Below are 144179 nucleotides of genomic sequence, written 5' to 3' on the forward strand. Positions count from 1 at the left end.
TGTTTTATTTATCCTGTTTCCCTGGAGAGCCCTATTATACCCCAGAACATGTCAATGTGATCTTATTTGGTGAAAGGGTCCTAACAGATGTAATGAAGGATCTCAAGATGAGATCATCCTGAATTATCCAGGTGGGCCCTAAATCCAATGAGAAGGGACTTTATAAGAGACAGAGAGGAGAGACACATACAGGAAGAGAAGGCCATTAAAAGACTAAGGTAGAAATTACAGTGATGCTGCCACAAGCCAAGAATTCCTGGAGCCACCAGGACCTGGAAGGGGCAAGAATGATACTCTCCTAGAGCCTTCAGAAAGAGAGCGGCTCCATCAATACCATGATGTTTGTCTTCTGATCTCCAGACTTTGGAGAAAAAAGTTTTGTCTGTTTTAAGCCACAGTAGTTTGTGGCAATTTGTTATGGCAGTTCTAGAAAATTAATACAGATTTTGGTACCAGGAAGTGGGTGCTACTGTAATAAATACCTCAAATTGTGGAAGTGACTTTGGAACTGAGTAACAAATAGAGGTTGGATGGTTTTTGAGGTACTTGAAAGAAAAGTCGTAGACTTTCTTGAAGAGACTGTTAGTGGAGTTATGGATTTTAAAGGCAATTCTGGTGAGGGAACAGAAGGAAGTGAAGAGCATGGTAGAGAATTCTTCCATCATCTTAGAAATGTATATCTCATCATGAGCAGAATGTTAGTAGAAATATGGATATTAAAGGTGGTTTATGTTGAAGGCTAAGAAGGAAATGAGGAACATGTTATTGGAAACTGAAGGCAAAGTGATCCTTGTGACACAGTGGCAAAGAATTTGGATGAATTGTGTCCTTTACTTAGGTGGATAGCAGAATTTGTAGGCAATGAACTTGGATATTTAGCTGAGGAGATTTCTAAGCGAAGTGTGGAAGGTACAGCCTGGTTTCTTCGTTCTGTTTGTAATAAAATACAAAAGGAAAGAAGTAAATTGAGGAAGCAGCTGTTAAGCAAAAAGAAACAACACTTGATGATTGAGAGTTTATTGGTCTATTCAGATTGCAAAAGATGCTAAAATTGGGAAATTCACCGTTGGGAAAGTATACTCTGGATAGAGGGCCAAGGGTGTGCCTAGACAATATCGTGCTGAAGAGATCTGCTATACAACTGATGGATCCCTCAATTATCTCACAGATCCAAGGATAGATCCAGGGTTATCCAGGAAAGATCTGTGGGGGTTCTTTTATCTAATGGCATGGATCCCTGTGACATACATGGGAGCCTCAAAAGTTCTTGAGCAGGTTGTACCAGAAGAAACACTGTCAGCTTGGCCTGAAGGGACTGAGACAGGACAAAGTGAAAGAGAGGCTGTTAGATATGCACAATTCTTCAGGCAAGAAGAGGACTGATAGAACTACTCAGGTATCAGCATGCACTGCCTTTCAAGAAAAAGGAAGAATGACTCTGAGGACAGGGTCATGGACACAGGGGTAGAGGCTGAATGTTCAAGAGTAGAGACCTACCAAGCTGCCATGAGCAGAGACCTATGAAGCCATGGGCCCAAAAGACACAGTTTCAAGCCACAGAGGATTATTCCCAGACCTTGAAACCAAATGACTTTGCCTTGCTGGGATTCTAACTTGCTTGGGATTGATGATCCTTTTATTCCTTCTGTTTTCTCTGCTTTGCAGTGAGATTGTTTATCATATACATGGCCCACCTTTGTGTTTTGGAAGCAGGTAACTTGTTTTCTAGTCTCAACAGTCAATAGATGCAGAGGAATATTGCCCTTTCCTAGCTCATACCCATAGAGTCACCTACACCTGAGTATTAGATTATTTATATGTGAATATTTGAGACTCTTTGAACTAATTTTTATGATATTTAGATGAGAGTTAAGACCTTTGGAGATGTTGAGATGCAATGAATGTATTTTGCACATGAGGCAGATGTGAATTTGGAAGGCCAGAGGTTGGACTATAGTAGGTTAAATGGCAGACCCCAAAAAGACATGTTAACATTCGAATCAGGGATTAGAACCTGGGAACATGGCCTATGTGGAAAAAGGTTCTTTACAGATATTACCAAGTTAAGGCTCTCGCTGGAAGAGGCAAAAAAGTCTTCTCCCCCAGAGCCTTTGGATGGAGTATAGCCCTGTCAACACCTTAATTTTGTATATCTGGCCTCCAGAAATGTGAGAAAATAAATTTCTGTTGTTTCAAAGTATCCAGTTTTTGATTGTATGTTACGGTAGCCCTAGGAAACTGATACAGAGGCCAAGCAAAAGTGCCAAATCAAGCAAAATCCCACGGTGTGTTCCTTCCAGTTATCCCAAAATATAACAATCCCAAAACAGTGGCTTAGAACAGTAACAATCGTTTATTTTGCCCACACATTTGGGTGTCATCTGGGCTTAGCTAGGCGTACCTCACTCAGAGTCTCTCAGTGGTGGTAACCAGATGGTGGCTGGAACTGGAGCCACCTTGAAGGTGTCATCCCTCACACGTCTGGTACCTGGACTAGTAAGACTCAAACAGCCAGGGGCTGGGGCAGCTGGGGCCCTTCAGTCATCTCTTTCCCCCTCTATGTGGTTCTCACATGATCTTTCTACATGGCAGCTGCATTCTCTTATAGAAGCTGCCACAAAGATATGGCGAGCCTCAAGGAGAGGAAAAATAGACTCCACCTTTTGATAAGTATATAAAAGAATTTGCAGATAGTACCATTGACTCAGAATTGCAGAGAGTATGGTGAAGTTCACCCCTCAGAGTTGTCTTGCTAAGTGGGGCAAGGAAGCTGCAATATTTATATTCCAGCTACCATCCGTCATCCACAGTGGTAAGTACTGCCCAGGAGAAAATACATTCTCAGATACTTCCAACTCTCTAGGAGAGCAGGAAACGTGGGAAAGGCAGCCTTCCAGGGGGTCCTCTGAGAAACGCAGGCGTGGCTGCTGGAAGGAAAGCACCTGGGGGAGGAAATGCATGCAAGCACAGGACTGTGGGCAGAGCACTGACACGGGTTCCATAGTGCCAACTTATGTGGAAATGTAGCACATAATGTAGCGGCATCATTATCTGGGGTAATACCTGAGGTCCACAGCCATGGAAAACGAGGATGCGACACACCAGAGTGAGGTTAAGAGCAAAAGTTTAATAGGCAAACGAAAGAGAAGAGCTCTCTGTGCAGAGAAAGGGGTCCCAGAGAAAATGGGTTGCCAGTTCTGCGGTAAAATGCACAGGGTTTTATGGATGAGCTTGAGGAAGCAGTGTCTGATTTACATAGGGAATGAAAGATTGGTTGGACCAGGTGTGCCATTTGCACAGTGCATGAAGAAGCTAGCCTAACACCCTAATCTTTGATTATGCAGATGGCTTCTCTACCTGGCTGATGCCATGTTGCCTGTTCCTTCACTGTACACGTGGTGAAAAAGAAAATGGAGGATGGAGTCTCCATGTTGAATATACCTGGTTTCCAGGTAGTCCTTTTCTATCGGCACAACTGCCAGCATTCTCCTATGCGCTTCCAGCTTGCTTATCTATGTTTGTAGCTCAATTTTTCAGGCTGCTGTTTGTCAAAAAAGAAACAATTTTGGGGTTGCTTTTTGTTCAGAAAGAAGCTCTGCTGAGGACTCTCTTACCCTCACTATCTGCCTAAATAATTTCTTTTTAACTCCTGTATCAATATCACTGGTACCATTTCAGAGTACTGGGGAAAGTCAGGGTTACTCAAATAAACGGCACTCAAAAAATCGTTATTCCTTTAGAAAAAAACATAATTAAGTCCCTTAACTCTCATTATACAAACATATAGTTTCCAGAATAAAGAGCTAATTGCAAATAACAACAAACTGCTGCATGAATGGTTGCAAATCATAGATGTGGTGAAGAAGGCCTTTCTAAGCAACATGCAGATCCAGAGACAAAAAGGGAACAGACTGAAGCACTACATAAAATTTAAAATTAAAGTATGATGAAAGAGCAGAAACCACTAGATGGAAACTGAGCAAAAATAGTTTTCACATATGAAAGAGAAAAATGTAAGATATTCAGAATGTATAGCGTTCCTATAAATCCATAAGAAAGCAAAAATAATCAACAGAAAAATGGATTAAGAATATGAATTGGCGATTCATACAGTCTATAAATGCCACTAAACATATAAGAAGCTGCACAACCTCATGAGTAACCAGAAGCATCAATAATAAAGGTTAATGAGGTATCATTTTATCTCCATTAAACTGGCAAATTTTTTTAAAAGATTGATAATATCCATCATGGACTAGAGCATGGAAAAACTTTCAAATTATTTTAATTGGTTGAGCCATTTTGGCAGTACTTATCAAAATTAATAACGTGCATAGTCTTTAGATATATTCCATTTTGAAGAAACTGGTCAGAAAAACTCCAACATGCACAGAAAGATATACATAGAAGGAACATCGACAGTTATGCCAGCATTATTTGTAATAGGGGAAAGGTGGGAACAACATAAGTATTCACCAATAGGTAAATGTTTAAATAAAATGGAACGAGAAATATACATAAATTATTCCATGAAAGTCTTCAGCCATTAAATATGAGATATATTAGGGGAAAAAATGCTGGAAAAAAATAAGAAAAAGTAAGTTGTAGAAAAGTATTGTCCCTATGATCTCAATCATATTTAAGAAATCCAATCCAATTAAGTATGTGTGCGTGCATACTGCTTGCATATGCATTGGAAGGCTCTAAAAGGTTCTGCACCAAACTGCTCTAGATTTAACACCTGCAAAGCCTTGGCCTGTGTCTGACAAATAGGAAGTGCTATTTGAGTTGGCTATTTTTGTGTATAATTATGCATTTCTTAATGATAATGCATTCCTGGATTACTTATGTTACTAAACGTAAACGTATTGGCCAGGAGCGGTGGCTCATGCCTCTAATCCCAGCGCTTTGGGAGGCCCAGGCGGGCGGATCACCCGAGGTCAGGAGTTTGAGACCAGCCTGACCAACATGGAGAAACCCCGTCTCTACTAAAAATACAAAATTAGCCAGGCGTGGTGGCGCACGCCTCTAATCTCAGCTACTCGGGAGGCTGAGGCAGGAGAATCGCTTGCACCCGGGAGGCGGAGGTTGCGGTGAGCCAAGATCGCGCCATTGCACTCCAGCCTGGGCAACAAGAGCGGAACTCCGTCTCAAAAAAAAAAAGTAAACGTATTTCTTTTTCTTTTTTTTTTTTTTTTTTTTTTTTTTTTTTTTTGAGACGGAGTCTCGCTCTGTCGCCCAGGCTGGAGTGCAGTGGCCGGATCTCAGCTCACTGCAAGCTCCGCCTCCCGGGTTTACGCCATTCTCCCGCCTCAGCCTCCCGAGTAGCTGGGACTACAGGCGCCCACCACCTCGCCCGGCTAGTTTTTTGTAATTTTTAGTAGAGACGGGGTTTCACCGTGTTAGCCAGGATGGTCTCGATCTCCTGACCTCGTGATCCGCCCGTCTCGGCCTCCCAAAGTGCTGGGATTACAGGCTTGAGCCACCGCGCCCGGCCACGTATTTCAATCATTTTAACACTCTGCGCCCAGCTCATGGCCAAGGGTAAGGCCCGTTCATTACTACTTTCTCCATCCCGAATCCAGCAGAGTGGGTAATGGACACAAGGTAAACAACTCCTGGAAGAACTTTGCGACATCCCACCCGACCCCGCCCAGCCTCCCCTCAAGCAGTGCGCAAGTGCGAGAAGGCGGTGCCCAGCGCCCCACCGCCCCGCCCTCCGCGGAGGCGAAGACGTCACTGAGCAGCGACGCGCACTTTTAGGACGTTTTTGTAACCCGCCTTCCGGAAGGAAGCGGTTAACGATGGCGACCGCCACGGAGCAGTGGGTCCTGGTGGAGATGGTTCAGGCACTCTACGAGGTGGGCTCCGCGCCGTGAGCGGTCCGCGACACACCCGGGCCTGGGGAGGGTGGGACGGCGCGTGTGGATTTGTGGCCTAGGATCTCGGCGGGACTGGCTCGTTCACGCCCAGACTCGGCGTCTCTTGCTGGAAGGACTGCCGGGAGCTTCTATTCTCAGCGGTTGAGTGTAGGGAGGAACGGGCGGGGGCTAGGACGGAGGGTCTCGGTTTGAGTTCTTACGCTCCGGGTCCCCTGGAGGCTGAGGAAAGGAACACGTGTAAGGGGACGCAGGAGACAGGTCTGCAAAAACCAGAGTTTAGACGGACGATAAAACGAAGTGGTGAAAATGAGTGGAAAACCTTGGTCTGGGAAGGTCCTAAGGAAGTCAGTTCTTTGGAACTATGGAACAGTTCGTTGGGGAATAAATTGTAATAAATTGGAGTTTGTTTTTGTCGAAAAGAAACCAAGTGATTTAGGATCTGTGAATAAGAAATAGTTTGTCATTCTTCTGCGCGCATCAGTTTTCTATCTTATAAAGATACAACTAGTTTAGTAGATATTTATTTATTGAGACGGAGTTTCGCTGTTGTTGCTCAAGCTGGAGTGCAATGGCGCTATCTCGGCTCACTACAACCTCCACCTCCCAGGTTCAAACGGTTCTCCTGCCTCAGACTCCCAAGTAGCTGGGACCAGATACCACCACACCCAAGTAATCTTTTTTTTTTTTTTTTTTAAATAGAGACGGGGGACTTGCTATGTTGCCCAGGCTGGGCTCGAACTCGTGGCCTCAAGCAATCCTCCTGCTTTGGCCTTTCAAAGTGCTGGGATTACAGGCATGAGCCACCACAGCCAGCTGCAACTGAATTTTTAATTTAACTTAAATAGCCCCATGTAACTTAGTGACTGTCCACATTGGACCACACAAATCTAGATGCTAGGGATAGTGCGGTGAACAAATAGGCAAAAGTTCCTGTGCTTATAGAGCTTACATTCATTTCAAGTGAATTTCACGTTACTTTTAATGATTTAGTATCGCCAAACTTCATATCACTATCTACTGTTAGGGGTAATGATGGTGTCTTCCATTGCAGGACATACTGGGAATGTTATCTTGAAACATTGCAGAGACAGCAGATATGGCTCTGTCTTATGCTCATATATTAAGTGATACCCAATATTAGGTTAATTATAGTGACCTAAAATGAGTCACTAAAATTGAATGATCTTTTTTATTAATGATTTTTTAAAGAAATGGATTATTTTCTGTTAAATGTTGTTTGCTTCCTTTTTGAAGACTGACAGTAGTGTAACTTTTCATTCCTGGAAACTGTCCAGCAGTGAGACTTGGGAGAACTCCTTTATGTAACATTTCCTGGGAAGGAAAAGAAGTGGTGTTTGTGATTTTTATTCACTAGACAAATAGTTTCTCAACTTTTCTTAGGGCGATTTCTTTTTGGAGTGAGCTCTTAACTAGTGGCTTGGGCAGATGTTTGCTTGCTAGAATCCAACTATTGAGAAAACTAAAGGGGTATTTAGACTTACTCATAAATGAATTGTGTTTAGGGGGATGAGCAAATTTTAAAATTCATCATAAAGATAAACTTCTTACTCCCAATTCCTATGCACGTTGAATGTAGAATATGAATATCTTGTATAGTGTACCCAAAAAAGAAATAACCACTGAAATTAAATAATCTGATAGTTGATATTGTTTTAAATGTTGGGATTCTGTGTTAGATTTTATTTATTTATTTGAGATGGAGTTTTGCTCCTGTTGCCCAGGCTGGAGTGCAATGGTGTGATCTTGGCTCACCACAACCTCCACCTCCTGGGTTCAAGCAGTTCTCCTGCCTCAGCCTCCCAAGTAGCTGGGATTACAGGCGTGTGCCACCACACCCAGCTAATTTTGTATTTTTAGTAGAGACAGGGTTTCTCCATGTTGGTCAGGCTGGTCTCGATCTTCCTACCCCAGGTAATCTGCCCACCTCGGCCTCCCAAAGTGCTGGGACTACAGGTATGAGCCACCACACCCGGCCTAGATTTTATTTTTTTAATTTTTATTCCCAAAGAAGTTTGAAAAGCTAAAAATATTAGGGGTTTTTCATGTGAGGGAGAAATCACCTGCTATTAGAAATGGGGAAAGGAATGAATAGAAATTAAGGGAGCTTCGAAAGTAAATTGTTAAGAATAGGCTAAAAGTCGTAGGCGGCAGTATACGCAGGTGTAGTAAATTTTATGTGCAGGTGTTAGAAGTGTATGTTTCATTTTTTACTTGTTTTTGACTCACTCTTAGGCTCCTGCTTACCATCTTATTTTGGAAGGGATTTTGATACTCTGGATAATCAGACTTCTTTTCTCTAAGACTTACAAATTACAAGAACGATCTGATCTTACAGTCAAGGTAAGAAATTAAATCTGTTTTAATTATTGGGTATGTGATTATAGTTGCTATGTGCTTCCAGAAAGGATTTGTGGTGGCTCACCTATGTGTGTTAAAGCATTTTCTGTAATGTAAGGAAATCAAGGGGAATGCAATATCAGGGTAGGCAAAATATGGGGAAATCTAGAAATAAAGTCAGTACCCAAATGAAGACCGTATTATGGTCTTGGATACTTTGCTAGGAGTAAACAGCAGTCTTGCAAATAGATGGTTAGAAGGAACCCTGGGCAACTGCTGGAGTTTGAATGTTCATATGAGGGTTGTGTGAGTTGCTGCAGAATAGCGCAACTATTTCTGAAGTGTAGGATAAAGTTTCCCCTGTGGTCTTCTTAAAGGAGAGTCAGAGTAAAAAAGAATCCTACTCATACCCACCTCAAATGGAATTTTGATGTGTTGTGTATGGTAAAGAAAAAAAAATTCTGAGCATAGAAGTTAAATTTTCATAAATTGTCAAGTCACCCACAAAACTGCATGGAAAAGAGCCTCTAGCACTAGTGATAAGGAAAGAGGTGGGCGTGGTAAGTGCACAAAACTCACAAGTGATTCTGTTTTTATTCTAGCCACAACTAGACATGGTATTTCTAGCAGTGTATTCACTGTGACTTTTGCATTGCAACAGACAATTTTGATACTGCCGAGGTTGATGTAAAGTGACTGCGCCTGAAAAGCTTCAGGGGTTTGAATAAGGATAGCTATAATAACAAGTGCTATGTGGCTTACAGAGGAATAAGCGATAAGTGATGTTAAGTCAGTTTGTCTTAGACAAATAGTGCTTGTTATAACTATTCCTCACAAGGATAGTATGAGGAAGGGGTAGGATATATATTCTGTTAGGGGCCGAGGATGAGGGTAAGTCGTATGACACCGTAGCTGCCTAGTTTTAGTAGTGCTGCTGCAAGTACTATTGAGCTGGCAGTAGAGACTTCTATGTGGGGTTTAGGGAGTCATAGGTGAAGTCCCTGTAGAGGTATTTTTACTATAGAGGTCATAATACATACTAGTCATATAAGGTTGTTAGATCAGGAGTTCAATAGTTTTTTTTTTTTTTTTTTTTTTTTTTTTTGAGACGGAGTCTTGCTCTGTCGCCCGGTCTGGAGTGCAGTGGCCGGATCTCAGCTCACTGCAAGCTCCGCCTCCCGGGTTCACGCCATTCTCCTGCCTCAGCCTCCCGAGTAGCTGGGACCACAGGCGCCCGCCACCTTGCCCGGCTAGTTTTTTGTATTTTTAGTAGAGACGGGGTTTCACCGTGTTCGCCAGGAGGGTCTCGATCTCCTGACCTCGTGATCCACCCGTCTCGGCCTCCCAAAGTGCTGGGATTACAGGCTTGAGCCACCGCGCCCGGCGAGTTCAATAGTTCTTGATTAGTAAACATTATTATTAGGATCTTTAGTGAACCTGAGCTATTTCAGGGATGGATGAGTGTAATAAGTAAGGGAGGGGATCCTCCTAGTGTGTAAAATAAATCTGAGCTTGCATGAGGCATTCTGGGTGGTTTCCTCAGCGGGTAATAATGATTAGGGTAGGGATGACTGTAGCTTCTTAAAGAATGTAAAATATAACTAGTTCTGTGGCTGTAAATGCTGTAATTTAAAAAGTTTGTAGGAAAATTAATTTGGAAATATGGAGTGTTTTTCCACAGGGGTGATTCATTAGAGAGGTGATGTTGGCCAGCTGGGATTATAAGAGGTAGTAGTCAGGCTGTTTGGATTGGAAGAGGTGATGTTAATGGGTCAGAAGAAAAAGTTAGTGAGAAGTTAGATGAATTATTGTTAGGTTGATTAAAAAATAGTAGGGTAATGAGGCTGATGAATAGGCTATGAGTAGCTATATTCAGATTATAGAGTTTTTGGAGAGTCATTGTAAGACTATAATTGTTGGAATGATAATTTTGGGCATTGGAGTCAATTTAGATTTTGTACATAGTCTAGGCGAGATGCGTTGGAGATGGAGACTAGCAAAGCAAGGCCTACTGCGGCTCTGCAGGCAGCAGATACCAAGAGGATAGTGGGTATGAGGAATCCTAGAGTGAAATGCATGTTTACAGCTACGAGCGTATTTATGATAAATATTGACAGTATGATGCCTTCTAGGCATAATCGGGATGATGTTAGGTGGGATCGATAGATTAGTGCTCCTAGCAGTGCTACGGTGTATGCTAATACAATGTTAATATAAATAAATGGCATTTGGTAAATATGGTCTATGATAATCTAATGAGTCGAAATCATTTAATTTAAACTATTTACCAATTTGACTCAATCTAATCCTTTTTTGGTTTCATTCATAAATTAGGCCTAGGATTAGAATCGTACTTAGTAGAAGGGCTGTACTGATTATTAGGATAAGGTTATTTGTTTGAAGGGCTCATGGCAGGGGTAGTAGTAGGGCGATTTCTAAACCGAATAGGAGAAATGTGATGGCTACTAGGAAGAATTTTATGGAGAAGAGGAGGCAGGTAGAGGTTAATAGATCAAATCCACATTCATAAGGTCTGGATTTTTCTATATAAGTATTAAGTTATGGGAGTCAAATGTAATTACTACTAATAGAGTTAATAAGGTGTCAGTTATTAGGGCTAGTGCTAGGTTAATTACTCTTTTTCAGACTTTGTTGAAACTAGTTGATTGGAAGTCAGTGATACTGCTTATACTAAAAGAGGAGTAGGACCCTCATCGGTAGATAGAGACACATAGGAATAGTCATACGACATCTGCAGAGTGTCAGTATCAGGTGGTGACTTCAAAGTCAAATGGTGGTTGGATGTAAAATGAATTTTTTTTTTTGAAACAGAGTTTCACTCTTGCTGCCCAGGCTGGAGTGCAATGGCGCAATCTCGCCTCACTGCAGCCTCCGCCTCCCAAGTTCAAGCAATTCTCCTGCCTCAGCCTGCCTGAGTACCTGGGATCATAGGCATGCACCACCACCACGCCCAGCAAATTTTGTATTTTTATTAGAGATGGGGTTTCTCTATGTTGGTCAGGCTGGTCTTGAACTCCCGACCTCAGGTGATGTGCCCACCTCGGCCGCGCAAAGTGCTGGGATTACAGGGATGAGCCACCATGCCTGGCCTAAAATGAAATTTTAGTTGGTGGAGAAGGCAGATGGTGAGAATTGTTGATCCAATAATAACATGAAGTCCATGAAAGCCTGTGACTATAAAGAATGTTGAGCTGTAGATTCCGTCAGAGATGATAAAGGGGGCCTCGAAATATTCTGAGATTTTTAGAAGGGTGAGATAGACTCCTAAGAGGATTGTGGTAAATAGTGCTTGAATTATTTGTTTTTGGTTACCTTCTATTAGGCTGTGATGGGCTCAAGTAATTGGAACTCCTGATGCAAGTAATACAGACGTATTTAGGAGAGGTACTTCTAGGGGAAGAATACCTGTTGGGGGTCAGTGTCCTCCTGATTCTGGGGTTGGTGCTAAACTGCAGTGATAGAATGCCCAGGAATAACTGGCGAAGAATAATACTTCTGAGATAATAGGAGCATCCCATATCAGAGGCCTTTTTGGACAACTGCTGTGTGGTGGCCGTGGAATGTACTTTCTCGGACAATATCACGTCATCATTGATATATAGTCAGTGTGTTGGTTAGTAGGCCTAAAGTTTTAACTTTTAACAGTGGTAGAATTAAAGTAATCCTATGGTTAAGTCAGATGTTATTCGGAGAGCCGAGAGAGCTCCTGTTAGTGGTCAAGGGCCAGGTACAACTGTATGGTAGGCATGAGTCTGGTGTGTCATTATGTATTATCATGCAAACAAAGACTTACTAATAATGTGAACACATAAGCTTGAATAAGAGTGACAGCGAACTTGAGAATAGTTAGTAGAATTAGAATAATAAGAGATAGTGAAGTTGCAGAGACACTGATAATTGATAATATTAGCACTGCACTGTATTTTAATTCTTTTTCTCCTGTAGGAAAAAGAAGAACTGATTGAAGAGTGGCAGCCAGAACCTCTTGTTCCTCCTGTCCCAAAAGACCATCCCGCTCTCAACTACAACATCGTTTCAGGGTAAATTGATTTTGCTACCTGAATTACTTGTATTTGGCTTCTTGTAGTAACCTGCAGTATATAGTGCTTTATATGTAGTAGTCCTTTTTTATCTGAAACAAAACGTTAAGAAGTTCCCAGGAGTAACAGCTTTAGCTCCTGGTTTTAAAAAATTTATTCTAGGGATGTTATAGACATTTTTTAGAATCTCCAATTTAAGCATTAATGCTTGCCTTTTTTTCCAAGAATGTGCACGTGCTAATACTTTAAATGGTCGAACACTTAAAATGAAAAGCAACAGACTCCTGCTTTTTACCCATCTGGTTATTTTCTGATTTTACATCTGTTGCATGTTACCTTCGTAATTCTAGATACTGTGGGATGCTTAACTATCATTTGTTGATTCACCAACCACAGCCAATGCCTGTTGACCCCCACAGTATGAATTACGGAGCTTCTGCTCACTCACGCCTCTTCCCTCCTTGCTTCCCATGTCTCGTCTGTTTTTTACTTTTCCTTCTCTTGGCTATCTTTGCTATATTGTATGTGTTTTCATTAATTAAGAAATATATTAAGGATACAGACAGTTGATATCAGACACCTATATACCTGCCACCCAGAATTAATAGGTGTTAACATTTTGCTATTTTTAATTCAAACTTACTTTTACAGATAAATACAATATGACAAATGTATCTTAAGAAATTCCTTCACCTTCGTCACTTACTCTTGCCTCTCATACAGATAACCACTGTCTTGAAGTTGGTGATTGTCTTTGCTTATATTTATAATTTTACCATATATGCCTGTTGCCATAAAAATATTTAGTTTATTTTAAAATGTGATACAAGATATTTTCCTGAGCATTATTGTTCTGATTCTGATCTGATCACAGAGGAGCTTTTATTCTTCACTTCTGTAGATCTCTTTAGTCTTATAAAAGTTTTATATATTCTGAAATCAAACCTACCAATCTTTTAAGCTCCGCCTCCCGGGTTCACGCCATTCTCCTGCCTCAGCCTCCCGAGTAGCTGGGACTACAGGTGCCTGCCAGCATGCCTGGCTAATTTTTTGTATTTTTAGTAGAGACAGAGTTTCACTGTGTTAGCCAGGATGGTCTCGATCTCCTGACCTTGTGATCTGCCCGCCTTGGCCTCCCAAAGTGCTGGGATTACAGATGTGAGCCACCGCGCCCAGCCCAAACTTACCAGTCTTTTATAGTTTGGTCTTTTGAGGTCTTAGGGAATTCTTTCCTACCCTAAAGGTCTAATTTGATTGTTTTCCATATGATGGCCAGTTGTCCCAGCATTATTAGTTGAATAATCTAATATTTACCTACTGCTTGGAAATTTCCCTTCTTTGGTAAGCCCGATTCCCTTCTAAAGAGTCTGTTTCTGCCTTTTATTTTTATTCATTGGGTATATTTGTATCTCTGTGTACCAGAGACTCATTCATATATACCACAGCTTTATAATAAACATTGATTAGAGTGTCTTTCTACCTCCATGTTCTTCAGAATTGTCTAGGCTATTCTTTTTTTTTTTTTTTTTTTTTTTTTTTTTGAGACGGAATCTCGCTCTGTCGCCCAGGCTGGAGTGCAGTGGCCGGATCTCAGCTCACTGCAAGCTCCGCCTCCCGGGTTTACGCCATTCTCCTGCCTCTCAGCCTCCCGAGTAGCTGGGACTACAGGCGCCCGCCCACTCACCCGGCTAGTTTTTTGTATTTTTTAGTAGAGACGGGGTTTCGCCGTGTTAGCTAGGTTGGTCTCGATCTCCTGACCTCACGATCCACCCGTCTCGGCCTCCCAAAGTGCTGGGATTACAGGCTTGAGCCACCGTGCCCGGCCTGTCTAGGCTATTCTTGACCCTTCTTCACTGTGAGTTTAGGTTTGGGTGATCATATTTAACCAAAACAATGCATTTGGGTTTTTTATTAGAAGTGTTTTGAATTTATGGATTAATTTAGGAGGCTTAGTATCTTGCTGATACTTAATCTCACTACCCATTTACATGGTATATATTGCTTGTATACTTGGGTCTTTTGTCTTGTATACTTGAGTCTCGCTCTGTCGCCAGGCTGGAGTGCAGAGGCGCAATCTCAGCTCACTACAACCTCCACCTCCCGGTTCAAGCCGTTCTCCTGCCTCAACCTCCCAAGTAGCTGGGACTACAGGCGCGAGCCACCATGCCCGGCTAATTTTTGTGTTTTTGGTAGAGACGGAGTTTCACATGTTGGCCAGAATGGTCTCGATCTCTTTTTTTTTTTTTAATTAAAAAGTAGACTTTAATGTCAAAAATACAAACTTGGGAAGGGCAGAAAGATCACACACAAGGCTGTCACTTCACACCTGGAGGGTTGCACAGCAGCCCAGCAGAGACGCTCCTCACTTCCCAGACAGGGCGGTGGCCGGGCAGAAGCGCTCCTCACTTCCCAGAGGGTGCAGGGGTTGGGCAGAGGCGCTCCTCCCTTACAAACGGTGAGGGGGGCGAGCAGAGGTGGTCCTCACTTCCCAGACCCGGCAGGGGCCAGGCAGAGGTGCTCCTCACTTCGCAGACGGGGCAGTGGCTGGGCAGAGGCGCTCCTCACTTCCCAGACAGGGCGGTGGCTGGGCAGAAGCGCTCCTCACTTCCCAGAGGGTGCAGGGGCCAGGCAGAGGCACTCCTCCCTTACAAACGGTGAGGGGGCCGAGCAGAGGTGGTCCTCACTTCCCAGACCAGGCAGGGGCCAGGCAGAGGTGGTCCTCACTTCCCAGACCAGGCAGGGGCCAGGCAGAGGTGGTCCTCACTTCCCAGACCAGGCAGGGGCCAGGCAGAGGTGGTCCTCACTTCCCAGACCAGGCAGGGGCCAGGCAGAGGTGGTCCTCACTTCCCAGACCAGGCAGGGGCCAGGCAGAGGTGGTCCTCACTTCCCAGACCAGGCAGGGGCCAGGCAGAGGTGCTCCTCACTTCCCAGACCAGGCAGGGGCCAGGCAGAGGTGCTCCTCACTTCCCAGACCAGGCAGGGGCCAGGCAGAGGTGCTCCTCACTTCCCAGACCAGGCAGGCCAGGCAGAGGTGCTCCTCACTTCCCAGACCAGGCAGGGGCCAGGCAGAGGTGCTCCTCACTTCCCAGACCAGGCAGGGGCCAGGCAGAGGTGCTCCTCACTTCCCAGACCAGGCAGGGGCCAGGCAGAGGTGCTCCTCACTTCCCAGACCAGGCAGGGGCCAGGCAGAGGTGCTCCTCACTTCCCAGACCGGGCGGGGGGCCAGGAAGAGGCGCTCCTCACTTCACAGACGGGGCAGTGGCTGGGCAGAGGCGCTCCTCACTTCCCAGATGGTGCAGGGACCAGGCAGAGATGCTCTTCAGGTCTTGATCTCTTGACCTCCTGATCGCTGCCTGGGCTTCCCAAAGTGCTGGATTATAGGCGTGAGCTACCACGCCTGCCCTTCTGTATCTTCTTTCTCCTCCCAAGCGGCTGTTTTCGTCTCCTGGATTTTGATGTTCTACTTAACACCCCCATGTTCTTACCCATGTTGCCCTGCTGGAGGCGTCCTTCCCTCTGGGAAGCCTGACCCAGCTCTAACAGTGCCTCAGGAGATAGGCAGGGAAGCTTAGCGGGTGGGGCCCGCTCATTTCTATCCCACCTCAGTTGCAGGGGAGGGGTCGGTTGCAGCTGCAGTGGTGGCCCTGACAGCTTTCTTTTGCGGGACCCGTGGCCGGCAGCTCTGGGTGGAGAAAAGTTACTTGATCCCGGAAGGGCTGCAGGATCTTTGAGCTGCGTGTCCTTCCCTGTGATCAGCAAGCCTGGAGAGCTGGGCAGGTGGTCTTTACCCAGCACCTTCAAGGCCGCCTTCTCTGGCCACAGGGAGCAGCCCGGAACTGGGGCAGGGAGCACTGTTGGAGCTGCGTCAGGCTTCCCAAAGGGAAGGATGCCTCCAGCAGGGCTGTGTGAGCTGGAGACTCCATGGCCCTCGGGGTAGAAACTCACTGCATGCACCTGGGCCTTGTCATTCTGGTTCTTTTCTGTCAAGCTCTTGAGGTGGACATTTCCCTCCAAGGGCCTGGGACTGCACCAGGAGGAAGTGAGGTTTCCCTGAGTCTCCAGGGGCCTAGAGGTGGAGGCTGCTTCCCCATTGCTACAGGGGCCCCTTTTATTGTCCTCCTGCCCCTGGGTCTCTACCTGGTCTTTCACCTCCGTTGCTTCTTTGGGCTCTTCTGCCCTCACCTCCGTCTTCGGGAGCCTGGCTGGGATCACCTGCTCATCTAATGAAGGCAGTCGGAGGTTAAACTTGCGTCTGAGACGAGGGATCCTCACGGGGCTGGGGTGTCCGAGCATCATGGAGTTGCGAGCAGACAGCACGGGTTTCTTCCTTGAGGGGGGGCTCCAGTCCACAGGAGGCGGGACCCTCGGTGGGGTGCCCCTGTTCCGAGGGAGAAGACACAGCCTCGTAGGGGTGCCGTCCCACCTGGCTGGAAAAGAAGGCCCAGGATGTCGCTGAGGGTAGAAGAGGAATCGGGAACAGCACAGGGTTCTCGAGGCAGGCACAGGTGCAGGAGCCGCAGGGTGAGCCCTGCCAGCTGGAAAGGCCTCAGAGATAAGACGAGCAGATTGCCAATGGCATCTCGGGGACCTGTGGTGGAACCAGGAACAAAATACGCTTAGACGAGCACGTTGCCAATGGCATGGCCAGGACCTGCGGCGGAACCAGGAACAAAATATGCCTAGTGAGTTGCCCATTTTGAGCAAGTTGTGCACAGATGAAACTAAGGGTCAGAGAGGAGAGGATACTCCTAAGTCAGCCACTTCTCTGTGGCCGGGTGTGCACTGGGCACCTGGGAGCTTATGACATCACCATGGGACTGGTGACAGAGCCAGGGTGTGGAGGCGTGCTTAGGAGCCCAGCGAGGGCGCCTACAAGAGGAGTCAAAGGACAAAGGGTGAGGCCCCTCCACCGGTCCAGCTGGGCTCTAGCCTCAGGGATGTCCTGCTCCTGGGGGCACATGTGTGGCCCTGGATGGGCCCCCCTGTGGGGCTGTTGGGGTTGCGGGGCTGATCTGCCAGAGCCCTTCCCGCCTGGTGCCTGGCCCAGGTGCTGGCTGACACCCAGTGGCCCTGTCTTGGCCAGCCCTGTCGCCTTGGTTACAGCGCCAGAACTTGCTGGAAGCAGGGCGCAGGACCAGCCAGATCTCACCAGGCTTCCCAGGGCCTCTCCATTGCTTCTGTGCCGCCTGGAGCCAGGCCCACCTTCTCCATGGCTACTGTGGCCTTGAGGGCCACCAGCCTCGCTGCGCAGGTTTCCAAGGAGAGGACATGGTGCCCTGACCTGACTGGATGCTGCCTCTTACCACATACCCCGCTGGCAGGCAGGGTCTCCACTTCTTTTTACAAGTTTGTCTGAGATCATTCCTCAGGTCATTCAGGTGGTCATGGCCCAGCCAGGCTTGGGACCCGAGCTGTGCAATTCCACAGCTGGCATTCTGGCCTGTGGGCCTCATGATCATGGATACAGCATGTATTCTTATTTATTCCTGTAGTCCTGGGGTACTTTGCACTGTGGCATATCTGTAATAAGCACATGCACACCTAGAAGAAGGCTTTCACTTCAACATATAAGTTGACCATGGCCCACTCTGGGCTCCAGTCCTCTACAAAGATGTAGGGCAGGGACTACCAATTAGCACAGCACCATCGCGCATTGCATTCCAACGGCGTCTTTCACCCCAGATGTTCTTTCTCTTCTGATGGGAAGGATCCAAGTATGTCAAGATTATGTTCTAGATCAGCTTTGGTCTATCCTAAAAGAAATTCACCAGTGGATTATTCCATATAGGTAAAAGTCAGTTTCCCTGGTCTTCCTGGAATGTGTCTAGAAAACAAATACATTATTTACAAGTTAATAGTAGATCAATGTATTGAATTAAAATATGACGAACATAATTTGGTCATTGTGAGCATGCCAGCTCGGTCAAGTATTCACTGCACATTAGGATGCCCTAAATATAACTCTAGATTTTCTTATGCCCAAGGGAGGAACATACTCTTGGGTGTCTGGACTAGGGAAACGTGTGAAAAACCATTCAGCCGCTCTACATCTTTTTATTGGAGAATTGAAACTGTCTGTATTCAAAGATATTATTAAAAGGCAAGAAGTTAACTTCTGTCATTTTGTTAATTATTTTCTGGTTGTTTTGTAGATCTTTTGTTTCTTTTATTGTTCACTTTATGATTTGGTGAGTTTCTGTACTGATACACTGATTCTTTTCTTTATTTCATTGACATATCTGGTGTGATTTTTTTCTCTTTGGTTACTCTGGAGCTTACATTTAAAAATGTGTAGTTATGATAGACTATTTAAAGTTGATTAAAAGTTTTGATCACACATGAACCTGCTATACTATCCCCACATCCCTTGTCAATGCACAAAATTTGTACTTTTTTGCCTTAATTTATATTGTTCTGTATTGGGCATTTATTAAGAACTCATTGTGGATATGAATATCTTTGACTATTTTGATGTTCACCTTTCTCAAGGGTGATTTGAAAGATTGTAAAGCATTATTTCAGTAACGTGGAATTCTCAATTTGAATGTGAATTTGTTTTTAACAGGTTGATAGTGTCCTTTGTTTTTGCTTTAGTATTGTTCTTTCACTTGTGATTGAAGCACTCCCTTAAGCATTTCTTGTCAGGCTGGTCTTACGGTGATGAATTCCATAAGCATGTGTTTGTCTGGTAAAGACTTTATTTCTTTAATTTCTGATGGGTAGCTGTGCTAAGTACAGTGCTCTTTGCTGACAGATTTCCCATTAGCACTTTGAGTATATCATCCTAATCTCTCCTAGCCTTCCAGGTTTCTGCTGTGAAAACTCCTGATAGTCTGAAGCGGACTTGCTTCCTTGGGATTTGATGCTTCTCTCTTGCTAATTTTAGAATGTTTTCTTTGTGTTTGACTTTTGACAAATTGATTGTAATGTGCCTTATTGGACCCTTTAAGCTTCGTGGAACTGGATGTCCACATCTCTCCCAAGAATTGGGAGATTTTCAGCTATTATTTTGTTAAATAAGTTTTCTGTGTCTTTGTCTGTCTCTTCTCTCTCTGTTTCTCTTCTATATTTCCAAAATCTGTTATCGTAATATCATGGCACAAGTCTCATAGGCTTTCTTTGATTCTTTTTCCTCTTTTTTTCTCCTTTTTTCCCTCAGGCTGGGTTATTTCAAAAGTCCTGTCTGCAAATTCAGAAGTTCTTTCTTTTGTTTGACCTAGTGTGCCGTTGAAGCTCTCAGTTGTACTTTTTATTTCATTCATTCAGTTCTTCATTCCTAAAGTTTCTGTTGGTTTGTTTGTTTTCTTTAATGATATCTATGTCTTTGTTGAATTTCTCATTCAGGTTATTGCTTTTTTTATTATTTGTTAGGTTTTCTGTCTGTATGCTCTTGTATCTCATTGAATTTTCTTAAGATCAATGTTTGAAATTCCTTTTAAGGCAATTTGAAAATTTCCATTTATTTAGAGTAACTTTGTGAAACATTATGCACCTTTGGTGGTGTGAGTTTCATTGCATTTTCATGTTTCTTATCTCCTATGTTTATATTTATGATACTGTTGACATGGTCACCCTTTCCAGTTGTATAGAGTAGTTTATGTAGAGAAAGACTTTCACCTGGAGAAGTGTCTCAGGGTGTCAGTTGGATGGGCTGCATCTGCTTTAGTTGCAGGAGGACAGTAGTGTAGTATCTGTGCTTTTTTCTTGCCTTTTTTTTTTTCTTTTGCTGTTATCCATTTTGGTGATACCTGTGAGTGCCTTGGTGACCTAGGCTGCAGGAGCATGTGCAGTTTGTTTTTCTGCTCAGGTTGGGAGTTGTGGAGGAAGGCGGCGGTCTCAGGAAGCTGCCTGCCTAGCTGGTGAGTGTGTTACTGAGTCACAAGGGTTGGTTCACCAGTTTGAGATGGGACTGCCCTGGAAACACTCAGCTGGCTGTGGATTACTGGGGCTGGTCTGCAGGCTTGCGATGGGGATCTCCTGGAAGCAACAGGCCCAGTTGGTGAGCACACCGATGGCATGAGAAATCAGCCCACAGTTAGAGTGTTGCAGTCACTAGGATGTGGAAGGCAAACCTCTTTGCGAGTTTGTTTCTAGGATAGAGAGAGCAGTAGCTGCTTTCCTGGAGAACGCTGTTGTAATGACAGGGTAGCCTCTGTCATTACAGAGGAGGCAGTGACCACTAGTTCACGGAGCAGAATATACACAGGTATGGCTTGGCTTTCTAGATAGTGCTGTATGTGGGCTCCTTCTCTGGGGCAGTGTAGACCTGTGGGCATCAAGCAGCTTCCTAAACTAGGCTGCTAGAGATGGGGTTTCTCCATGTTGGTCAGGTTGGTCTCAAACTACTGACCTCTGGTAATCTGCCCACCTCGGCCTCCCAAAGTGCTGGGATTACAGGTGTGAGCCACCATACCTGGCCTACCTTTTTTTTTTTTTCTTTAAAGAAACTTGCTTATGTTGTTCTTTATTTTCTTCTTGATTTTTTTCCCCCAGGTTTCCTTACAGTCATGCATCACTTAATGACGTAGACACGTTCTGAGAAATGTGTTAGGCAATTCCATTGTCGTGCAAACATCATCGAGTGGACTCACACAGACCTAGATGTGTAGTGTGTACCTATAACCTGGTACACACCTAGACTATTGTGGTATGGCCTGTTACTCCTAGGTTACAAACTATACAGCATGTTACTCTACTGAATGCTCTAGGCAGTTGTAGCAAAATTGTATTTGTATATCTAAATATATTTAAGTATAGAGAAGGTACAGTAGAGCCAGGCATGGTGGCTTATGCCTGTGATCTCAGCACTTTGGGAGGCTGAGGTGGGCAGGTCACTTGAGCCCAGGAATTTGAGACCAGCCTGAGCAACATGACAAAACCCCTTCTCTACCAAAGAATCCAAAAAATGTGTCGGGTGTGGTGGTATAGGCCTGTAGTCCCAGCTACTTGGGAGGATGAGGTGGGAGGATGGCTTGAGCTTGGGAGGTAGAAGTTGCAGTGAGACAAGATTGTGCCACTGTGCTCCATCCTGGGCAACAGAGCCAGACCCTGTCCCCCCCCCCCCCAAAAAAAAAGTACAGTAAAAATACAGTATTATAATCTTATAGGACTACTGTTGTATATGTGGTCCATTTTGTCAATTGAGATGTTGTTATGTGGCACATGACTGTATGTCCATTAATTGTAGGTGATTGAGACTGGCTCTCTGAAAACACATCTGCACTTACTGTCCCCAGGCCTGGACTAGCTCCTGTTGTGCCTTTGTGTGGATTAGGGGAAGGTACTCTTCCTCCAGCAAGTGCAGCAGCCTGGTGCAGACCTTGGGCTGTGGTGCCAATACCTGGGTGCCCCTTACAGGACGCCAGCTCATGCAGCAGCCTTGCGCTGCCCTTTCTTCTGGCAGAGTTCAGATATAGCATAATGTGTCCTTAAATAATTTAGTGGTTATATTTTTATGACTTCATTAGTATTATGCATTAGTTGGGCCAATGTTATGAGACTGTATTTTCTTTATTGGATACTTTTGTTTTCCCCAGAGTTAATCATTTTTGTTTGTTCACTTGGTTGGTTCTATACTGGTCTTTAATGTTGTTTTCCTCTAGGAGCATGAAACTCCATTCAGAATGTTCACACGTTAGGTATCTATTGGATTCACTTTCTTTGTTCTTTCTCTCTCCTGCTCCACTCCTGACTGGTTGTTATTTGCAGCCGCTACACAGGGTGTGTTGGCTGGTGTGTCCAATCAGCATTAGCTTGAGAATTTCATTTCTGTGTTCTGCATTGGCTATTTCCTATCTCTTGGTTTACAGTAGATTATAGATGGATTTCGGAGAAGGGTCATGGAAGGTGAATTTCTTTTTTGAAACCTACACATCTTAAAATTTTTTATTTTTACCCTTTTGCACTGTACTGATTATCAGTTTTTATTGATCTGTTAGACACTTACTTCCTCAATATCTGGTGATTGTTAACATCCCTTCTTTTTTTTCAATATGCACAATATTTTTATTGTCATTAAGAACATTATGTAAATTGCAGAAGACTACAAGAAAATAGAAGGATGTTTTGTTGCTAGTCATACGTTGAGTGTTACTTTTCTTCAACTTAGGCAATACCTATCTATATTCAGTACTGAGTTGACACAAGAGTAAGTGAATTTACTTGTTTTTCTTCTTTAAACAGCAGCCTTATTGATATATAATCTATATACCATAACATTTACCATTTTGAAGTGTAAGTTTTTTTACTTTAAACAGCAGCCATATTGATACATAATCTATATACCATAAAATCCATCATTTTGAAGTGTATAATTAAGTGGTTTTTAGCATGTTCCCAGAGTTATACAACTGTCACCACCATCTAATTCTGGAACATTCTTATCACCCCAAAAGAAATCCCAAAGCCATTAGCAGTCACTTCCCACTCCTTCCTCTGCGCAGGCCTTAGCAACCATTTATCTACTTTCTTTGTGGACTTGCCTATTCTGGACATTTCACATTAAAAGGAATAAACAATACTTAGCCTTAGTTTCTGGGTTCTTTCATTTAACGTTATGTTTTCAGGACTCATCCACATTGTAGCATGTATCCATACTTCATTTTATCACGAAATAGTATTTCAGTTTATGGGTATACACATTTTGTTTATACATTAATCAGTTGAAGCACAATTGGGTTTTTTCCCTCATAAGAGTATATGAAAAAATAAAATATGTATGAATAAAACTGCTATGAAATAATGTGTACACATTTTTGCGTGGGCATAATGTTTTAATTTTTCTTAGATATATACCTAGGAGTAGGATTGCTGGGTCATATAACTCTGTGTTTAACGTTTTGAGGAACCCCCAAACTGTTTTCCAAAGTGGTTGCATCGTTTTGTATTCCCACTAGCTACGTATAAGGTTTATAATATCTTCACATCCTCAGCAATGCTTATTATTTTCTATTTTATTGTAGCCATCCTAGTAGGTGGGAAGTGGGATCTTGTGGTTTTAATTTGCATTTCCCAGATAACTAATGATGTTGAGCATCTTTTCGTCGGCTTATTGGCCATTTCTATGTTTTCTTGGCTGTTTTCAGTGGGGGGGTTCTTTCTATCAGTAAAACTGTAAAAGTTCTTTATATATTTTGAATCCTTGTCAGATACATGATTTGCAGATTTTTTTTTTTTTTCGTTCTGTGGGATTTTATTTTACTTCTTTGATAGTGATCTTTGAAATTCAAAAGTTTATTTTAATGAAGTCTAACTTACCTGTTTTTCCTTTTGTTGCTTGTGTTTTTTTGTCATCTGTAAAAACTTTGGCTTAATCTAAGGTTACGAAGATTTACTCTTTGCTGTCTTCTAACCGTTTGTAGTTTTTGCCCTTGACATTTAGTGTGTAATTCAAGTTAATTTTTGTATATGGTGTGAGGTAGAGGCCTAGCGTTATCTTGTTTGCAGGTGGATGTCAAGTTGTCCTAGCACTATTTGTTGAAAAGACTGTCTCCCTTCTGAGTTGTCTTGTTGAAAATCAGTTGACCATATATCTAAGGATGGTCTCTCTATTTTCAAGAATGACACACTAAAATGGTCGTTGAGAGCCCTGTTAAAATGGGCTTGGCTTTTTCTTCAGTTTTACTGAGGCATAATTGCCAAATAAAAATTGTATATATTCAAGGTGTATAATATGATTTTATATTTTCATGTATATATATATATACACACACACACACACATTGTGAAATAGTGATCACAATCAAATTAACATATCCATCACCACATTTAGTTACCGTTTGTGTTTTAGAGGGGTGAGGATGGGGTGGGCTTTTTGAGGGGCTTGCACTAGGATAATCAGACAGGGACCTGTTCATTTATTTGAGGGGACCCCCAAACTTAGTATTTGTAGTTTTTATTCTCTTGGCTTTGTGTTTCCCAAGAGGGGAGTCCTCTCGTCTGTTACTTTGCAGGTAAAAAGCTGCTTTCCACCATTTGGGAGCTGAGTTGAAGGCAAGAGGCCCAGGGTCTTACCTTTCATTATGTAACTTACACTAATTTTTGTCTTCAGAGTGGCACCCGTGCCTTCACTCGTTCTTTCTCTTAAGGACTTCCAGTTTATACACAGCCTTTCCAGAGAGCATTTCTTCAGGGTGGAGGAGGGGAGTGACTGCCTATTGTCTAGGCACCCAGCCAGTCCTCCTGTTGTCAGCCTTTCCCGTTTTCCCATGTTTAGAGGAAGCTGGTACCCCGTTTGGGAGCATGTTTCAGGCTTTGCTGCTTGGCTTTTCACTGCTGGCCTAGGCTTGTCTTTCTCTTTGATCTCTTTGACTTATCAAATACAACTTGTCCATTTGCTTTCCGGTTTCCAACATTTTGTCAGCTCTTCTCCTTGTTCTGGTCTGGGTAGGTTTAGACCTTTAAACTTTGTATGCATTTTGCATTTGCTTTCCGAGTGTGCTTTCAGAAGAGATCAAGGCTTGAGGTGGTTTTTAATGTTAGCTGATACTAAATGGGATGAAGAGATATCAAAGCAGGGTCAGTAAAGAGAGGTGGGGTTGCTGCATGCATTTCTTGTTCATTTCTTTTGACTGTCACATATTCTTCTGTTGTGTACAGCCTCCAAATTTCACTTCTCCATTTTCCTCATGATAGACACCTAAACCGCCCCCATTTCCCACTGCTGCAAAGAATCCTCTGATTAATATTCCCTCATGAACCTAATATTCCCTTGAATTTCTCTGGGGGTATAGAGCCAGGAGTAGGATACTGATACATGCCTGCCTAATTTTCCCTTAGGACTTTCCTGTGTCGTCTATGGTCCCCTGAGATAGTATATATGAATTCAAGTTTTCCCTACATCTCTGTTTAGCAATACTGTTTGCTTTGGATTTCTCTTGCTGTTTGAGCCTTTGAGCATCATTTCATCTACTTTTTAGCTGTTGGAGTTTTCTACTTCTTTGAATGCCTCTTCATATCTTTTACCTATTTTTCCACTGGATTCCCAGTCTGTCTTTTGATTAGCAAAAGTTCTATATACCTTGTAGATTTTAATCCTTAGTTTTTGACTTAGTACTCTCTATTACATTGATTCTAAGACACATACCGTTTTTCCCTAGTTTAAAATCCCTGAAGTGGGGATGAATCTTAAAGCTGCTGAGAGTCACTGGTGAGTCATTGTCAGCCAGGAAGGTAGTTTGTGACATGGTTCTCATTGCCTATGCACCAGTGAACTTGGTGGTGGTGAGCTTACTGTCAGCACTCCAGCTGAGGTGTATGCCCTGCTGGTCAATGAGACAACTGATGGCCGGAGAGATGGCCAGATCTACAGAGCAGAAGCTCACAGAGGCTAGGATGAGGAAAGGCTTTGAAGATGTCTTTGTCAGACTTCCTGTTGCCTTTGGGTAGTATCAGCTCGCTTTCTAGAAACGTGATTTAATTGGAAGGACGATAAAACTGTGAGTTTGGTTCAATAGGAAAGTTGCAGCATCAGAACTTGAGAATGGGTGACAGTTAACATGTCAGATAATCTCAGAAATGATAGTGTAGCATGCTGGTAAAAAATGCTGAGATACTGCCAAGAGCAAGAAGGAGACCATGGTATGAAAACTTGTGGTGTCAGTGACTTAGAGGAGAGGGACAAAACTCAGCTAAAGAGGTTTTAGGAATGTCTCGACTGATTTATCTTGCTTCTATTTTCCTTTTCATAAGTACAAATGTAGTGTAACAAAAATCTGTATCTAAGAATGTATAATAGTCCTTATCATTAAGCATAAACTAAAAAGCTGTACATGACAAGAAAAGATCAATGTATTTTAATTGACACTGTTTCTCTTCCTTAGTGATGGATAAAATGCAATTGATCACATCTTAGATTCAGTGAAATACAATAAACCTCTTCTCTATCACCCGTCTGTTAACTTTATCTGTGGTATCTTTCATTGAACCAAATTTCTTAATTTTGACTTAGTCAAATGCATCCATCTTGGCTTGGTTTGTGTTTTTGGAGACTTGGTTAAGAAATCGTATCCTACCCTGAGGTCCCAAAGACATTCTTCTACATTTTGTTATCTTTTCTAAAATACCTTTTAGGTTTTTAATGTATCTGGAATTCACTTTGTACCTGGCTGTTCAACTTTATCCACAGAGAAAAATTTGTGTGAAGCCTAGTGGTTTGTGGGGTAACTGCTGTCATTTTCCAGGTATTCATATGTACACAGCTCTCTTGAGTTCTAGATTCTTTCCTTGGTCTCTGCCTGCCTGCTCCAGCACCAAACCTGTTGTTAACAGGGGTCTGTAATATTTGCTTCCTTCCGGTAAAGCACCTCCCTGTTTCTGAATTCAGTTAGTCATTCCTGAACTTGTATCCTTCTGTGTAATTATTGAAGTTTATAGAGTTCTGTTAGAAATTCTGGTGGAATTTTAATCGTGATTGCATTGAGTTTGTAGTTTATTTTGGCAAAAAATAACATCTTTAAAATGTTGAGCCATCCCTTCAGCTGACCATCATATATCTTATCATTTATTACTGTCTTTATATTTTTCTTGATACTGTAAATACTTTGTATTTTGTTGCCTTTATTATTAATTCCAATGGTTTGTTGATTTCATTGAGCTTTTTATGTAAGGTGATCATATCACCTGCCGATAACAATGTGACTCTTCTCAGACGTGTGTGTGTGTGTGGGCACACTTGTTTATTCACATTTTTGGACTTACAGTTTTACTGGTATGGTCTTTAGTAATATGCTGAATAGTAAAAAGATACCACGCATCTTGTTTCCCAGTTAATATCTGTAGATTTTAGGTATTATAGTCTAATCAGTTCGAGACTATTCCCCCCGATCCTAGTTTTCTAAGTTTTATGAATAGATATTAAACTTCATCAAATGTCATTTCTGCATCTAAGATCGTTGCATGACTTTTCTTTATTATGTTGTATTTTCTGAAATTCTTGTTATTTAACTTCTATTCATATATCTCTTAGATGTACTCTGTTCTTTTTCTAACTTAGCTGAACACTTAATTTACATTTTTAATCTTTTCTAGTACTGATTCACATTCTCTTTACAAAAGACCCTGAGTGTAATTCAGAATTCAGGCTTAAAGAAAGGTTTTGAAAGATAATAAAGTACATATTCCTTATTACAGAACCACTCTCATGTAGTCTAGGGCAGCACCCTAGAATAGTTTCATTCCATTGAATAAATAAAATCAATAAAGAGTTTCATGTATGTTTAGGACAGGTTTTGCTACTTAATGAACTTGCTGCAGACTTTCAAAATTGTCTATGAGGGATAATGAACTTTTCCGTGTTTAAGCCTATAAATTCCTTTCTAAGGACTATTCCAGCTGTAGGCTATACTTTTTTTGGGGGACGGGGGGAATGGAGTCTCGCCCTGTCACCCAGGCTGGAGTGCAGTGGTGTGATCTCGACTCACTGCAACCTCGCCTCCCGGGTTCAAGCCATTCTCCTGTAGCTTCCCCAGTAGCTGGAACTACAGGCGTGCGCCACCATGCCCCGCTAATTTTTTATTTTTTTTAAATAGAGGGGTTTCACCATGTTGGCCAGGATGGTCTCAATCTCCTGACCTCAGGTGATCCACCCACCTTAGCCTCCCAAAGTGCTGGTATTACAGGCATGAGTCACTGCACCCAGACTGTAGGCTGTATTTTAATGTGTGTTATTCAGACCTAAATATTTTCTTTTTTTATTTATTTATATTTTTGAGACGGAGTTTCACTCTTGTTGCCCAGGCTGGAATGCAATGGCGCGATCTCGGCTCACCGCAACCTCCGCCTCCCAGGTTCAAGTGATTCTTCTGCCTCAGCCTCCCGAGTAGCTGGGATTGCAGGGATGCGCCACCACGCCCGGCTAATTTTTTTGTATTTTAGTAGAGATAGGGTTTCTCTGTGTTGGTCAGCCTGGTCTCGAACTTCTGACCTCAGGTGATCTGCCTGCCTCAGCCTTCCAAAGTGCTGGGATTACAGGCGTGAGCCACCGCGCCCGGCCCAGACCTAAATATTTTCTAATTTTTATTGTGGTTTTTTTTTTCTTTGACTAAAGCATAGTGTTTTCCTTAAGTTTTGTCTTCTCAGTAATTTATAATTCATTGCTATGTGATTAAAAAACATGTTCTGGATGATAGCTTTCCTGAATGATTCTGCTGCTCTTGTTGAGACTTGCTTTATGTCTTCATTGTAAATTTTGCAAATGTTCCACGGCTTTATCACAAAAATTTATATTATATATTCCTTTTATTCAAGGTGTCTTATGTCCATTACATCAAGCATTTTAATTATTATTCAAATAGTTGACAGTCTTAGCCATTTTCTGTCTGGCATGTAAGTGAACGAGAAAGAAAGAGACAGTGAAGATCAGTATTACCCTCCATGTGGATTCATTCTCTATCTCTGTGTTGTTTTTAAATTCTTTAATTCGAAAGTATGTTATTAGATGTATGTGGGCTCAGCATTTCTACATCTTTTTTTAATGTCCCTTATCTCTAACAAAACTTATGTTTTACCTTCGAGTCCATTTGTCTGATAGCAGTGTAGCTACACCAGCTGTCATTTAGTTATTATGTGATTAATAGGACTCCGTTTTCAGTTTTACTGTGTCATTGTGTGTAGTTCTTTTGTACATAATTGGATTTTAATCCTAGTATCATTTTTTAACTGAGGAGTTTAATCTGTTTACACTTATTTTGATTACTAACTCATTTGTATAGGAAACACTATTTCTGCTGAAATATGAGGTGATTCACAATTTTCCCAATAATGTTTAAAACAGTTTGTTGGCCCATTTGATATGTAAACTTAAAGAGTAAATAGCCCAAAATAATGTTATTTGATTTATTAATTTAATTGCACATGTATATTTAAAATGTCATTGCGCAAATAATATATTCAACAATACTGCTGTTTCCTTTGCCTAGGCATCTGGGATACCATTAGAAGCACTGAAAAATGTGTGTTTAAAGTCTGTCATTTTCACTTCTGTCTGAATACCTGGATGCGTAACTTTTTGAATCTGTGTATGCTGCTGTCCCTCAAAAGGTTACCCAACTCTCATTCAGTATTTGTGATTCTACGCTTGACCCCTTTCAGGGTTGCTTTTTGTTGTGGTCTTTAAACAGCCTTGCTTACTTGGTGGTACAGTGTTTCACTGGGAAGTCCCTCTTCCAGGAATATGTATTATGTGTGGGAAATAAGCACAATATCTGTGTCAAATTATTTTCTGTCTCTTTAAAAAAACAAAAAACAAAAAACTGATTTCTTCAAAACACCTAAAGGTAGCATTGTTAAAGATCATTCTGGTTGAAGGTGTAACTAATTAGCAGTGGGTACAACTGCATATAATAGGAAACCCAAACTTAGATGGCTCAGGCAAAGTACAAGTTTATTTGCCCTCACAAGTGTGGAGCGAGGTAGCTAGTGCCACAGATGATCAGGGACCCAGGTTTCCATGCTGGTGCTCTGCCCTTGAGGTGTGTGGTCACCTTAAGGGAAGATGGCGGGCAGACAGGCAGAAAAGAGGCTCCTTCTGGCCCTGTCAGCCTGGTTACCTCAACACTGGCCACACCTAGTTGCAGGAGCAGCTGACAGACATGGTCTTTTGTTCCAGGGCAGTGGCCTTAATTATTTCATTTCTTCTTTTTTTTTTTTTTCCCTTGCCTTTAGTCTGCTTGATCAGGTTTTCTTGTAAGTAATTCCTGTCCAATTTTTTTTGTTTTTTGAGACAGAGTCTCACTCTGTTGCCCAGGCTGGAATGCAGTGGCACCATCTCGGCTCACTGCAGCCTCTCTCTCCTGGATTCAGGAGATTCTCCTGCCTCTGCCTCTGGAGTAGCGCGGATTACATGCATGCACCAGCACGCCCAGCTAATATTGTTTGTATTTTTAGTAGAGACAGGGTTTCACCATGTTGGCCAGACTGGTCTCAGACTGCTGACCTCAAATGATCCCCCTCACTTTGGCCTCCCAGAGTGCTGGGTTTGCAGGCATGAGCCACCTTGCCCCAAATGTTAAAATCTTCCTCTGTCCTTACTGAGCAGTACAGGGACTTACTAGACTCCTTCTACTTCAGTTGTTCCCCATCCCCACTCCCCATTTCTTGATGTCCTGGTCTGATATTTGACTTCCACTTACTTTATATCCTCCAGGATTATTACAGGAGAATCACCTTCTTTACCTGTTTACCGGTTTCTTATTGCCAATCTTTAGGTATTTCTTTCTTTATCTGTGCAGCTTCTTCGGGCTTAAAATTCCTTTTTCTAAAATATATTCTCTAGTAGATTGTTATGTGGAGGTTCAGAGAGGGTAACATGTATCTCCTAATGAGAAGCGTTTTTATTTTCCCTCCTTGGATGACAGTTAGTGGATAACAAGTTCTGAGTGGATCATGATTTGCCCTGCGGCCCTTGGAGGATTTCATCATGGCCTGGCCTCTGAAGAGACTGTCAGTCTAATTGTTGTGCATCTTCTGTTTTTCTAGTGGCTTTCACAATTCTTTTTCTCTGTAAAATTCTACAGTTTCACTGTCATGTGTCTTGTTGTAATCTATTCATATTTATCCTACTTGGGATTCATTTTTCTACTTCATTCTGTGGATCTGTCTCCCATGAATTCTGGGACATTTTTAGCTGTTACCTGTTCAAACATTGTCTCTCACTTTTTTCCTCCAGTTTTTCCCGGTAGAACTCATGTGCAGTGTACTTTTAACCTTCATATCCTGCATGTTCAGTATGTACTCGTTCATATTTTTGTATCTCTTGGTAATCTCAGCTCTGTCTTTCGTTTTTCTGCTGTGTCTGATGGGGTATTTAATCTGCCTTTTGGATTTCTAATTTTATTGACTCTTAGATTTTATTTCCGGAAGTTATATTTGACCATTTAGCAAGTTAACCTGTCCTTTTTTTTTTTTCTTTTTCTTTTTTTTTTTTGAGACGGAGTCTGGCTCTGTCGCCCAGGCTGGAGTGCGGTGGCCGGATCTCAGCTCACTGCAAGCTCCGCCTCCCAGGTTCACGCCATTCTCCTGCCTCCGCCTCCCTAGTAGCTGGGACTACAGACGCCCGCCTCGTCGCCCGGCTAGTTTTTTGTATTCTTTAGTAGAGACGGGGTTTCACCGTATTAGCCAGGATGGTCTCGATCTCCTGACCTTGTGATCCGCCCGTCTCGGCCTCCCAAAGTGCTGGGATTACAGGCTTGAGCCACCGTGCCCGGCCCTTTTTTTTTTTCGAGATGGAATTTCATTCTTGTTGCCCAGGCTGGAGTGCAATGGCACAATCTCGACTCACTGCAACCTCCGCCTCCTGGGTTCAAGCGATTCTCCTGCTTTAGCCTTCTGAGTAGCTGGCATTACAGGCGTGCGCCACCATGCCTAGCTGATTTTTTTGTATTATTAGTGGAGATGGGGTTTCACCATGTTGGTCAGGCTAGTCTTGAACTCCTGACCCCAGGTAATCTGCCCGCCTCGGCCTCCCAAAGTGCTGGGATGACAGATGTGAGCCACTGTGCCCAACCCAGCCTGTCGTTTTCTTAGTAGCTTTTTAACCTTTCCTTGTATTTATGCTCTTGGGCCTCAGCACTTTCTAGCGTCCAGCGTCTCGCGTTCTTGGGCGGCAGCCCTTCTGCATGTATTGTGTGTTGACTGTCACTCACGGTGGGGTTGTGGTTTTTGATTGGGAAAGTTGTTTTCTCTCTCTTTTTTTTTTTTTGAGACGGAGTCTCGCTCTGTCGCTCTGGCTGGAGTGCAGTGGCCGGATCTCAGCTCCACTGCAAGCTCCGCCTTCCAGGTTTACGCCATTCTCCTGCCTCAGCCTCCGGAGTAGCTGGGACTACAGGCGCCCGCCGCCTCACCCGGCTAATTTTTTGTATTTTTTAGTAGAGACGGGGTTTCACCGTGTTCGCCAGGATGGTCTCGATCTCCTGACCTTGTGATCCGCCCGTCTCGGCCTCCCAAAGTGCTGGGATTACAGGCTTGAGCCACCGCGCCCGGCCGTTTTCTCTCTCGAGTCCTCTCCGGTCTTGATTGTGGAGATGTCTTTCTGGTTGGTTTTACTTGATTCTGCAGCGTACCCTATAAGATTTTAGGTTCCAGGATTTCTGTATCAGGTGCCCGTTTTGACCTGTTCCTGCTAGGCTGCGTGGGGCACAGGTCTGAGACTTCCATTTCTCACTGGAAACTTTGTTCCTTCCCTACTCCAAGTGCTGGACAGAAATAGCATCCCTGCATCACATCATGCTGCCTCCTGATAGCTTTTGAGCCATGGTGAGGGGTTTTGGATGTACTTGTTCTTAATCATTTGTTTTCTGTGTATTACAGTTTTTGTAGAATGGTCTCAGTGTTTACAACACCTTTGGTACAGGGGTGGTCTACCTAGCTGTTTGTTTGTTTGTTTTTTAAAATCTTTTTGTGACTGCCAATTCCCGACTGTGGAATCAGGGAGGACTTAGAAAACTTAAGGAAACCCTGAGAAGTAGGAACGTAAATAACATGATAGAATCAGAATCACAGTTGAGGAAGTGAGTGGCACTGGATTTGAAAGAGAAGCCCTTGAAGCCTTAGGGAAGAAGAAAGACAATATTTGGAGAGTACCTGTTATGAGCCAGGTACTTCCATAATAGCAGCTTCCCTGAGAGGTAGGCTCTCCCCCTACTTTGATGATGAAGAAACGGAGAATCACAGAGGTCAGTGATGGCCGTAATACAGAGGGGGCCTGTCTGACAGACTCTATAACCCCTGTTGTTTTCACTGAGTCTTCTTGCCTTTTTTATGAGTTAGTTAGCTTTCATGAATTTACTTCATGTTGTCATTCTTTCCTTTTCCTGGTTTCCCAGCATCTGTGTTTTCTCAAGGATGACCAATGCTATTAAGAGGTATCGATGAGAATAGTGTGTCTCCATCTTTTCTGGCTACAGTGCATTTTATCGAGCAACCCAGTACGTGGACCAGTACAGATACATAGTCCCATCACTCACCCTGTGCCATGGTTCTGATGTTTTCTTTTCCATTCTATTTTGTTTTACTGTTTCCTCTGGCTAAAATAGGCTGATTGCGACCAACTAACTTGGTCTCACAGCCCTTTAACAGTTTGCAACCCATAATTTGAACCCATGATTTTGAAGCATGGCTCATGTCTGGAATATAGATCTGCAGAGGGCTTAACAGAATTATCCTCAGGAGCCCATGCTCCTGTCCCAGCTGGGCTCATATCCGGCTCCAGTGTACCCACCACCCACATTCTCCCCGCTCCCCAGGAGTGTGGGGATTCCTCTTCGACAGCATTCCAGCGTTAACTTTAGACATTGGGAACATATCCCACTTACTCTTTAGTGGCTTCCTATAGATACCATTTCTTTTTAAGCCACTTTATACAAGATCATAACTCATTCTGCCTATTTTTGCCTTTGATCTTATTTTATATTTTCTTCCTGTTTGGCTTATTCCAGATTTTTCTGACATACTTTATTTGGCAACTTCATTCTTAAGCGAGTTTTAAAAACCAAAGCATTTAAGATTTGCCACTCATTCATCTTGGAATTCTAGCTTATTTTTCTTTTTTTATTTTAATAGTACGGGTAGTTTATTAAAAATAAAATTAATGGAAAAATATCTTATTTTTAATTTACCATGCTCTAATACTACTTCTTAAAAACAAGAAATCAAAGACCAGCATGCAAATAGGGTAGGATGACAACACTTTGTTGTTGTGCCTGCCACCAAGGTAATATAATAACATGTAACATGAATGTGTAATTGACGTGTACCTCTCTTTATCTCTTCCCTAGCCCTCCAAGCCACAAAATTGTGGTGAATGGAAAAGAGTGTATAAATTTTGCCTCATTTAATTTTCTTGGATTGTTGGATAACCCTAGGGTTAAGGTGAGTAGCACATAATGCTGAAGTGGACAGATAACATTACTGATTTAAGAAACTGGACATAAAAGACAAATGCAGGCTGGGCGCGGTGGATCACTTGAGGTCAGGAGTTTAAGATCAGTCTGGCCAACATGGTGAAACCCCGTCTCTACCAAAAAAGACAAAAATTAGTCAGGCATGGTGGCACATGCCTGTAGTCCCAGCTACTCGGGAGGCTGAGGTGGGAGAATTTCTTGAACCCAGGAGGTGGAGGTTGCAGTGAGCCGAGATGGTGCCACTGCACTCCAGCCTGGGCAACAGAGCGAGACTCTGTCTCCAAAAAAAAAAAAATCAGAATGTTGGAAAGGGCTAGGCAAGTTTTTCCCATTACTTTTTGTCTGACAAGAGTTGTGAGCTGGACCTAGACAGAGAGAGGCAAGAGTGTCTTGTGTGGCTCAATGTTGGGCAACAGCCGCAGAACTGAACAGGCCAGACCTGGAGAATAGCTGGAGAAGGGTCTAGGAAATCAGTCTTTCTCCTGCTGGGATTGTGGGCTAACAGGCGTTTTCCAGGAGACGGCCCACAAATTCAGAAAAGTTAACCAGCTTTTGAGAATCAGGCTAGTATAACTTTTCCATGTTTTAAGTCATATACTCAGTCTTTACATCTGTCTTTATATTCTGTTGGAGTCGTCGTAGTTCTCAGAAAGGAAGAAAAGTGGAGGAGGGTGGAAGGAGCTCTGTGGGTTAAAAAATAGGAAATGTTAGTTTTGAACTCTTAAAGATAAATTATTAAAGTATAATTATTTTATTTCAATAAAGGCAGCAGCTTTAGCATCTTTAAAGAAGTATGGTGTGGGGACCTGTGGACCCAGAGGATTTTATGGCACATTTGGTAAGTTTTTGTTGTGTTCTCTTTCAGACTACTACTTTCAATAGTTAAGATTCGATTTTAGGCCAGGCACGGTGGTTCACACCTGTAGTCTCAGCACTTTGGAGAGGCTGAGGTGGGAGGATTGTTTGAGCCCAGGAATTTGAGACCAGCATGGACAATATAGGGAGACCCCGTCTCTACAGAAAATAATAAAATTAGCCGGGCATGGTGGGCGCATCCTCGTGTGCATGTGTGGGGTTTGCAGTGTGGGGAAATGAGGGCAGAGCAGCAGTACTCTTTATGCAGGGGAGATGGCGTCATACTTCTGCCCACAGTCCATTGATGAGAGCAGAACCCCTGTCATGACTAGCCATGCAGGGGGCTGAGAAACAGCTCTAGGAAGAAAGTGGAGAGCAGATTGCCTAGGGTGGAGGGAGGGGGGATAAAGTGTAGTTTTTTTCTTTCTAGAATGAAGATGAAGGATCATTGATTTCCTTGTGTATGGATAACCCAGAAACAGGCCAATTAAATATTTAATGAGTGTATGATTTCAAATATAGTGAATTCCCTGGGAGTCATCAAAAAAGACTCTGGCATTTTATGGTTTTTATTAAGTGTATATTCTTTGCTCCTGAAAATGTTATTAAATAATTGTTCAAGCCAGGCATAGTGGCTCATGCCTGTAATCCCAGCACTTTGGAAGACTTAGGCGGGTGGATCACCTGAGGTCAGGAGTTCAAAACCAGCCTGGCTAACATGGTGAAACCTTGTCTCTACTAAAAATACAAAAATCAGCCGGGCATGGTGGTGGGTACGTGTAATCCCAGCTACTTGGGAGGCTGAGGTGGGAGAATCACTTCAACCTGGGAGGCAGAGGTTACAGTAAGCCAAGATCACGCCAGTGCACTCCAGCCTGGGCAACAGAGCAAGACTCTGTCTCTAAATAAGTAAATAAATAAATAAAATTGTTGAGATGAATTTTTTGCTGGAAATAACATTTTGGCTTATAAAATGTTACAGTGTGGGGAAAGCAGAGCAAGGGAAATATCTTCCATCTTCTATCCTTATTTCCATTTCTGGATCTTTTTGTGGTTTTTTACTTGAACAGTTAAGTTTTTTACTTTTGTGATTTTTTTACGTAAGGGAGCACCTTACGTTATCCCTAAGCTAGTTTGGTGATTACATTATTTGTCTTGGAAACAGATGAGGCAAATTAGTGTCTAGGAATCCTACAGCTGGAAGTGATCTTTAAAATTTTTAGTTCTAACCCTAAAATTAGAAACTGGCCAGGTTTAGTGGCTCATGCCTGTAATCCTAACACTTTGGGAGGCCGAGAAAGGAGGATTGCTTGAGCCTAGGCATTTGAGACCAGCCTGGGCAATGTAGTGAGACCCTGTGTTTACAAAAAATAAAAATAAACTGGGCACTAGTGTGCACCTGTAGTCTGAGCCACACGGGAGGCTGAGGCAGGAGGATCCCTTGATCCCAGGAGGTTGAGGCTCTAATGAGCTGTGTTCATACCACTGCAATTCAGCCTGGATGACAGAGTGAGGCCATCTCAAAAATAATAATAATAATAATAATATAAACCACGTATCCTGACTTCCATTCTTGATGGCAAGTTCGAAGAAATGAGCTCGTATCAGAGCTTCCCACTTTCCTCCAGTCTAATGCAAACAGGAGTTGTTTGCTTGGTTTTTAATTGGTAGGGAATTATTTTCTTGGCAGGTATTAGAAAACTAGAAAAGTCACATTTTATGGGGTTGTCAGTTGTAATCTGATGAAGGCTTTCTGTGACTGCCTGCTGAGGTAAAGGAATTGTTTCTTAAATGCCTCTCTTTCTAGTGGGTTTTATTGCATGTGTAACCTTGGCCCCGCTTGAGTCTTGATCTGGACAAATGAGAGATTTATTGACAAGTCCAATTGTGAAAGTTTCAAATCTTCAAGTTTTCTGAAAGCTGTGAAATATATTGTTAAAATATCCCAGTCACCTTTCCCTTTGAATCACCTGCATAATAGCATGCTAGATATTTCCAAACATGGGATCTTTAGATTAATGTTTTTTTAATTAATTTTCTTGATTGGGTAATTCAATACATGATAGAAACTTCAAAAAGTGTACAAAGATAGACATGAGTAATCTCCTAACCTTAGGTCCTGTTTTCCTCACTGCCATCCCACCACCTAAAGAAGACAAGCTACTATCAGTAGTTTCTTGTTAATTCTTCCAGAGACCTTTTATCAGCATATGTGAACCACTTCCACGTATTTATTTTTTCCCCCATTCTTAGAAAAATGCTAACATACCATACACATTGTTCTGTACCTTGCTGTTGAAGTGAGTGTGTTTTAAATTTAAACTGGGTTTTATCCTTCAGATGTCTAACTGGGCAGTCCAGAGGCAATGAACGCACAAGCGTAGATCAGATCCTTTGTAAGCCACTTTATTGGTCACTTTAGGGTAGGAATCATCCTTATCCTAAAGCTATAGGTGCAGGTTCAGACAGACTGTGGCTTCTGGACAAAGGTTGCAAGATAATTTGCAGTGGGACTATTTTCAAACAAGACACCAAATCTACAACTTAAAGTAATGTGTAATGTTTTCTGAGTGCATTGTCCTTCAGATAAACATGGTTTTATTCATTCTTAACAGTTGCCCATGTTTACTTGTCATCTTTTTTCCTTTCTTTAAATATATATATTGCCCATATTTGTACTTTTTGAATTTTCCGACAGGATTTTTTTCTGTGTCTTTTCTTATTCTGGAAGTAATAACTTGAATTATTATAGCTTTATTAAAATACTTGGAAGTTTTAGCATTAGTTACAATTGGAGAAGCTGCATGAAGTCACCTAAGGCTAAATTGTATGTCTAAAATACTGTATACATTTAAATTATTCTAAATACGTAGGGGATGTTTGCCTTTTGCACCGAGCAATAACGCAGACATGAAGCGCTGTTTCTCTTGTTTACAGTTGCTTATGTATTCTTGAAGAGTTGAATTTGAAGTGTAGGATAGCTTTCCCTGGACTCCCACGTGATTGCTTTTAATACTGTCTTTCCCGCCCTCCAACGTAGCGCAACTAGTTTCAAAGCACACCCCTTGTAGCTTTCTTCCCAACTCATGAAATAGTGAATGTGAATCACTTTTAAGAGTCAATTTCCTTATTAAACATTCTCTCTTGTTTACTATTTCACGGTAACATATCTGTTAAATGATTAATTCAGAAAAAGTAATGGAGCAATGACTGGATTAAGATTCATCTAGTTTTTTAAGGCTAAACATTCCCCTACCTCCTCAAGGCCAGGCGAGTAGAACTCAGCAAGTTATTAGAACAGTTGCCTTAGGACCGTGTGAACTAGATTTCTTCCCACCGACTGGCGTGTATTTTAGAACTCAGCAAGTGGTTTCATTGAGTCATGGAACCTTCCTTTCCTCTAAGGCCAGTGGGATCCCCTTGTACTTAGGATAGTGTCTGTTGGTAAACTTTTTGTTTGTTTCTTTCTTTGTTTTTAGTACATTTAGGTCTTATTCACATGTGATTTATCCCTGGTTCCCTGGGGTCTGTTTTGCATATGTAATGATTCATTGTCTTAAACTAGGTAAAAAAACAATTGGGTGGCAAGGTTTCATTATGAGAGATAATAGCATTTAATTGTGTTCTAGAGCCAGTCTAGAGTAAACGTTGTTCATTTCAGTAGTTTATAAAAATATTTGCCTTCTTTGTTTTAGAACAGTCAACTAATCCATGACTACCTTTTTCAGTAGGAAGAACATTTGTGTTATGCGCGTGCCTAATTGAAGAGACAATCTGAAACAGGCTAAGTGTGAGCAACAAGGCTGTTTATTCACCCACGTGCGAGCGAACTGAGTCCAAAAAGGGAGTCAGCAGAGGGTGGTGGGATTGGAGATGGTTTTATAGATTAGGGTTAGGCAGTGGAAAGTTACAGTTAGGGGCCAGTTTTTGCAGGTAGGAGAAGAATGTCACAAGGTATGTTATCACGAGGTTACAGAGCACAGTGTCACGAGGTTGATTGATCACTTAGGGTAGAGCCTGTTACAATGGTAGAATGCCACCAGGTTGGCTAATCAGCTAAGACAGGTACTAGCCGTTTTTCTTTTGTGGTTTGCCTGTTGTCCCAGACTTTCTGGCTGCAGGAGACCTTCTGGATGTGTATGTGTGGGTCACAGGGGTCACAATGGCTTGACTATGGCACAGCCTGCTCTCAGGGGACCTTACATTCCTGTCCTTTTATCTTAACAATGAAAAATTAAAATGGGAAAGAGTAGTGAAGTGTTGGGGTGGTGAAAAGTTTTGGGGTGGTATGGAGAGATGATGGGCGATGTTTCTCAGGGCTTCTTCAAGCAGGATTGGGGCAGCGTGGGAAGCTGAAGTGGGAGAGATTAAACAGAAGAAAGATCTTGGGGTAAGGGGTGATATTGTGGGTTTGTTAGAAGGAGCATTTGTCGTATGAACTGATTAGTGATAGCTTGGATGCGATTTTGTGTGAACTGAGAGATGAGTTGTAAAAGACGAGGTCCAAACAGGAGGAGGAGAAGGATGAGCGCAGAGGGGCCTGTCAGTGGGAGGAGCCGTGAAGCTAAGCCAGAGAATGGCGGGGTAGGTCCAGTGAAACTATTTGCTTGATTATCGAGCTTTTGGGCTCGCTGTGTCACCCCACAATATCACCCCTTACCCCAAGATCTTTCTTCTGTTTAATCTCTCCCACTTCAGCTTCCCACGCTGCCCCTAATCCTGCTCGAAGAAGCCCCGAGAAACTTCGCCCATCATCTCTCCATACCACCACACAAATTTTAAGTTTTTAGATGTTGTTATATACGAGGCCTGATTGATTTAAGTAAAAGCAGCGCTCTTCATTTAAGAATAGGCAGAATCCTCCTTTTTCAGCAATAAGCAGATCGAGGCCTCGGCGATTTTGGAGGACAGCTGCGGCTAAAGAATCCACCTGGGCTTGGAGAACAGCAAGTGTTTGAATTATATGGATAAGGCTAGCAGATAAGTCACTGGAAACACTGTGAAATGTGATGATGGAAGTTGTAAGGCCTGCTACTCCTGTTCAAATTGCAGCAGTTGAAACTCCCAGTCCTATAATCAGGGGAATTAATGGGATGGCCCTTTTTTGTCGTGTCGGAGTTATGAGGGGAACTGGGAGTTGTTTGCTTCCGTTTGCAAACTGGATTTTGGGAGTAAGGAAGACTAAAGTGCAGGTGCCTGGGCAGTTGGCAGGGAGGCACATGTAGATGGAAGAGCCACAGAGAAAAGAGTTCTTGAGGCAGGCAGGCTGGAAGTGCGGGGTAAAAAGATGAGTGTGTTCTGGAAGCGGGGTCCTGCACCCAGACCCCTAGGAATCCAGCAAGGGCAACAGCTGTTAGAGGTTGTAGTGGGGTTTGGTAGGGTAACTGTGTAGAGGGAGAGGTTCTGTTTCCATGGTGTAAAGGAAAGTGCTTGGTATCTGCAAGTAGCCATTCACCGTTATTTATGAGATGAGGTGTAAGCAGGCAGGAAGGTCTTGGAGGGGAATCTGTTGAACAAGGGGAGGGTAGCCAAGGATGAAACAAGAGGCAGGGTAAGTGCCTTCCTAGACAAAAGTTGCTACTGATGTTTTTAAGACTGTTAGTGATGACGGAGGGATTTTCTGTAATACAAAGTTGGAATGCTCCAATATTTTGGTTCATGTGGGTGGCAGGGCCTTGGAGGTGAAGAGTAAAGGAACATAAGGAAGACGGGAGGTAACCTAAGGGAATTCTAGTAGGTCGTTGTCGGGAGACACATAAGGGAGCAGCAGTGGGGATAGTTGTTTGTGTAGTGAGGGGTCCAAGAACGGGGAGTATGGAATTGAGGGAGACAGGTTTCGTAGGTAGGTACGGAGGAGAGCAGCAGCTTGTTGGTATGAGATATCAGGGGAGTTTTTGCTGTATTTTTCTAGGAAGTAAAGAAGTGGTTTGGGAGGGTAAAGGTAGGGGTCATTGAAAGAGGTTCGGAGGTGTAGGGAGATGGGGGAGGTTGCCCAGTCGGCTGGCAGGGCAGGGACAGCTGTGTGGTAGGAGGAAGAGAGGGAAATGCATAGCCAGCAATCTCTGGCTAAGGAAGGATTGGAGATGGTGAGGAGGGAGTGGATGAGGTTGATGGTATGCTGGAGATAATTAGGGAGGGGTAGAGGGTGGCAAGGGAACGGGAGTGAGACAAAGAGTAAGTAGAAAAGAAAAGAAGCCGGGTGCGGTGGCTCAAGCCTGTAATCCCAGCACTTTGGGAGGCTGAGACGGGCGGATCACAAGGTCTGGAGATCGAGACCATCCGGCTAACACGGTGAAAACCCGTCTCTACTAAAAAATACAAAAAAAATTAGCCGCCGGGCGAGGTGGCGGGCGCCTGTAGTCCCAGCTACTCGAGAGGCTGAGGCAGGAGAATGGCGTGAACCCAGGAGGCAGAGCTTGCAGTGAGCTGAGATCCGGCAACTGCACTCCAGTCTGGGCGACAGAGCGAGACTCCGTCTCAAAAGAAAAGAACTTCATCGGGATGGAAGAATTGGAGAGTACCTTGCCACAGAAGGTCATCTGTCCATTCTGAGAGAGTTAAGGGTGGCAGCTTGAGGGTGACACCATGAGGTATCAGCTACAATGGTCTGGAGAAAAAGCATGAACCAGTAGTATAGACAAAAGCAGGGCATTTAGAAGTAGGTGAGAATGGTGACTGGGGGCATAAGTAGACAGAGTTTAAATAGTGGGGTGACTGTGTAAAGGCCTACTGTAAATAAAAGGTATACAGCGTTATTATTCCTTTTCAGGAATGCGGGTAAGTTTAAGGGAAGTGGGGGAGAGTACTTGCGACTTCAGGAGAAGGCAGATCGTCTGATGGGCACAGTTTTATCCTGGAGCGATGAACTCAGTGGGGAGGGTTCTGCAAATGGACTGTGGTTGGGGTATTATAGACGACCAGGTAAGGTCCTGTCCACCGAGGTTGTAGAGTTTGAGGGGTTAGGTTCTTAACAAGAACTGACCGTCTGGCTAGGGTGTCTTTATATGGCTGGGTATCTAGAGTAGGTAAAAGGAAATTGGCAGCTTGGTGGGTTTCCTGTCTAACTTGTTGAAGGACCAGAAGATAATCACCAAGAGGGTTGGTGTCTGAAATAAGGTTGGGCCCCAGCAGAAAGGTGCAGCCATGTAAGAGTTCAAATGAACTGTACCCGGTGGGTTCCCAGGGTGTGGCTCGAATTTGGAGGAGTGCAAGGGGTAGGAGAGTGGTCCAGTTTTTTTTAAGCTGGTGGGTAAGTTTAGCAAGGTGTGTTTTTAAAAGGCCGTTGGCTGTTTCTACTTTTCCAGAGGACTGAGGGTGATATGGGGTGTGAAGATTCCGTTGACTGCCGAGGGCTTGGGAAACTGCTTGAGTGATTTGGCTAAAGAAGACCGGCCTGTTATCAGATTATATGAAGGTAGGGAGACCAAACCGGGGGATTGTGTCTGTTAGAAGAAGGAAATAACTGCAGTGGCCTTTTCAGACCCCATAGGAAAAGCCTCAACCCATCTGGTGGAGGTATTTGAGTTTCCAGACATGGGGCATATGAGTAGAATCAATTTGCCAATCTTGAACAGGGATAAATCCTCGTGCTTGATGTGTAAGGAAAGGAGGAGGTTTGAGAATGCCTGGTGGAGGGTAGTAGAGTGGCATATAGCACATTGAGAGGTGATTGTTTTAAGGATGGATTTCCGGGCTGGAAAAGAAATGAGAGGTTCTAAAAGGCGGGTTAAAGGTTTATATCCTACATGCAAGTGGTCATGAAAGGAGGAGAGGATAGAGTAAGCTTGAGAGGCAGGGAGAATGAGCTTTCCATGATGTAAAAACCAGTTTCCTTGAGTGGGAAGTGACTGGTAGGTTAAGGTTTCAGAAGGAGTTTCAGAAGTAGGAGTGATAGATGAGAAGGAGAAATATTGGCCACTGGCAGCAGATACTGGGGAATTTGCTGTTTCTTTGACTGTTTTATTGGTGTAGGTGTTGCCTTGGACAATGGGATCAGAGGTTTTTTGGTGTCCTCTGCAGTGGATTACTCTGGCTTTGGCTGGAAGGAAGGCAGCTTTAAGGAGGGCTTTATTAAGGGGGCATTGATAATAGAGGACCCTTGTGTAGTGAGAAAACCTTTCTGCCCAGATGACAGCATGGTGATGGAGGATGTGAAGGGCGTATTTAGAGTCGGTATGGATATTAACATGCAGTCCTTTGCCAAGAGTTAGGGCATGAGTTAGTGCTATTAATTCAGCTTGTTGAGAGGTTGTAAATGGGGAGAGTTCAGCAGTTTCAGTGATAAGATGAGTGAGACACAATGGCCTATCCAGCTTTTCCTGATGTTGATCAACTGGTTTTTGAAGAACTGCTGTCAATAAACCAAGTGTGGTCTGGGTCAGGGACAGGAAAAAGGGAAATATGGGGAAAAGGAGAGGAGGCTATGTGGATTAAGGAAGTACAGTCATGTGGATTAGGATTTGTAGAGGGTATTAAGTGAGAGACTGGGTTGAAGTCTGGTCCAAAGGCAATGGTCCCTGTGGGATCTTCAATAAAGAGTGAATGGAGCTGGAGGAGACAGGGGCCGAGAGTTTGTGTTTTATGTGTGAAGAGGAAACTAAGTCTCGGAGGTTGTGAGAGCTACAAAGGGTGAGTGGGGCATAGCCTGTGATTTTGAGAGACTCTATAAGGGCTGTGGCTGCTGTGGCGCACAGGCATGACGGCCAGCCCAGGACTGTAAGATTAAGCTGTTTGGATAGAAAGGGTACTGGTCGGGGGCCTGGTTCCTTAGTAAGAATTCCTACAGCGCAGCCCTGTGTTTTTGCTGTGTGAAGGAAGGACGGTTGGGAGGAGTCGGGAAGCGCTCGAGTAGGGGCTGTCTCTCGGGCCTTTTTTAGAGAGTAAAAGGAGGGGCGAGGGAAGGATTTAGGATCTGTGGGTTCAGCTAAGTTTCCTTTTGTGAGTTTGTGGAGTGGTTTGGTCAGGATGGCAAAACCTGGTATCCAAAGGCAGACGTATCCAATAACACCTAGGAAGGAGAGGAATAGTTGTTTGGTGGTGCTGATTGGAGTTTGGGCAATTAGCTGAATACGGTCTGCTGGAAGTGCACGCCTATGCTGGTGGAGGATTATACCAAGATAAGTAACGCTAGGGGAAGAAATTTGAGCTCTGGAGGGGGATACTCTGTACCCCTTGGAGTAGAGGTGTTGAAGAAGCAGGATAGTGTCTTGCTGGAAAGATTGATAAGACAGGCTGCAAAGAAGAAGGTCATCCACGTATTGAATGAGATGGGAAACAAATGGATGAAAAGAAAGCAGGTCATGGGAGAGGGCCTGGCTAAAGTAGTGTGGGCTATCTCTGAAACCTTGGGGCAGGACAGTCCAGGTGAGTTGTTGGTACTGGTGGGTGTCAGGGTCAATCCAAGTAAAGGTGAAAAGAGCTGGGAAGAGGGATGTAAAGGGATGGCAAAGAAGGCATCTTTGAAGTCAGTAACAGAATAATGAGTTGTAGAAGGGGGTATTGAGGATAGGAGTGTATAAGGGTTAGGCATGATAGGATGAATGGGGGAGGACAATCTGATTGATGAGACGAACGTCTTGGACTAGCCTGTAGGATTTATCTGGTTTTTGAACAGGTAGGATGGGAGAGTTGTAAGGGGACTTGGTGGGGACTAAGAGGCCATGCTGTGGTAGACGAGTAACGACGGGCTTTAGGTCCCTTAAAGCCTGTTGTGGGATGGGGTATTGGCGTTGAGCAGGATAAAGTGGCCATGTTTCAGTGGGATGATAAGGGGTGAATGGTCCATTGCAAGGGAAGGAGTGGAGGTATCCCATACTTTAGGGTTGAGGTGGGGAGATGAAAGGGGAGGTTGTGAGGGAGGTTTGGAATTGGATAAAAGGGTAGCTCTGAGATGTGGCTGTAGTCCAGGAATAGGCAGGGAGGCGGATCATGTAGTTAAAATATCTCGGTCTAATAAGGGGACTGGGCAGGTGGGGATAACTAGGAAGGAGCGCATAAAGGAGTGTTACCCAATTTGGTACCAGAGTTGGGGAGTTTTAAGGGGTTTAGAAGCTTGGCCGTCAATACCCACAACAGTTATGGGGGCAAGGGAAGCAAGCCCTTGAAAAGAAGGTCATGTGGAGTGCGTAGCCTCCGTATCAGTTAAGGAGATGGACTTACCCTCCACTGTAAGAGTTACCCGGAGCTCAGTGTCTATGATGGTCCAGGGGGCCTCTGAGACATTTGGGCAACATCAGTCTGCAGCTGCCAAGCCAAGGAGATCTGGGAAGGAGTCAGTTGGGGAGTTTCGGGTTTGAGCGCCAGGAGCTCTGGGAGTGGTGATGAGAGTCGGGCAGTCTGACTTCCAGTGAGGGCCCACACGGGGCATGGCTTAGGAATCCCGGGCTGTGGGCATTCCTTGGCCTAGTGGACAGGTTTTTGACATTTGAAGCAAAGTCCCGGAGGGGCAGTTAAACGCTGCAGTTTGGACACCTTGAAGTTTTTGCTGGTAGGCGGTGCAGCTGGGGTTTGTCCTAAGGCGGAGGCGAGCATTTGCCATTCTGAAATGCACGCTGCCACCTGGCAGCCTCTTCTCTATTATTGAACACCTTGAAGGCAGGGTTGATTAATTCCTGTTGTGGGGTTTGAGGGCCAGACTCTAATTTTTGTAGTTTCTTTCTAATGTTAGGAGCTGACTGGGTCATACAATGCATGTTAAAAATAAGGCAGCCTCTGGCCCTTCAAGGTCTAGTGCTGTATGTCGCCTGAGGCTGGCAGCTAGATGCGCCATAAACTGAGCTGGATTTTCACCTTTGTTCTGAGTGATCTCCTTTATTTGTCATAATTGACGGCTTTATATGCAGCCTTCTGGAGCCCTTGAACTAGGCAAGGGATCATGTAGTCCCACCTGCCTATGCCTTGGGCCCCTGCCTGGTAGGACCAGTGGGGGTCTTCACGGGGTACTGCCCTAGCACCTTCTTGGAGGCCAGGCTCAAAGCTCCGGCGGTCATCCGCATAACATTGAGCTAGGGTCCAAAGTGAGGATCACATTTAAGTCATTCCAAGTGAGATTATAGGACTGTGTTAAGTATTGGAATTCTTATATATACTTGGTGGGGTCAGACGGAAAAGAGCCTAAATGCTGACTGATTTGGGAAAGGTCAGACAGAGAGAAAGGGACATGAACCTGGACTGTTCCTTCGGCTCCTGCCACCTCTCAAAGGGAAATTGCTGGGCAGGGGCAAGGGGGTCGGCCTCAGGGCCAAATTGTAAGCCAGAGCAGGTGTGAGGAGGAGTGGTAATGGGAGGTGCATAAGCGGGTGGGTTGTGGGTAGAACTGGGTTCTGAGGGGGAATTAGGGCCGGGTTTGGATAGGTGTCAGGGGAGAAAGATTGGAGGGGTTAACAGACAGAGGAGTCAGCATCCCGAGTGGAAGAAGGAGGGGTAGATGGAAAGGAGATAAGGAAAATTTGGGATGGACCACATTGGGAGCAGAGGCTAGGGAGAGATCGTAGTGTAAAAACTGCCTGGATGTAGGGTACCTCAGACCGTTTGCCCATTTTGCGACAGAAGTTGTCTAAGTCCTGCAAAATAGAGAAATTGAAAGTGCCATTTTCTGTCCACTGAGAGCTGTTGTGTAATTTATATTGGGGCCAGGCTATGTTACAGAAAAAATAATTAGACGTTTAGGCTTTAGATCAGGTGAAAGCTGAAGAGGTTTGAGGTTTTTGAGGACACAAGCCAGAGGGGAAGGAGGGATGCAGGGCGGGAGGTTGCCAATGATGGAACCGGGAAAGTTTGAGGGATAGAAAGAGACAAGGAAAAGAGCAACCACTAGGATCCTCAGTGGGCGTCCCCAGCGGAGGTCCCGGGTTGTATGGCTGGCAAATGGCCAAGGCTGGTATCCCCGGCATTGACCAAACACGGAGGGAAGACTGCCTCCCCAACAAGAGTCCGTGACCAATGTTGGGTTTAGGAAACACAGGTAAGAGGAAGGTTCCTTGTCTCAATTTTGAAGAGAGAAAAAGAGGGAGAGAGGTGAGGAGAGACCGAGGCAGCTTCCCCGATCCACAGACAGAGGTGGGAGTGTTCTCGGGACTTGTCTGAGGTCCTGAGGTGGAGGGAGGTCTCTTCTATGGAAGAGCGTGGGGAGGATGGGGAGAGGTCTCCTGGAGGAGTTCCCCTGTCCCAGGCTTTCGGCACCAAGTGTTGTACACGCGTGTAATTGAGGAGACAACCTGAACAGGCTAAGCGTGAGCAACAAGGCTGTTTATTCACCCGCGTGCGAGCAAGCTGAGTCCTAAAGGGGAGTCCGCAGAGGGCGGTGGGATTGGAGATGGTTTTATAGATTAGGGGTAGGCAGTGGAAAGTTACAGTTAGGGGCCAGTTTTTGCAGGTAGGGGAAGAATGTCGCGAGGTACATTATCACGAGGTTACAGAGCACAGTGTCACGAGGTTGATTGATCACCTAGGGTAGAGCCTGTTACAATGGTAGAATGCCACAAGGTTGGCTAATCAGCTGAGACAGGTACTAGCCATTTTTCTTCTTTCGTGGTTTTCCTGTTGTCCCAGACTTTCTGGCTGCAGGAGACCTTCTGGATGTGTATGTGTGGGTCACAGGGGTCACAATGACTTGACCATGGCACAGCCTGCTCTCAGGGGACCTTACAATTTGGTCATAAAATTCCTAGATCTGCCACTTCTTCTTTCCAGTCATGGGAATCATGGTTTTCTCAGGTGTAAGCGGGAACAATCATTGCTTGCATGGCTTTAGAACACTTTGCTAAGGATCACATAAGGTACTGCATGTGAAAACATGAAAGACATTTGGCCCTGTATGTTCTAATGACTACCTAAGGGCTATCATTTATACTCTTAAGAAGAAAAAAATTGTGCGTGTCTCTATGGATTTGTGTGTGTGTGTGTGTGTGTGTGTTGTTGTTGTTGTTAGACGGAGTTTCACTCTTGTTGCCCAGGCTGGAGTGCAGTGGCGCGATCTTGGCTCACCGCAACCTCTGTCTCCCAGGTTCACGCGATTCTTCTGCCTCAGCCTCCCGGGTAGCTGGGATTACAGGCAGGCACCACCATGCCCAACTAATTTTTTTTTTTTTTTTTAAAGTAGAGATGGGGTTTCTCCATGTTAGTCAGGCTGGTCTCAAACTCCTGACCTGAGGTGATCCACCTGCCTCGGCCTCCCAAAGTGCTGGGATTACAGGTGTGAGCCACCACACCTGGCCTCTAGGGATTTTTTTTAAGGACAGTATGTATGCAAAAATATGAAGGCCTTAAGAGAAAATGTAGTTTGTTTCTAAACTGTCCCAAAGTCACCTATTTTATGGTGTTTTCTCTGGAAAACAACCAGGAAGGTCATAATCTCTCCTCCTTGTAAGTGAGAAGCTGAACCAAGCGGCTCTTATTAGAAGATAGTCTCAACAATTCAGAATTCAGATAGCTTAATTAGAAGATTGCCTAAAATGTGACCAGGTTTTTATTTTAAAATAAAACCTTTTCTTTTATTCTACAATATTAATGTAATTAAACAAACTCTTAAATAGCGTATTGCTTGTTCCATGCCAGGCAGTGTTCTGAGTGTTTTATCAGCATTAACTCATGTAGTCCTCCTGCTAACCCTTGAGGAAGATAGGACTATCCCCCCTATTCGACAGAGGAAGGCACCGAGGCTGCCCAGGGCTGAACCCCCCCCCACCCCCGGCCCTAACTACAGTCTGAGCTCTGTGATGACGGAGGTAATGAGGCCTCCCATCCCTGAGGTTCTGGTGAAGGAGCCAGACACCAGATAAGCAAGTGCAAGCAAGTGCTGAGGGCTGTGAGGTGTGCGGAGGCATTCTAAGACACCTGCCTCCATGGTCATTTCTCTGCCATGTTTAGTGCTAACAGTGAATTGTAGAATACAGTACTTTTGTTTTATTCCATGCAAGTCTACAGCTCCAGTTAGTGAAATGGATCGTACATACAGAAGATAAGGACATCAGAAATTGAAGAAAAGTGAGTGACCTTGTAGTTTTCCTGCTTGCTGCCTTCTGCTCCCTTGGGTTGAGAGTTGCTTCGTTGCACAAAGGAGCATCAGGAGAAGCAAGCTCTGCAGTTACCCATATTTACCTGCCACAAAACCTGCCTTGCAAGGCTGTCATCAGCTAAAACCCAGTGTCTTTTGATAGAAGGAAAAGACTAGTCTTTTTGAACTTTTGGGACTATGCTTGAACCAATAAGTCATTGATTGATTGTTGAGAGATTCTTCTTCCCACTTTATGGCAACTGTATATCAACAGTTACGAGTATACCTAATGATAGGAAGATTTGTAACATGCTGATTTTCATCAGCTGGGTTAACTCCTCTAAAGTCCTGAAACAGGGTCACACTCAGTTTTACAGTCTCATCATTCATCACTGAAAAGAGTCATTTAGAGCTAAGAAGTCTACAGAATGATTTAAAATCCCTTTCGTGGTTAGCAAAAATAGTTTGTATACATAGCATGTTTCTCTTTTTGAAATGGAGATACCAAATGAAAGCAAACCATTGTGGCCCGGGTTGTCCTTCTTGCTGAACTGTGAAGGTTTGTGGCAGAAATTTTCAATTAGAAGCACCATTATAATTTGAAGGAGGCCTCCTACCTGGGAACATGGGAGGTGACAAAGCGGTTGCACTCAGAGAACAGTAGTGAGGATGAGAAGGAAGACACACCCAAGAGTAACCCATGCTCAGCTACTTGGCTGTGTTCCTCTTTCTTGCTAGGTTTTGCCTGAAACCTTTTCTGATAGCGTCTCTCCTAGAGGGTGGCTGTCAGACAAAAGGGATCACAACCTTGGATTTCGTGTGATCGTAATGTCAGAGATCTTATACTCGAAGATCACCTGGGATATGTTCTTCTAAACTCTGTGTGTTGTAAAGTCCCACATTTCTTTAATATTGGTATAATGAAAAGTGTCCATTTTATAAAATAACGATAACCAATTGGTAATGGAAATCAAATGATATTGACTGTGTTAACATACAAATAGGAAGAAGCATGCCACATATTTTATCACTATTTGATAGGAATGAAATTCATAGTTCATTTTAACAGTTCTGTAACACTCTTTAGGAAGTCTGTAAATACGCTGCCTCCTGCCAGGCCGTCAGCCCTCTCTGCTGCCCCTAGCCCAGGAATGCCCAGACTGCCTGCCATTGCCCGTGCTTGGGTTCTCATCAGTAGACACACCACGGCTCCCTCATCCTGGGTCTCAAAATCCAACTCTGTGGGCTACTTTCTCGCATAGCGCTGTAAGACTGGAGGGGCCTGGCTTCTTTGAGCCCTCCCCACACAGGGCCTGTCGTGAACCTCTGTTACCTAGTCCTCCAGGCTTGGGTCCTGCCATAGTTAAAAGAGCTAAAGGAATTTTTAAAAAAATGCCTTTCCCTCCTTGATAATGCCTCATTTTAAGACTGCTGTAAACTTTTAAGATTCTAAACTGGCCAGTGGCTTGTTTATTCTAAGCATCATTGGTCCTCCGTCCGAGGGCATGAAGCCTCATGGTTCAGTCTGAGAACTAAAAGGCTGTAAGGAGGACCAGGCGCTGTGGCCCAAGCCTGTAATCCCAGCACTCTGGGAGGCGGAGGCGGGCAGATCATGAGGTCAGGCGATCAAGACCAACCTGGCTAACACAGTGAAACCCTGTCTCTACTAAAAATAGAAAAAATTAGCCTGGTGTGGTGGTGGTCGCCTATAGTGCCAGCTACTTGGGAGGCTGAGGCAGGAGAATGGCGTGAACCCGGGAGGCGGAGCTTGCAGTAAGCCGAGATCGCGCCATTGCATTCCAGCCTGGGCGACAGAGCGAGACTCCGTCTCAAAAAGAAAAAAAAAAAGGCCGTAAGGAGCTGTGATTTCAGAGGAAAATAATAATCAGTCTAATAATTATAATTTATCCTCATGATTATGTCAACATCCTCCTTACGGTACATCTATAAAAGGACTATATTTCCTTTTGTACTAGAAATTTGAATTATTATTCATTACACTTGTAAGAAATTCAGACAGAATCCCAGCCCCAAAAAGTGATGGGAGGTGCCACTACTAAATGCTGACACAGATTGTTAGAGGAGTGGTCACTGGAGTTCTAGTAAGTGTCACCTTCTTGATGCAAAGTATACAGAGTTCTTTTTGCTAAAATGCAAATAGACATTAATAAGTTAACATCAGACATTGGTGAGACCTCAGTGGTTTTGGTCAAGGGCAGTTAATGCAGGGAAACTTGGTAGGCCTTGAAGTCTTACCGTAGACTGACATCAAAGCATAACCCGAAGTTGGAACTGCCCCAGTAACACATTTTGCAGATAGATGAGTAGCTGATTTAGTTCATGTATTTTAGAAGTTGTATGGGCCTGGAATTATTTTAATAGATCTTATATAATCTATCATTTAAAAACAATTCCATTTTGGCCATAAGGTGAAAGTACTGATAATTATACTGCTTGTGTTCTTTTATTTATTCTTTAGTAGAGAAAAAGAATTATAAGACAGTTTAACCATTTAACTTTTTTAACTGAAATAGATGTTCATTTGGATTTGGAAGACCGCCTGGCAAAATTTATGAAGACAGAAGAAGCCATTATATACTCGTATGGATTTGCCACCATAGCCAGTGCTATTCCTGCTTACTCTAAAAGAGGGGACATTGTTTTTGTGTAAGTAACCTTTACCTAGTTTTCTAATAGCAATGCCTTTGAGATAATACTGATCGTCTTAGAGAAATACTTCATTAGAAGTTATCTGCATAAAATAATATTGCTTTTTGTTGTTTTTCAAGAAAGTCACCTCACCAAAAGCTTCAAAATTTGTGAAACCTTCACTTAAAAGATGCTTAACGGTGTCTATAGTCATTTATCTGCCATGATAATTATTTATTGATATCCGGATGAGGACAGCTATCTGCCTTCTTTGTGCAGCCCTGTGGCTGTGTGTTATCCTAATCTGTGGTCACCACCTCAGGTTGTCACTCAGACTGCCCGGCAAAGTCTCTCCATGTCTCATCACCCGTTCACCGCGTCTCCTGGCCTCAGCCGATCTTGCTTCCTACCTTATTAAGGATAGAGGAGCCATGACTTGGACACTTTCTTGACTACCCGCAAGTGGATCTTCACACTCGCTGCTTGTCCTGAATGCATGCTATGGAGATTTATTGTGAACGGCAGAGGGCAGCCAAGCAAGGGCTGGCAGGCTCCAGGCAGCTGATTAAACCAGTCAGAAGCATCTGTCGCCCCAAGCCAAGCCCCTGTCGTCCTTTGAGTGGACTAAAATTTGGGTCTCAAATTTACTTTTATTTTCTCTTTTCCTTTTTTCTTTTTTTTTTTTTTTTGAGACAGAGTCTCACTTTGTCGCTGGGGCTGGAGTGCAGAGGCGCAATCTCAGCTCACTGCAACCTCCGCCTCCTAACTTCAAGCAGTTCTCCTGCCTCAGTCTCCCAAGTAGCTGGGATTACAGGTGCCCGCCACCACTCCCAGCTAATTTTATGTTTTTTCCGTAGAAACAGGGTTTCACCATGTTGGCCAGGCTGGTCTCGAACTCCTGACCTCAATTGATCCACCCACCTCGGCCTCCCAAAGTACTAGGATTATGACGTGAGCCACCATTCCTGGCCTTTTCTTCCTTCCTTTCCTTTCCTTTTTCCTTTCCTTTTCCCTTCCCTTTTCCCTTCCCTTCCCTTCCTTTCCTTTTCTTTTCCTTCTTTCTTTTTTTTATTTTGAGACGGTCTTTCACTCTTGCCACCCAGGCTGAAGTGCAATGAAGTGATCTCGGCTCACTACAGGCTCCACTTACTGGGTTCAAGCAATTCTCCTACCTCAGCCTCCCAAGTAGCTGGGATTACAGGCGCCCGCCACCATGCTTTGCTAATTTTTTTTATTTTTGTTAGAGATGGGGTTTCACCATGTTGGCCAGGCTGGTTTTGAACTCCTGACCTCAGGTGATTTGCCTGCCTCAGCCTCCCAAAGTGCTGGGATTACAGGCTTGAGCCACTGCGCCTGGCCTCCTCTTTTCCTTTTTAACACCATAGCCAGAGTAATCTTTTTAAAATGTAAATCCTATTATGTCACTTTTTATTTAATACAATTTAAAGCTTCTGTTGTTGCTAAAATGAAGACCCAAGTCCTTTGTATGATCTTGTGAGCTCTGCACCGCTTTTTCAGGCTTATTTTGTACCATTTTCCTGAGGTGTTGAAGCTGTAGCCTTGCCAGCCCTGTACGCTAGTGTCCTCTCACCTCAGGACCCACACACATGCTTGTTCTGACTAGAACACTGTTCCTCCTCTCCTTTCCTACTTAACCTTCTCATCCTGCAATACTTCTACGGGGAAGCCGTCCCACACCTCTCAGAGCAGGTCAAGACCCCTGCTGCATGTGGACACAATCTTACAGCCAGAGAGAATTGATTGTTCTTGTTTAGCCATGCTCACACAAGCACTCAAACTGCCTCTCAAGGCCACTCTGCTTCTCAAGCCTCCCTCCCACACACAGACACACACACTGTCTCACACACACTCTGCTCTGCTCATTTGCTTCATACTTAACTGTACTTTTCTTTTGTAGAACTTGTAATAGTTTATAATTTTATATCTGTGTGGTTATTTGCTTCTGTTTCTTGCTGGGAGCCCATTACTTAGAATAGTATTTATCATTTAGTAATGGTCAATAAACACTAGTTCAGTAAATGAATGAAAGGAAGCTGGAGCTCAGAATAGGGGCCAGATAACTGTATGGTAGAGCCTGGCCTCCCTCAAGCCCTGCACTGGCCTCTTACTTACCACTCACCATTGGAACTCTTGCTTGTGCAGCAACAGAACTTTCTATCACAATTACTACAGAGCTGACTCTACGTGGGGCTTCTGCAGTACGTGTGACCCATTCCTCACTATAGCCCTGCAACAGTCTAGGAGCACTACAGCAAATGTCCTGGGTCTAAGTAGTACACTAATGTGAGCATAAAAATGAATATTTTTATTAATTTTTGGCACATAGTTTAAGAAATAATGTGGAACACTCATCACTAACTGGAGCGCTGTTGACTTAAACAGTGTTTCTGGGTTTTTAGTAAAAGCAGAGACAGCTGCAGTGTCATTCAGTGTCACTTTATACACAAGCACCCCACTATAAATTATTTTTAAGTTCAGAAAAAGTTGATGGTTGCTGGTGAACTCATATGCTTCCTTTGATAAATACATTCTGTTGTTTTTTTTTTTTTTCTTACTGCTAGGAAACATAGGCTAAATTCATTTCCATGTGTTATGCTCAGTGTCTTAAAACTGATTCCAGTGAGTTGCTAACCTGTTTATTCTGCTACATAATTTTAAATATTCTATCTGAAATGTATTTGAATGTATGAGTGCTAGAGGTAAACATGGTGTTTGGTAAATTTGTTTTGATAAATTTTGTCAGGCATAGACACTGTCTAATGCTTCGTTTCCTTCCTTTCAGTAAACAGTGTTCATGCTTTGCCGATAGTGGGTCTCAGCACAGTGGTCATTCATGGACTTAAGTCTGTCCTATCACTCCTCTAAGTCTGTGTTCATGCTGCTTCACAGATCTTTTTAAAATTAAACTTTTTACATTCAGATAATTGTAGATTCAAAAGCACTTGTAAGAAATAATACAGAAATCCTAAGTGTCTTCCAGTGGGGACCTCTTGCAGAATGAACAGTTTCACAGCCAAGATATTGGCTTTGTCATTGTAAGAATGCAGAACATTTCTGTCACTACAAGGATCCTTCATGTTGCCACACCCACATTCCTCCCACCTGCCCACTCCTTAACCCCTGGCAACCACTAATCTGTTCTGTTTGTTAATTTTGTCTTTTTAAGAATGTTATACAAATGGAATCATTCAGTAGGCAACGCTTTGGGGTTGGCTTTTTTCATTCGGCGTAATTCTCTGGTGGTTCATCCAAGTTGTTTCTTGTATCCAGAGTTGGTTCCTTTTGATTGATGAGTATTATTCCATGGCATGAAGGCAGCACCATTATTGAAGTTACCTATTAAAGACATCTGAGTTGTTGCCAGCTTTGTGCTATTATAAACAAAAAAGCTGCTCTAAACATTCATGTACATTCATGCTGTGTGAGCGTAAGTTTTTATTTCTGTGGAATACATGCCAAGAAATGCAGTTGCTATGTTTATAGTATTGCACAGTTTTTAAAGGAACTGCCACTGTTTTCCAAAGCGTCTATACCATTTTATGTTCCCATCAGCAATATATGAATGACCAAGGTTCTCCACATCTTCAGAGGCATTTGGTGTTGTCACTACTTTTTTAGTCAGTCTGATAGGTGTGTAGAGAAATTTATATTTTTCTGATGACTAATGATGTTGAACATCCATTCATATGCATATTTGCCATCTCTTCAGTGAAATGTCTTTTCATGCCTTTTGTCCATTTTCTAGTTGTATGATTTGTTTTTATACTGAGTTTTGAGAGTTCTTTATACATTCTAGATCGTAATTCTTTATCAGATATGTGGTTTGCAAATACAAATTTTGATGTCCACATATTCATTGATAACATATAGAGATGAAATGGATTTTTTGTGTGCTGATCTTATATCCTGCAACCTTACCAAACTCACTTAATTAGCTCTAGGAACTGTTTTTCTAGATTGCTTAGGATTTTCCATGTAGGCAGTCATCATGTCATCTGTAAATAGTTTTATTTATTTTCTGATCTACTTACTTTTTATTCCCTTTTATTGCTTTATTGCACAGGGAAGAACTTCCAGGACTGTGGTAAGAGTAGTAAGAGAAGACATTCTTGCCCTGTTCCTGATATTAGAAATAATTTACTCTTTCACCAATAAGTATAATGTTAGATGCAGATTTCTTACGATGCGCTTTATTACATCCACTTTCCTGCACCTCATCCTTTTTTTCTGAGCATTTTCATTGAAAATCAATGTTGAATTTGGTTACTTTTTCTGTATTGGTTGGTATGATCATCTGATTTTTCTTTTTTAGTCTGTTAATGTGGTGGGTAACATTGATTTATTTTCAAATATTGAACCAGCCTTGCATACCTGGAATAAACACCACTTGGTTATGGGGAATAGTTTTTTTTATAAAAAGCTAAATTCTATTTGCCAATCTTTTGTTAAGGATTTTGAATCTGTGTTCATGAGGGAGACTGTCCTATAATACACTTTTTTGATACTTACTTTGGTTTTGGTCGCAGAATAACACTTCATAGAATCAACTGGGAAGTGTTCTGTCTTCTATTTTGTGGAGCTATTTGTATAGAATTATTTTTAATTATTTAATTGTTTGGTAGAATTCTCCCATGAAACCATCTGGGCCTGGAGATTTCTTTTTTGCAAGTATCTTAAATCTGAATTCAGTTTCCTTAGTAGTTATCAGACTGTTCACATTATCTGTCATATTGAGTGAATTGAGGTAGTTTGTGCTTTTCAAGGAATTGGTCCATTTCCTATAAGTTGTCAGATGTATATGTGTGGTGCTGTTCATGGTATCCCCTTATTATTCTGATGTCTGCAGAGTCTATAGTTATATACCTTGTTTCACTCCTGGTATTGGTAGTTTGCACCTTTTCTCCTTTTTTCTTTGTCGGTCTTGTTAGAGGTTTGTCCATTTTATTGATCTTTTGAAAGAATCAGCTGTTTGTTTCATTGATTTTTCTCTTGTATTTTTCTTGTCAGTTCCATTGATTGATTTCTCCTATTATTTCCTGCCTTCTGTTCACTTTTGATTTATTTTGTTCTTTTTCTTGATTTTGAGGTAGGAGCTTAAATTATTAATTTGAAACTTTTTCTCTTTTCTTGAATGTTCATTTAGTGCTATGAATTGCCCTCTCAACGCTGCTTTAGTTGTGTCTCACAAATTTTGATGTGTTGTGTTTTCATTTGTATTTAGTTCATTTTTGTTTTGTTTTAAGAAATAGGGTGTCACTGTTTTGCCCTGGTTGGCCATGAACTCCTGAGCTCAATGGATTCTTTTGCTTCAACCTCCTGGGTAGTTGGCACTACAAGAACACACCACTGTGCCCAGCTTAGACTTTCCCATTGACCTAAGGATTATTTAGAAGTGTATTTTCTACTTTTCAGGTGTTTGGGGACTTGAAATTTGTTGTAGTTTGGTTTATGGCTAATACTGTAGTCTTTTGGAATATGTTACATGGACACTTAAAAAATGTGTATTCTGCTGCTATTTGGTGGAGTGTTCTAGAAATGTCAAGTCTTTTCGGTTGATGGTGTTTCTGGGTTCTTCTGTCTTGGTGATTTTCTCTATAGTTCTTCTATCAGTTGTTGAGAAGGATAATGAAGTTTTCACCTGTAATTGTGGGTTTGTCTATTTCTTCTTTCAGGTGTATCAGCTGTTGCACCTCACATTTTTTAGCTTTTTTGTTTAGTGCATATTTAGGATTGCTAAGTTTTCTTGATGAATTGACCCTTTTGGCATTTCGTAATGTTCTTCTCTGTCTCTGATAATTTCCTGCTTTTTGTGTATGTGCTGCCAAAGCAAACACTCTGATAATTTCCTGCTTTTTGTGTATGTGCTGCCAAAGCAAACACTCTGATAATTTTCTTTGTTCCAAAGTTTACTTTGTCAGATGCCCTTTTTATTTTGTATATTATATAGTTGTGTGTATATATCTGTATTTTTTCCTACCTATATTGTTATATTTGAAGTGAGTTTCTTACAGACAGCATATAGTTGGGTCATGTTATTTAATTTATTCTGCCTGCCTGTGTTTAAATCATGTACTTGTACATTTACATTTAATGTAATTATTGATACAGTAGGGTTTAAGTCTGTTAAAACAAAGTCTGCCATTTTGTTTTTTGTTTCTTGTCTGTTCACTCTACTTTGTGTTTATTTTCTCTTTTCTGCCTTTCTGTGGACTAATTGAACATGTTTTTAGAATTTATTTTTTCTTTGTATAGCTTTTTTTAGTCATTACTCTGAGTGTTACATTACACGTATACTATAATAGACTACTGGTGTCATCATTGTACCAATTCAAGTGTAGAAACTTTTACCTTCCTTTACATTCCTTTATTTCCCTCATTCACATTATAATTGTTTTAAATATTTCCTATACATACAGTGAGAACCACATCAGTGTTGTAATTTTTGCTTTAACTGTCCAAAATAATTTAGAAAACTCCAGAGGAGAAAAAAAGCCTAGTGAATTTGCCCATATTTTTTACTTACTGTACTTCTTCCTCCTTCCTGATAATCGAACAGTCTTCTTTTATGGCTTTTTTTCCTATTTAGAGGACTTCCTTAGGCCATTTCTTTAGGGTAGGTCTGCTAGTGACAAATACTCTTCATTTTTCTTAACGGAGAATGTCTTGATTTCACCTTCGTTACTAAAGGATATTTTTGCTGGTTATAGGATTCTGGGTTGACAGTTATTTTCTTTCAGCATTAGGAACACATTGTGATGCTTTTTTTTTCCTGGTGTCTGGTTTCTGATGAAAAATCTCCCGTTATTCAAATTGTTTTTCTCTTTGTGTAAGGTGTCATTTTTCTCTGGTTGCTTTCAAGATTTTTTTTTTGTCATTTGTTTTCAGAAGTTATCTATGATGTGGCTTGGCAACTATTTGTTTGCATTTGCCCGTTTGCATTTGCAAAGCGTCCTACTTGGCCTTCCCTGACAATACCCTCGGAGGGGCGTCGCCCTGTTAGAGCCTCTGAAGGGTCAAAGTCTAGGTTCCCTGCTCAGCCTTGCTGACATGGATGGGGCTGGGTACCCCTCATTTTTTTCTGTAGTGTTTGGCTACAGTAGAATAGTTATTATCTAAAAGTTTTCTGGCTAGCTGGGCTGCCAGTATTACTTCTCAGGGCGAAATAATGGTAATGTGTCAGTCAAATCACAGATGCCACTGATCGATCACGAGGCACACCAGTATTTTATGTTTCTTACAAAGAGAAAAGTATGTGAATACACTGATACGTCATCCATAGTAAGATGCATGCTGATTTCAGAGAGGTTAATACATAGTGAGAGTGTGCTTCTTGGAACAGATTAAGTATGGTAGTTATGTGAAAAGGACTCATGGATGAAGCGCACACAATGATGTATAAATATTCAAACATGTTTTATTTATTTGCTATGCTCATGTTAACAATCACTGATTGGTCAGCTTACAAAAACAAGCATTCCTTTTTGAGAATCTTGACAAGACCCTTTAAACCCAATTTGGTGGATCTCTTATCCTTGCAGAGACAGAGCTGCCTGCTTTGCTATTCAGAAAGGATTACAGGCATCCCGTAGTGACATTAAGTTATTTAAGCATAATGACATGGCTGACCTCGAGCGACTACTAAAAGAACAAGAGATCGAAGATCAAAAGGTATGATTCTTTTGAAGAAAATTATACAGTTCTTTTGTACTTTCTAACCAGCTAAATTATATATGAAATGGTAATTTGTCATGAAAACTTGCCTGTGGATCACTTTTGGATATTAAGAAGAGTGTTCCTGCTTATTAAATGTACTTCGTATTGGAGAGCCAAGTCTGATTGTAATTGCCTTGTCATTGCCATAATTACATATAGCAAATTGAGGGGAGGTAATCCAAGCAGCTTTCTAAGAGATCAAGAGAGGCTGAAAAACAGCATGCGTTTAGTGAGGCGGGGAGATGTCTACTCATAGCCAGGCGTAATGACACCAAAACTTACTAGGCCTTTAATGACATGTACCTAGTGAATTCACAGTAGACTTATTCATACCAGAATAAATCATGTATCAATTACATGAGGAAAGAAAGGCAGCAAGCTTATTATATTAATATATGAACAAAGTGAAGCCCTTTCTCCCCACCCCACCTCTATCCTGCTCTGAGCAGCTGCTGCCTGTGGGAAATGACTGCCCCTAACATGGTCTCCTTCCAGCTTGCAGCCCTGGTTTCAGCTCTTTCCTCTCAAGAATCTAACATAACCTCAGGTGATGGTGGTTTGGAAGTAGCTCATTGGTGTTCTGATTAGAGTGAAACAGAGGAAGTGTGTTCAGAGCATCGTTGTTAAAATTATAATTTATTTTCCCCTGATGACATGGGTAAGTAAAGTAGCTCAGGTCTGTGGTTCTGAGCAGGGCACCATGATGTGTGTCTTCATCTCAGACACAGTTTCAGGTGGACTTTGCCAGTGCAACTCATTCATAACTAGAATAAATTATAAAAATGCTCATCACATTTCTTAATTTTGTGTTAATTTTCAATTTTCTAAACATTTGCTTTATTCATTTAGGATTCTGTCATCTTTGTTTAGGTGTCAGCCTAAGTGCATCACTTCATGAATATACACAATCTCATGATGAATATGCATGATCTTGCCATTTTATACTAAATCTGCTGTAGGTTAATGTTTCACATTTACACAATTTAGAAAAATCTGTAGGGAAAATCTGAAAACTGAGCCCATTCCACTGGTTGATTTCTTTCTACAAAGTATAAAAAGATGTTTCTTATGATTATGCAGTAATAGAATGCTAGTCTATTCAGTAATAGAACTGCAGTCTGCTGCCATTTGTTTTGCTAAGTTGGTATTATATAAATTTGGAAAACATCAGATTCAGGTTTTGTATGTGCTCTTTTTCTACGAGATCCGTAAGCCATAGAACTTTTTTTTTTTTAATGAGCAACAACAAGAAATAAAATTTAATATCTTGAAACTTATTTCTAATTTATAATTTTTACTTTTTTACTAATTTATATTTTTCTTGATGAGGGCAAGCCTTCTAAGTAACTTTACATTTTGGTTTTTAGAAATACTCATTTTCAATTTTATTTTCACATAAATAATCTGGTCATTAACACTTTGAATGTTTTCTTTGTCTATTTCCCAAGCGCTGTGGTTCATAGATTGTTTTTAATCCCTTTTCCTACAGGGTCCTTTTTTTTTTTTTTTTTTTTTTTTTTTTTTGAGACGGAGTCTCGCTCTGTCGCCCAGGCTGCAGTGCAGTGGCCGTATCTCAGCTCGCTGCAAGCTCCTCCTCTCCTGCCTCAGCCTCCGGAGCAGCTGGGACTACAGGCACCCGCCACCTCGCCGGGCTAGTTTTTTGTATTTTTTTAGTAGAGACGGGGTTTCACCATGTTAGCCAGGATGGTCTCGATCTCCTGACCTCGTGATCCGCCTGTCTCGGCCTCCCAAAGTGCTGGGATTACAGGCGTGAACCACCGCGCCCGGCCTCCTACAGGATTCTTTTGTGCCATATTAATTCTTCTTAAAGAATGGTCAGTGGATATGAACAGTATAGCTCATAAAAGGAATACACGTAACTATGAACAAGTGAAAAATAGCCTAGCCTCACTAATAATTAAGGAAATTAGGCTAGGAGTTTTGCCTGTTAAATTAGGGCATGTTTTTAATAGTAGTAGTCAGTGCCAACACAGATGTGTTGAGACAAAGAGTCTATGACTCGAAAGAGTTTAAATTGGCACTTCTTTTCTAGAAGGTAAATTGGCAGATACATTCCAGGATCCAAGTAATTCCATGCCCTTTGACCCATTCCTGTGGTGGTGTCTTTAAAAAATTATCAGAAATGATGTCACATATTGAGGGATATTCGTATTGTGATATGAAAAAGCAAGGCCGGGCGCGGTGGCTCAAGCCTGTAATCCCAGCACTTTGGGAGGCCGAGACGGGCGGATCACGAGGTCAGGAGATCGAGACCATCCTGGCTAACACGGTGAAACCCCGTCTCTACTAAAAATACAAAAAACTAGCCGGGCGAGGTAGCGGGCGCCTGTAGTCCCAGCTACTCCGGAGGCTGAGGCAGGAGAATGGTGTAAACCCGGGAGGCGGAGCTTGCAGTGGGCTGAGATCCGGCCACTGCACTCCAGCCTGGGAGACAGAGCCAGACTCCGTCTCAAAAAAAAAAAAAAAAAAAAAAAAAGGCAAATGAGGGAAACAACTAAATCCAACATTAGAGAAATAGTTAGGTAGTTTATGGTATAATCCATAGGCAGAACGTCTCCATTAAATTCATGTAATCCAAGATAATTTAGAAATGCTCACAGTATAATGTTTTTAAAATCAGGTCCTAAAACTACAGTAAAATCCTGATTCTGAACAAAGTAATTTATATGTTTATGCAAGAAAGACAAAAATTATCACCATGTGGTATGATTAGCTAATTTATTTGTTTTTTGTACTTTTCCATTTCCCGAAATTTGAATATTTTTAAATCTAAGAAAAAATGTTTTTCCTTAAAGACAGGCAGGGGTAGCATGCCCTGTGTAGAAATTAGGGTGGCACCTCTTCATCAGTCACTTCTAACATATTGCTAGCTCCCCAGCTTTCAGTTGTGAGTTGACAGAGTAAAGATGATTGAGCAACATTAGTGATGTATACTTTTTTATTCCTCAACAAACATTTTTTTTTTTAGTGCTACTGCTGTGGGTTGTAAAATACTCCTTAAAGCATTGCTCTGATACTTTTTTTTTTTTTTTTTTTTGAGACGGAGTCTTGCTCTGCCGCCCAGGCTGGAGTGCAGTGGCCGGCTCTCAGCTCACTGCAAGCTCCGCCTCCCGGGTTCACGCCATTCTCCTGCCTCAGCCTCCCGAGTAGCTGGGACTACAGGCGCCCACCTCGTCGCCCGGCTAGTTTTTTGTATTTTTTAGTAGAGACGGGGTTTCACCGTGTAAGCCAGGATGGTCTCGATCTCCTGACCTCGTGATCCGCCCGTCTCGGCCTCCGAAAGTGCTGGGATTACAGGCTTGAGCCACCGCGCCCGGCCTGATACTTTCTAATACTGATCATTTCTAATTGTCCATTGGAACAGAAGCTTAGAGGCAAGAAACCTCTGAGTAAGAAGGTAATAGCAAACTCTAGCTGTGGATCTCACGGTTTTTTGCAGTCCCGCACACCTGAACCATGTACAGTTTCATACATGTGAGAGATTTATTAGTGACTTGCTCTGAGCGGAGTGTGTGAAGGTGTGTGTTTTTTGAAAAGAAGACCTCGGCTGGGTGCAGTGGCTCACACCTGTAACCCCAGCAGTTTGAGAGACCAAGGTCGGTAGATCAAGAGGTCAGGAGTTCAAGACCAGCCTGGCCAACATGGTGAAACCCCATCTCTACTAAAAATACAAAAATTAGCTGGGCGTGGTGGCAGTTGCCTGTAATCCCAGCTACTCGGGAGGCTGAGGCAGAGAATTGCTTGAACCTGGGAGGCGGAGATTACAGTGAGCCGAGATGGCGCCACTGCACTCCAGCCTGAGTGACAGAGCGAGACTCCGTCTCAAAAAAAAGAAAGAAAAGGAGACCTCTCTACCCCACAGCCTAGGAACATCATTGGACAAGGTCATAGTCAAATTTTACTTGATCCGATAATAGATCAGTGGGGAGTGAGGAAGGAACAGGGTTGCCCCTTGTTTTGGGAGGTGAAGGAAAACAGGGTTTGAGTTTTGTAACTTTTTGTTACGGAAAAATGCCAACATAGAAGAAGGAAACACAGTGGTATAGTGAAGCCCCCCGTACCCTTCTCCCAGCTTTGTTACCAGCATTACATCATTCTTGTGCCATCTGTTCCTCACCCCATCTTCATGATGATGATCTTCATTATAGTTGTTCTGGGTAAAATTGACAGACCTTGAATCATATGAATACAGCCATACAATTTTAACCAGTGATTATACCCATGTAACCCAGGAATGTCGGCCCCATTATGATGTAAAACATTCCCATTTCTTTACAAAGTTCCCTTAGGCCCTTTCCCAGTTGGAGGGTTGAAGGGTTTTGTTTGTGTTTTAATATTCTCAGAGTGCCTAATTAGTTTGTGTGTGTGTGAGGTCATCCAGCTAATGCTGTGAGCTGAAAAACGTGTCTGAGAGAAGATAGCACTGTTGTTCATCTCAAAATAACCTGTCACAAACACTGAGCTTTCAGTTCATTCGGAATATTTTTTTAGGAATACGTCTTGGAAGGTGAAAGTGCTGGGGAATATGTAACAGATCTTGTCTTTAGAGTTACTGAAATGTCAGATGTCTGCTTTTTCTCTTTTAAAGAATCCTCGCAAGGCTCGTGTAACTCGGCGTTTCATTGTAGTAGAAGGATTGTATATGAATACTGGAACTATTTGTCCTCTTCCAGACTTGGTAAGCAACCATGTTCAGTCATAATTTTAATATTTGGACTATTTGACACAGGTGCCTTTTGTTTATGACCACTTTTAGTGTATAATGTCTGCGTTGCTTTGCACATTAGGCCTCATAAGCATAGTTTGCTCAGATCAGGGAAAAAGAACAACACACTGAATGCCAGTGCTGGCCTTCACAGAGTAATCAGGAGTGCTCGGTTGCCCAGGCTGAAGTGCAGTGGTGTGAACCCAGCTCACACTGCAGCCTTACCCTCCTGGGCTCAAGTGATCCTTCCACTTTAGCTTTCTGAGTTAGCTGGGACTACAGGCACATGCCACCGCACCTGGCTAATTTTTCCCTTTTTTTGTGGAGTCGGGGCCTCACTGTGTTGCCTAGGCTGGTCTCAAACTCTTGGATCAAGCGATCCTCCTGCCTCAGCCTGCCAAAGTGCTGGTATTACAGGTATGAGCCAGCACGCCTGGCCAAGACTTAGCTTTTTTTTTGAGACGGAGTCTGGCTCTGTCTCCTGGGCTGGAGTGCAGTGGCCGGATCTCAGCTCACTGCAAGCTCTGCCTCCCGGCTTCCCGCCATTCTCCTGCCTCTGCCTCCTGAGTAGCGGGGACTACAGGAGCCCGCCACCACGCCCGGTTGGTTTTTTGATTTTTTTTTTTTTTTTTGTATTTTTTAGTAGAGACGGGGTTTCACCGTCTTAGCCAGGATGGTCTCGATTTCCTGACCTCATGATCCACCAGCCTCGGCCTCACAAAGTGCTGGGATTACAGGCGTGAGCTACCACGCCCGGCCTTTTTTTTTTTTTTTTTTTTTTTTTTTGAGACAGAGTCTTGCCCTGTTGCCAAGCTGGAGGGCAGTGGCACCATCTTGGCTCACTGCAACCTCCGCCTCCCTGGTCAGGCAGTTCGTTCTCCTGCCTCAGCCTCCTGAGTAGCTAGAACTACAGGCTTGCGCAACCACCCCCACCTAATTTTTGTATTTTTAGTAGAGACTGGGTTTCACCATGTCGGCTAGGATGGTCTTGATCTCTTGACCTCGTGATACGCCCGCCTCGGCCTCCTGAAATGCTGGGATTACAGGCGTGAGCCACCGCATTGGCCCTACTTAGCTTTTAAGATCCAGCTTTATTTAGGTGAAATCAACGTGTAAAATACACCTACTTTAAGTGTAAAATTTGGTAAGTTTTGACAGATGTATATACATCTCTATCACCATAACCATCACCACCATAGTCAAGATACAGAACATTTTTATGTAAGAAAATGTTTATCTAGAAAGAAAACTTGATCCAGAAAGCTTCCTGATGCCTTTTTGTAGTAAGTACCCATATTGGCTCCAGGCAGCCATTAATCTACTTTCTCTTCCTGTAGATTAGTTTTACCTTTTATAGAATTGCGTATGAATGAAAGCATAGCTTGCTTTTTTTGTTTGGTTGTTTGAGACGGAGTTTCACTTTTGTTGCCCAGGCTGGAGTACAATGGCACGATCTTGGCTCACTGCAACCTCCGCCTCCTGGGTTCAAGCGATTCTCCTGCCTGAGCTTCCCAAGTAGCTGGAATTACAAGCATGTGCCACCACGCCTGGCTAATTTTGTATTTTTAGTAGAGACTAGGTTTCTCCATGTTGGAAAGGCTGGTCTTGAACTCCTGACCTCAGGTGATCCACCCTCCTTGGCCTCCCAAAGTCCCGGGATTACAGGCGTGAGCCACCGCGCCTGGCCAGAACTTAGCGTTTTGGTAGTGAAAGCAACATAACTTTTTAGAAACCATGACCATTGAAATTTCCTTTATTGAGGTGAAATTCACATAACACAAAGTTAACCAATTTAAATTGTACAGGACAGTGACATTTATTACATTTACCATGTGTGCAATCATCAACTCTAGGTCAAAAACCTTTTCATGACTCGCAAAGAAGACCTCAAACCCATTAAACAGTCACTCCCCATTCTCCCCATTTTCTTCTCCCTCTAGCTCCCAGCAACCACCAATCTGCTTTCTGTCTCTATGGATTTACCTTTTCTGGCTATTTCCTGTAAATGGCATCATATAATATATGACCTTTTCTTTCTGGCTTCATTCACTTAATGTTTTTAAAGTTCATTAACATTGTCAAACGTGTTTTTCTGCATTTATTGGGATGATCATGTGGGGTTTTTTCCCCCTACATTCTACTAATGTGTATGTAATACATATTTTATTTTTCCATGTTGAACCACCCTTGCATTTGGCCATTGAGATTTTAATCTAGGAGTCTATTAATTGAATAAGGATTCAAAATAAGATTTCATATGTTATTTTTTAATTTTTTCACTATTTCTGAAGAAATTTAAATATATTTTAAGTGTCAGTAGAAGAGATGTATTTGTTTTCTTCTTTCTGTTTTTGTAAGAGTGTCAACGGTTGATGGAATAATGTGAGGGAGGTAGTGAACCAGAAGGTACTAGGACATATATTATAGGACTACAGTAATGAAGCAGTACTGATGGACAGATACACAGCCAGAGCAGTGAAACTAAAGATGAAGTGTAGGAACAGCTCAAGTGTAGGTAAGCACTGAAGCTGGGCATGGTGGTTCACACCTTTAATCCCAACACACTGGGTGGCTGAGGTAGCAGAATCACTGGAACCCAGGAGGTCAAGGCTGCAGTGAGCCATGACCCTGCCACTGCACTCCAGCCTGGGTGGCAGAGCAAGACTCTGTCTCAAAAAAAAAAAAAAAAAAAAAAATCAGTATTGTGCTGTCTGTTGTTAAGTTGAATCATTTTAGACCATCTAAAGTACAATTGATTCTCATCATTCATTCTACTTAATATTCTGTAAAGTTGCCATGAACACTGGAATAAGAAAGACTGAACTATTGCTGCTTGGGCAAATAATAGGGTTAGGTTCCTCTGAGCCTCTGGTTACAACATTTTCATCAACCAGTTGACACAATACTTGCTTTATGTGTGTTTTTGTTCAAAGGTGTCTTATTTAAAGTCTGTTGATTAATTATACTATAACTCATGCCTGAACAAAGCTTCTCTAACACACAAATTTTCTCCATGAGGGACATCACAGCCTTCGTGCACTAGGAGTAGTAGATGGCACTTTAGCATGACACTTGGGGGCCATTCTAAATAGCAAAATCACCAACAGAAAACACAGAAGTCCAAAAAAGTGGCAATAAATAGACCTTCCATAGGGTACTTATTCACAGGATCAGAGCTGAAACAGTTGCCCGTTCACCCTCACCTGGGGAAACACGTGTCAGGTAATTCAAATTCTTCACTGCTCTGCACATGCACATGTCTGTGATGACAGGAAAAAAGTGTCGATTTGGAGGTTGCAAATACATTTTTATAAGTAGATGAATTTGCACATATAGAATTCACAAGTATTGAGGGTCAGCTGTACATGCTTTTTAATCTTTAATCTTTATAATATGTTCTATATGATGCTAATCATTAGTGTCTTAACCTTTATATAACACTTAGGTTAAGTTAAAATACAAATACAAAGCAAGAATCTTCCTGGAGGAAAGCCTTTCATTTGGAGTCCTAGGAGAGCATGGCCGAGGAGTCACTGAACACTATGGAATCAATGTAAGTTCCCCTTGTTAGGAATGTTTCCCCTCTTATAGGAGACGTGTAGTTCCATTCTGCTAGGCATATATTTTTATAGGCACAAGACAGCACTCCTTATCCGTTTGAAGGGTCACGAAACTTTGGTGTCTGTCACCTCAGTGAGCCCAGGATGGGTCTAGTCAGCCAGAAGAGGGAACCCCATCTTCCTTCTGAACTTACTAACCCAGAATGGGTGGTCATGGTTTGTGCTGTGTTTGCAAAGTTGCATTTGAATTGGCTTTTAGTGTCTCTTCTCTAGAAATGGTTAAATGTTGCCTTCAATTATTTCTTAAAATCACCAAGAATTTCCTGAGTAGTCTTTTCAGAAGTATTCATGACAGCAGAGAAACGGTATTTAAAAATCGATGTTCTATATAATATGTTTGTGGGAGGTAGATATAGTTATGTGTGTGCGTGTGTATGTGTGTGTGTGTGTGTGTCAGAAACAGCACTGGCATGTCTTCAGCAAAACCTCTTCAAGTCCCAAACAGTGAGGTGTCATGTTTCCTTTTCTGAGGGAAATGGACCCAGACTGCCCACAATGCCTAGTGGGTTTTGCTCCTGGAGCCTCAGGGGCAGAGGAAGTCAGCCAGTCTTCAACAGCTGTATTACCAACCACCAAGTGAAGAGTTACAGAAAGCTTTTTCTCCAAAACATGCGCATAAGAGCTGTGCAACCTATGTTACAGAGTTGAAATATAAAACATAAATTGCCTTAGATTATCTACATCCCACTACCATGTAGTCCCAGAAAAAAATGTAGAGCAGAGTGAATATCCTGACAGGCTGGATGTAAGCACCTCCTCTAAGGCAGACTGACATTCAGCAGTTACATGCACCGAGGAGATAAATGGAATAAATGGAAGTGTAATTCAAGCAAATTTAGCAGTACACTACAGCCTTTTTTAAGGCATGAAAATTTTTATGAAGGAAAAAACTCAAACTTCACTGTTGTAGTTTTCTGAATGCTTCCAGCAGTTGTCACTGAGGAAATACTCACAAGTGCCTGAGAGTAGAGAGCGGAATGTGTGGGCTTTATTTGGATCCTGATTCAAACAAATGCTGTTAAAAGAAAATTTGATGAGACAGTCAGAGATAATTTGAACACTGAATATTTGAATATATTTAACATCAAATTTACGTTTAACATTTAAAACTTGTTAACGTCTTAAGTATGATAGTAGTTTTGTGATTATGCTTTTGAAAGAGTTGTTATCTTTAAGAAATACACAGTGAAATGTTTATGGATGAAAACCCCATGAAGTCTGGGATTCACTACAAAGAAGTGATGATGGTGGTAGGGGATATAGATGAAGCAGGGTTGTCCTTGAGTTTATAATGATTGAATCTGGGTGATGGGGATTCTTTGTTCTGTTCTACTTTGTTCAGGCTTGAAGTTTTTCATAATGAAAGGTTTAAAAATGTTTTTTAAAAAGAGCAGGAGTGCAGAGTTTCTCTGTTGGATCTATGAAACACTGAGGAAAACACTAGCTGTGTTCTGACAGTCCATTAACATGTCCATCATTTAAGTAATGATGAATGCCTACTGTGTGCCCAGAATGGAACTTGGTGCTGAGGGCTGGAGCCAAAGATGAGCACCAAAGGAGTTCTGAGTGGTCAGAAAGATGTAGGACTCAAAGCCCAGTAGGTCATTAGAGCACATTAGGTTCTTCTGCTGTCCAGTCGGTCAAAGATTCCATCGCCATGACGTTTGGATAAATTGATTTATGAAATGCTGAAAGGCATATTGAATACAAGAATAAAGTGCTCAAAACTTCAATAGACTTATTTTTATTTATCTCAGGTGCATCCCATGGGGAAGGCCAGCTAGACCACTGTTTTAGCAAGGAAATAGTCTTATTTTGTACCCGTGACTACTTTTGATTTTGAACAGCTTTGGGTTTTATCTTCTTATAATTTATTTGTCTTTGCTATGAGTTAATTTGTCATGTATAATGGTAAAAATATATAAAATGAGAGTTTCAGAGATGGGCCATGAAACTACAGTTCATTCAGCGATAGATGTTGTATGGTTTATTTTTTATTTTCATGTAGATAGGTAGTTTGAATCCAGATGTTAACAGACAGTTTGATGCTGTTAAATTTTATCTCTAGGCCTGAAGTTGGCCTTTTTTTCTTTAAACTGTGGAATAACTATCACTCCTTTTCTGGCAGATTGATGATATTGATCTTATCAGTGCCAACATGGAGAATGCACTTGCTTCTATTGGAGGTTTCTGCTGTGGCAGGTCTTTTGTAATTGACCATCAGGTGGGTTCTTTTTTAAAAAAGGAGCTAAAACTGAAACTAATTTCTCCATTGGTCACCTCAAAATATAACTTTGAAATACAAAATTTACTTAGTTTATCACACAATTTTTATTTAAATGTCAATTTTTAAAGAATCATTCAAAATACTTTCTATTTAGAAATGATTTCTCATTTAACAAAAAATCTTGTTTCTCTTACACGTATCATGTTTATTTATGGCTGGGTCTTACCCCGTCACCACATGTACATGCTGTTCAGTAGTTGTTTTAGAGAACCAATGCCTTAAAAATGTTTACCTAGAAAGGGCAGAGAATGTATATATGTGTCTTCAACTGATTTGTTTCTTCTCAGCGACTTTCCGGCCAGGGATACTGCTTTTCAGCTTCTTTACCTCCCCTGTTAGCTGCTGCAGCAATTGAGGCCCTCAACATCATGGAAGAGAATCCAGGTATAACCCTTGAAAAACCCGAGAAATCAAAGAGATGTCAGGTTACATTAGTTGTGTTACGGATTTATTTACTGGAGAAATTATTTGCCAGACAAAACTGGTTTGCAATGACACGATCTGGCCTTCGTAGGAAGAGTGGCAGTGAAGAAGCTGTTCCTGCCCCAGGGAGTTGGGGTCAGAGCTTTTCTCCTGTGCTTAGAGCCAGAGCCAGAGCCAAAGCAAGGCTGGCTTGGATAGTGGGTGGAGATACTGGGAGGAGGAGGGGCTCTCAGCCAGTTCTGGGCCTCAGCGTTCCACTGGTGTAAATAAGCCAGTCCTTATTTGGTTAATAGTTTTCTGAGAAATCAGCTGAAAGCATGCTCCTCTTTTATCTGTATAATTTTATAAATATTGTGAGTTTTCGCCTTTAGCCTTTGAATCATCAGTTGGTAGCGAAGCCAAGCCCGGTTTACCAGCAAAGAACTTACTCAGTGGGAAAAATAAAAAGTCTAAGAATTTGAAATGTGGCCTTTGGCTGTGACAGGGCCACCTCTGCAAAGCTTAAAACAGAAAGGGAGCTGCAGGCCCTACCCGGTACAGTATTTCTGAATCTTCATCACTTATTCTGATTCAGAGAACCAGAAAAGGTGTGTCTCTGTGCTCATTCATATGCTTGCTTCTCAGGTGGCCTGGCACTCCTAACTTCTCATCAGATACTTTAGTTGTGGGATTTTCCTTGAATAAAAAAGGAAAATATCAAGAAAGGATTGTAAAAATTACTGTGCTACAGTTGAGTTTTCATCAGATGGTTGAGGATAAAGAAATAAGCAGTAAATCTGTGCCCTTCGATTCTTAGCCAGACCATCTCGAGGATCTTGATGAGAGCAAGAGGCATTGATTGCTTTTGAAAGCATCCTTCCGGGTTTGGTGAAAGTGGGGCAGTGAGGTGAGAAGGGGCCGGGTAGCATGCACCAGAGACGAAGCCCGGCCTTCAGGGGAGTATGGGTTCCTGGCTCTGTTCGTATGTAGAAGGATTTGCAGCATTTTAAATCGATGAACTTGATCTGGGTCTTCAAAAATATTTTTAGGTTAGGACTATCATACGTTCCAAGTAGACTCTCAAACGTATTTTTTTCATCTAGGTATTTTTGCAGTGTTGAAGGAAAAGTGCAGACAAATTCATAAAGCTCTACAAGGGTGAGTTTTATATATTTTCAACCAACATAAAGTTTATCTGCACCACACTTAAACAACTAATGAAAACTTTTAATTTTATAGGCTCGGGTCAGTTTGACCAAATTGCAACTAAGAAACCAAAAACTTAGTTCACTCACGTTGGTTTATTTGTATAAAACCAGATCATCTGTTTTAAAGAATCATGACTTTGTTTTTCTGAAAATTGAACAAACTCATTAATAAAATATTACAGCAGTACAGAAGATCGAAAGATGAAAATAACAACCCAACCGTCTTACCACTGGAAATAACCAGGGTAAACATTGAAGCATCTCTCCATGTCCGCACACATACGGGGATGCCATTATATATTACGTAATTAGATGACTGGGTTCATACCATCTGTGTTACTTTTTAGTAAATTACTAAGTTTTAACACAAGAAAAATAAGTGAAATTTTATGAGTTTTTTTTCTTTCTTTCTTTTTTTAAACTACACAAGAGTCACTCTTTAAGATTCCTCTGTAGTTAAAAAAAAGATCGAGGTTGGTGCTATCTCCAGGCACATTCCTGGTCTTATAGAAAGTGATTTTATATTGCCCAAGGTATTTGTTTTTGCCTTTCCTAAGGTGAAACATGCTTTCTTGGTCATGAAAGTCACTCTGTTCCAGATACGGAAACTGGAGACTTTAAGTAAAAGAAAAGGACAGTTGATAAATGAGTACATCACAGCTGTTCCAGATGAAGAAGGGGCAGAGACAGTTAAAGTTCTGGGTGTGTCTGTGTGATAGTAACGGCAGTTCTTGCATGATTTATGGTAGGGAGATATATTTGTATTGGTTCCAGTTCCATTGGTTTGTGAAATACTAATATGCCGACACAGCCTAGCGTGTTGGAGTCACTGGAAATTGATCAGCGCCAGCCTCACGTACCCTTCACTCTATGGTGTAACCTGTCTTAGTTTCTAAGTCCAATCCTCCACCTGCCCCAGCTCTGTCACACTTTTTCTTTCCGAAATTCCTAACCCTCTGTCTTCACTCCCCTCACTTTCAGCTAACAACCTGGCCTTATGCTGTCACTTGGGACTCTGTCGTGTTTCCTGACAAATCTACACCCCTGTGGGTGTCTGAACCAGTCTTCCCTCCTGTAGACCAATAAATGTTGCTCCAACAACCACAGGCCCTTTTGTAAGGACTGAGTGCCTTTGCTTTTCCCTCCTACTTTGTCATCAGCCTGTTTCCCTTTTTTGCATCATTTGATTAGCAATCACGTCCACTTTAAATTCCCCTTGCCTGTCACCCCACATTTCCCTCTGCAACTTCCCATGCCTTTGCTCCTCTCAGTAGCTATCATCTCCACATCTTCATTACACTGGCAGCTCTGAGACCTGGCTTCTGCTACTGCCCTTCACCTGGACTGTTTTTGTGGAGGTCTCCACTGACTACTGAATCCAGTGGACTGTCTTCAGAGCTCATCTTGATGTCCCCATAGTTTTCAGCACAGGTGACCACTCTTTCCTTCTTTGGACTCTGCTACACTGCACGCCTGGATTTCCTCTTACGTCTTTGAATGGCTCCATCTCGGTCTCTGAAGGCTTTTTTTCAACACCTTGTTCTTCGAGGCTTTGTTTGTGGTTCTCTGTTCTTCTCATTGCCTTCTTCCACACCTGGAGTTCCACATCATTTCATGACACCTGTATGTAGGCAGCTCCCAGCTTCATATCTCCACCCTGGACCACTGCAGCTCCAGGTCTCACACCCAGTTGCCTACTCAGTATCCACAGTTGGAAGACTCCACGGCACCTCATAGCAAACACACAATCAAAAGGGTCGCAGGAGCAAACCGTGCTGGTATCTAGATGGTTACAGAGAAGAGTGAAAAAACAGCAAAGAGGTCAAAGTTACAGGAGGGAAGGAGTAGGGAATCTAGTGGAAGATGAGGTCTGGGTCCTGGGCCATCCACACACAGGGACTTGTGAGCCCTGATGAGAGCTTTGACACACAGAGAAAGTCCTGGCATGGTTTTGAGCAAAAAAGTGACACACCCTGTTGGATACCCTAGCAAAATTACTTTTGCATGATGTGAAAAAATACATTGAACAGCAATAAGAACAGAAGCAGGGAGACCAGTTAGGAGATTGACGCAGGCGAAAGGTGATGGTGACTCTGACCATGGTGGGATCCGTGACGTGAGAAGTCTGGGTATCTTCTGAAGGGAGAGCACACTGGATCTAGCGGAAGTTCATATGCAGGGTGAGTGAGAAAGAGAAGACTCCAGGTGGAGCTTAGGGGGTTTGGGCAAAGTAAGTAGGTAGAGTTGGTAGTGAGTGAGAGGGATAGAACTGTGGAGAAACACTTACTGGGGAAAGTCAGCAGTGGTTATGTTAAGCCCGAAGTGCCCGTCAGACATGGAGTGCAGAGCAGCAGCTGGATGTGCAAGTCTGAGGTATAAGGAAGAGCACTGAGCTAGAGATAAATGTTTGAGTCTTGGGGTATAGATATTATTTGGAGCATTTCAATGTGAAGAGGTCAGAAACGTAGCCAAGACTAGTCTGAGAAAGAGTGACCAGTGAGGAAGAGGCAGGCTAGAAGAGCCTAGAGTCCTGGAAGCCAGGGAAGAAATTGCTTATGTAGGAGGTCAGCCCTGTGACATGCCACTGCTTACAGGCCAGACCAGATAACAGAACACCAATCCTTTGACTTCATCATGTAAAGATATTATGACATGGTGAGCAATTTCAGGGGAGTGTGGGGTAAAACGCCTGCTTGAAGGAGGTTCCAGACGGTTGGACACAGCTTAGATGACTCTTTTGAGGAGTTTTTCTCTAAAGAGGTGCTGAGAAACAAGATGGTGGCTAGAGAAAGAAATTGGTCAAGAGAAGAATATTTCAGTTTAAGATTACTGAGGTCAATTTGTGAATAACGTCTAGCTAAGTATAAAACATCCTTTCTCCTACTGGTTGGCAGTACTGTCTCTATCATATGCCAGGTTCCCATTTGTACTTAGATCTGTTTTTGAACTGTCTCTTCCATTCCATTGGTATATTTGCTCATTGCTCAGACTGCTTTTATTTTATCTGTTTTTGTCGCTGTTATGGAATACAGGTTTATCACTAGTGTCTGTTTTTATTACTGTTTTGGAATACAGGTTCCTCCAAAGTTATTGCTAGAATCTTGATTGGAATTGCATTAAATTTTCTGATGAATGTGGAGGGAATTGTCATCATGAACAAGAGCTCTTGAGTTAAATCTCCCTTTGTGTGTTTTACTGGAATTTCTATAAAGCCCTTGTACCTTCATGGAACCTTTAAAGGAGATTTTCAGACATCCTGTAGATTTTGTTGCTGTTGTGAATGGAGTTGTCTTTTCTCTTATATTTTCTACTTTATTGTTGATTCATAAGAATATTACTGTTTTCTCTAAACTGACCTTATATCCAGGAGTCTTTCTAAACTCTTATTATTTCCAGTAGTTGTTTCATTCTGTTATGATGATGTACATAGAAGTCCTGTTATCTGCAATAATGGTGTTCTCTCTTTGCTTCCTAATGCTTTTACATCTTAGTTCATTTTGTTATTTTATTGCTTTGGTCTGGGTCTCTAATCTGTATTGAACAGTGGCAATAATAGCAAACATTCTTTTCTTATTCCCAGTATAGAAGCACTTCTTCATTAAATATAATACATCATGCTATGGGTTTTTGGTGAGTAGCCTTTATCAAATTACTCCTAGTTTTATTTTCTTTTGTGTTTTTTTTAAGAGACGGGATTGCTCTGTGTTGCCCAGGCTAGAGTGCAGTGGTTATTCACAGATATAGTCAACACACTACAGCCTCAAACTCCTGGACTCAAGCAATCCTCCTGCCTTCACCTCCCGACTAGTTGGGACTACAGGCATGTACCACTGCACCTGGCTAAATTATTCCTAAATGTGAAGACCTTTTGTTAAAATCATAAATAAATGTTGAACTTTATCCTTTTTTTTTTTTTTTTTTTTTTACCTCTATTAAGGTAAATCATAAATTTGTCTTATGGCTAAATTACATTGAAATATTTTCTGATGTTAAACCATCCTTGCATTCTTGAGAAAACCCTTCATTATAACATGTTTTTCTCCACTGTTAGATTTATTTAGCTAATATTTTAATTTGACTTTTTATATCTATGTTTATAATTTAAATGGATCTATAACCTTATACCAATTTTATGTAACATAGGAGTCAGTGTTAGGGTAGCTTCAGTAGATGATTTGGCTATTTTCCACTCTTTCTACTTCATGGCTCCACTGAGTAAAACACGGCTTGATTGTTTCTTCAAAAGTTGAGAGTAGGTCTCCCACTTTAAGGCCGTGTAGGCTTGGAGCCTTTGGTTTGGGGATAGTTGTTGATTATCTCTCATATATCCATATTATTTTAACTTTTTATTTGTATAAGTTTGGTTTTGTGTGTTTTCATCACAGTGTTTTCTTCCATGTTTTTATGCACTGTCTCATTACATTGTGTTCTTTCTCCAACTTCTTGCATTTAGCTTTTGGTTTTATTTCTTATTTTCCAATAAATATATTAAAGATAAATATTTTCAGAGGCAGTATCTTCAATGTTTAGTTCTGAGTAATTTTTTTGTTCAATTTTTATCTCATTTTTCACTTCTCTCATCTCTGAGGTTGAGTTTGGAAAAGGAAGTTAACATCCTATGCTGGTTTGCCTCTGTTTTCATTGTAATTGTAGTTATTGTAATTGTAGTTATTGGTATCTGGTTCTCCCTATAGACTGTAAGCACACAGTGTAGACTGTGGCTGCCTTAGTGATTGCTCTGTCCCTGGGAGCTAGCCCAGTGCTCGTTTATCCATTGGGATAAGATGATACGTCCGGCAAAGTCTTTAGTTAAAGAGTAACGTAATAGACTCTGAAACACTGCTTCTCTGAACTCAAGCTACAACTGTGTCCATTTGGTTTTAATTAAACTCATCTGACATTCAGCATCTAGGCAACCAGAGATAGGGCATTTTGTTTAATTCTTTCTCTCACCAGCATGTGAGGTGAGACCATTTGATCAAAAAGCACAAGTTAGATTTGGACCTCAGATGCCTTGTATTTCTTTCTTTTTTTTTTTCTTTTGAGAGGGAGTCTTGCTCTGTTGCCCAGGCTGGAGCACGGTGGCACGATCTCAGCTCACTGCAACCTCCACCTCCCAGGTTCAAGCGATTCTCCTGTCTCAGCCTCCTGAGTAGCTGGGATTATAGGCACTTGCCACCATGCCTGGCTAATTTTTATATTTTTAGTAGAGACGGGGTTTCACCATGTTTGTCAGACTGGTCTTGAACTCCTGACCTCATGTTCCCCCCCGCCTTGGCCTCCCAAAGTGCTGGGATTATAGGTACAAGCCATCGTGCCTGGCCGCTTGGTATTTCCTGAGGAAAATTGAGGCCATTTGATTCATATGAAATGCTATTTGGAAAGCAATTTTTTTTTTTTTTTTTTTTTTTTTTTTTTTTGAGACAGAGTCTTGCTCTTGTTGCCCAGGCTGGAGTGCAGTGGCACAATCTTGGCTCACTGTAACCTCTGCCTCCAGGGTTCAAGCAATTCCCCTGCCTCAGCCTCCTGAGTAGCTGGGATTACAGGCGCCCACCACCACACCCGGCTAATCTTTGTATTTTTAGTAGAGACAGGGTTTTACCATGTTGGCCAGGCTGGTCTCGAACTCCTGACCTCTGGTGATCCACCTGCCTCAGCCTCCCAAAGGGCTGAGATTACAGTTATGAGCCACCACACCTGGCTGAAAGCAATTTTTTGATACTCTGAGAATATATGACCTTAAAAAAAAAAAGAGAGAGATTTGATGTATGTGTTTAACATGGTTAGAATTTACACAGGAAATGGATTTTGAAAGTGTATTGCTTAGTTTCTACATTAGTAAAGAACTAACCTAGGAGGTTCCCTCACATTCCACATCCTCAAGATTCCATGATTCGGACCTATAGGCTGCTTTATTGAGAGATCTAGCATGATGTATTATATTTAAAGAAAGGAGATGCTACTTAATAATGTTCCAGGGGTGACTGGAAGGCCAGGTCAGATGAGCCTCCGGAATTCACATTATTGTAACATGCAGTCGTCATTCTGTAAAGGCTTCTCGAGTCCTAATCTGGGAAGATTCAGTTGTGCTACCTAGTCCTTTTGTTGTTATTTCATTCTGAGGGAAAAACAAATCATTTTAGGTGAAACAAACTAAATGAAAGGAATCTAAAATGTTTAGCCCAGTTTCAAATAGACATATATCACATTTGTGTCCTAGGAAGTAGGTCAAAACTCAAATAATATTTGTTATCATAGGATAAAATAGACTTTAAATGAATCTGATTGGATATTAATAATATGGCATAGCATCTCCTGACAGCTATAGTACAAATACAGGATTTAATTTAATTTAAAAATACAGGATTTGGCCCCTAAAGATCTGTCTTTGAGAAACTTCAGATTTTTCTGCTGTTAATCCTAAGTAAAAAGAAAATAATTTTAATCCAAGTAAAATCTAAAACATAACATGCAAATAAGGACATTTTTCTACCTAACATATTGCTATTAGTCAAAATATAATGTATGTTTGGTTTTTGTTGGTTTTTTTTTTTTTTTTTTTTTTTTTTTTTTTTTTTGAGACAGGGTTTTACTCTGTCACCCAAGCTGGAATATAGCAGCACAATCTCAGCTCACTGCAACCTTGACCTCCTGAGTTCAAGCGATCCTCCTACCTGAGCTTCCCAAGTAGCTGGGACTACAGGTGCAAGCCACCACACCTGGCCAACTGTTGTATTTTTGTTTTTGTTTTGTTTGTAGAGATGGGGCATAATGTTGTTAATGTTAGAAATCATGCCTGTAATTAATGAGAAACAAAATAAAAACTAAAGACATAGATAATAAGCAAGGAAGCATAACATAAACTGTAGTGAGTAGCTTGTGAAGGATCCAGACAGGATGAAACATAGCAAATGATGGAGCTGAGCCTTCCCTAAAGTGGGTGATGCAGAAGGCCCCAGCAGCAGGCAGTGCTGGAGCTGGGCCCCAGCATGTGCAGCCAGCACAGGGAAGAACAAACATCAGGGGTGAGGGAGCACCTGGCAAGGGAATGACAGGCCAAGCTGGGGCCCAGAGGGCCTATGAGGAGGGGTGCCCAGGCCGCTAGTACGGTGCACAGACTCCCTGGTGGGAGGCTGGGGCCATGAGACCCGGTCCTGTGCTCGAGAAGCCACATCACAGGCAAACTTTTTTAGATGAGGAAGCAATGCCCAGGGTGCCTCATTTCGCTTTCTTTGTTGGAATTGGAATAATCCTTCCCGTCAGTCGCAAGCTTCTGTACGTTCACTGTGCCGTGACATTGTGGACTTCTAACATTATTTCTCCGTGGGTGATCTTTGAGCCTGGAAGGAACTTACGGCTGTGTGTGTGTTTCCCTTCTTCAGGATTTCTGGATTAAAAGTGGTGGGGGAGTCCCTTTCTCCAGCCTTTCACCTGCAACTGGAAGAGAGCACTGGGTCTCGCGAGCAAGATGTCAGACTGCTTCAGGAAATTGTAGATCAAGTAAGTATCCATTTACTTGAGGAAATCCCCCCACACCACTTCTGCCCTTGCCCCAAGCAATTTTTTAATGTTATTTTTTAAGAAAAGTCTCTTTGCCCTGAGAGAGAAGAGAGTAGAAAGGAAGATGCTGGTGACCCACTCTGGACATGGAATCTTAATCCTCCAGGTCCTTCCTAGCTTCTGGCCATGGTAACGGGCAGCAGGCCCTCCCATTGGGTCAATATGTGGCTCCCTCCAAAGTTACTCTATTTTGTACCACATTGCATTTAAATATACTTGGCCTCTCCTCTGAAAAATTAGCCTTGCAGAAAACTCTCTTGCTCACCGTTTTACAAAGCCAGGCTTTCCTATGTGTAGTTGGGGGAGGCATTGTGTGTGGGCATCACACACATTCCTGGACAGCTGGCTGTCCCCACAGCACAGCTCAGGGACAGTCCACTCGCAGTCACCCTGAAGTCAGGATGCTCTTGTATCTTCCCAAAGTTATTTTACTACTAATTGTCTAAGAAACACATCACCAGGGAAACCGCTTGCCCGTTTTCATCTGGCAGCACTGCCCCTCCAGAGTGCTTCCTGCATGCGGGTTTGCAGTGGTGCAGGGACAGCAGAAGTTGCTTAAAAAGGGGGAGGAAGAGCAGCGGAGTAACCTGGACAGGAAGGACTCAGGAGGGTCAGTGGAATGCCGCCCACCCTGCTCCCCTCTTCCAAGTCCTGGGATGCTGGACATCTGCTTTCAGAAGAATCTGGACTTTTATGTGGGCTGCTGCTGCTTTTAGAAAAATCTGACATATACCTAGTATGTATTTGAGAATGCACATGGGCATGATTCTGCTTCCTCGTCCAGAGGTTGTAGCTATGAGCGATGCTACTAGGTTTCTGGGGTCATAATGGCAGCTACCACCTATCATGTGCCTTTTCAAGGCCAGGCCCTGTCCTAAGCCTCATCTGCCTATACACCCTCTCAGGCAGGCTCTTCTAGGCCACATGGCTGTGCAGTATACAGACCAGGTGTGCAGGCAGCCTGTGCTGCCTACCTGGCTTCAGCTGTCCTAGGTCCTAAATGTTTGAGCCACATAATCTGGAATAACAGATTTGTGGAGAACTTCATAAAATGTGTGGCCTTCTAGAGTCAATTACATTAAAAAAAAAAAAAAAAAAAACAAGCCCCAGGATCTGAGCTTCCTAAAGAAACATGTCAGATTATGAATAATCAGGCTGGAGCTGCTTATCTTGTGAGGTGAGGAAATGCACTGATGTCCCCTCAGGAATAACTCTGTGGACATGAAGACTCTCAACAGGGAAAAACATCCCACTGCCTGCTTTGCCACCTCATTGTTTGTATTGTAACGTTCCTGAAATACATACAAACACAAAACTAAGTGTGACATCTTTGTGATTAGAGTTCTCATACAAATGGAAAACTAAAACAAATTTATAAATTAAATACATACTAAATGGACAAGCCAGTAAAATTCCCATTCATTTCGTTACCTTCATGAGGCAGGTAAATTTGTTGTTTTCAGTAGACTTGCCCCAGTGGGACAGCTGAGAGCCGTGTGCGCAGAGCAGGCTCATGAGCTGCACACGCTGGTGATGGGTCTGAGTGATCGCTCCACCGTTCTCACTGAGTCTCTTCTCGAACTGCATCGGGACAGTTGTCCACACTTGCTTCACGTTGAGGGACAGTCGCCTCCTTCAGATGCCAGTGTATTCGTTGCATAGTAAATCCACCTGTGTTCTCTTTTCATTAGATAGCAACAGCTAAAGTCTTACTACTGCTTTGTACCAAAGAGAGACGCAGAGGAGGACGTGTGAATGAAGCGACTCGGTATTAAAATACTGTGCTTACAAGGATTAGCCACGTAACGAAAGAGGAAATGAAAAGTCTGTGGACAGCTCACAGATCTCAAACTCCTGTCTGTGGGCCTGGTTTGATCCTGGCTCTCTTAAGGAAATCCTCTTGAGAGTTGAGTGAGAAGAGAGCAGTCTGGGGTAGGGAACAGAATACTATCTAGAAACTTCATTTATATATATCTATCTTCCCGCTTCTGTGTATCATCACAGCTTCCATTTTTAAAATCTTCCGAATCTTTTGTCCCACTCCCCTCATCTTCTTTTCAGTATTTGAAGGAGAGGAGAAAACCATGCTGCCTTAACTCTTATTTAAGTTTTGTAGATCTGAGAGGCTTTGCCAAGTTTATTTTGAGTTGCTCAACAGGACACTGTTTTTACAAACTGAGCTGTTGTTTATAATGTCTCTTAACCAGCCAGGGCTAGAAACAGAGCCGGTCCAGATGTGTGCAGGAGTTCACTTTTCCAAGTACACTTCCAGAGCCTAGAGTCAGCGGGAGGCTGCTGTCATTGCTTGCTATGGGTTTTCCATCCCTTCCTCGCAGCCTATGACGTGACCCCTCTTCAGGCAGATACCTTTACTGCCAGACACGTGGAATAATTGTTCTTTCCTTTACACTGGCCTTTGCTCTGTTGCTGCTTTTTTTTAATATAACGCACATACCACATACCATAAAATTCACCCTATTGAAGTATATCGTTAAGTGGCTTTTAGTATCATACGTGCAGTAGGTTGTGCAACCATTACTGTCTCATTCCAAAACATTTTCATCACTCCAGAAAGAAAACACTGTAGCCTATTACCTTGCTCTGGTGTGTATGCTTTCTTTATTTTAGTAGAGATTGTTTTCATTTTTTCTTAATGTTGACAGATGGTTAATATGTAGGAAAGCTGTAAAAAACTTTGTTAACGCGAGACTGTGCAGTGCCCGCGCCGTGCCCAGATGCCACATGTGGGCGTCGTTTTTGCTAATACCTGAAGTGCAATGGTTTTTCTCTGACACAGTCCTACTGGTGGTGGTGGTCTTAAGTCCAGCCTGCAGGACTTTGCTCTCACCATTTCCTCACATTCTAACTCTGCTTTGTCTAAATGGTAGCCATTAGCTATCTGTGGCTGTTTAAATTTAAACTAAGTGGAAATAAAAGGTACAACTGTGACCTCTCAGTAGCACCAGCCACATCTCCCTGTGCCCAGCAGGCACACGGGGCTCATGGCGACTGCTGGGCACTACAGAAAGGAGGCATTTGTCTGGCAGAAAGTTCTGTGGACATTGCTGCCAAGGTGGTGGTGTAGTATCTTGGTGATATCTTCTAGCAATTAGAATTGGAAAAGGGAGTTAAAGCTACCATTGCAGGATTTCAGCGTTCGCCCAGTTTAATGCCCGCCGTGTCTGAAGTCCAGGTTGCCGACGTGTTCTTTTTCCTCCTGCAGTGCATGAGCAGAAGTATCGCATTAACTCAGGCACGCTACTTGGAGAAGGAAGAGAAGTGTCTCCCTCCTCCCAGGTCGGTGACATTCAAATATGACCTTATTTTGTTCCCCTGCGCTGAGCTCTATGAAATACATTATCTTTTGAAACATTTTGAAAGACTATCATAGGCTAAGGAAGAGTATCTGTCATTAAAATATAGTACATTCCCTGTTTTCTGCTCTTAAACTAGAAGTGTTTTAAGTTTTAATTGAGAAGCTCCCGAGGACTCACTGAGTACCCTCTCAGTTAACTCAGAGAAATGTCTGGGAGCCCAGGAATGAACTTGGGCACACTGAGTTTCCATCAGCTCATATCTGCCACATCTGAAAGGTGGCACATGCCGGACCAGGAGTTCCTGCCACAAGGACTGTCCTGCAGGGACGATCGGCAGTGTTGGGTGGGGGTGGGCACACCTCTCTGCTGCTCCTTCAGTCAGCGACACTCATTAACACTTGGAAAAAACCAAGCAACGGTGGGGAAAAGCTGCAGCATCAAGAAAAAACACCACTTTGGGAGGCCAAGACGGGCGGATCACGAGGTCAGGAGATCGAGACCATCCTGGCTAACACAGTGAAACCCTGTCTCTACTAAAAAAAAAAAAAAAAAAAAAAAAAAAAAACTAGCCGGGCGAGGTGGTGGGCGCCTGTAGTCCCAGCTACTTGGGAGGCTGAGGCAGGAGAATGGCAGGAACCCGGGAGGCAGACCTTGCAGTGAGCTAAGATCAGGCCACTGCACTCCAGCCTGGGTGACAGAGCGAGACTCCGTCTCAACAAAAAAACAAAAAAAAGAACACCAAAAGTAAAAGACTAATGTCTTTGACTGCACTGGGCCAGGCAGTCACAGGAGGGGGCATGGACGTGGTCAGTTCTGCCCTGGGGTATTCATTGCCCAGGCTTTTGAGAGCAGGTGATGTCTACACCAAGCCTGGAGAAGTGTGTGTCGGGCATCCTGTGGGCATCGTGGCTTTCCATCAGATGCGGTGGTGTGTGCTTTGCTCAGGGTTGTCAGTGGCTTGGAGACCTCCAGGTTCATCTGGGAGTGCAGAATGGAAGCTGCAGAAGAGCTGGAGAGAAGGGTCCTGAGGCCAGATGCCAAGTCAGGGAGGCTGCAGGCGAGCCCACCGGGGAGTTGGAATGCTCTGCTGGCCTGGAGCGCCAGATTAGGATTTGGAAGATCACTGTGGTAGCAGCTCAAAGCACCTTAAAGACACTGCCCTTGTCAGCCAAGCGCAGTGGCCCACACCTGTAATCCCAACACCTGGGAGGCCAAGGTGGGCAGATCACTTGAGCCCAGGAGTACAAGACCAGCCTGGGCAACGTGGTGAAACCCCATCTCTGTAAAAATTAGCGGGGCATGGTGGTGCACGCCTGTGGTCCCAGCTACTTGGGAGGCTGAGGTGGGAAAATCACCTGGTTCCGGGAGGTGAAGGCTGCAGTGAGCTGAGATCACTCCATTGCACTCCAGCCTGGGCTACTCCCTTCATCTTTTATTGCACTTACCCAAAGGTATAATCCTACATCCTACGTTTACTTGTTAGTAAGACTGTAGGTGCATGAGGACGGCAGCCATGCTGGTTTTGTGCCCTCGGGACTCCATGCACAGCATAGTACAGCTCAATAAATATGTGTCACATGCATGAAGCAGATGTTTGCAGAGGGAACTGAGGGGACAGAGGTAGCATTGTCCTTTCAAGCTATTATTTCTTCGATTTCCTGAAAACTTGAACATTTCTGCCATACCTTAGAGTATTACAGAGCTTTCACATTGCTATTGACATAAATATGCATAATCAAACCTCTCGTTGATTTGAGAAGGATGGAATTCCTGCTTTGTGCCTGGCACTGCCTGAAGCAGTACATGATGGACAGGATGCTGTTTCCCAGCCTCTGAGGCAGAGCCCATGGCAACTCACTCTGACTGGGTGTGCACTGGTGGTGTATGCCAAGGCCTGCAGGTTACAGTGTCCCTGCCACAGCAACCCACCTGCCACAGTAGTGAGAAAGCGGCTGTGGGCAGCAGGTACATGAATAGACAGGCCAACTGCCAAGAGGGGTTTGTTTACAAAAATAGGAGGCAGTGGTGGATTCGACTCTCAGGCCATAGACGGCTGACTGTGAGCACAGGTCCTCACCTCATATAGATATTTCTTTTTTGTTTTTTTGTTTTTGTTTTTGTTTGAGAGGGAGTCTCGCTCTGTCACCCAGGCTGGAGTGCAGTGGCGTGATCTTGGCTCACTGCTAGCTCTGCCTCCCAGGTTCACGCCATTCTCCTGCCTCAGCCTCCCAAGTACCTGGGACTACAGGCGCCTGCTACCACGCCCAGCTAATTTTTTTGTATTTTTAGTAGAGATGGGGTTGGGGTTTCACCGTGTTAGCCAGGATGATCTCGATCTCCTGACCTCATGATCTGCCTGCCTCGGCCTCCCAAAGTGCTGGGATTACAGGTGTGAGCCATCGCACCTGGCCCACAAAGATAATTCTTTGTGTCCTTTACTGTTCTCAGCATTCGGGTTGTGGTCACGGTGGAACAAACAGCAGAAGAACTGGAGAGAGCTGCGTCCACCATCAAGGAGGTGGCCCAGGCCGTCCTGCTCTAGGGACAGTCCCAGGACCGTGGCCTCCTGCCACACAATAGGCAGACAGGACTCAAGACTCCCGCTGGCCACGGAGGGGCCTGAAGGAGAGCAAGAACATGTGGATCTTTGATAGGATTGTTACCAAATGATGTCAATATGGACCAATTGACCATGAGAAGGATGCTTATTTTTTTTAAAAAGAAAACACATCTAAAAGCCCAGGAACTGATTTTTTTAAGAGGAAAACTAATGACAGTGTATAACTCATATTTAAATTGTGCATTTAGTACTATTTAAATGTTTTCTTATACTAGTATTTTATATTCTTTTGTTGTCGTTTAAAACTGGAGCTTCAGTGTCTCTTCCCTCCCTTCTAATAGTAATGATACAGTAAGCACTCCTTAACTCCTTAATATTTCATATAAAAATGACTGCAGCATTGAAGCTAAGAGGAACACTTCAACATATGTGGTACAAATTTATGTTGAAGATCTAATTAAACCACATATTTTCCACTCTTCGTCGTGTGAAGCTAAATGGTGGCTAAAAGGAACACTTTTTGTGTGATTATTATAAACTTTGCATTGTATTTGAATCCTAGAACTTTTGTACACACTAAATATTGATGTCACACCATTTCTAAACTGAGCATCCCTGGCCAGAGAATATTCATTATACTTCCTAAGTGAGCAATAATTTAAATCAGATGCTATTTTATTTTAATATAATTGACCTTTCTTTACATTTCTTATGTGTTCACCTCTAATCTGTTTTAGGACGAGGGTTGGTTGTTATGTTGATCCCAGAATATAAATCATATCCTTTATATTTTAGAATATCTCAAATGTATTCCTTTTCTGTATGGTGGGTTTGCCTAGGGACATGTAACTACAGGCTTTTTCTAAGCTAAGGAAAAAGATAATTTTTCTTTTCAGCTTACAGATTCCAGATATCTACAAAAGATGTGAAAGTACTAAAAATACCATTTTTAAGCAGTACTTTACCTGTTTTTTCTTTAGCAAACCAGGTTACGTGGTATAAAGGTTTGTTATATGTGCCACAAGATAGCATATAAATATTACACCATCATTCCTTCTCTTGTTAAAGGTAGAAGAATAAAATTACCATTTTTATAATCTATGCTCATATTACCCAAATGGTCTTCAACATCTTTTTAAATAACACGTATTTTTTGAATGTTCAGTTTCTATTTTGCTTGAGGTATTTTGTACATATGTGCCTTGTGATTGCTGCTGCTTTAAAGGATAAAGTACTCTTTGGGGGATGAGTCTGGTTTGTTTTGTTTTATTTTTTAATGAAATAACCCTACATTCCTGATTATTACTCTATTTGCATATGTAATATATCCAACAGAATAGTGTCTTAATTTTAACTTTTTTGCACTGGGGTAGTATTCTCTGTGTGTTGTTTTGTCTTGTTTTAGAAAATAACAACTAAATTTCTTAGTTCCTTTTTGCACATCCAACCAAAGAATATATGGTATCTGAAGTTTCCTAGGTTCCTGCTGACCTCATAGGACTACAAAAATATCATGGCCATTATTTTCATAAATAATAACTTTTCAGCTTCTTTTATAATACTTTCTTTTTTTTTTTTTTTTTTTTGACGGAGTCTCGCTCTGTCGCCCAGGCTGGAGTGCAGTGGCCGGATCTCAGCTCACTGCAAGCTCCGCCTCCCGGGTTTACGCCATTCTCCCGCCTCAGCCTCCCGAGTAGCTGGGACTACAGGCGCCCGCCACCTCGCCCGGCTAGTTTTTTGTAATTTTTTGTAGAGACGGGGTCTCACCGTGTTAGCCAGGATGGTCTCGATCTCCTGACCTCGTGATCCGCCCGTCTCGGCCTCCCAAAGTGCTGGGATTACAGGCTTGAGCCACCGCGCCTGGCCTATAATACTTTCTAAGTCAAAATAGCAACATCAAAATAATGTTTGTAATAAACTTTTTGAAAATATGACCATAAGTTTCTGGGAAAGATGGCGGATCAGGCACATTACTTCAATCCTTAAAACCAACATTGTAAACAAAAAGAACCAAAAGTAAAATTTTTATGTTAAAATTATAGAGTGACCATAATCCAGTAATATACACCACAAAGAAATGTCTACTAGAAACAGTAAAATTTGGATCAAACTGAAGCAAAATGCTGAGAAAGTACAGTCATCTCCAATCTGGACCAAGTTACAAATTTCTCTTTCACAGAGTGGGAAGTTTCCAGAGTGCTCTACCAATGATTCTGTGTTTTAAAAGGCAGTGGCTTGAGGCGAGCAGAGTAGAGACCATTTGGAGCCCATTTCCACTCAGCAGGACATCCACAGGGAAGAAGAGAACCACGCCACCTTTTTATTGTCTATGACTAAATTCTAACTCTGGAAAAATGGGGCTTTGGGTCAAGTTGGGACAGAAGATACACCAGTATTTCATCAAATTCAGTACTTCACTAATTGTACCATGTGTACTTTTTTTGATGTGCCACTAGAAGAAAATAATTCTACCTGTATTATGCTGTAAGATGTCTTCCAGTATTAGAGATATTGCAATGTGGGTGGAGAAGATGTATCTTTAAGTCTATGAAATAATCATCTGATGTGTGGGCCTCATGCCGTCTTTCCTTGTGGACATAAAACCTTAGTCCCAGAAGATAGAGATGTCCAACATCTAAATCTGAAATATCTCCATGCATCTTTCCAAAACACGGTCCTTGTGATTACTTAAATAAAAACATTCATAACGTACACCTAAGAGTACGGGTTAAGCTATGGAGGATGCTTAAATTTAATTTCCTTACTTATTTCCTGGTGAAGAGGAGTAGGAAGCTTAAGGATGATGGAACACAGATAAAATAAGTCATCTCGACAGCAACATTTTCTAGAGATTTGAAGGAAGAAGGAAATAGGATTCAAGGATTTTGTATCCACAAAGCAGTCTTTCAGATAACAAGGTTATAGAAAAACAATTTAAAATTAGAATTTAATACTTCCTGTTGAGCCCTTCCTGAGGAAACCGCTAGGGGAAAGCATCTGATTAAGAAATGCAAGGCCGGGCATGGTGGGTCACACCTGTAATCCCAGCATTTTGGAAGGCCAAGGCAGGAGGACTGCCTGAGATCAGGAGTTTGAAACCAGCTTGGGGAACATAGCGAAACCTGATGTCTACAAAAAATAAAACCCAGACATGGTGATGTGCACCCGTAGTCCTAGATACTTGAGAGGCTGAGGCAAGAGGATGATGTGAGCCTAGGAAGTCAAGGCAGTCATGAGCTGTGATTCCAGCACTGCACTCCAGCCTGGGCAACAGAGGGAGACCCTGTCTCAAAGAAAAAAAGCAGAATAATCTGTCATGAGATTGGAGTTTTTAAAAAGTAAAATACTTTAATGTGCGTAAATTATACCTTGCGAATTAACTCAGAAACAAAAGCAAATACTGCATGTGCTCATGTATAATTAGGAGCTGCCTCCGCATACTCATGGACATGAAGATGGGAACAATAGATGCTGACTGTGGGGAGGGAAGGAGGCAGGCAAGGGTTGAAAAACTGTTGGGTACTATGCTCAACACCTTGGTGATGAGACCATTTGTACCCCAAACCTCAGCATCATGCAATATACCCAGGTAAGAAACCTGCATATGTACCCCTAAATCTAAAAGTTGAAAAAAAGAAAATAACTTGCTCATAGTGTGTTATGTAAATAGGTGGGGTACAGTGCAAAAATATTTAGACAAAGGGAATACCAGAAGTACAAAAACGGGGAGCTAGGCACATTATAGGAAGTTTTATTATAAAGAAAACTAGTAGAATAAAAACAAAACTTCCTAAATTCAAAAAAAGCAAAATTAGACCCTATACAGGGGAAAAATAATTAATATAATTCAATACACGCAGAAAATACACCCAACTATCAAAATGGCACTTTGTACCCCCTGAATCTATAAAAAAATTTTTTTAAATACAACAAAATAGCATGAGTTGAGACTAATTTAAACATATCATACAGTGAATGGGCATTCACTTACTGTTTGTGTTTTTGTTTGGAGACAGGGTCTCACCCTGTTGCCTGGGCTGGAGTGCAGTGGCGCGATCACAGCTTATTGCAGCCTCAGCTTCCTGGTCTCAAGCAATCCTCCTGCCTCAGCCTCCTGAGTAGCCGGGACTATAGGTGTGTGCCGCAATGCCTGGCTAATTTTTAAAATATTTTTGTAGGGACAGAGTTTAACTCTGTTGCCCAGGTTGATGTCAAACTCCTGGGCTCAAACAGGGTGCCCACCTCGGTCTCCCAAAATGCTAGGATTACATGCATGAGCCACTGCACCTGGCCCATGCACTTTATTTCTACTCTAAGAAAAAATTTTCAAGTTGGTTCACAAAGCAAAACACAAACTCTGCTACATACAAGAGACAAGAAAAGCTAAACATGGCCGAGCACAGTGGCTCACGCCTGTAATCCCAGCACTTTGGGAAGGCCGAGGCAGACAGATCACCTGAGGTCGGTAGTTGGAGCCCAGCCTGACCAACGTGGAGAAGCCCTGTCTCCACCAAAAATACAAAAATTAGCCAGGGGTGTTAGGAAAGAACTCTTCACCCAGATATTCCAGAATACATAGTCTTTTCAGGTGTACATGAAACATTCTCCAGTACAGACCACATGCTGGGCCATAAAACAAGTCTCAGTAAATCTAAAAAGATTAAAGTCATAAAAAGTATATTCTTTGGCTGCAACATGATTAAATCAGAGATCCACAGTAGAAAGGAAACTGGAAAACACCCAGATTAACCAGTATGCTCCTAAATAACCCGCAGATCAAAGAAATACACAAAGGAGGTTTCGAAATGTTATGAACTGAATCAATTAAATACAATATATCAAAAAAATTTAGTTACCAGTTTTATTATAAAAGACAAATTATTTGCATGAGGAAAGATTGCGGAACTTCAGTGGGCAGCTTCATGTTGATGCCATTTCAATAGTGATTTGTTTTCCGTCTACATACTTTCAAGAATGTCCGCTGTCTCTTAATAAGATACAATCCTTGTCATCTAGAACTATTTTGGTGTCTCTGTATCCTGGAGGAAATTTATTTCTGACTTTAACGCTAACTGGTTGAATCTCTCCACCTTTTCCCTTATAGCCTCATCCAGCAGCAGCTACTACTCTTGCTTGCAATACTTTTCCTTTAGAGTTTTCTGGAAGCCTAGTGTCTCCTTTGGTTACAGTTTCAGCTGCACTCCTTTCAACCAATACTTGCCTTTCAACCAATACCTTCTTCCGAAGAGTGGAAGAAACTTTCTAAATGCTGGTACTGCCATGACTCCTACAGCAGCCGTAGCTCATGTTCTGCTCTCGTGCTGCCACCACAGGGCAACAAATCAAAGTCTATGTGAGGCAGCTAAAGCAGTGGTGAAGAGGAAATTTATACAGGTTTTTAAATGCTTGTATCAGAAAAGAAAAATCTCAGTAATAACCTAAGCTTCCGCCTTAAAGTAAAACCCCAAAACAAGTAGAAGGAAGGAAATAAAGATTAGAGAAGCTTTTTTTTTTTTTTTTTGAGATGGAATCTTGCTCTGTCTCCCCAGCTGGAGTGCACTGGCGCGATCTCTGCTCACTGCAAGCTCCACCCCCTGGGTTCACGCCATTCTCCTCCCTCAGCTGGGACTACAGGCACCCGCCACCACACCCGGCCAATTTTTCTGTATTTTTGGTAAAGATGGGGTTTCACCGTGTTAGCCAGAATGGTCTCAATCTCCTGACCTTGTGATCCGCCTGCCTCAGCCTCCCAAAGTGCTCCGATTACAGGCGTGAGCCACCGTGCCTGGCCTGGAGAGGATTTTTTTTTTTTTGGAAAAAAATCAATAAACATTTATTTGATGCAGTCATTTTAATATATACAGTGATAGCCCGTCCCCACGCCACTTGGGACCAGGGCATGGGCGGGGACGAGGACCGGGGACAGATGGTCACAAGGCGGGCAGGAACCGAGCTTACTGTCGAAACATCTCGCAAATAAACCAGTTTGTAGATAGACTATATATGTATATATATGTGGTTAAAAGTGATAGCTGGAACCTCTTTAAGAATGCACTTATGTACTGAGAACTGGCATTAAAAAACCCAAACCGAGAAACCCAAAGCACAGGACGCGTGGCCGCGAGCAGGGGAGAGCCTGGGGCCCCAGACCAGGGCCTGGGGAAGCAGCCTGGGGCCCGCCAAGCAGGGCACACGGGGACGGCCCCTCCTGGGGTCAGGCTTACTGGCTCCTTCCCTTCAGAGCCACCAGGCAGGAGGGCCAACGGTCACACAGGAGGCACTCTCACCTGCCTTTGCACCAGTAAATAAAGTGCATCCTATTTCCGTGTGAGTGTCCGCCCGGTGAGTCAGCCCTTTTGGGCCCTTTCCTATTCTCAGGGCAGGGGGCATGCGCTGAGCCACAGGTAGATCTGCAGAAAGATTCCCGACTGGGCCTCAGGCAGGGCCGGCGCCCATCACACTCTAGGTCTGCTCTGCTGGTCCCTCTCAGGGCTCCTGGAGGCCTGTGTGGGCCAGCGTAGGGAGTGGGCAGACTCGGCTGAGCTCCACCCAGGGCCCTACTCCTTGGGAGTAGGGCTCTGCAGACCAGCATGTGGGAGAGAGAGGGCAGAAAGAGAGGACTTTTTTTAAATAAAGAAAAATAATGAAATCAAAAGACTTTCTTTAAAAGACATCAACAAAACTGACAAACCTTTAACTGGACTAACCAAGAAAATAACAGAGAAGACATAAATTGCCAATTTAGGACCTAAAGAGGTAACATCACTACCAACCCTACAGAAACTAGACAACTTAAATGACACGAATGTACTCCAAGAAAGACGCAAATTATCAAACTCTAGAATAAAAAGAAAATCTGCCAAGGTGGTGGCTCACACCTGTAATCTTAGCACTTTGGGAGGATGAGGTGGGTGGGTCACTTGAGATCAGGATCAAGACAGCCTGGCTAACATGGTGAAACCCCATCTCTACTAAAAATACAAAAATTAGCCAGGCTCCGTGGCGTGTGCCTGTAGTCCCAGCAACTCCAGAGAGAATCACTTTTGAGCCTGAGGGGCAGAGGATGTAGTGAGCCGAGATGGAGCCATTGCGCTCCAGCCTGGGCAACAGGATTGAAACCCTGTCTCAAAAAAAAAAAAAAAAAAAAGAAGAAATAGAAAATCTGATAGACTGTCACAACTAAAGAAATGGAATTAATAATTTAAAATATTTTCACAAAAATATCCATATGCAGGTAGACACTAGTGAATTCTATCAAATAAAGAAAAAGTAGTACTAATCACTCACAAATTTCTTTCAGAAAAATTGAGAAGGTGGCAACATCTCACAATTCATTCTATGAGATTATTACTATGTTGATTCCAAAGCCAGACAAATTACAAGAAAACTGCATATGAATTTCCCTCCTGAACATAGACACAAATATCTTTAACTCCTTTTCAAAATGGTGTTCGAGAACCTAGCCTATATAATAAAGCTAAAAAAGAAAATTAAAAGCATCCAGATTGGAAAGCATCCAGTTTAGAAAACAATTCTATATATGATGTAAAAGAGAATAAAATAATAATTAATTTAACAAAAATGTACAAGGCTTATACACTGAAAACTACAAAACATTGCTATAAGAATTAAGATTGGCGGCGGGGCGCGGTGGCTCAAGCCTGTAATCCCAGCACTTTGGGAGGCCGAGACGGGCGGATCACAAGGTCAGGAGATCGAGACCATCCTGGCGAACACGGTGAAACCCCGTCTCTACTAAAAAAATACAAAAAACTAGCCGGCGAGGTGGCGGGCGCCTGTAGTCCCAGCTACTCAGGAGGCTGAGGCAGGAGAATGGCGTAAACCCGGGAGGCGGAGCTCGCAGTGAGCTGAGATCCGGCCACTGCACTCCAGTCTGGGCGACAGAGCGAGACTCTGTCTCAAAAAAAAAAAAAAAAAGATTGGCAGGCTGGGTGAGGTGGCTCATGCCAGTAATCCCATCACTTTGGGAGGCTGAGGTGGGCAGATCACGAGGTGAGGTGATCAAGACCATCCTGGCCAACATGGTGAGACCTGTCTCTACTAAAAGTACAAAAATTAGCCGGGCATGGCAGCACACGCCTGTAATCCCAGCTACTCAGGAGACTAAAGCAGGAGAATTGCTTGAACCCAGGTGGCAGAGGCTGCAGTGAGCCAAGATGGTGGTACTGCACTCCAGCCTGGGAGGCAAAGCGAGACTCCGTCTCAAAAAAAAAGATTGGCTGGGCGTGGTGGCTCACGCCTGTAATTCTAGCACTTTGGGAGGCCAAGGCAGGCAAATCAGTTGAGGTCAGGAGTTCGAAACCAGCCTGGCCTACATGGTGAAACCCTGTCTCTACTAAAAATGCAAAAAAAATAACTGGGCATGGTGGTGAGCACCTGTAATCACAGCTACTTGGGAGACTGAGGCAGGAGAATTGCTTGAACCCCGGAGGTGGAGGTTGCAGTGAGCCAAGATCACGCCACTGCACTCCAGCCTGGGTAACAAAGCAAGACTCTGTCTCAAAATAAATAAATAAATAAATAAAATTAAGATTTAAATAGATGGAGAGCCATTCCATGGACTAAAACATACCCCAAATTATAGTTTCAGTTCAGTTCCCATCAAGATTCCAGCAGATTTTTGCACAGAAATTGATAAGCTGAACCTAAAATGTATGTGAAAATATAATACAAGGTCCTACAGTAGTCAATGGCAATTTTTAAAAAGAACAAAGTTGGAGAATTTACATTATCTGATTTCAGAACTTACCATAATACTGCATTAGCAAGACTGTGTGTTTTACTGATACAAGGATACATCCATAGAACAGAATTGAGAGTCCAGAAATCAATAAACCCTTATATTTATGGCCAGTTGACTTTCAACAAAGTGCCAAGGCAATTCAATAAGGAAATGATAGTCTTCTTAACACACATCACTGGGAGAATTTGATATTGTAGTAGGTTACATGATGGCCACCCGAAAAATCAAGTCCTAATTCCTGGATCTTGTAAATGTGTGGGTCTTCTCTGGAAAAAAGGGAATCTGTGTGGGTGTGATGGTTAAGGATTTTGATATGAGCTTATCCTGAATTACATTGGTAGGCCCTGAATACCATCAAAGAGTCCTTGTAAGATACAGGCAGAAAGAGGTAACACAGACATAGAGGCAGTCACCCACAGAGGAGAAGGCAGTGTAAAAACAGGCAGATATAGGAGATATCAACTGCAAGCCAAGGAATACCAACAGGCACCAGAAGGTAAAGGAGGTAAGGCACCCATTCTTCCCTATAGTTGTAAGCCACCAGTTGGCACTAATTTGTTACAGAGGCCATCGGAAACTAATACAGAATCTGTTTGAAAATGGAAAACTTAGACCTACTTTGTGTATATAAATTAATTCAGATTGCCCATAGACATCAATGTAAGAACTAAAACTACAAAACTTCTAGGAGAAAATCTTTTAAATCTTGAGTTAAGCAAAAAGTGCTTATATATAAAACACCAAAAGCATGAGATAGAAAAAAATTGATATACTGGATTTCATTAAAATTAAAAACGTTTGATCTCCGAAACCCCCATGAAGGAAATGAAAACAAGCCAGAGACTGTGAAAAAATGTTTGCAAATTATATACTTATAAAGGATGTATATCCAACTATATAAAGAACACTTACAACTCAGTCATAAGAAATTTAAAGACCCAATTTACAAATGGGTGAAAGAGTTGGTATTTCAACATGAGAGCCATAGAAATGATAATAAGCACATGAAAGAGTCATTAACACTATTAGGCATCAGAAAAAATGCAAGTTAAAACTATGAAGCAACATCATTACACACTCACTAGAATAGTCAAAAAGAAAATACCAAATATTGGCAAGATATGGAAAAAGAGAAACTTGATACATGGCTGGTAGAAATGTAAAATGGTGTGATCACTTTGGAAAACAATGTGACAGTTTCTTTTAAAAGTTTACAAATGTGTTGTGTGCTATGGTCTAAATGTTTGTGTCCCCCTGAAATTTGTATGTTGAAACCCATTCCTCAATATAATACTATTAAAGGGCAAGGCCTTTGGGAAGTGATTAGATCATGAGGGTGGAGCCCTCATGAATAGAATTAAAGTCCTTAAAAAGTCCAAGGAAGTCCAGTGGCCCCTTCCACTATGTGAGGACAGAGTGACAAGGCATAGTCTGTGAGAAAGCAAGACCTCATCAGACCCCAAACCTGCTGGCACCTTGATCTTTGACTTTCCAGCCTTCAAAACGGTAAGAAATGAAGATCTTGTTTATAAGCCACCCAGTCTACAGTATTTGTTATAGCAGCCCATCCAGACTAAGACAATATGGCCTAGCAATTCTGCTTCCAAGAGAAACAAAAGCATATGTTTATGCAAAAACTTGTAAACAAATGCTAATAGCAGCATTATTTATGATGGTGAAAAACTGGAATCTGTCCAAATGCCTACAGTATTAGCCTGTTCTCATACTGCTATGAATACCCGAGACTGGGTAATTTATAAAGAAAACAGGTTTAGTTGACTCACACTTCAGCATGGTTTGGGAGACCTCAGGAAACTTACAATCATGGTAGAAGGGGAAGCAAACATGTCCTTCTTCACATGGCGGCGGGAAGGAGAAGTGCCAAGCAAAGGGGAAAACGTCCCTTGTAAAATCATCAGATCTCATGAGAACTCACTCACTATCATGAGAACAGCAGCATGATTCAAATACCTCCCACTGGGTCCCTCCCACAACACATGGGGATTAGAGGAACTACATGATGAGGTTTGGGTCGGGACACAACCAAACCACATCACCTACCAACTTGTGAATGAATAAACAGTGTGGTATGTCCACACAATGGAATACAATTCAGCAAAAAAAGAAATGAACTATGGACAAAATGTTTCAACATGGATGAATCTCAAAAACATTCTAACTGAAAGAAACCAGATGCAATAGACCAGACCACATAGTGTATGATTCTATATATATTCAATGTCCAGAAAAAACAAATGGAGGCCGACCGCAGTGACTCATGCCTGTAATCCCAGCACTTTGGGAGGCCAAGGTGGGTGGATCACCTGAGGTTGGGAGTTCGAGACCAGCCTGACCAACATGAAGAAAACCCCGTCTCTAGTAAAACACAAAATTAGCCATGCGTGGTGGCGCATGCCTGTAATCCCAGCTACTTGTGAGGCTGAGGCAAGAGAATCACTTAAACCCGGGAGGTAGAGGTTGTAGTGAGCCGAGATCGCACCATTGCACTCCAGCCTGTGCAACAAGAGCAAAACTCCGTCTCAAAAAAAAAAAAAAAAAAAAACAAATTGAGAGAGACAGAAGATAGATTTTGTAGTTGGCCACAGCTAGCAGTGCAAATGGGACTGACTGAAAACCAGCTGGAGGGATCTTTCTGGGGTAATGGAGGTGTTGTAAAAATGATCGTGGTGATGGCTGTACAACTCTGTGAATATACTGAAATCTATTGAGTCAAGTGCAAGCCCCAGCATAGGACAATAAACAGAGGCATTAATGAATCGACTTTCTGTCATTATAGCGAAGAGTTTCTTATCTGGACTGCCCATAACAAACATTTAGAGGTCTGTGATGTGGGACAAGTGGCATGTCTACGCACTGGGGCAGGATGCCACACTGAGAGAAAGGAGGCAACATGAGGCAAATTTTACAACAGAGAGCTCTATCCCAGTCTAGTCCTAGCCACAAGTCCAAGGACACGATCTTCGCTGAACACATCCTCACCTACAAAATAGGGGGTTACACTGGAGAACTGTATTTTTCAGAACTATCGAATCCTCCTCTTCTCATAGTATTTTTCCCAGGCCAGATTGGGAAACTCTACTTGGCTCCAGACACACCTCAGTCATTGAGAAATTACTACACATACTTTCCTCTAGAAAAGTTCGAAATCCCTTTTGTTCTTGTTCACACTAACCAGTTAGTTTTTGTTTTTAGAGATGGCTAATGCCGTCACCCAGGCTGAAGTGCATAGCACAATCATAGCTCACCGCAGCCTCGAACTCCCAATCCTCCCACTTCAGCCTCCCGAGTAGTCATGCACCACCACATCTGGGTAACATTTAAAATTTTTTAGAGAGATGGGGTCTTGGTATGTTGCCTAGGCTGGTCTTGAACTCCTAGCCTCAAGTGATTCTCCTGCCTGGGCCTCCCAAAGCGCTGGAATTACAGGTGTGAGCCATGGTGCCAGTGTTCTTTTTGACCAAAGTGTGCAAACCAAAAGCTTTGAATGTTGCATTCCATTCCTGGAACTCTTGTTACTTATCCTCGGAGTGTCTCTGTCCCCCAAAATTTAATATTACCCCTTCCCTAATTAATGGCTTTGAAGCGATTTCTTTGCAGCTGCGTTTCCTGCTGTTCATCTTCTAGCACAGCGGTCCCCAACCTTTTTGGCCTGGGGGTGGGGGATGCAGGGAGTTGAGGGTGTTCCACCCCAGGTCACCAAGCATTAGATTCTCGTAAGGAACGCGCAGAGCCCTCACATGCATAGTTCAGAATAGAGTTCGTGCTCCTGTGAGAATCTGATGCCCCTACTGATGTAACAAGAGGCAGAGCTCAGGTGGTAATGCTGGCTGGCCATCACTCACCTCCTGCTATGCGGCCTGGATCCTAACAGGCCAGGGACTGGTACCAAGCAGGCCCCAGCCTGGGGGTTGGATAACCCTGCTTTAGAGAAAGGAATGTTTCTGTCCTTATTAACTCACGTGCACAGCTTTAGAATCAGCTTTCTGGATGCTACACTGAGAAATCCAGCTATCCTGGCAGTCAATTCCTCGTCAACCTCTGCACCTCCCACCCTGCTAAAGAAAGTTAACAAGTCAAAGAGAATTCTGTTCAAATCACTAATAGCATCCCAGCATGGAGACCCGGCCTCCAGAAGTGAGAGTCGGGAGGCTGGTGTTGTCTGGGGGCTTTCCCAACCCTTCCAGGTGACAAAGAGTCCTATCTGCAGCTTCGCCTTTCCTCAGCCTGCAAGCTCAGAGCGAATAAATTGCGTGTGAGGCTGCCCTCCGCACACACACAAGCCTGGGGGCCCTCCCCAGGAAGAAGTCCCCTGCCGCCTGCTCGGTGCAGGGCCCCATGGAAGAGTCCTGGAAAGGTTTCTGAGTGGACACTGGGTTGGAACATGACTGAACAGCAGTGTGCGTCTCAGCCTCCCATTTCCACAGCCTCCAGATCTTTGGAAGATACAGTCTTAATGGCTGTCACATTGACCTTTTCAAAACTCTTGATTTATTTTGTTCAAGTGAAGATAAAACCCTTGTTTTGCCCTGGTGCGGATGCCCACAATCTCCCCCTGGAGCTGAGCGCGACCAGGGGTCGGTAACTGTGCGCTGTCCATTGTTCCTCGTCTGTTTCTCCTCACCTGGTGCCTGTGTGGTCCTCCTGGCTCAGCGTGCGTTTCATCTAACTCTCACTTAGCACGGGCCTGGGAGCTCCTTATTTGTTGTCCTAGAGACAAGAAGCCTTGCTGGCCGGGCGCGGTGGCTCAAGCCTGTAATCCCAGCACTTTGGGAGGCCGAGACGGGCGGATCACGAGGTCAGGAGATCGAGACCATCCTGGCTAACACGGTGAAACCCCGTCTCTACTAAAAATACAAAAACTAGCCGGGCGAGGTGGCGGGCGCCTGTAGTCCCAGCTACTCCGGAGGCTGAGGCAGGAGAATGGCGTAAACCCGGGAGGCAGAGCTTGCAGTGAGCTGAGATCCGGCCACTGCACTCCAGCCCGGGTGAGAGCGAGACTCCGTCTCAAAAAAAAAAAAAAAAAAAAAAAAAAAAAGAAGCCTTGCTATTCTGTTGCGTCTGTTGTTTACATTACACAAGTGGTACACATTCATATTAAACATCCAAACAGTAAGGAGGCCTGAAGAATAAAATGTGAAAATCCTGTTTTCACCCAATTTTACTCCCTTCTCCAGAGGTAACTGTTTTAACAGTTTGTTGGCTATCCTCCAAGAATAGTTTCTAAACATTTACATATGTACCTGTATTCACATTGCTTTTTGCAAAACATAAACAGAGTAACTTCGTTGTTCTGATTTAATGTAGGAATATTTCCATACCATTACTTCATTCACTATGTCATCCAGGCTGGAATGCAGTGGCTCGATAGCTCACTGCAAGCTCCGCCTCCCAGGTTCAAGCGATTCTCCTGCCTCAGCCTCCTGAGTAGCTTGGATTACAGGTGTGCGCCACCATGCCCGGCTAATTTTCGTATTTTTAGTAGAGATAGGGTTTCACTCTGTTGGTCAGGCTGGTCTCGAACTCCTGACCTCGTGATCCACCTACCTCGGCCTCCCAAAGTGTGGGGATTACAGGCGTGAGCCACCACGCCCAGCCCATTCCTTTTTATTTTTGCATAGTATTCTGTAGTTCTGATGTAGTACAATTTATTTGACCCATTTTCTTTTCGTAGACATTTAAGTTTCTTTTTTTACCCTATTACAAACAATGATGAAATGAACATCCTTGATCCTGTAATGTTACGTAGATCTGCAAGTGTTTCTGGGGTATGGATTCTTAGAATTGGAACGGCTGAGTCAAAGGGCTTCCAAAGCCTTTGATAGATACCAACTTTTTTTTTTTTGAGAAGGAGTTTCTCTCTTGTTGCCGAACATGGTGAAACTCCGTCTCTACTAAAAACACAAAAATTAGCTGGGCATGGTGCTGTGTGCCTGTAGTCCCAGCAACTCAGGAGGCTGAGGCAGGAGAATCACTTGAACCTAGGAGACGGAGGTTGCAGTGAGCTGAGATGGCGCCACTGTACTCCAGCCTGGTGACAGAGTGAGACTCCATCTCAAAAAAAAAAAAAAAAAAAAAAAAAAAACCAGAAAAAAAAGAAATGTACTACAGTGACGCTGCATGTCTAATGAAATGAAAGGATGGAAATGTAGGTAAAAGCAAGTAAAGAAATGAAAATGTTCTCCCCCGGCCATCTGCCATGCACCACTCCTGCAGAAGGCTCTGGAGGAGGCAAGAGACATGCTGTTCTCAAACCTCCAGAAGTCATGGGAAGCAGCCTGTGACCTCGGGGAGAACACCTCCTCAGATGACGAATGAACTTCTGCTTAGAATGTCTGACAAAATCTCCAGTGTACAGGGCCTAGACCCAGGATAGCCTTTCCCTCCTGCTCCTCTTGGTGCCTTCAGGCCACTGGAAATCACACCGGAAAATGACATTCCTAGACTAAAGGTGTGCAATGTGCCCTGTGCCATTCCAAGCACTCCTTATGTGTTAACTCACTTCATCTTCCCAAAAATCCTGTGAGGCGGATGCTACTGACATCTACATTTTATGGCTGAGGACATTGAGGCACAGAGAGGTGAGGGGACTCACCCATGGCCACACACCTGCCCAGGCAGTTTGGCTGCAGTGTTTGTGCTCCTGACCACGAAATCACACGGCTTTCTTAAGCAAGATCCCATTTTCTTGGTGCTCTTTCTGTTTGAGTGTGTATGTATGTTAGATGTCTGTCTGTGTTAGATACATATACCCAAAGTAATGTGTCCGGAGTAATGTTCAGCTGATGTTAATAGTAATTATTTCTAGATGCTGGAATGTTGAGAAATGCTAGATTCTTTTTTTTTTTTTTTTAAAGACGGAGTCTCGCTCTGTCACCCAGGCTGGAGTGCAGTGGCGCCATCTCAGCTCACTGCCAGCTCCACCTCCCGGGTTCACACCATTCTCCTGCCTCAGCCTCCCAAGTAGCTGGGACTACAGGCGCCCGCCCCCACACCTGGCTAATTTTGTTGTTGTTGTTGTATTTTTAGTAGAGACGGGGTTTCACCATGTTAGCCAGGATGGTCTCGATCTCCTGACCTCATGATCTGCCCGCCTTGGCCTCCCAAAATGCTGGGATTACAGGTGTGAGCCACCACGCCCGGCTGAGAAATGCTGGATTCTTTATAATTTTCTGGTGTTACTTGAAAATTCAATAATATACTTATTTTATTTTTAGAAAAAAAAGAATCTGTATTAGAAAAGGAAAATACTTGGAAGTACTATATTTTAGAAATTAAATATTTATTATATTTTTGTGTGTTCTTCTTCATTTTTGTATTCCCTAACTGCTACATTCACAATCTATTTTTTTATTTAATGTATTTTTATATTCTTGTAACCTACTAAAAATGTTTTTTAGAGTAGAATGGGATATATTTAATTGCTATATAAGATTTCTTTATTTATGCCTGTGTTTTATTTGTCAAATATCTATCTTTACCTATTCGACTCCTATTTTGTGAATAATATGTTGCCATCATTTTGGGAATTATATTTTTAATTTTTAATTTTTATGCAACTTGCTAAGTATAAATATTATTGTCTGGGTGACTCTTAAGTGAGATATTTCCTTTAATTTTTTGAAAGATGTAGATGAAGCTATTTGACCTTTATTCCTTTTTCTTTTAACATAAAAACCCAGCAAACTAATACACGCATATGGTTTAAAAATCAAATTGAATTGGAAGATTTCCACCATAAGTGTCCCCACCTTCAGCCACACTCTCAAGAGGGAACCACTTAAACCATGTTCTCTTTAATTCTACTGAAGAACCAAACATTTGCCTAAATAATGTGATGCCCTTATTTTCTGATGAACCAACCTTCAGCAGTAATCAGGATTTCCGGTTTTGTAACTATTTTATATATCTCCTTTCCCCATTTTGCTATCCAAGTTACTGCCTTTTGTGTGTTCATTCTTATAAGAGTTCCTAGTTGATGCTGGGTTGGGTAGTATCCCCTCACAGGTTTTAGGCAATTGCACTGGCAGATATTCGTCATTTATTTATTACCTGTCTCTTTGAACAGAAGCCCAAATTTTGTCAATTTTATGAGCATAGAGTTGTTTATAGTATTTACTTGTTATTTTAATGGCTGCAGGATATGTTGATATACTTTCCTTTTGACATTGGAAATTGTGTCTTCTTTTTTATCTTTGTCAGTATTACTAGAGATTTATCAATTTTATTGATTTTTTTGACAAATGAGGTTTTTTGCTTTATTAATTTTCTCATGTATTCAATTTTATTGATTTCTGTTTTATTATTTTGTTCCTTCTGCTTGCTTTGGTTTATTTCATTTTTTTCTCTTCTTTTTCCAGTCTCTGGAGCTAGAACTTAGCTTATCCATTTATATATTTTCTCTTTTCTAATGTAAGCATTTAAGTGCTACGAATATCGCTCTCAACATTGCTTTAGCTGAAACCCACAAATTTGATAAGCTGTGTTTTAAATTTCATTTACGTCCATTTTGTTTTTATTTTTCAATATCCTTTGAGACTTCTTTGACCCATAGATTACTTAGAAGTGTATTATTTAATTTCCAGAGGTTTGGAGATTTTTTTCTGTTGTCTTTAAGTTACTGATTTCCAGTTGAATTCAATTATGGTTAGAGAATATACTCGGCATGATTTCAGTCTTTTTAAATTGGTTAAGGTTTATCGTATGACCTAGGATAGAGCCTTTATAATGAATGTTCCATGAGCACTTGAATGGAATATGTATTCTGCTGTTGTTTGATGGAGTAGTCTATAAATGTCAGTTAATGGTGCTGTTTATTCTTCCATATCCTTGCTAATTTTATCTCTAGTAGTGCTATGAATTGCTTCAAATTGAGTTTTGAATTCCCCAACTGTAATTCTGAATTTATTTCTCTTTTCATCTCCATTGGATTTTACTCCATGTATTTTGAAACACTATTGTGTGCTGCATACACAATTAGGATTGCTATATCTTGGAGGATTAATTCTCAATTATTATGTAATGCTCTTTTTGTTTCTAATAATGTCATTTGCTCTGAAGTGTACTTTATGTGACATTAATATAGTCACTCCTGCTTTTTTCTCATTTATGTTTGCATGGTATATCTTTCTCCATTTTTTGTTTCCTACCCGTGTTGTTATTTTTTACATCTTTGGTTCATAGACACATAATTAAGTCCTGTGGCATCCAATGTGACAATCTTTGAATTGGTATATTTATACCATTTCTATTTAAATTAATCATTTATATGCTAAGGCTTAAGTCTGCCATTTTATTATTTGTTTTCTGTTTGTCTACTTTGTTTCTTATTCCTCTGGTATTTTTGCCTTACTTTCTTGTGAGTTACTTAACATTCATTGGAATTAGATTCCTTTTTATTTGTAATACTTCTTTCTTTTTTTTTTTTTTTTTTTTTTTGAGATGGAATCTCGCTCTGTCGCCCAGGCTGGAGTGCAATGGTACGATCTCAGCTCATTGCAAACTCCACCTTTCGGGTTCACGCCATTCTCCTGCCTCAGCCTCCCGAGTAGCTGGGACTACAGGTGCCCGCCACCACACCCAGCTAATTTTTTGTAGTTTGTTTAGTAGAGATGGGGTTTCACCATGTTAGCCAGGATGGTCTCGCTCTCCTGACCTCGTGATCTGCCCACCTCAGCCTCCCAAAGTGCTGGGATTACAGGTGTGAGCCATTGCACCTGGCCTATTTATAATATTTCTTAGTGTACTACTTTGTACAATTTTGTCAGTGATTGCTCTAGGCATTACCACATATATATGTAATTTATTGTAGCCTGCCCATGTCACTGTTTTAACCCTTTGAGTGAAGTTGAGAAACCTTGCTTCTATGTAGATCTCTTTACCTTTCCAACATTTTAAATATAATTGTATGAAGTGTTTATGTACATCAAATACCATACTGAATAGTGTTATAATTGTGCCTTCAAACACAAAGTACGGTTAAAGAAACTCCACAAGTGAAGAGTAGTCTATTATGCTTACCTTTCTATTTACCTATTCCATTATTCTTTCCTTTCTGAAAGTACAATCGTTCATCTATTGCCTTTATCTGTCTTAGTCTGCTAGTGCTACTATAACAAAATACCATAGGCCAAATGTCTTAAACAACAGAAATTTATTTCTCACAGTTCTAGAAGCTGGAAGTCCAAGATGTTGGCAGGTTTGATTTCTTCTGGGGCCGCTCTCCTTGGCTTGCAGACGACCATCTTCTTGCTGTGTCCTTTCGTGGCCTTTGCTCTGTATATACACAGCTGGTGTGCCTGCCTCTTTTTGTAGGGACACCAGTCCTAGTGGATTAGGGACCCACACTCATGACCTCATTTAACCTTAATTACCTCTTTAAGGGCCTTGTTTACAAGTACAGTCACATTGGAGGTTAGGACTTCAGTATATAAAGGTGAGGGTGGAGGGGACACAATTTAGTACCCAACATTTTCTTTATGTTTGGGGACCATCCTTTAGCAAAAAGCTAAATCTACTAGCAACAAATTCTTAGTTTTTTCCATCTAAAAATGTCTTACTTCCTCTTCACTGTGGAAAGATGGCTTGTTAGATATAGTATTCATTGTTGATAGTTGGGATTTGTGTTTGGCTGATTTTTGCTTTTTTTTGTTGTTGTTGTTTCATCACTTGAAAAATATGGCCTTGATAGTTTCAGATGAGAAATCAACTGTCATTCAAGTTGGTCTTCCCACTATAGGTAATGCATCATTTATCTCTAGCTGTCTAGTTGTTGTTTTTTTTTTTTTGAGACAGAGTCTTGTTCTGTTGCCCAGGCTGGAGTGCAGTGGTGCGATCTCAGCTCACTGCAAGCTCTGCCTCCTGGGTTCATGCCATTCTCCTGCTTCAGCCTCCCAAGTAGCTGGGACTACAGGTGCCCGCCACCATGCCCGGCTAATTTTTTTTTTGTATTTTTAGTAGAGATGGGGTTTCACCGTGTTAGCCAGGATGGTCTCAATCTTCTGACCTCATGATCCACCCACCTCAGCCTCCCAAAGTGCTGGGATTGCAGGCGTGAGCCACCGTGCCCAGCCTATCTCTAGCTGTTTTAAAAAACTTTTTGTCTTCAGTTTTTCAGAAGTTTATGATGTGTCTCTGTGTGGATTTCTTGGGGTTTATGCCATTTCATTTTGCTGAACTTCTTGGTTCTGTAGTTTTATGCCTCTTTCCAAAGTTGGGAAGTTGTCAGTCATTAGTTTTTTGAGTTCTTCTTAGCCCCAGTCCCACCTTATTCTCTTTTCCTTCTGGAACTCTGATGATATGAATGTTAGATGCTTTAGAGAGTTGGATATCTGTCTCACAGATCCCTGTGGCTATGTTCACTTTTTTCAGCCTATTTTTCCTCTGTTTTCCAGATTGAATACCTTCTGTTGATCTGTTTTCAAGTTTCCCTGTCATTTCTACTCTAGTATTGAGTCTATCCAGTGAATTTTTTATTTCAATTGTATTTTTCAGTTCTAAAATTTCCATATGGTTCTTTTTTTATAACTTCTATTTTCTTTCTGAGGTTTTAAATTTTTTGTTTCAAGAGAATCACAGTTGCTCGTTGAAGCATTCTTATTGCAAAAGTTTTAAAACCTTTTTAAATAATTGTCAAATAATTTCCATGTTATATTTATTTTAGTATTAGCATCAGTTGAGTTTTTATCATTAAAAGTGTGATTTTCCAGATTTTTGGTATGATGAGTAAATTTTTATTGTATCCTGAGCACTTTGGTTATTATGTTAGGAGTCTGCTGATACCACTTAAATCTTCTGTTTTAGCAGACAGTTACCCTTTTCCAGTTTAGTCTAGCTTCTGGCCCACTTTTGTGGGCTATAGTTCCAATGACAGCTGCTATGGTTTGAATTTGTTCCCTAAAAAGTGTGTGTTGAGAATTTACACTTGATCTTAGCCAAAAGGCCGAGAAGCGATGTGTTGAGAATTTAATCCCAAATGCAACCGTGTTGGGAAGTGGAGCCTAATGGAAGGCATTTGGGTCATGAGGGCTCTCCCGTCATGAATGGATTAATGTCAATTATAAAAGGACTTGAGGCTACAAGTTTAATCTCTTGCTTTCTCACACACATTCTCTTGCTCTTCCACCCTCTGACATGGGATGACATGCAAGAAAGCCCTCACCAGATGTGTCCCCTCAATCTTGGACTTCTGAGCCTCCACAACTGTGAGTCAAATAAATTTCTTTTCTTTATAAATTACCCAGTCTCAAGTATTCCGTTATATCAGCAGAAAATGTGCTAAACAACAGTTTAGTTTTCAGAGCGCTTGCAGTTCTATTCTGGTTTGCCTCATTCTTCTGACATTTTTGAAGTTCTCGCTTAATTCCTGCTGCGGCTCCTTTAAGGAGTGGAAGTTGCTTTCCTGGATCACCAGATGTTCCTAGGCCATCCTCTGCTGTGGGAGTTAAAAGGGGCTGAAGCCACTGGGCTTCTATCTTCATATGCCATTTCATGTGCACTACATGCTCTTCATGATATAGGGTAGGGAGATGCTGGGCTTTGCTGATGCTGCCCTTGGAGATGGATTAGCCCACTCACCAATTACCCAAGTGTGGAGTAAGGATTGGGTCAACCCAGCAGGGTTTTGGAGGAAAATCAGGCCACCTGTTTGTGCCCAGTTGTGAAACAGGAGTTAGAGCTCCCCATTTGGTCTCTGTTGTGCTTTGCCTTTACCCAGTTCTCGAGCCAGACTTTTGTTTGTCTGTTTGTCTATGCCTATTGGAGGTTTCAGGCCTCTGTGGCATCCAGTCTGGGGTCATATGGGAGATAAAAAGAAAAACCAGAGAACTCACCATGTTGTCATTTCTGAAGTTTTAAGGCCTCTAACCTATCTCCCTTCTTCTGTCAGAATTCTTTTATCATTGTCTGTTGAATGATTTCCAGGGTATTTTGTTATTTTCAGAGGCGTTAGAGGGTAAGAGGAGAAAAAGGTGAATTTATACTTTCTCTTTTTTTTTTTTCTTTTTCAGATGGAGTCTCACTCTGTCGCCCAGGCTGGAGTGCAGTGGTGCAATCTTGGCTCACTGCAACCTCTGCCTCCCGGGTTTAAGCAATTCTCATTGCCTTAGTCTCCTGAGTAGCTGGGATTATAGGCATGTACCACTATGCCCTGCCAATTTTTTTTTTTTTGAGACAGAATCTTGCTCTCTTACCAGGCTGGAGTGCAGCAGCGTGATCTCGGCTCACTGCAACCTCCACCTCCTGGGTTTAAGCTATTCCCCTGCCTCAGCCTCCTGAGTAGCTGAGACTACAGGGGCACGCCACCATGCCCGGATAATTTTTTGTATTTTGGTAGAGATTGGGTTTCACCATGTTGGCCAGGATGGTCTCGATCTCCTGATCCGCCCACCTCGACCTCCCAAAGTGTTGGGATTACAGGCATGAGCCTCTGCGCCCAGCCTCAATTTTTGTATTTTTGGTAGGAACATGGTTTCATAATGTTGGCCAGGCTGATCTGGAACTCCTGACCACAATCTGCCCACCTCAGCCTCCTAAACTGCTGGGATTACAGGCATGAGTCACCACACCCAGCCATCTATACTTTCTTGTTCTTGAACTACAAGTGTCATTTACGACTTTACAAATAAAAATGGGAATGAGCCATTAAGTTCCACAGTGACAGGGGTCATTGCTGGGCCGTGGTACAGAGTGGACATTGTATAATGATTTGTTGAATGAATGAATGAATGAATGAATGAACAAAGTTTTCATACTCCAATTTCAGTATACTTAAGCCATTTGTGAGACAGAGCCTCATACCTCTGATTTCTTGGGCAAGTATCTATCAGGGTTTAAGGCTGCATCTTTCAGAGAAAATACCACGTTGATTGCTAATCTGAAGTAAAGAGGTTACTGTTTTCCAAAAGCTGATGATACTGCTATCTACTTATATCTGTCCATCCATCCATCCATCCATCCATCCATCCATCCATACCTCCACCCACTCATCTATCCATCCTTTCATTCATCTGTCCATCAGTCTATCTGTCCATTCATCTGTTCATCCATCTGTCTGTCTGTCTGATGTATCTATTTATTTATCTGATCACCCTGAGGTCTCCTTTTCCCTTCCAAAAAGAATATTTGCTATTCAGGGCCAGGCATGGTGGCTCACGCCTGTAATCCCAACACTTTGGGAGGCCAAGGCAGGCGAATCACGAGGTCAAGAGATCAAGACCATCCTGGACAACATGGTGAAACCCTGTCTCTACTAAAAGTACAAAAATTAGCCGAGTGTGGTGGCGGGTGCCTGAAATCCCAGCTACTTGAGAGGCTGAGGCAGAAGAATTGCTTGAATCCGGGAGGTGGAGGTTATAGTGAGCCAGGATCACGCCACTGCACTCCAGCCTGGTGACAGAGCAAGCAAGACTCTGTCTCAAAAAAAAAAGAATAGTCGCTATTCCATATCCAGTTATACTGAGCACAGTAAGTTAGGACTCGAAACCACCCCCTTAGCTGGAATCTTTCTTCAGAAAAGATGCCAGCATTTAACATATCGAAATGACAAAATTTTTTAGATTTTACTTTTAATAGTGCTGGATCAACATGATAGAATGTAAGCATTTTTTAAAGACTTAAATGTCTAGATTTCTACTAAATTTCCTTCATCTCACATTCCCTTTTCCCTGTAAATATTATGATGATTCTCAGATGTGGCTTTTTAAATGAAAGCATCTTAATTATGCAATAAATAACTCGTACAGTAAGAGACCAACTGCATGGGGATGCGTTTCACATAGGATCACACCCACTAGGTTTTGTTTCTTACATCTAAATTTTACTCCCCAACAGATACCCAACTTTTTGTATTCAAGAGATGAAATGCATAAGGAATTCATTAAGAAATTGGGCTTTGGTGGGACAGCTTTGATTTGACACTTTTGAAATACGAACCAGGTCATGGCAGTGAGTGATGCAGACCTCTTTTTTGGCAAGAGCATCTGGACTTTATTATTTTAAATCAGGTTGTGGGGTGCTGGTATCCACTCCTCTATGAAACTGCTACTGTAGCAGACCTTATATCCTGAGATTATTTGGGAAATTAATATGGGTTCTAAATATTTATAAATAAATTTTACATTTATTCTTTTTTTTTTTTTTTTGAGGCGGAGTCTCGCTCTGTCGCCCGGACTGGAGTGCAGTGGCCGGATCTCAGCTCACTGCAAGCTCCGTCTCCCAAGCTCCGTCTCCCAGGTTTACGCCATCCTCCTGCCTCAGCCTCCCGAGTAGCTGGGACTACAGGCGCCCACCACCTTGCCCGGCTAGTTTTTGTATTTTTAGTAGAGATGGGGTTTCACCGTGTTAGCCAGGATGGTCTCGATCTCCTGACCTCGTGATCCGCCCGTCTCGGCCTCCCAAAGTGCTGGGATTACAGGCTTGAGCCACCGCGCCCGGCCTACATTTATTCTTGATTTTGTTGTTTTGTACCTCACTTCATAAATCTTTAGAGCTCCAAGGTAACAACCTTTTATGGTTTATTTATAACGGTGGGCTTCATGCCACAGATAAATCTGTGTCATTTGATTATTTAATTTCTTCCCTCAGCATAAGTAACACTGAATAGATTATTTATGAATATTTGTTAAATGAATGGAAAATTACTCCAAAATAACCTATCATTAAAAACATGTGAGTGGGCTGGGCACAGTGGCTCATGGAATCCCAGCACTTTGGGAGGCCCAGGTGGGTGGATCATTTGAGGTCAGGAGTTTGAAACCAGCCTGGGCAACATGGTGAAACCCGGTCTCTACTAAAAATACAGAAATTAGCTGGGCATCACCATGCCCTGGTGCCATTGCTGGGCACCTGCAATCCCAGCTACTCGGGAGGCTGAGGCAGGAGAATGGCGTGAACCCGGGAGGCGGAGCTTGCAGTGAGCCAAGATCGCACCACTGCACTCCAGCCTGGGCAACAGAGCAAGACTCCGTTTCAAAAAAAAAGAAGAAATCTGTGCCAGCTCTGTAGATCTAGGGTGCAGATTCTCATTTATACATGGCTCAGGGGACCTAACTGGATCCTCCCCATTCTTCTCCCCAAGACTTATCGTAGAATTACTCAAGGTTGTAGATATTTGCATCTGCTGTATTATATCTTAAAGCTCTCTAATAAGTTGTATCTCATTTTAAACCCCACAAAATCCACTTATAGGTGAGAAAGCAGAGACAGAAAAACGAATTAACTTGCCTGTGATCTCGCAGCCAGAACACAACCCAGACCCGCTCTTAACTCCTGTTCATTACCATACAGCACTTTTCTCTTTACCACACAGCAATCCAAAATGGGCTAAAAATAGCCCTGGAAGATAAAATCTTGGACAAACAATAATTTCCAAAGGGCTCTTGGATCTCCACTGACTTCTCACAACCCCTTTGTTCCCCTAAGCTGTAAGATTCTCTGTGTTCCACCTTCTACTTTTTTTTTTTTTTTAACAGTCCAGAGGTCTTTTATTTTTTTAACACCTATTATGCCATGAATTCGCAAGGAATAGGTACCAGCAGCTCAGGCTGCTTCCCATTGGTTCTCACAAAGTGTGCTTCTCTGGATGGAAAAGGCTGGTGCTCCAGATGAACCCAGGTACCTTTCTCTTTGGCTTCTTTCTTTTTCTGATCGTTTTCATCACGTGTTTCTGGAAGCTATCTCAGCTCTTAGAGTGCTTAATGTACTTGGTACACACGTTCTTAATGTACTTAATACACACATTAATTCTCTTGGCAAGAATCTTGTCCTTAACTTGTTTACAACAGTGCCAACAGCATGCTGGGTAACATTGTAGACTCTTCCAATTTTGCCATGGTAACACTCGTGGGCCATTCCTTTTTGAACAGTACCCATTCCCTTGATGTCTACAATATCACTTTTCTTATAGATTCGCATATACGTGACAAAAGGAACAACTCCATGTTTTCCAAAAGGCCTAGAGAACATATATTGGGTGCCTCTCCCTTTTCCCTTTGTGTTCGTCATTTTGGCCAAATACTGGAAGATGGTAGTTCCAGCCGAAAAGTCTACCTTCTACTTTTAAATGTAAAGTTTTTTCCCCTTCCAATTACAGTGTCTGCTTTTTTCTCTTTTATGTCAAAAATGACTCTTAAAACAAGAAAGTGAGAGAAACTGATTTATTTCTTAGAGAGTAGGTGTGTATTATAGTCTTGAGTACTTTGTTGATGAATATTCTTTTGTTGTTGTTGTTTTTGAGATAGAGTCTCGTTCTGTCACTAGGTTGGAGTGCGGTGGCAGGGTCTCGGCTCACTGCAACCTCCACCTCCCAGGTTCAAGCAATTCTCCTGCCTCAGCCTCCCAGAGTAGCTGGGACTACAGGTGCATGCCACCATGCCCAGCTAAGTTTTGTATTTTTAGTAGAGACGGGGTTTCACCATGTTGACCAGAATGGTCTCGATTTCCTGACGTCGTGATCCGCCCACCTTGACCTCCCAACTTTTGTTGTTTTTGAATTGCTCTTTATCTGATTTCTTTCCAGGCAGAGCAGACTCTTCAATGTCAAGAACATAGGACTTTCCGGCCGGGCGCGGTGGCTCAGGCCTGTAATCCTGGCACTTTGGGAGGCCAAGGCGGGTGGATCACCTGAGGTTAGGAGTTCGAGATCAGCCAGTCAGCCTGGCCAACATGGCAAAACTCCGTCTCTGCTAAAAATACTAAAAATTAGCCAGTGGGTGCCTGTAATCCCAACTCCTAGGAAGGCTGAGGCAGGAGAACCCCTTGAACCCAGGAGGCGGAGGTTGCAGTGAGCCAAGATCGTGCCATTGCACCCCAGCCTGGGCAACAGAGCCAGACTCTGTCTCAAAAATAAAATAAAATAAAATAAAATAAAAGAGCATAGGGCTTTCCGACGAGTGCAGTGGCTCATGCCTGTAATCCTAGCACTTTGGGAGGCCAAGGTGGATCACTTGAGGCCAGGAGTTCAAGACCAGCCATGGCCAACATGGCGAAACCCCGTCTCTACTAAAATACAAAAAAAAAAAAAAAAAAACCGGGCGCGGTGGCCGCGCCTATAATCCCAGCAGCTTGGGAAGCTGACGCTTGGGAGGCTGGGGCGCCAAGAATCACTTGAACCCGGGAAGCGGAGGCTGTAGTGAGCCGAGACTGCGCCACTGCACTCCAGTCGGCGACAGAGCGAGATTCTGTCTCGAAAACAAATAAAAAGCTAGTGCTTCGGAGTCAAGAAGATGGAATTGGGAATTGAAATTTCAGTAATGGTCTCAGTTTCTTTGCCATGTGACCTCAGGGAGCTCTCTGAGCCTGTTTCCTCGTCTGCGAAATAAGGTACTACAATCGGCTCTACGGCCTCATGCAGCAAGAGCAGGGGCGATATTTAGGGCAGTCATTAACGCTCTGGCGGGAGCGCGGATGGTTCGAGCCCAGGGCCCGGCAGAGAGGGCGTCTCGTAGCACACTGAGGTCTGAGAGTGCGCGTCCCCGCATCTCATTGAATTTCTACTACGACGTGTGTGGGTTCCAGCTCCCTCAGAAGCAGACCCTGAGAGAAGGACTGAAGTGCAAGCAGCTATGTGGGAGCTGATCCCAGGAAGCGCCTGTAGGGGACAGGGGAAAGGAGCCGCCCAAGTCCCTGCAGGGACTTCACTGAGAAATAAATGACTGAGGCTTCCGCTGTGGACAACCGGGCTCAAGCCTGTTGGGACTCTCACGTCCACTGGTCGGTGGGAAGGAAGCCTGGCTGGGGACCCACGGCTCCTGCCCTGCTTGAGGGAGTGCCGCGCCCCTCGCCAGGCTCCTGCAGCCCAAGGTAGAACTGCCTGCGTCCCCGGGATGCTGCGCCCAGTAATGAGTAGGGGCCCAGTTCCCTGCCGGGCTGTGCGGCCTCTCCCTGGTCTCTCTCTACACAGTGGCAGACCTTCCGGGCCGCTCCAGTAGACAGCAGGCTCGCCTCCATCAGGCACCTATGCGGGCGCCCAGGAAGGCTGAGGGAGGCGGGCCCGGCGGGAGCTGACAGCCGAGGGTGGCCTGCTGCCAGCTAGGACAACAGGGTCTGCCCGGGAGCGGTCTATGCACGGCGTCTGTGTCCAGCACATTTGCTCTCTTCCAGAGCTCTGACAGGCAGGGTCTCACTGCCAGGTGCCACTCCTCTGAGAACCATTCCTGGAGGAAAGACCCGTAGGTGTGATCTGTGGAGCGGAGACTTGGCTTCCTGCCAAGCACGCTCTGGTGGGACCCCCCCCCCCCCCAAGCCTCAGGCTTCCTCCACACACACGCAGCACAACCAGCGTCCTAGCTCCTTAGTCTTAAATAGGAGCAGATAGACAAGTTTTACCAGGGCGGGAGGGGCAGACACAGCAGAACAAACAGAACAGAGACAATTCAGGTAGCAAAGTATTCACACATCCTCCTGTGGTTAGATACCATCAGAACTGGAAGATAAAATCTGCACTCATGAATCGAGAATAATCAGGGACAGAGCTCTTGGAAATAGCCTATTTGTATGTATGTATGTATTTTGAGACGGAGTCTAGCTCTGTTGCCCAGGCTGGAGTGCAGTGGCGCGATCTTGGCTCACTGCAACCTCCACCTGGGTTCAAGTGATTCTCCTGCATTCGTCTCCTGAGTAGCTGGGATTACAGGCGTGCACCACCACGCCCGGCTAATTTTTGTATTTTTAGTAGAGATGGGGTTTCACCATGTTGGCCAGGCTAGTCTCTAACTCCTGACCTCAGATGATCTGCCTGCCTCGGCCTCCCGAAGTGCTGGAATTACAGGCATAAGCCAGTGTGCCCAGCTGTTTTTTTTTTTTTTTTTAACAAATTAAGTAGGTAGGTGGGAGACAAAATTAAGGAAATATCAGGGTAAGAGGGATAGAGAGATGGAAGCTAGAAGAGAAAATATAAAAAATGTAGAGACTCATTCTCAGCAGTGCAATATCGAAAAAATTGGAGCTATTTGGGAGACTGAGACACAAGAATCTCTTGAACCTGGGAGGCGGAGGTTGCAGTGAACCAAGACTCCACCACTGCACTCCAGCTTGGGTGACAGAGTGAAACTCTGTCTCAAAAAAAAAAAAAAAAAAGCGCGATTATCTATCAAGCAATTCTCCTGCCTCAGACTCCTAAGTAGCTGGGACTACAGGTGCCTGCCACCATGCCCGGCTAATTTTTGTAGTTTTAGTAGAGATGGGGTTTCACCATGTTGGCCAGAATGGTCTCGATCTATTGACCTCGTGATTCGCCCACCTCGGATTACAGGCGTAAGCCACCGTGCCCGCCCCTTTTATTTATTTATTTATTTATTTTTGAGATGTTGTTTCGCTCTTGTTGCCCAGGCTGGAGTGCAATGGCATGATCTCAACTCACTGCAAACTCCCTCTCCCAGATTCAAGTGATTCTCCTGCCTCAGCCTGCAGAGTAGCTGGGATTACAGGCATGCACCACCACGCCCGGCTATTTTTTTTTTTTTTTCCGTATTTTTAGTAGAGACAGGGTTTCTCCATGTTGGTCAGTCTGGTCTCAAACTCCCGATCTCAGGTGATTTGACCGCCTCAGCCTCCCAAAGTGCTGGGATTATAGGCATGAGCCACCGTGCCCGGCTAAAAGTCAGTTTTTAATAAGAACAAACCCAGTCTATACTTGTCTATATCAAATAGTCTAAAAATTTGGACTATTTTGTGACAAACATAGGCAAGTCTCAAGGTTACAAGAAAACAGTTCTTGAAACTATTAACACAAGACTAGCCCTTACACTTCTTAACAAAAAGATGTAGCCAGAAGCTTATTTTATGATGATAAGGTACAGAATAACTGTAGATTTAACAGATTTGTTACTAAACTGTTTCTTATCTATCTAACAATATCTAATGTCTAGCTCAAGGTTGTTCTTTTAAAAGTATCTGTTTTAACAGATTCTTATTCTATCAAGGTTTTTCATCAAATGCCTCCACTTCAGCTAGATTTTCTAGCCAAGTCTGTCTGCAAGGAAATGAGGCTTAATTCCACCCAAAACACCAGAGAGAACTGATAATCCTAAACTTCCAGAGGGGGGAACAAAAACTTCCTCTACTGCAACAGACACTGCAGGTAGTCTGCCAAACAGCCATCTTCCCTTTCCTGCCTGTTAACAGAAGCCAGGTTTGGAGGCCTGTAGCGCGGCCCTCGGGAGGGAAGAATCATGATTGCACCAGGCACGGGGGCCCCTTGGCCAGCTATTGAACTGCGCGGTATGGCACAGTCCCGACCAAGCAAATTCAGGGAGATGTTTGCTGGGAATGGTGTAATTTTATTGCTTCTCTCCTTGTGACTCAGACTGTGATGTTTGGAGCTGGCACAGTCATTTTATCTCCTTGAAGTGTAACATCATCAACATGCTGAGGATGGAGGAGCAGAAAGCTGAAAGGAGCCTGGGCCCTGGTGAGCATGGTGAGGTGCCAGTTCAGCCTTGGGATCGCTTACTTCCAGTCCTCCTACTAAGGAAGCAATCAGTGTACCTATACTATTCTTACACAGATATTATGTTCTGAAGGGAGTCACCCAAACTATGCCCCTTTAGCATAAGGATTATTTTGAGCTGAAGGCAATTGAAAAGCAGCAGCCTCAAGAAAAGCTCTCTACCTTTCTCTATCTGCTGACAAAACAAGGCAAAAATTTCCTGCTGTGAAGGCATCCCCTGCTCTTATATCAGGAAGGGAAAGACAACCTTGATTACTGGAGTGGGGAAAGCATGGAGATGAGTCTGCACAAACAGACCTATTAAATAACCCTTGCCATCCATTGGTCTCCCCATAAATCTACCTTCCCACAATTTACTGCTCCTAGAAGCACAAATCCTTTTCCTTTGCCCCACAATTCGTCACCCTTTGTTAAAATGGCACACTGGCCTCTGGGTCTAGCTTCTCTTTGGGTCTTCACTTCTATTCTGTGGAAGCTTCCATGTACGTGTAAAAACATCAGATGACATTTGTATTCCTCTTCTACTGTTAATCTGTCTTTTGTCAGGTGGTTAATTAGCAGATCCCAGCAGCAGAACCTAAGACACTAGAGGAGAAGTTCTTCCTCTTCTACAGTTCCTCGCTGCCCAAGCCATCTTATTTGATAGCCATACAAAGAATCAGAAATAAGAATACCATAAGACATCTCAACAGCAATATGGACAGTTAGAAGATAGCAAAAGGATATCTTCAAAGCTCAAAGAGACTACCAATCACCAGCAGTGGGTCAGAGTCCCCATTTCCCTCTGTCTTCATCAGCACTTCTGGTAGCTATGCAGTGGTAGCTCATTCTTTTATTTGAATTTGCTTATACCCAGTGAGACTGAGCATTTTATCAGAGGGATTTGAATTTCTTGTCTCCTTTCTTAACATGCAAAGTTTCTCTTGTATTCTGATACCAATCCTTTGTTTTCTATGCTGCAAATAACTTCTCCCAGTGTGTGATTTGGATAGATGAGGGTTTGGATTCTGGACATACCATCTTTGAGAATGAACGCACCACTAATCTTAGGCAAGCTACTCAACCTTGTTCTCCACTGTGGACAATCAATTGATATAACCCAACTCACAGGATTGTTTGGGTCATTAAGTGAAATAAAGTGTGTCAACTCCCCATTAGTATCTGGGACATGGTCATTGATTAATGCATAGAGATAGGTTTAGTGTTATCAGGATGCATAGGCCAGGCTTTGTGGCTCATGCCTGTAATCCTAGCACTTTGGGAGGCCAAAGCAGGTGGATCACCTGAGGCCAGGAGTTCTAGACCAGCCTGGCCAACATGGTGAAGCCCCACCTCTACTAAAAATACAAAAATTAGCCGGGCATGGTGGCGGGTGCCTGTAATTCCAGCTACTCGGGAGGCTGAGGCAGGAGAATCGCTTGAACATGGGAGGTGGAGGTTGCAGTGAGCTGAGATCACACCACTGTACTCCAGCCTGGGCAACAAGAGTGAGACTCCATCTCAAAAAAAAAAGAAAAGAAAAAGAAAAATTCACGGATTCTTAGAGCAAAAAGGAATCTAAGAAACCGTTGAATGTATTGATCATTGAATGATGATATTGAGACAGCACTTATCATGTTCTCAGGGCTGTTTTGGGAATTTTTTTATATATTATCCCATTGTTATGAGCTCAGTACTCACAGCAATTCTATGTAATAGAAGAGGGAATTCACTATGGGAATTGGCTCATGTAATTATGGAAGCTGAGAAGTCCCACAATCTGCTGTCTGTAAGCTGGAGAGCCAGGGAAATCAATGGTGTAATTCAGTCCAGGTCCACAGGCTTGAGGACCAGCAGACCTGAGGGTGTAACCCTCCATCTGAGGCTGGTGTCCTGAGAAATCAGGGGGCTGCTGGTATAAGTCCCGGAGTCCAAAGGCAGGAGAACCTGGAGCTCTGATGTCCAAGGGCAGGAGAAGAAGGGTGTCCCAGCTTCAGAAGAGAGAGTGAGCTCACCTTTCTTCTGCCTTCTTCTACCTAGACCCTCAGCAAATTGGATAGGGTCCACTCACTTTGGGTGAGGTCAGTTTGCGGATTCAAATGCCGATCTCTTCCGGAAACACCCTTGGAGACACACCCAGAAATAATGTTTTACCAGCTGTTTGGACATCCCTTATCCCAGTCAAGTTGACACCTACAATTAACCATCACATCTCACAAAGATTGGCAAGAAAGTCTTTTGCAGACGATCAGGAGGACCCACCCACCCTACATCACACATCTGTGGACCTGCTTCTGGGAAGCGGGCCCATAGCTTCCCTCTGGCTCTCAAAGGGATCAAGCAAACTGCCAGTCTAAATCCTAGGCGCCCTTCAAAAACCCGACAGATGCAATTTTTCTTTTTCCAATGAAGAGAGCTCCCTGCACTGCAGGAGCGCCCTGCGTGGGTCTTACTTGTGTGGATAAAGGAGAGGCAATAGATGGCGAGGGTCTCTGCATCTTTTTGCATCTCAACCGGGCACTCATTAAGCAAGTTAACAGCCTGGAGATTTTAACTGGAACGGGTGTTCTCTGCAAATAATTGCTTTGAGGACTTAACTCTGCTGAATCACCAGAATTTGTGTGACAGTCTGGAATCTGAGCTCTTGTTAAGAACGTTGTTAATGTTAGTCCTGCCCCTGCCCCTGGGCATGGACTTTATGTAAGCCATCCCCGATTTCTGAAGAACCTCAGGAAGAGACAGCCTGCAGCCACTCAGTTCACTTCATCTCAACTAGAATTAAGGCTGGATGGCCTTTTTTTTTTTTTTTTTGAGACAGAGTCTTGCTCTGTCACCCAGGCTGGGGTACAGTGGTGTGATCTTGGCTCACTGCAACCTCCGCCTCCCGAGTTCAAGTGATTCTCCTGCCTCAGTAGCTGGGATTACAGGCACGTGCCACCATGCCCAGCTAATTTTTTTTTTTTTTTTTTTTAGTAGAAATGGGATTTCACCATGTTAGCCAGGCTGGTCTCGAACTCCCGACCTCAGGTGATCCACCCGCCTCAGCCTCACAAAGTGCTGGGATTATAGGTGTGAGTCATTGCGCCTGGCCGCTACCTTCTGTATTTTTAGTAGAGACGGGTTTTCACCATGTTGGTCAGGCTGGTCTCGAACTCCTGACCTTGTGATCTGCCCGCGCCTTGGCCTCCCAAAATGCTGGGATTACACGCATGAGCCACCGTGCCCGGCCTTGAATAATGATGCTTTTAAGGTTTACTTCTGTAGAAAGACTTTTCTGAATTAAACCAATTTAGGTTAACACTCCATTCAAGGTTTTAACAAAGTGTGGTGAACAAATGATGTTTTAATGCAACAATAATACTCCTACACAGTTACGCTTAGGTAAGGAAATGTGACTTGTTTAATTTAATCCAGTACCTGGTCTACAGCACTGGAAGGTCTTAAGAGAGTTTGTTTAAGCAATCTTGTTTCTCAAAGCCAAAACATATGTAAATTAAAATTCTTTACTGTATTGGGAAAATTTTAACTGATCACATTTTCCTGGTGGTACTATTTTCAAAAGGATAACCAAGAATAAAACTGTGTGTTTTAAAATGCCAATAAAATAAACTACCTAACAGCATTTTAATGTATAAACAAACAAGTATGTGTGCCCAAGAGGAAACGACTGTGCATTTAGAGGCGAAGAACGGGAAAAAAGTATCATGTCTCCTCTACACAGTAAGATTTTCACTCCACTTTGAGCAGGGCTTAAGGGTTACATTATAAAATATGTAAGAAATACATGTTTATCACATAAAAACTTTAGAAACTCAGCAAAGTATTATATACAAAAAGTATCCTTAATTCTGCCTCACAGAGGTAACCAACAAATTATTATTAAGACTTGAAAAAAAGTAGGCTGGTGTGGTGGCTCACGCCTGTAATCCCAGCACTTTGGGGGGCCGAGGTGGGTGGATCACCTAAGGTCAGGAGTTTAAGATCAGCGTGGCCAAAATGGTGAAACCCCATCTCTACTAAAAATGCAAAACTTAGCCGGGCGTAGTGGTCTGTGCCTGTAGTCCCAGCTACTTGGGAGGCTGAGACACAAGAATTGCTTGAATACGGGAGGAGGAGGATGCAGTGAGCTGAGATGGTGCCACTGCACTTTAGCCTGGGTGACAGAGCAAGACTCCGTCTCAAATTAAAAAAAAAAGTAGTATAATTAGTGACAGAGTTCATTCAGGAGGTAGGAGAAGAATCATTTAAGAACAAATGTTTGAAGAAGGTACACTTAACACTTCAGAAAATTATATATACATATGTTTTTACATATATTTCATTCTATAAAATAGATATTATTCCCACTCCATCAATGAGGAATTTCTTCTGAATGAATTTCTGCAGGTATCTTTATTAATTGTCCTATTTATAGCTATACTGCATGTGAGGGATAAGAACAATAGCAGACCAGGTGCAGTGGCTCACACTTATAATCCCAACATTTTGGGAGGCCGAGGCAGGCAGATCACTTGAGTCCAGGAGTTCGAGACCAGCCTGGCCTACATGACAAGACCCCATCTCTACAAAAGACACAAAACATATGTCAGGCATGGTGGTGCATGCCCATAGTCCCAGCTACTCGAGAGGCTGAGGTAGGAGAGTTTCTTGAACTCAGGAGGAGGAGGTTGCAGTGAATCAAGATTGCACCACTGCACTCCAGCCTGGGCAAGACCCTGTCTCAAAATAAATAAATAATAAATAAATAAATAAATAATAATGGTTAACATTTAATGAGCCCTGCAATTTGTCAGGTACTTATTTAACTCAAAAACGATTACTATTGTTATTCGTATTGTCATTGTTCTTATCACTCATATGCAGGATAGCTATAAATAGGACAATTCATAAAAATGCCTGCAGAAATTCCTGAATGAATATAAAACTTTTTATGAATAATCAGTATAATCACTAAATCCAGATAAAGTATTATTGTAGGCAAGACCCACCGATGGACGCTAATATTGGTGGGGAAAAGCTTGAGGAGAAACAGGATGTTTACATTGTCTTGAAATAAGTCCCTCATTAATCATCACACTGTACCAGCGGAGAAACCCAGCGGGCAGCACTTTACTGGGTGAAGGGAGTTCACATCACCAAGAAGACGACTTATGGAATGACGAAGCCCCGTGGGGATGCATTGCACTGAGGGCACAGCGTTATTTATGCAGTATTCTTGCTAAAAGTGTAGCCTCAATCAGATCATGAGAGAACATCAGACGGCCCCAGAACAACAGACACTCCACAGCAATAACTGACCAGGACTCTGCAGAGGTGTGTGTTTGGGTCACTGAGAGACAGTCCCAGATTGGAGGAGACTAAGAAGCTGCAACAAGTTAATGCAACGGGGCTCCCAGATGGGATCCCGGAAGAGAAAAAGGGTATTAGTGGGGCAACTGACCAAATTCAGTTTAGATCTGTAGTTTATTTTGCATCATGTCACTGCTGATTTCCTGGGGTTGATCATTTTGCCCTGGCTCTGAAAGATGTGAACGTTGGGAATCCTGGGTGAGGATATATAAGAACTCGCTGTCCTGTCTGTGAAGTTTTCTCTAAGTCCAATATTATTTCAAAATAAAAAAGTATAAAGGAAAGAAGCAATGGCTACAAGCAGGATGGTTCTTTCCCACTTGAGCCCCAAATCAACCACATGCCCCCCAGACAGTTGTTCTCCAGTTACTGCCACCAATCTGCGATCTGGCTGCTTCTCACAGGGGAAACTGTCACAGCCCCCAGAAGAACCGTGCTAGGGACTGATTGATTGATTTGTAAATTAAGTTCTGGGCAAAATAGGAAAGTGCTGGTTATTAATGATAAAAGAACTGGCTGTTGCTTACCAACAGCTGGCATATGATAAGCAGAAGCTTGAATTCAGGGATCTTCAAAGACATAATAGGCAAACTGACCACAATGTGCTCAGCACTGCAAATGCATGGCATCACAGGGCTCGCAGGCTGGTGGAGAGGTCGTCGGGGGCAGCAGGCAATAAACAGCACTCCTCTCTTCTCCTCCTGCGTTCTGAAGCAATTCACAGTACAGTCAGCTAGAGAGCAAAATGGCAGTTTACTAGTGTTTAACCTCATTGGGGAAAAGGGTTTTTCCTCTGCTTTCCAATAGGCTTTTTCCTAATCTTACCCCAGTTTCACCCAATCATAGGCACGTGTGAGTAATCACAGCCCCTGAAATGACAGAAGAATACAATGACTATGTCTTAGACAGCTCGTTACTTCCCCAAATCGTAAAAGAGCCAGAAACCCTCCGCTTCTCCTCTCTAGACACCCACCAAAAAGTTCCCGTCTTCCCTTCCACAGGCCGGAGTGAAGGGGAAGCGAGTAGAAATTCCTTATTCGTAGGTGAAGGGATTCAGAATGTGCTGCTCCAAAATACACATTTTGACATCAGGATTAATTGGAATTGACAGCAACTGAGAAGATGCAGATGCAAGAAAAACTCTTTGCCCTCCAAATTGGCAAAGATATCCCCCTTCTCTCTGCTAGGAAGGACAGAAGCTGATCACCAGAGACAATTCTAGAGGCTTATCCGCAGGAGAAAACACTAGAGGATCCTACATAACAAACCTTACTAACCACCCTTATCTTCCACTCTACCCATAGATGATTTTCCTTCCCACAGGTTGCTGTAACTAGAAGCTCAAAGTCCTTGTCCTTTATCTCATCACTTCTCTACAAATGTATTGTTCTTTGATAAGGATAGAAGCCCACATGTTCACCCCCCCTTTGAGTTACTCATCTCTGAGTGCTCTCATGTGTGTGTGTGTATGTGTATATGTGTGTGTGTGTGTGTGCGGTGCACGTGCTAATAAGCTTGTTTGTTTTTCTCTTGTTAATCTGTCTTCTGTCAGTCCAATTTACAGGGCCTCCGCCAATGAACCCAAGATAGGTGGAGAGAAGAGAAAATTTTCCTCTCCTACATGAGCTAAGTTCAGAATGCTGGGAAAATACATTTCCTATAGCCCATACCTAAAAGTCTATCAAAAGTACAGGAATTAAGATTTCCAGGGCCTGGGAGCTGGGTGTGGTAGTAAATGGGGTGTTAACGTTTTATGAGGACAGAGATTCCATTTTGCAAGATTGTAAGAGGTCTTGGAGCCAGGCATAGTGGCTCACGCCTGTAATTTCAGGAGTTCAAGACTAGCCTGGGCAACATGGTGAAACCCCATCTCTATAAAATACAAAAATCAGGTGGGGTGGGGGGGTATGGTGTTTTGGGGATGGATGGTGGTGATGGTAGCACAACAGTATGTTTATTTTGTCTTTTTTTTATTTTTTATTTTTAGAGATGAGGTCTTGTTCTGTCACCCAAGCTAGAGTGCAGTGGTGTAATCACAGCTCACTGTAACGTCGAACTCCTGGGCTCAAGAGAACCTCTTGCTTCAGCCTCTCCAAACTGGGGACTACATGCGTGTGGCACCAGGCCAGGCTAATTTTTTTTTTCACTCTTTCATAGAGACAAGATCTTGCCATCTTGCCCAAGCTAGTCTCGAACTCCTGGGCTCAAATAATCCTCCTGTCTTGGCCTCCCAAAGTGCTCGGATTACAGGCGTGAGCCACTATAATATGCACAATATGAATGTACTTAATGCCACTGAACTGTATGCTTGAAAATGGTCATGATGGTACATTTTATATAATGTATGGTTTATCACAATTTAAGTTTTAAAAAGATTTTTTTTTGTTGTTTTGAGACGGAGTCTTGCTCTGTCTCCCAGACTGGAGTACAGTGGCACGATCTTGGCTCACTGCCACCTCCGCCTCCCAGGTTCAAGTGATTCTCCTGCCTCAACCTCCTGAGTAGCTGGGATTACAGGTGTCGGCCACCAGGCCTGGCTAATATTTGTATTTTTAGTAGAGATGGGGTTTCACCATGTTGGCCAGGCTCATCTCGAACTCTTGACCTCAGGTGATCCACCCACCTCTGCTTCCCAAAGTGCTGAGATTACAGGCGTGAGCTACCGTAGTCGGCACAATTTAAGTTTTTAATTAAGAAATGAAAAGAAATAGTACATGAATTATTAGCATGGCTGCAAATCCATTATGACTATACTGTATCAACACTATTTGAAAGCCAAATCACATAGCATCACTAAGTCTAGATTTATATCCACTCTGGTGAAGAAGTAGAAAATGGTCTCAGCAACTTTCTTTTAGTTATTCTGTCTCCGAGGACTACAGCATAGAGATGGTAAGAAAATATTCCTATAAACATTCCTACTTGCTTCAGGAGTAAATGAGAGGATGGTTTGGGTTTCTCAATCATGAACAAGGGAAGAAGCTCATTTGTGGATCTTATCAAAGAAGAAGTCGGTGGAGACAGAAGATTCCAGGGAAACAGTCTATGACATTGTTTTGTTCTGAGTCAAAGGCAACATTGCTAGACTCAGATAAGTGAATGGGCACTGGCCAAGATGGTGGTGGTTAGGGTGAGAAGGCACCACGTCTCCTCCCTGCAGGCGGACATGTTTTCTGCCCCAGATCTCATCTTTATTCCTTGGATACGAAGTGTCTCTGAGATGGCTCCAGATGGAACCTGAACCCGTGACCTCCCCACATAAAGACATGCGTGACACCCATTACACCATCTGGGGCTCATAAAACCACATGCTCTGTCTTTTCCTGGCTCTCAAGCTGTTCGAAAGCTGAACGACAATATTTGGGACCGCTCTGGTTTATTCGTGGACTTTAATTCAAAACACATTTCCACAAAGAGAGGCAGAACAAAGCACAATAGCACTAAAGTTCAATTTACATTCTCAGTCAGTGAAACAAAATGGAAATAGAAAACAGTTGTGGGAGAGTCGTTTATAACCAAACTACGGCTCCAAAAGCGCCTTTTCCTATAATGTCATGGAGTAAAAGACATTTTAGAAACCGCCAGCAAACACTTAAGTGACCAAAAAAGGAGAGGTGAAGGCTTTCTATTTAAAAAAAAAAATTATTAAAGAGCTGATGATGTCGTCTGATCTCTCCCTCCTAATTTGGCAGATACAAGGTTACTTCCATATTTCCTGATTTAAAATACTTTCCTTGTCTTGACGGTTGTTTGGATGCTGCTGGTCACTGGGAAGCCAGTGCTGTCATGGAAATCCCTGCACACGCCACACAGGTTTCCTTCGGTTTGGCGAGACATTCCCAGATGACCGCAGAGCTTGTCTGCCATCACATCTCCGTGATTTCCAGGTACAAATTTGCCGTAGTAAGTTATGTCTGGCTTGTTCTGCAAAAAAAATATACCAAGTGCTAACAGATGGACACAATTGCAGCCACTATGTCAGCGACATGGTTAAGAAACAGTGTGCAGAGCACGTGCCCTCCTTACGTGGTTAGAAACGCTGCAGAGTCTCAATGATAAATAAAGGGGCTCTCTGACTTCAATTTCAAACTGGATCTCACACAGTTCATCAGCAGCAGAACTAAAAGAAGATGTGTGATTCCAAGTCTTAGCCATTTTCTACAAGGCTGAAAAATGGAAATTCTTCTGGTAACAAGTACAAACCCCTCATCCTGGCGGCCACAGGCAACACTGGCAGCTCTGTGGAAGGGGCGGGTGGGGGGCAGGACCAGTCCTTATTCATCTTTACCTCCTGGATTTTTGCTCAGTGCTTGGTGTATAGTCAGTGGCTTGTTAGGTGTTTTTTGGAATGAACTGATGCTCTATCCTTATTAAATTCAATGACTTTTCAAATCAAATTTTTTTAATTTTTATAGAGATAATTGCCAAGGAAATCTACTTTGAATACATTTAGGTTTTCTAGGAAGTGGTTGGAGACAAAACTTGTTAGCTCCTCCAGAACCCAATTCATAACCCTCAAATCCCTTTCTCGCACTTAGAAGACGTTAGAATAGTGAAATCTGGCTTCCCAGGCTCCCTTGCAGCTCTGTTTGCCGTGTGATTCAGGCACGGCCAAAGATAGAGCAGTGAGAGTCCCTCGGGAGGCTTCTTGATAAAGAAAGGGCGCTGTGGCCCTTCTCTTCCACTGACGGTTGCTGCAGCCACCAGCAGCCACAAGGAAGCAAATATGAATCTGAAATCCATCCCACCAAGGACAGAGGAGCAAGAAGATAGAAAAGATCAGGATTCCTGAAGGCATTATGGAGCAGCTGAACCTCTGGTAACAACTGCTGCCTCCAGACTTCTTGTTGTTTAAGAAAAATATGCCCTTCATTATGTAAACCACTTTTAGGCAGGAGGAGGCCTAACGTCTTTGAATCCTTCCAGCTCAAAAAAATCATGGAGCAATTGCTCTGAGCAAGCACTGTGCTCGTTAGAAGGGAAATACACAGCTTAACTAAGACTAAGCAAGAATGAAGATGCCTTTTAGAATTTAGAGGAAAACCTCCTTGAGAGTATTATCACGTTCCCAAGTCTTAGTATATACGTATATATATATATATATATATTTTTCCTGTTATGATCTCCCAACATAAGACTATGTAAAGTGAACCCTTGAACAACATGGGTTTGAACTGCGTGGATTCACTTATACAAGGATTTTCTTCCATCTCTGGCACCCCTGAGACAGCAAGACCAACCCCTCCTCTTCCTCCTCCGCCTCAGCCTATTCAATGTGAAGACAATGAAGAGGAAGAGCTTTATGATGGTCCACTTTCACCTGATGAGTAGTAAATATGTTTTCTCTTCCTCATGATTTTCTTAATAACATTTCTTTTCTCTGGCTTACTGTATTATGAGAACACAGCGTATGGTACATACAGAATATGTGTTAATTGCTGCTTATGTTATCAGTAAGCCTTCCAGTCAAAAGTCTGCTATTCATGGCTAAGTTTGGGGGAAGTCAAATGTTATTTTGGATTTTCAACTTTACAAAGGAATGGGTATCAGCACCCCTAACTGCCACATTGTTCCGGGGTCAACTGTATGTATTTTTCTGAACAATGATTTTAAAAAGATTACAGCTTTCTTGACACTTTATCCCTGAGTACTTCCTCCTACACTTCCAAAAAATGAGGAACTTCTACAACCAATATCATACTTCACAAAGTTAATAATTCCCAAAGATCATCTAATGCTCAATCCATATTCAAATTTTCCCAACAATCCAACTGCAAATTTCTATTTGCTTTTTTAAAAACCAGGATCCGGCCGGGCGCGGTGGCTCAAGCCTGTAATCCCAGCACTTTGGGAGGCCGAGACGGGCGGATCACGAGGTCAGGAGATCGAGACCATCCTGGCGAACACTGTGAAACCCCGTCTCTACTAAAAAAAAAAATACAAAAACTAGCCGGCGAGGTGGCGGGCGTCTGTAGTCCCAGCTACTCGGGAGGCTGAGGCAGGAGAATGGCTGAACCCGGAGTCGGAGCTTGCAGTGAGCTGAGATCCGGCCACTGCACTCCAGCCCCGGCGACACAGCAAGACTCCGTCTCAAAAAAAAAAAAAAAAAAACCCAGGATCCATCACTGCATTATGCTTTAATCTACATTAGGCCCCGTACCCCCTTATTTCTTCATGATTTTGGCTTCTCAAAGAGACCAGGCTAGTTAGCATGAAGTGTGTGGCTTTAAGAATTTTGTCAAACTGTTTCCTTCTTATGTCCTTTTACCTGTTCCTCTGTTCCTGTATTGTCTGTCAACTGGAAGTTAGGTCTAAAGGTTTGGAGAGATTTAATTTAAAAATAGTTTTGGCAGCCGGGCGCGGTGGCTCAAGCCTGTAATCCCAGCACTTTGGGAGACCGAGACGGGCGGATCACGAGGTCAGGAGATCAAGACCATCCTGGCTAACACGGTGAAACCCTGTCTCTACTAAAAACTACAAAAAAAACTAGCCGGGCGAGGAGGCGGACGCCTGTAGTCCCAGCTACTCGGGAGGCTGAGGCAGGAGAATGGTGTGAGCCCGGGAGGCGGAGCTTGCGGTGAGTCGAGATGGCGCCACTGCACTCCAGCCTGGGCGACAGAATGAGACAACGTCTCAAAAAAAAAAAAAAAGTTTGGCGACCAGGCGCCACGACTCACGCCTGTACTCCCAGCACTTTGGGAGGCCAAGGCGGGTGGATCATGAGGTCAAGAAATCGAGACCATCCTGGCCAACATAATGAGACCCCGCCTCTACTAAAAAATACAAAAATTAGCTGGGTCTGGTGGTGCGTGCCTGTAATCCCAGCTACTCAGGGCTGAAGAATCTCTTGAACCCAGGAGGTGGAGGTTGCATTGAGCAGAGATCGCGCCACTGCACTCCAGCCTGGCAACAGAGAGAGACTCTGTCTTAAAAAAAGAAAAAAAAAAATGGCAATAACATGGTGGAGATCCATGTGTGTATTTCTTACTCTTTTTTTTTTTTTTTTGTCTTGAGACGGAAATCTCGCTCTGTCACCCAGGCTGGAGTGCAGTGGTGCGATCTCAGCTCACTGCAAGCTCTACCTCCCGGATTCATGCCATTCTCCTGCCTCAGCCTCCCCAGTAGCTGGGACTACAGGCGCCCGCCACCACACCCAACTAATTTTTTGTATTTTTTAGTAGAGACGGGGTTTCACCATGTTAGCCAGGATGGTCTTGATCTCCTGACCTTGTGATCTGCCCATCTCGGCCTCCCAAAGTGCTGGGATTACAGGCGTGAGCCCCCGCGCCCGGCCCCATGTGTGTATATTTACGGTGTCTGCTCATCACATGGAGTTGTGTGGAGCTTCACACATCCAAGCGGAGTTGAGCTTCTTTGTCACTGATCTTGTGCCTCTGCTCTCTGTCCACAAATGCTTATGACTCCCTAGCACGCTGTCCTCGTGCCGGGTCTGATATGACTAGACATGGTCCCACACCTCCATGTCCGTTTGTGCTGTGCTCTGTATGGAAGTAATCTTCCTCCTGTAAGCATGGTCTACAGTCACAGAAACAATAGACAAGACTGTTGTGATAATAAAACGAGATGCTCTAGGGGATCTACTGTATGCTGGACATTCACTTCCTTACCTCCATTGTGGAATAGTTGTCCAATTTCCCCTTGGTAATCAAGATCAATCACCCCAGCCAGCACTAGCTCTTTTTGCAGCATTTTTTTTTTTTTTTTTTTTTTTTTTTGAGGCGGTGTCTCGCTCTGTCGCCCGGACTGGAGTGCAGTGGCCGGATCTCAGCTCACTGCAAGCTCCGCCTCCCGGGTTCACGCCATTCTCCTGCCTCAGCCTCCCGAGCAGCTGGGACTACAGGCGCCCGCCACCTCACCCAGCTAGTTTTTTTGTATTTTTAGTAGAGACGGGGTTTCACCGTGTTAGCCAGGATGGTCTCGATCTCCTGACCTCGTGATCCGCCCGTCTCGGCCTCCCAAAGTGCTGGGATTACAGGCTTGAGCCACCGCGCCCGGCCTTTTTGCAGCATATTGATTCAGAGGCATGAGGAACCCAAAGTGGCCAGGTTGCAGTCAACTTCCAGTTCAATTGAACCATTGTTTTTGTCCTCCCACTGAAACTAAGACTTCTAGGCCAGTGGAGCATAAAGGCACAGGACCAGGAAGCAAAACTTTTGCTAGTGGGTCACTAGGGGTGATGGTGGGTGGTGCCTCTCCCATTTCCACCCCTTTGTGTCTGGACCTGTGAATCCTGGGTATGGGAGAAACAGCACCATAGATTACATGCTGATTTGGAGAATATCCAACCTCCTGGGAAACCTTGCTGCAGCCCTGCAAGGTACGGCTCTACGTAACTGGCACTGTAACTGAGTCTTCAAAAGGCCGTTTCACTCTCCTAGCAAAATTGCTGCTTTAGGATGATAGAGAATATGGTAAAACCAGTGAATTCTATGAGCACGAACCTATTGCCACACTTCTTTCACTGTAAAGTGAGTTTCTTGATCAGAAGCAAGGCAGTGCGGCTGATGGTGGATAAGGCACGCGGTGACTCCACAAATGGTGGTTTTGGCAGAAGCACTGCGAGCAGGGAAGGCAAATTTGTATCCAGAGTAAGCGTCTATTCCAGTAAGGACAAAACTCTGTCCCTTCCATGATGGAAGTGGTCCAATGTAATCAATCTGCCATCAGATAGCTGGTTGTTCCCTCTGGGTGATCATACTGGGGACTCAGTGTTGCTGTCTGCTCCGGGTAGATTGGGCACTCAGTGGAGGCTGTACTCAGGACTGCCACTCTCTGCTGCTGAGCCCATGCGTAATCTCCATCCCTGCCACCATGGCCACTTTGTTCACAAGCCCACTGGGCCATGACAGAGTGGCTGGGAGAAGAAACTGACTGATATCCACAGAATGGATGATGCTATTCACTCGATTATTAAAGTCCTTTTTGCTGAGGTCACCCTTTGGTAAGCATTCACATGAAACACAAATATCTTTATGTTATTTTCCCAGAGAGGTCTATACACATAGAACTTCCCTAAATTTTCATATCATCAATTTTTCAATCATGTGCCTTTCAAGTATCTGATCATCCAGCCAAACCACTGGCTACAGCCCATGAATCAGTTTATAATCACACATCATGCCATTTCTTCTTCCAGGCAAAGTGGACAACCAGGGTAAACTGCTCAAAGTTTGGCTCACTAGGAGGGTTTCTCTTCACCACTGTCCTCCGGAGCTGTCCTGGAAAGGGCTGCAGTGCTGCAGCTGTCCACTTCAGAGTGGGGGCTGCATATCCCACAGAACCCTCTGTAGTCTAGGAATGAGTGTTTTCTTCCTCTGACAATGATTGTCAGGAACTTACTTGTGAGACCATCAGTGCAGGCTAGGAGAGAGGAGGCAGTGTAGCAAGGCCACTTCGTGTAACGTACTTGTGCCTTCAGGGCCTACTTGGGTCTGATCATGTATATACCACTTCCATCTGATGATGGAGTGCTGCTGTGCACACTCAACTTCATGGATTGGTGGGCAATATACCACCCAGTTTATGAAGGGCAGTGCAGGTGGCCTGGTAACTTGATGGTCCGTGCTTGAGTGTTCAGCCTCTGAGACCCAGTAGCAGGCCAAGAGCTGTTTTTCAAAAGGAGAGTGGTTATCTGTTGAGGAGGCAGGACTTTGCTCTAAAATGTAAAGGCCTGTACTGCCATTCACCCATATGGCCTGCTGAGGGTTCCAACAGCGTCCCTATCTGCCACTGGCATTTCAAACACCATTGGATCTGCTGAGTCATATGCTGAGCAGCAAAGCAACTTGAGCAGCAGCCTCGATCTGTTGCAGAGCCTTCTCCTGTTGTGGGCTTCATGCAAAACTAGCAGCTTCTCTGGTCACTTGGTAAATGGACTGGAGTAACACATCCAAATGAGGAATATGTTGCCTCCAAAATTCAGAGGCCTATTAGGCACTGTGCCTCTTTCTTAGTTATAGGAGAGGCTAGATGCAACAGCTTACCCTTCATATGAATACCTTAACATGCATCCACATCACTAGACCTCCTAGAAATTTCACTGACATGGAAAGCCACTGAGATTTAAAAAAAACTTATTTCCCATTCTCTGATATGCAAATGTCTTACCAATAAATCTAGCATATTTACTACTTCTTGTTCTTAGGTCTGTCAGCGTAATGTCATCAATGTAACGGATGAATGTTTATGTCTTCTGGAAGGGGAAGGCAATCAAAATCTCTGTGAACTGATTGTGACATAAAGCTGGAGAGGACACACTCCTATCAGTGCAGGTGTATTGCTTGCCTTGCCAGCTAAAGTAAACTACTTCTGGAAGTCTTCACTAACAGTGATGGAGAAAAAAGCATTTGCTGGACCAATAGCTGCACACCAGGTACCAGGGTTTGTGCTAATTTCCTCAAGCAATGAAACAACATCTGCTACAGTTGAAGTCACCACGTGATTAAGTTCACGATAATCCATCCACTGTCATTCTCCAAGATCCTTCTGTCTTCTGCACAGTCCAAATAGGTGAGCTGAATAGGTTTATGGGGCATCCTTAAGTCCTTGATGGTGACACTAATCTCTGCAAGCTTTCCAGAAATGTGGTGTTGCTTTTGGTTTACTATTTTCCTAGTCAAAGTAGTTCTAGTGGCTTCCACTTGGCCATTCCCATCATAATGGCCCTTACTCCATTCTACTGGTCAGGGAACAAATGTGGGGATCCAACCAGCTGCTGAGTACATCCATTCCAGTCGTGCATCCTCAAACTAGGAAATCACAATGGGGTGAATTCAGGGACCTGCTGGGCATGGGGAGTGAATGATTATCAGGAGATTTTCTTTTAAGGGACACAAATTTTGTTCTTGTTTTTGTTTTTTGAGACAGGGTCTCATTCTGTTGCCCAGCTGGAGTGCAGTGGCATAATCTCGGCTCACTGCAACCTCTTCCTCCCAGGTGCAAGCGATTCTCCTGCCTCAGCCTCTCTAGTAGCTGGGATACAGGTACGTGACACCATGCCTGCCTAATTTTTGTATTTTTAGTAGAGACAGGGTTTCATCACATTGCCAGGCTGGTCTTGAACTCCTGACCTCAAATGATCCGCCTGCCTTGGCCTCCTAAAGTACTGGGATTACAGAGGTGAGCCACTGTAACCAGTCACAAATGTTTTAATATTAGATTGTGATGATGGTATATTCATAACCTTGTGAATATATTGAAAAACATTAAATTGTATACTTTAAGTGAATTTTGCATATGTTAATTATATCATCAAGCTGGTTTTTTTTTTTAATTTCAGTGAGTTGTTTTCCTCCAATTCAAACTTAACTCCATGTGTACATTTCCCTTAGAGACCTCTGCGTTTTTTTCTCTGATTTTATTTTCCTTTTTACTCACCTAATCAAGAGGGGGCATTTAAAAGATTCTGCAAAGTCATGGGCTAGAAAGAAAGAGTTGTTAACTTTGCATAATGATGATGTTAAAGGTGATTTTTATTTGGGGGTTATAAAAATTTTCTATAATTAGTTTTTTATTTTGTAACTATAAACATACTGATTTTTTCTTTCTTTCTTTCTTTTTTTTTTTTTTGAGATGGAGTCTTGCTCTGTTGCCCAGGCTGGAGTGCAGTGACACAATCTCTGCTCACTGCAACCTCTGCCACCTGTGTTCAAGCAATTCTCCTGCCTTAGCCTCCCGAGTGGCTGAGATTACAGGTGTAATCTCTCACTACCACACCTGGCTAATTTTTTTTTTTTTTTTGGTATTTTTAGTAGAGATGGGGTTTCACCATGTTGGCCAGGCTGGTCTTAAACTCCTGACCTCTGGTGATCCACCCACCTCGGTCTATCATAAAACAGCCTTCCAGCATCACTTTTACTTTTTAGCTTTCTTACTATTCCTGCTTTGCCTACCCATATAGGGGAGGAAACACTTATTTCTACCCTCTCAGGTTTTGTGGCTGGCCTAAGAATTCAACTGACATAGATTAACAGGAGACAAGCATATACACTGGTTTAATATTTTAACATGTGCACAGGAGTCTTCAGAAGGAAAATAACGACTTGAAGAAGCCATTAGGTTCAAAAGTGTAGACACCATTTGACACAGAGAATGGTAAATTACGGTGTGACAAGACGAAGGGCTTGGGTTAGGGACAGTAAACTGTGGGATGGTGACTGGGAAATAAGCGGGGAGAACCAACAGGGGATTAACATTATTTTCGTAGGCTTGTTTGCGCAGGTCCATTCTTCGTCGGCTCCCAGTCTCTGGTGACACGAATGTTCTCTTCCTGGTACAGGAAGGGTACCTTTCTCATGGGGAATTCTATGACCTGGTTTTAGGTAGAAAGGGCCAGGGCAGAGAACCCTGTCTGCATCTGTTTCTGATGTGCTTTCAGTTCAACTAAATCAATATGCCGAAGCCACATATATCGGGGTGGCCAGTTCTCCACCCCTTCACCCAGCATCCCCACATCCTCATGATGGCTGAGCTGTTCCTCATCGTGGACTTGGTGGCACTTACCTAGATGTAATTTTCTTGATTTTATTTATGACTGAGACATGAGTTTTCTTTTCTAGGAATATCAGATAGATGATACCACATCCATTAGAATACTCTTGGCTCGTCTAAGCGACGAAGGTAACTATAAGTGGAAGCCAGGTTAGGTTCCGGGTATGACTGATGAGTGGCTCAGCTATGCCATCAGTGACTGGGGAACTTTCTCTCCTTGTGCTGTGGCAGTTTGGATACTGGCTTTTCTCTGGCAAGCACAGTGGGGGCAGCAGGGTAAGGCCTCACATTCGGCCATAACAACATCTAGAAGGACATATTCCAGAATTCCTCACTTCCCAGCAGACTCTTCCTTCACCAGTTAAGGGAATGGAGTTCCACTGAGGGGCGGGGCAGGGGGAGCATGGACATGGGGGTGGGTCAGTTCTTCCTGGCTTCAGTCTGTAGGAAAAAAGACCTGAAAAGCAAACACAGAAACAAACCAAGGTACTGAAGAAAGACAGAAAGTCAGATGGATGCTGGGTGGACAACCAGCTATGCCCAGCAGAGCTGCCCTCGCATGGTTGCCAGGACTTGGGTCCAGCAGTCAGTGAGCTTTCCACCTTCTCTCTGCCTCCCGAGGCCCCCTCTTGTACACACACACATTCATGTAGTTCTGTATTCCAGGGGACACTTGTTGGAAGTGATTGACTGATGTAACCCCTCATGCTTCTGAGCTTTCAAGATAAAAGAGACATTTGCGCTGGGTGCAGTAGCTCATGCCTGTAATTCCAACACTTTGGGAGGCTGAGGCAGGTGGATTACCTGAGGCCAAGAGTTCAAGACCAGCCTGGCCAACATGGTGAAACCCTGTCTTTACTAAAAATACAAAATTAGTTGGGTGTGGTGGCGCACACCTGAAATCCCAGATACTTGGGAGGCTGAGGCAGGAGAATCACTTGAACCCAAAAGGCGGAGGTTGCAGTGAGCCAAGCTCACACTATTGCACTCCAGTCTGGGCAACAAGAGCGAAACTCCATCTCAAAAAAATAAATAAATAAACAGAGACGTTTGCACTGTGGCTAGACACAGAGTAAGCCCAGGTGAGTGCGTGTCTTAAAGCAGTCTGTGGTCTGTGACTATCAGCGCAACTGTCAGGCATGACATGATAGGTTGCATAGATCATTTTTAAAATTTTTCAATTGTGGTAAAATATACCTAACATAAAACTTACCATCTTGGCTGAGCACAGTGCCTCACACCTGTAATCCCAACACTTTGGGAGGCTGAGGCAGGTGGATCACTTGAGGTCAGGAGTTTCAGACTAGCCTGGACAACATGGTGAAACCCCATCTCTACTAAAAATACAAAAATGAGCCTGGTGTGGTGGTGCGCGCCTGAAATCCCAGCTACTTGGGAGTCTGAGGCAGGATAATCCCTTGAACCTGGGAGGGTGAGGCTGTAGTGAGCTGAGATCGCACCACTGCACTCCAGTCTGGGGGACAGAGTGAGACCCTGTCTCAAAAAATAAATAAATACACAAACAATAAACAAACAAAACTTTACCATCTTAATCATGTTTTTTTGTTTGTTTGTTTGTTTGTTTTTGCAGTTGCAAGATTTAATGGAGTGAAAACAGAGCTCCCATACAAAGGGAGGGGACCCAAAGAGGGTAGCTGTTGCCGGCTCGAATGCCTGGGTTTATATCCAGATCATTGTCCCTCCCACTGTGCTCTCAGGCAATAGATGATTGGCTGTTTCTTTACCTCCTGTGTTTGCCTAATTAGCATTTTAGTGAGCTTTGTTTACTACCTGATTGGTCAGGTGTGAGCTAAGTTGCAAGCCCCATGTTTAAAGGTGGATGCAGTCACCTTCCCAGCTAGGCTTAGAGATTCTTAGTCGGCCTAGAAAATCCAGCTAGTCCTGTCTCTGAGTCCCCACTCTCAACAGGAAAACCCAAGTGCTGTTGGGGAGGTTGGCTGATGACCGTTCGAACTGCTTCCTGCTGAACTGGGGCATAGTAGGGGTTGTGCAGTTGAGATTTCCTCTGGAGGAGTGCCTTTGATGTCATCAACATTGGAGCATGGGCTGGCAGCCCGGTCCAGGGGTCCACAGTAGATCTTAGTCATGGACTGCACCTGGGGCTCCATTTGAAAAACGATTTGTAATTTTACAGCTTTGATTCTGGAAGAGACAAACTTAACAAGGAGGTTAAAGATACAGGGTCCAAAGAGGAGTGACAGTATTATAGCTGCTAGAGGTCCTAAGAAGGGGAGAATCCAGGGCATCCCTTGGCTGAGAAGGCCCCAGGGTCTGGTGTTTTGAAGCTCCTCTGCTCTAAGTTGTATTCAATCTCAAATTTATTTAACTTTCTCGGTGACGATTCCGGATTGATTAACATAATAACAGCATTCTTCCCGTAAAAAGAAACAGGTCCTTTCAGCGGTTAGCAAGTCTAAAGCTCTTCGATTTTGAAGGTCTACTGCCGCTAGGGAGTTAAGTTGATCTTGCAAGGTGACCAGGGAGTCGGCCACTTGTTCCATGTCACCATGTAGTTACTGAGATAGTTGCAGTAGAACTGAGTAGAGGTTGTAATACCGCCACAATGCCAGTACCTAGTCCGCCTGGTACTCCTGCTCCAATAACAAAAGGAAGAATGGGTACTCTCATGTTGTGGGGCTTAGGTACGACATAATTGTATAAATCTTGTTCAGTGTAGATGGTCATAGAGGGCACTAAGAATGAGAGGAAGCACATAGATTCTGAAGAGCCATTCAAACAATGATAGGCTGGATATGTTCCTCACTGAGGGCCCTGGTGCCTTTGGACAATTTTAGCCGTAAGTATTGAACCTGCTGTGAGCAGAGCTGAGCCTTCGGTTTGGAAACCTTGTAGCCACAGGTGGTGAGGAAATTTAAGAGGGCTTGGGTGACTTGATGGCACAAGGTTTCTGAACAGGCGGCTAAAAGTAAATCATCCACATAACAAAGGACAAGAGTGTCCAGGTATGAGAACTGGCTCAAGTCTTGGGCTCATGCCTGGCGAAATAGATGGGGGCTATCCCTGAACCCCTGGGGTAAAACAGTCCCAGGTGAGTTGAGACATTGGGCTCTAAGGATCTTCAAAGCATCTTAACCATTTTTAAATGAATGACTCAGCAGTATTAAGAATATTCACATTGTAGGCTGAGGCGGGTGGATCACGAGGTCAGGAGATGCAGTCCATCCTGGCTAACATGGTGAAACCCTGTATCTACTTAAAAAAATACAAAAAACTAGCCAGGCGTGGTGGTGGGCTCCTGTAGTTCCAGCTCTTCCGAAGGCTGAGGCAGGAGAATGGCGTGAACCCGGGAGGCGGAGCTTGCAGTGAGCTGAGACCATGCCACTGCACTCCAGCCTGGGCGACAGAGTGAGACTCTGCCCCCCACAGCCAAAAAAAAAAAAAAAAAAAGAATATTCACATTATTGTGCAACCATCACCACCATTGATCTCCAGACTCTTTTCATCTTGTAAAACGGAAACTCCATTCCCATTAATCACCAACTCCTCAGTCCCCTTCCTCTAGCCCCTGGAACCCATCAGTCTACTTTCTGTCTCTATGATTTTGTCTGAGTACCTCATATGAGTAAAATCATACAGTATTTGTCCTTTCGTGACTGTCTTACTTCACTCAGCATGATGTCTTCAAGATTCATCTGTGTTGTAGCGTGTGTCAGAGTTCTCTTCTTTTAAGGCTGAACAATGTTGCATTGCATGGATAGATCACATGTTGCTTATCCCTTCATGCACTGATAGACACTTGGGTTGCTTCCAGTGTTTGGGTCTTTAACCAGCTGACTGGCCCTGCTAAGGATCCATGCTCCAAATTTTCTGTAGAGACTGATGGTTAGCTGTCTTACTTTTTTTTTTTTTTTTTGAGACGAAGTCTTGCTGTTGTCTACCAGGCTGGGGTACAAAGACATAATCTTGGCTCACTGCAACCTTCGTCTCTCGGGTTCAAGCAATTCTCCTGCCTCAGCTGGCCGAGTAGCTGGGATTACAGGTGCCTGCCACCACATCTGGCTAATTTTTGCATTTTTAGTAGAGATGGAGTTTTACCATGTTGGCCAGGCTGGTCTCAAACTCCCAACCTCCGGTGATCTGCCCCCCTCGGCCTCCCAAAGTGCTGGAATCACAGGTGTGAGCCACCACGCCTGGACTGCTGTGTTACATTTAAAGACTACCAGAAAGGTAGGTCTCAGACTTTCCAAAGGCAGCTTGTTTTGAATTTAACACTGATTTCCAGATAAATTACCTTTTCTTTTTTTTTTGGAATTTGTTCCATTTTTTCACCCTGGCTTGTCACTCTGGAAGTAAAGAAAAACACTTCTGCCTACTTCCCACAACAAACCTTCATGCTCCAAGAATGAGTCATCACATTTCTGGATGGAGCAAAGACAGTGAAAGTATGCATTTAATCTTCCAGTGAGTGATCCTGACCCTGTGACTCAGCAGCTAACTTCAAGTGAGCTTTGAGGGTCAGGACTCGGTCAAGGCAATGAAGCCTCATTTTTTGCTAGAGAGGATGGGATCTGCTCTTGGTATCTGTGGAGACTGTCAGCCATGAGGAATCACATCTCCTTGTGTCTAGGCTCCTCTGACAAGTGGCAGCAGGCTCTCTGTTTTGAGGTATGGAGTCTATTTTTTTTTTTTTTTTGAGACAGAGTCTTGCTCTGTCGCCCAGGCTGGAGTGCAGTGGCCAGATCTCAGCTCACTGCAAGCTCCGCCTCCCGGGTTCACGCCATTCTCCTGCCTCAGCCTCCGGAGTAGCTGGGACTACAGGCGCCCGCCACCTCGCCCGGCTAGTTTTTGTATTTTTAGTAGAGACGGGGTTTCACTGTGTTAGCCAGGATGGTCTCAATCTCCTGACCTCGTGATCCACCCGTCTCGGCCTCCCAAAGTGCTGGGATTACAGGTTTGAGCCACCGCGCCCGGCCGGTATGGAGTCTATTTCTCCATCCCATGAATCTGGGCTGGTCATGCAATTTGCTTTTACCAACAGGAGGTGGCAGAAGGGACAGAGTGCTGGCTCTAGGGCAAGAGGCTTTGCAGTTCTTGCTCTCTCCCTGGTGGAACCAAGAAACCACCATATCTAGCTTGTGTTGGATGGAGAAGGACTCAGGTGTTCCCACCCCAGAGCTAGAAGCTGAGAGTGAGGCTGTCCGGGACGTACTCGCCCAGCTGACCCTCTATCTAAATGTGACCTTGTGGGCGAGCCCAGGAAAAACCAGCAGAGGACCCACCCAGCCAACCCACAGAATCATGAAAAATAAATAATCGTTGCTGTTATAGGCCACTCCATTTTGGGATGCTTTGTTTAATAGAAATAGATAACTGATCAGTATTTGAGAACATAAAATGAGTTTCTGGCTCTGAGGGAAGATGGAGAGAACAGCAGTCCCAGCGCTGCCAGGCTTTGTGTGTGAGAGGTGGTGGACCTCCAGTTCCAGCATGGGTACCAGTCCTGGGAGGTGCAAGATTCTGTGTGGCAAGACGGCGCTCCTGGCTGGCATCACACAAGGGTCTAAGACTAGGGGACCAGCAGGTGCGGTAGCTCACGCCTGTAATCCCTGCACTTTGGGAAGCTGAGGCAGGCGGATCACCTGAGGTCAGGAGTTCGAGACGAGCTTGGCCAACACGGTGAAACCCCGTCTTTCCTAAAAAATACAAAAAAAAAAATGGCCGGGCGCGGTGGCTCACGCTTGTAATCCCAGCACTTTGGGAGGCCGAGGCGGGCGGATCACAAGGTCAGGAGATCGAGACCACAGTGAAACCCCGTCTCTACTAAAAATACAAAAAATTAGCTGGGCGCGGTGGCGGGCGCCTGTAGTCCCAGCTACTCCGGAGGCTGAGGCAGGAGAATGGCGTGAACCTGGGAGGCGGAGCTTGCAGTGAGCTGAGATCCGGCCACTGCACTCCAGCCTGGGCGACAGAGCGAGACTCTGTCTCAAAAAAAAAAAAAAAAATACAAAAAAAATTAGCCAGGTCTGGTGGCGGGCGCCTGTAGTCCCAGCTACTCAGGAGGCTGAGGGGGAGAATAGCTTGAACCCAGGAGGTGGAGGTTGCAGTGAGTCAAGATCGCGCCACTGCACTCCAGCCTGGGCAACAGAGCAACACTTTGTCTCAAAAACAAAACAGGCCAGGCGCAGTGGCTCAAGCCTATAATCCCAGCACTTTGGGAGGCCGAGGTGGGAGGATCACGAGGTGAGGAGATCGAGACCATCCTGGCTTACATGGTGGAACCCCATCTCTACTAAAAATACAAAAAAAAAATTAGCTGGGCGTGGTGGCGGGCCCCTATAGTCCCAGCTACTCAGGAGGCTGAGGCAGGAGAATGGCGTGAACCTGGGAGGTGGAGCTTGCAGTGAGCCGAGACTGTGCCACTGCACTCCCGCCTGGGCGACAGAGCGAGACTCCGTCTCAAAAACAAAACAAAACAGACAAAACAGACTAGGGGACCATCCCAGCACTGCAGCCCCTACACAGCCCCCACCTACTCATCCTTCTTTAATTGAGTTAGTTGGACTCAAGCAGTTGTACTATGGACATGCCACAAGCAACTTCCCATCAAGTCACTAAAATTTTAGCAGACCAGCAACATCCTTGGACATGGCAGGGAACAATGCTGGACTCACCCTGGAGGGTCCTAGGACCTCTAATGGGTGGGAGCGCTAATCTTGATATTGTGCAGTCACCAGCCAGGAGCTGGGGAGCTCAGGGGCCACCTTTGCATGCATGGTCTGGAGCCCATTGGAGTCCTCAGGGTAGAGAACCAGTAATGTCCTGGTCCATACCTCCTGTGATAACAAAATACCTGAGACTGACTCATTTACAAAGAACAGAAATTTATTTCTCACAATGCTGGAGCCTGTGAAGTCCAAGATCAGGGTGCCAGAAAGTTTGGTTTCTGTGAAGGCCAGGCCTCTCCTTTCCAGACGGCAGCTTCAACAGAGGGGAGGAGCACTGCGTTCTCACTTAGTGGGAGGGACAGAACGGCAAAAAGGGCCTACATAGTTCCCTACAGACTTTTGATAGGTGGCGAACTCCATTCACAAGAGCTCCACCCTCATGACTTTATCAATTCCGTATGAATGTATGTATGTATGTATTTTTATTTTTATTTTTTTTGAGACAGAGTCTTGCTCTGTTGCCCAGGTTGGAGTGCATTGGTGTGATCTCGGCTCACTGCAACCTCTGCCTCCCGGTCTTCTGGCTCAGCCTTCTGAATAGCTGGGACTACAGGTGCGTGCCACCACACCAGGCTAATTCTTGTATTTTTAGTGGAGCTGGGGTTTCATCATGTTGGCCAGGCTGATCTATAACTCCTGAGCTCAAGGGATCCACCTGCCTTGGCCTCCCAAAGTGCTGGGATTACAGGTGTGAGCCACCGCACCCAGTCATGACATAATCACTTCCTAAAGACCCCACCTCTTCATACTTTCACACTGATGATTAATTTTCAACATAGGAATTTGAAGGTGACACATTTAGACCATGGCAGGGAGTAAACACCCCTCTTAAAACCTGACTTCATTCCACTGTAGATTGAACGCACATTTACAGTTTCTCCACTGCCTACCTTATCTACACTATGACCTAGAGCTCAGTTTAGCTGTCACTCCACCTACTTTATAGTAGTCCCCCATTATTCAGTTTTGCATCCCACAGTTTCAGTTACTCCTGGTCAACCACCATCTGAAAATATTGTTAAATAGAGAAGTCCAGGACTAAAAATTCATACTTTTAAACTGCATGCCATTCTGAGTAGCGTGAAAGTTTATCACACGCTACTTTTTTTTTTTTCTTTTTTTTCAGACAGAGTCTCACTCTGTTACCCAGGCCAGAGTGCAATGGCACGATCTCGGCTCACCACAACCTCTGCCTCCCAGGTTCAAGCGAGTCTCCTGCCTCAGCCTCCCGAGTACCTGGGACTACAGGCACACACCACCATGCCCTGCTAATTTTTGTATTTTTAGTAGAGACAGGGTTTAACCTTGTTGGTCAGGCTGGTCTTGAACTCCTGACCTCAGGTGATCCTCCCACCTCAGCCTCCTAAAGTGCTGGGATTACAGACATGAGCCGCTGCGGCCGGCTGGGGACAGTATTTTTGTTACTGTATTCTCAAGTATCTAGAAGATAATAAAGAATTATTAAATAAATGTATGCCTGTGTGGAAGGTCTTAAGAAAGACTGAAATACCCTGAGAAGGAAGGAATTCTGTCTCCAGTCTCCCTCTGGACTTGCTCTGCAACTCTGACTCTTCCCTGGGGCTCCTGCCTGCCAACCTCATCTACAGAATTTGAACCTACCAGTTCCCACAATCCTGTCCAATTTTTTAAAAAATGAATATTTATCTCTGTCTCTCTCTGTACACACACACACACACACACAGACACACACACACACACACACATCCTGTGGTACTTCTCTGGAGAACCCTGGCTGATACAGCTGCTCTAACAAACTGCCACACCCTGGGTGGTTTAAACAAGACAAGTTTGTTGTCTTGCAGTTGTGGAGGCCAGAAGTCCAAGACAAAGGTGTTGGCAGGGTAGGTTTCTTCTGAGGGCTGTGAAAGAGAATCTGTTACAGGCCACTCTCCCAGCTTCTGGTGGCTTGCTGGCGGTTTATATCCTTGGCTTGTAGAAGAGCCACCCGGATATCCGTCTTCATCTTTATATGAAGTGAATTTATAAACAGTTTATAATATATAATATGTAAGCGATTATATATTATATATTATATATAAGTGATTATAGATTATATATAGTGATTATATATTATATATGTGATTATATATTATAGATTATATATAAGTGATTATAGATTATATATAAGTGATTATATATTATATATCATATATAAGTGATTATATATTATATATAAGTGATATATTATATATTATATATGAGTGATTATAGATTATAGATTATATATAAGTGATTATATATTATAGATTATATAATATATAAATGATTATATATTATATAATATATATAAGTGATTATTATATAATATATAAGTGATTATATATTATATAATATATAAGTGATTATTATATAATATATAAGTGATTATATATTATATATTATATATAAGTGATTATTATATAATATATATAAGTGATTATATATTATATATTATATATAAGTGATATATATTATATAATTATATAAGTGATTATATATTATATATAAGTGATTATATATTATATATTATATATAAGTGATTATTATATATTATATAATTTTTGTGATTATATATATATATTATATATGTGATTATATATTATATAAGTGATTATAAATATATAATATACAAGTGAATTTATGAACTGTTCATAATATATTATGAACTGAATGTTTTTGTGCCCCCAAAATTCATATGTTGAAGCCCTAAGCCCCAGTGTGATGGTATTTGGAGGTGTGGCCTCTGGGAGGTAATCAGATGGATGAGGTTACGGGCGGTGGGGGTGGCGGGTGCCCCATGATGGGATTCATGCCCTTTTCTTTTTTCCTTCAACTTTTATTTCAAGTTCAGGGGTACATGTGCAGGATGTGTAGGTTTGTTACACAGGTAAACGTGTGCCATGGTGGTTTCCCACCACCTTGGTATTAAGCCTTGTATGCATGAGCTATTCTTCCTGATGCCCTCCCTCCTCTCTCCCCATCCTCCAACAGGCCCCAGTATGTGTTGTTCCCCTCCCTGCGTCCTTGTGTTCTCATCATTCAGCTCCCACTTATAAGTGAGAATATGCGGAGTTTTCTGTTCCTGTGTTAGTTTGCTGAGGATAATGGCTTCCAACCACACCCATGTCCCTGCAAAGGGACATGGTCCTTTTTATGGCTGCATAGTATATATACCACATTTTCTTTATCCAGTCTATCACTGGTGGGTATTTAGGTTGATTCCATGTCTTTGCTATTGTGAATAGGGCTGCAATGAGCATACCTGTGCATGTATCTTTATAATAGAATTATTTATAGTCCTTTGGGTATATACCCAGTAATGGGATTGCTGGGTCAAATGGTAGTTCTCTTTTTAGGTCTTTGAGGAATCACCACACTGTCTTCCACAGTGGTTGTACTAATAATTTACACTCCACCAACAGTGTGAAAGCATTCCTTATTCTCCACAACCTCACCAGCATCTGTTGTTTTTTCACTTTTTAATAACTGCCATTCTGACTGGCGTGTGATGGTATCTCATTGTGATTTTGATTTGCATTTCTCTAATAATCAGTGACGCTGAGTTTTTTTACATGTTTGTTGGCCACATGTGTGTCTTCTTTTGAGAAGTGTCTGTTCATATTCTTTGCCCACTTTTTAATGTGGTTATTTGTTTTTTTCTTGTAAATTTGTTTAAGTCCTTGCAGTCTCTGGATATTAGACCTTTGTCAGATGGATACGTTGCAAAATTTTTCTCCCATTCTGTGGGTTGTGTGTTCATTCTGATGATAGTTTCCTTTGCAGTGCAGAAACTCTTTAGTTTAATTAGATCCCATTTGTCAATTTTTGCTTTTGTTACAATTGCTTTTGGTGTTTTCGTCATGGAATCTTTGCCTGTGCCTATGTCCTGAATGGTATTAACTAGATATTCTTCTAGGGTTGTTATACTTTGGGGATTTACATTTAAGTCCTGAATCCATCTTGAGTTAATTTTTGTACATGGCGTAAGGAAGGGGTCCAGTTTCAATTTTCTGCCATGGCTAGCCAGTTCTCCCAGCACCATTTATTAAATAGAGAATCCGTTCCCCATTGCTTGTTTTTGTAAGGTTTGTTGAAGATCAGATGGTTGTAGGTGTGTGGTCTTATTTCTGAGTTCTTTATTCTGTTCCACTGGTCTGTATGTCTATTCCCCTGTAGCAGTACCATGCTGTTTTGGTTACTGTAGGCTTGTAGTATAGTTTGAAGTTGGGTGGTGTGATGCCTCCAGCTTTGTCCTTTATTCTTAGGATTGTCTTGGTTATAAGGTGCTCTTTTTTGGTT

At 43.1% G+C, this 144179-nt stretch overlaps 2 protein-coding genes across 7 annotated transcripts; one reads left to right on the forward strand and one right to left on the reverse strand.

The window, feature by feature from the left end:
- Positions 1–5706: 5706 nt before the first annotated feature.
- SPTLC1 (serine palmitoyltransferase long chain base subunit 1) lies at positions 5707–86408 on the forward strand. Of its 6 annotated transcripts, none has more exons than XR_004443355.1 (15): positions 5707–5861; positions 8136–8243; positions 12207–12301; positions 34072–34165; positions 34963–35035; positions 51580–51712; positions 59254–59383; positions 64038–64127; positions 67600–67707; positions 69903–69998; positions 70349–70445; positions 71567–71621; positions 72271–72416; positions 79054–79171; positions 82455–82474. XR_004443355.1 is itself a non-coding variant. In XM_033236793.1 (15 exons), the coding sequence occupies exons 1-15, from the start codon at positions 5805–5807 to the stop codon at positions 85088–85090; spliced, it is 1422 nt and encodes a 473-aa protein (XP_033092684.1). In that variant the 5' UTR covers positions 5707–5804; the 3' UTR covers positions 85091–86408. The 6 variants fall into 6 exon arrangements, 4 of the variants coding, with proteins under 4 accessions (XP_033092684.1, XP_033092688.1, XP_033092686.1 ...); XR_004443356.1 differs by having other exon boundaries at positions 72271–72373; XM_033236793.1 differs by lacking the exon at positions 72271–72416 and adding an exon at positions 84997–86408 and having other exon boundaries at positions 82455–82528.
- On the reverse strand, positions 15673–16996 carry LOC117098349 (putative UPF0607 protein ENSP00000382826). Its single transcript, XM_033236798.1, has one exon. The coding sequence runs from the start codon at positions 16994–16996 to the stop codon at positions 15677–15679; it is 1320 nt and encodes a 439-aa protein (XP_033092689.1). The 3' UTR covers positions 15673–15676.
- Positions 86409–144179: the final 57771 nt, after the last annotated feature.

The sequence above is a fragment of the Trachypithecus francoisi genome, unplaced genomic scaffold, assembly GCF_009764315.1.
Source record: "Trachypithecus francoisi isolate TF-2019V2 unplaced genomic scaffold, Tfra_2.0 Lachesis_group16, whole genome shotgun sequence".
NCBI classification, from domain to species: Eukaryota; Metazoa; Chordata; class Mammalia; order Primates; family Cercopithecidae; genus Trachypithecus; species Trachypithecus francoisi.

Bases quoted from the DNA above. Each gene is read 5' to 3' on its own strand.
- LOC117098349 (XM_033236798.1), bottom strand. From the start codon at position 16,996: ATGGGCAACTCACTAGGCATATTTTGTTCCTGGTTCCGCCGCAGGTCC.
- SPTLC1 (XM_033236793.1), top strand. From the start codon at position 5,805: ATGGCGACCGCCACGGAGCAGTGGGTCCTGGTGGAGATGGTTCAGGCA. The intron at 8,244-12,206 runs GTAAGAAATTAA...TTTCTCCTGTAG, and splicing joins GATCTGATCTTACAGTCAAG to GAAAAAGAAGAACTGATTGA. The intron at 34,166-34,962 runs GTGAGTAGCACA...ATTTCAATAAAG, and splicing joins TGGATAACCCTAGGGTTAAG to GCAGCAGCTTTAGCATCTTT.